Source organism: Ambystoma mexicanum, chromosome 6p, assembly GCF_040938575.1.
Source record: "Ambystoma mexicanum isolate Mex_15411 chromosome 6p, UKY_AmexF1_1, whole genome shotgun sequence".
NCBI lineage: Eukaryota > Metazoa > Chordata > Amphibia > Caudata > Ambystomatidae > Ambystoma > Ambystoma mexicanum.
Window position 1 is genome coordinate 909,746,828 of NC_090935.1, and position 144,179 is coordinate 909,891,006.

Consider the following 144,179-nt stretch of genomic DNA (forward strand, 5'->3'; position numbering starts at 1 on the left):
CGTACAGACCACTAGCTGAAGTTTCTATTTAAACGTACAATGCAGATTGCAGGGTGCAGCAAGAAGAGCAACCTAGTGAGGTTTCAAATCTAGGTGGACTCGATTGTTTGAAATAATGTTTTCACTTCCTGGCACACACTACTTAGCACAAATACAAGTATAAAGCTGCAACAGTCCTAGCTTGAAGACTTATCTGATACATTGCACTATGTAAACAACCTTGGTACCTTGTATTATGTAACCTAAGCTTAAAGTTTTCTTGTATTGCTTGCGCCCAGTTACCTTCGGGTTCGATGCGCCATACAAATAATAAACAAAAAGCTATACATTTACAGATGAGGGGGGGCCCACACCACCCCAACTGGCAGGCTGGTTATCTTATCCTCCCTGCTCCTTTGGCTGGAAACAGGCTCATACCAAGCAAAGCACTCCAAACACCCCCCCCCCCCGCTTCCCCCAACTCAGGCAGTACTCCTTGATATTCGCCACAGCCTCTCCTTCCCCCATCAGAGACACTGGCGATCCAACCAAGTGCCACTTACCAGGGCTCCACACCAGGCAGCCTGTCAGGTAGCCAAGGGAGACACAGGGGCTCAGCTTTCCTTTCCTTTCACACTGGGTGCATACACAAGCCCCTTCCCCCAGATGCTGCGCCGTGCTGCAGAGATGCTGATATCAGGTCTGTGAGCTCACCCGGCAGCGATCACAGCAAGAGGGTGGGGGGGCAGCACCCACAGGCACACTCCACCTCTATTTCAGGCCTGCCTGGCACTGGGTTGATGCCTGCAGGCAAACCCACTGGTTGGCAAGGTTGCAGAGTTTAGAGGCACCATATTGGAATCAGTGGCGTCAGGGGAACGGGATCAAAGTCTTTGGAGCGAGCCGTTCTGCTCACCTCCACTTTGCACCAGCGGCTCTCGCAAGCATTCCCTGTTACAGCCGGTGCGTTTTCATCATACGTGTCCCTTTTCGCTGCAACTCAGGGCATAGTTGCCTGGAGCAGGCCAGGAGCAGTTAAGGAACCAAGCTTCACGCTCCAATCCAAAGCCCAAAGCCCTTTCTTTGGGAATTCTAACTCTTGACAGTTCTGCCCTCTTAATTGAGGTAGAGTGATTGTGTCACTAGCTCCACTGGCAGTTTTGGTGTAATTTCTCCAAGTAGGTTGTAAGGATTTCAGCCTTCTATTGCAAGGTCCTCACTTCATCAACCAAACCAAGCATCTCATTCCTGGATCCAGCAAACTAGTTTGTAGGCTCAAATGCAGTTGGCCTTCTTCACCGGGCGCAGGTCTCCTTCATACTGAGAAGAGTTTGGGCCATCCCATCTGCTAAAGGAGCCTCATGTTTGGCCCAAGACACCGTCCGCTCGCCTCATCAAAGCTTTTATTTTATGCCTTTGAGAAGCAAATAATCCACCCCCTCCACAAAATCACAATCAAATGACCCCACACTCAATCCCCACTTAGGGAGTAATTTTCTCCTTGTAATATTTAGAGACGAAATGTCTTCACATAGAGCAGGGTACCGGACAGTGGGATCATACATGGTGATGCTGGGGCGTACCCAGTCACATAACTCTTAAGAAGGCTGAGAGCAGGGAGGGCGTCATAACACGAGTCAATATACAGGGAAGAAGTGTGCCCAATAAGCACAAATCAATACACGAAATCCCTGTGGGTTTGGAAAAAGTGGATAAATTCCTTCCCTCATGGATAAAGGAACTGCCATGCCTAAATTAGTCCCAGCTTTCATAATACTGTTGCAATGGCAATTGCATTCTTAATGTCTGAAGCCAATGGTGGACGTGACTTGTTCTTGAATGAGTCAGGCACCATGTTGGCAGACATATTCATAGGGGGACACTTTAGATGCCTCAATAACGTCCCCTTTTTTGATGTTAATGATTCTCACCCCCCTCCCCCCCACTCATCCACTAGAACTCTGGTGGCCAAGCACTGCTCTCTTCTATGGATGATCAAATACATCCTCATGTTTGTTAAATCCCATTTAATTAAATGCAAAGGTTAATATTTCACTCTTGACAGAAATGTACATAGCCATTGGGTAAAATTCATATTATTTTCTAAAATCAAGAATTCAAATATTCTAATTTCACATTTTAGTCTAAGGAGACTATTCTAATTTTGTATACGTGATTCAATACTGATATTCATGCAATCACTCCTGCCGGCAGCAAATACAGATACAGCAAAAGCAGTTATGCTTTCTTATCCATCCAACAGCAATATTATCAAATCAAAACCACTTGCTTGTGGAGTCCAGCATTTTCAACTGAAACACAAACACCATGTATCATCTCCATCACCTTGGAGCCTGTGCTTCCAAGGATTCCAAGCTCCAAAGGGACATACCACTGCAGAACATGCATGGGATTCATGTGCATTTACCATACATCCCCTGCCCAAACATCCTGCCTCCGAATTCTACCAGAAATGCAACCTCACAGAACGTGTTCTAACTAGGCTGCCAAAAGAATAACAGCAGGATGAAAATAGAACACAGAATCATGAGGACAGCAGGACGCACACATTGAGAGAATGCCATGGATCTAGAAAATAAAAAGAGGCAGCAGTAGCCAGTGTGTAAACTACAAGAGGAAACGAAGATGCAATGAACGTAAGACTTTCCACACAGAGGAGACGACAGACCAAAGAAGAAAACATAAGAACGAGGCCGGGGTGGGAAGCAAAGGTGAAAAACCTGCAAAGGGAGACCGGTCCCCTATGAAACTTACAGTAGATACCAGAATGTTATAGACTTTGAGTGATCTACATTTGCAAATACACATAATGCAAACATTTTTTTATAAGAACAATACAAAATCAGCAGTAGATTTACTGGTATGCACATTTCAGGAGAAGCAACATTTGGAAGACACAAAACAGTTACTCCAAAGGCAGACCCAATAGATCACCATCATCAGCATTCACAGTTTCACATGGTGGTCCCTTTCTCTGCCACACAAGTTGCAGCATGTTTGGAAATATTCAGCATGTGCTGAGATTGTTAGGTAAGATGGTAACCTTAGTCCTAAATCTACCTCGCTTGTGATAACCCCAGAACCTTTTGCTGGACTGGTAATTCTTTTTCCCTATACCTCAGTGAGAGGGAACCTTTTCCCACACTCACAGAACCTTTCACCCTTTTTATGGGTGTCATTTTTAAGACTCTCCACAGTGTCCTTTTAATTTTATCATCTTTGACAACTTTTGGTATATACCTTTTTATTGTTACAGGGTTGCCCTTTGTGGTCCCCTTTACTTTCTCTGGCTAACCTTGTGAGAACTACAGTTCCCACCGGTAGAAAGGATATTTCTATCCCTTCTACATTATTTTAGGAGAAACCAGCACACGCCAACTTAGTATATCCCCTTCCTCACGAGCAGTAACAATTGTGTTACAGGGACAAGCTTACCTTAAATGGCTAGTGGCAGTGAACCCTTTGACGAAATCAGTGCACCTTCACCGTGGCTGTTTGCACAGCTGCAGAAAAGGCACCCAAGGGTGCCCATTTTACCCAAATTGCCCCAGTTTTATTTGCCTTTTTCACACGTTTTGTCCCTTCTTGGTCTTTTCCCTGCCCTCATCTTCGGCGGGAGACCTCAGTCAAGCACGCCCAGGCTCCAGAGTGCCTGTGAAATCAGGAAGCTAGGTAGGAGTACAAAACTCTGCAGCCCTTTGTCTTCCAGCCGGACAGCGAGACACCAGTTCAAACTGGGAGGCTGGCTGTCCTGAAAGGACTGCCAACCTCCCCCCCCCCCCCCGCCCCCTTAAATTGTGAATTTTACACAACTGTCTGATTGGCTGTGTCCCTGCATAAAAGTCTGATCCTGGAAGCTGAAGAGGCAGTCGACCACTGGACCTGAATCCAAAGAGGAAGATGAAGAAAAATGCAGCAGAGACTATTTTCAGCGACCAGAGAGCCTCCTGTGTAATCGGAGCCTGCAGTTACCCTTCCTTCCAAGTGACCTGGGGACTCCAAAAACAACATCCTGGTGAGATCCACTGGACTCAAGAGCCACATTTTGAGCTATCCCCGCGTCGTCCTGCGACCTTGCAGGGCTGCAATACCCAAATACACTGGGACCTCGAGCCAGTGTGCAGTCTTCCAAATTCCGAATCAAACTGAAACTTTGGTGGTATATTGCATGACCTCCATAGAAACCAAAAAGTCCCCACATCGGAGTGCTGGACCTTGCCAGTGATAGTAATACAGCCGGCAATATTCAGTCTCCTGGCTCCTGAAGAGGGTGCCAAAACCACAGAGCTGCATTCAGCCATGAAGAAACTCTTGCCAGGAGCCTTACCAGTTGATCCTTGCTGCAAAATCCCTTCCAAAGTCCTGTCTTCATGATAAAGGAATCCATCAACCGGGTTTTTGGCTGCAGATCCTTAAGTCTTCCTGTTGCAACTCTTCTTCTGTGCTGAGGCACTGTGTTGGCTGGGGTATTTACTTACCTTAAACCTGTGAGATTTCTGCAACACTTTTGGGGTGTTTGTGATTGTGAGTCTCTCATCAGTTCACCCAGGCCCACTGCTGGAATCCTCCTAGGGTGTTTCTCAGAAGCTCAAGGACCCAAACTCTAAAGTTAACTACTTGTTTGAACAGTCTTCCACAGGAACTCTGACCTTTTCTGCAACTGAACCCCATTACATGCTGCCTACAGCTGGCACCTAGACCACTAGGGACCCTCTTCTGCCTCAGAGAACTCCTGCAATAGAATAGGGAAGGACTGGATAAGAAAAGGATTCTGCCTTGAGAAAAGTGTTTAAAAGTGTACTTACTTGTGAAAGAGTTAGTTGGCAACTTTAACTCAGAATGAGCAGTTACAAAGTTTCTTACTTTCCTTGAATGTGTGCTGTGCCATTCTGAAAAGTATATGCAAGGTTATTTTACTTACCTGTGAATTGGTTGTGCCTCCTCCCACAAGTATTGCTGTTGGCTTTGCAGAGCCATGTCTTTCAGAATATCAGTGTGTACGTTCTCCAACTGGGTCTTGCTTCCCCTGACCTGCATGATAGACTGTCTAAACTAAGTCTGCTTGGGGTTCTACCAACCTTCAATAACATTGAGTCATTCATAAAGTGTAACATTGGGATTTGCTTTCCCTGGACTGTTTTATAGAAATGATAAAACAGTTTTAGGTGTATACCTACCTTTAAGGTGCTGATAGCTCCTTAAAAAGTATATGGGTTTTACTTACCTTGGGCCATCCTAAAATAAGTTATAAAGTTATCAATGACCTTAGTTTGTGTTCCACTGAGCTGTAAAGCAACTGTAATGGTATATTACATCTGAATGACACCTGGCCTAGTAGGATCGTTGTCTGTCTTCCCCTTGTTCCCCCCTCCCTGCCTCGTCGCGCCTTGAAACACTTGTGTATAGGCGCGTTACAAATGCCATATCATATATTATACCAAAAGGGCTTACACACTTAGTACAACTGTGGGTTATCCTGAACATGGTTATAGGCTTCTACTGTCCCTTGAATGAGTGTTCCACTATTCAGAAAAGTATACTTGCAGGTTGGTTTACTAAGTGATTCCTTAACTGAGCACCGCTGCTAGGTTCTACTACACTTGTATTACTGAATGTAATCATTAAGTAACCAATGGTTCTCCCCATGAATAGGCGTGTCCTATACTAAATGTGTTTGATAGGTATGACTTGTCTAGAGATTGTTAGTTTTCTAAACAAGGTTTATGCTTTGGTCTGTGTACCGCCAAGCAATGTGTTGTGTTTTTATAATGTGTTTATGACTTTGACAAAATACTTACCGCAAGACTTAACTTGGCCTAACTGTATTTATAATAAACTTTTTTTTAATAATACTTCTGGTTTTAAGCGTGTCTGTTGAACCCTTGGTATACTGCAAGATCTTTGTACCTTCCTACAGCCCTCTCCCCCTCCCAAGATAAGCCTGGCTGCTCTGTCCACGCTACCATATACTCAGGTGGCACAGCCTTATACTAAGTGGAGCCTTGACTCGTCACAGTTGAATGGTTTTACTAAGCCCTTAGTTGGACTTCAGAAAAACTGTCCTAACTGAGACCTTACTATGGTATTGTTCATTCCACTGAAATATGACTGTATACAATAGCCCAGACATGCAAAATTCACTCGGCCTCTAGCATTGTGTAGTACCTTTTAGGAGGGCCAAGTACCATTTTCTGGGTCTTCAATCTTGTAGTCGAGAGTTCCTTTTCAATATTTGTATGCACTAATTGCACCCTGTACAGCTGCTCTCGAGGTGGCAGCAGCTAATAACAGCTCCTTGGCTGTCTGCTCCTCAAACCTGTTCACAGTCTAGAGGTGTGGGGTCTGGAGCAGCTCTGAGGTGGCCGTTCATCGAGCATCAAGGGGTATGCCTGCTTGGGAGTCACCTGTATGGAGGCTACATTTAAGAAGTGAGCACGAACAGAACTGTTAAGTGGCACAAAAAAGGTATCCATGTGGAATAGAACTTGTGTGTTAGAATAAAGATCTCATTACACTAGTCAATATGTCGATATACTCCAACTCCCACACTCCAACTTGCTGGGTGATGTTTTCAGCTATGTGATCCATGCCTGCACAAAATTAGGTTTTGTAAATGTGTTATAGCATTGATAATTAGTTCAAACAATGATTCTCTATTGGCGCATGTATATTTGGAGTTAAAAAGCTTGAACCCAAGAATGTGTCATGTTTGGCAACCCTAGCTCCAGTGCTCAGGCACAAATTGTGAGGGATTTGAAGAACAGCGTTGAAAGGTTTTGTGGGGGGGTAGGGGGTTGAAAAACAAAAACATTGTCCAAGGAGTTGGAATGGTCTGCTGACGGTGTGGGTGAAGCTCAGAATGGTGCTTGGGAAGTGGCGCCAGATGTACGTGGCCAAGATTTGCTGGACACAGCCATCAGCAGAAGTCTAGTTTTCACCCGTCTGAGTGAGGCAGACTGACAAATTCAGCTCCCTAGGTTCTGAGCTCAGTGGCTTCAGCAGAGCACTACCCCAACTGCTATCAGTTTATTGTGGGGCGTAAGGTCCCAAAGAAAAGTCTATCTGAGCATCCAATGGAAACACTGCACCATACTGAGAATATAAATTCTGTGCCGACAATGCATTGTCCCTACTACTTGCAAACTTCAGAGATATATGGTCTTAAGGTTGTACATTCCTGACAAGATAGATCAGAAGTGAAGGAAGGGGGCAAGGTGCAGCAGCAGCACCATTACAGCGCAGTGCCCTTGCCATCGTTGGCTCATGCAGCCACAATATCCTAAATCCTCCCCCCTATGGGAAAAGGGTAGGAGAGTTCCTCAATGTTGAGCCTCAAAAGATATGTACATTGTTGCCCTTCAAGTATAGTTGCCGCCAAGGTGGCCAACTTATATTTTAACTAATGGCTATGCTAATCCATTTTCATGAGATTACTGAACGGGGAATAGGATGAAGCCTGTTGCCAATTCTGTGTGCCTTCTGCCACCACTGCTGCGTACTGTGACTCAGGCCACTAATAAGTTACTGTATTTCTACACCAGTCTGCAGTCAACTATATTCTTTCTGGTTACATCCTGCACCATTTAGTCAACCTTGTATTTATTAAGTCCCAACACTAACGCCAGCCCTACCCAGGGCATCGACCTGTGGCCCACTGTGCGCAGGGTTGTTTATTCTAACCGGAATTCAAATAGTAACATCTCATGCTAACGCTAGCTCGATCCAACAAGCTATTGCAAACTCTAAGCCTGTCATTAAAAACAAATTGATATAATTTTGTGTAACAATGTAATCTTCTGATTACCCTGCTTATAAAAATGGCACCTCACATGTTAGGAAGAATTCTCAAAGATGTGCTCATTCCCTCTACCTTAGAGACCCCCAGCAACTTCGCTGGATTTTGAGGACTTGATTTTTTTAACCTGGAGAGTGCGAGACCCTTTTTCCCCACTCTCTCATGTATCTTACTGTGATTTTATACACTGTTTCTTTTTGGTTATGGAGTTTAACCAACTCCATAGGCATCATCTTTTACAATTGTGTCACACAGCACCTTCAGTGCAGTGCCACAGGGAAGTATTTCAGATTTCCCAAGGTGTAAATACCTTCTCTGGGATCAACTACTGTTTTCCAGCGCAGCTCCGGTAACATTAAAACGAGGCAGCCATGTTATTCAAAATGGCGCTGAGCCTCCTTTGTTAAAATGGTTCCCGGTCGTCTTTTTTCGCCATTTCTTTGTGCAAAGGTCCCTTGAGTTTTGCTCTGCGTGCCAAATCAGGTTTGGTCTCTGTTGATTTGCCTTTGGCGGGCTTCAGGAGTGAAACCCGCCTCTGGCTCCAGTGTGTCTGGGGTAGGCAGTAAGTGAGGTAGGTGCCCGAAACTCTGTGCTTAATCTCCTAGGAGACCCAAACACACTGTGACGATGGCTGGCTGACTGTCCGGCAAGGACAGCCACCCTGCTGGGTGAGTGGCAGCTAGGCTAGAATGAATGGGTGAGAACTGAATAAAAGGCGAGTCTCTTGGCTGGGAAGGCAAAGTCGACCAATGGACGAAGGACCCGAAGAACAACTTGAAGAGGACGGCTGCTGCAACTCCTAGACCGTTGGTTTGCCTGGTGAAGCCCTGCTGCAGGTCCGAATCGCCAAATTCGCATCGACAGAGAAGCCCTGCAAGGACAACTTCTCCCTTTGAGTTGGTGGGACAAATCAACTCCCAAGTAAGGCACCTGGACACCCATATTGGAGCTGGTTGCATTTCCTCAGAGTGCTGCAGGAATCCGAAGAGCCAGGGAGAGGGACACCTCATTGTGTGCGCTGCTTGTAAACTGGCGGAAAGGTTTTTGGAAGATCCTCCGGACTCCCACAAAGCAGGACTGACCAAGCCTGACCTGAAAGGGGCCCCTAGCGATATGGAAACAAGGCAATAACCATACACGAAAGGATGCGCCACACACGAGGTTCAAATTCCCAATGCTAGGGTTTATTGCAAGCAAAAATAGTCCCAATTGGCCAACTGTGGTCTCACGCCCCGCGACGTGAGTTTTCTAGACCTCGAGGGACGCAAGAGAGCGAATTACGTACATCATTTACATATATACAAAATGCATATCATACACTCAGCTATGTCATGTTTAACATCCCCCCCTTTATTAAGTTTCTTTGAACTCGGGATGACGATGGACATTTCCGACGGGTATGACAATTATGACACTTTCGATGTCTATTCTAGTAACAATGTGCAATTAGAAAGTGCGGAGGCATCTTCTAGTTGTTGAACAGAACACGGTGGTTCTGTTCTTGGAAGCAAGATGCACACGGGGGAAAGTCACATTCCAAGCTTTCCTATCTATGAGGTACTATTCGTGTCCTGGGAGCCGACACGCTCTAAAGGGTTTTGCGAAGGAGGGCCGTAAGAAGTGCATAATTCAAGCCTTTAGCTGCTTTATTCTAACATTCTACCACAGTACGAGACTGGCTGGCAGCTGTGAAATGATTAAATGCCCTGCAGCTCTCCCTCAAGGCTACAGAGAGGGAGTGTGGGCATTCCTTTCTGGGCTACTCATGAGGAGTTTAACAAACTCCTCAGTCCCGCGACCTTGCCCTTTCGTATTCAGACAACAATGTTAACAGTTGAGCAGAGTAAGCAGAATTCGCAAGAATTGCAAGCTGCAAAGCAGTTTAGACAGAAAGCAATGAGCAATGGTTAACAAGCAAAATGGCGATTCTTGCTACGTTTAAAATGGCCGCTTGTTGGTCAAGCATAGCAGTCTGTATTTCTATAATTCAGTGCATAAGACGGTTGGCCTTCGAGTTACATCTGTCATTCAAATGAAGAGCACACACTTTTCCAGATTGACAGACCTCAGAAGTGAGGAAAGTCCACCTTGACATCCAGGAACCACACTTATTGCTATTTGCTGTAAAGGAGCTGAAACACGAAACAGCCACTGAAAGTAACATTTGCCGGTTGCCAGTTTTGACAGTGCCAATACAGTACAGGAGTCCCCTGACGTCCTCCCTTTTGTCCCCACGACTGAGGCACAGTAACAGGGAGATCTGCAGAGCTCTACAGGAACAGAAGTCTTCTGCTGCATCTTTTTCTTCTTTACTAACGGTACTGTAAAACTAGCCTCAGAACTTACCTCTTACTGTGGAAGTGCTTGTAACTTCTGCAACTCACAAGTCTAATCAGCTTGTTGCCCTACATTTTGTTCTTTTTATCAAAGACTCCTAAGACCTTGTGCAAAGACTTTTCCATTTACTTACCTGAAGTGCTGCATCCTATACAAAATATATTTGCCCATTGACTTTGGCTTAGCCTATTGAATGGAATGACTCATCTCTCGTTATCTGAAAGTTTTTGCCCTGCTTAAGAATATTTGTAATTTGTGTTCTAATAACCTTTGCCTTTTACAAACTATTGAGAGTATTCTGAATGCCAACAGTAAGGTATTAATGTCCCCAGCAACCTTGATACTGAAGTCACCGGTGGGTGGTGTCTGTGGGACATCCCAACAGGGCCTTGTCTGATCCAGAAACTCAGTGTACAGTATTGAAGTATATTTGTGTGCTACTATTCTATTGCTCCCTTCTAAAGAAGGCTTTATAACTGACCGATGAATACATTATTAATTATGCAAAAAACCTTGAGTGTAAGAGTTTATTTGAATACCGGTAACTGTGAATCTTTGTGTAACTCCACTACAGCTCACATTTCCCCTCTTGAGATAAGCCTGGCTGCTCAACACGCTGCTCAAACTGTGTAGTACAAGCTTATACCAAAGGTTGGGTTGAATATACCTGTAGTCATAGTTGATTGTAGTGTTCCCAGAGGGTACTGTATTCAAACTTTGCCTAACATCACATGTGGTATCTTGTACTCTGCAGTCTTCAGGAAACGTGTTCCAATGTGACCTGGATAAGGAGACTATTGAAAAGGCACATTCACGCGGCTGCATTTATCTACTTGACCAAAGAGTAATGCACTCAACCCACAAACCAAGATGACTTGACCTGCAGGTCTGGCAGGATTTTAAATCATTTTCAAGGCCTTCTTAGCATAGGCCTAAAAAATGTGTACTTACATTTGAGATGGACACCTAACTCCTGGTGATTGGTATGCTGTGAACAAGTGGAGAACTGAGGGGAGAGTGCATGCATGCCCGTCCAATTGCTGCAAATCAATACCCTTGCAATAGCACACACTGGAGGGAACATTATACTAACTAGGCACGGCTATGTGGCATATCACCCTGAAAATCCTCTACTCGTTTAAAATAAGTCAGGCTATCCTGTTTCTACTCCAAAAAACTAAAAACAACTATGGCAGTGGCATGTGGTGCTGGGATCTCTAGGTGTGAAAAAAAGGTTCTCTCACCAGTGGACAACTATAAAAGGAATCCCAACCCCTGAGAACATTCCAACAAGGCGATGGGTCTACAGTTTGTAGGGTGTGCTGTGCAGCACTGTCGTTTACTACAGCATGGCTTACTGCTCTGGTTGCCATTTCATGTGGTCCCTGAACACTTGCTACTGCTCTGCCATTACTTTATATGCAAGGATTTGAATGTGGGGCAGGAATTACTGGTAACGACTGATTAAGGAAACTATTTCCACTCAAAGCAACGAAAATAACACCTGTTAAGTAGCATAATTACACATCTGAGAATAAAGGCAATACCATTTTAAAATAATGTCACAGTAAATGAGGCGTAAATCAACTGAACCACAAAGGTTACGTTCCTGGTTTAATTTGTACAAAACTTCAGCATTTGAACTCCATTCATATATTAAGTTTTACTTTCCCATATAATATTCACAGGGTCCACTTATTTGTCTCATTCAAAATTAGAATGTTTAAAAACATTTTCAAAAAGGATCAACACATTAGAACATAAAACTTGACAGAGCCAAAATAAAACATCCAAATAATATTCAAAATGTTGTCCGTTGCCGTTGAATACAGTCCATGTTATCGAGCTCTGGATAACAAATTTGTGATCTGCACACATTTTATCATTTCATATATATATAAAAAAAAAGGAAAGTGCAGACTCGAATACAAAAATAAACGGTAAAACAGAGCCAAAAATCATCCCACATTTGATTTCTTATCATAAAGAACACACGCAGTCCCCTTAACATTATTTGCTCCAAAAAAGAGAAAATTCAACAAAATGCGTCTAGATAAACAGCTTAAGGTTTGTGTAAATGCAAAGCTTAACAAAATATTAAAACAAAACCATGACAGTTCAGATGCCCCACGATGTGGTAATTGTCAAAAAGAATTTAGAAAGTGGATCCCTCCCCATACATAGAAGTTAAGTTTTTGGTTAGAGGAAGAAAAAGTGAGTTCCATTGCCATCTACCATTAGTAAAAGTAGAAAACATGAACTTTAATAAAGACCAGCAGATGAAGAACCTCTGGTATGCCTGGAATTCGAGATTCTACACAACTCGATCCTATAATTTAGTGTTGCATGGCATACGAAATGATTGCACCGTCAATGCTTATCAATCTGAGGTTCATTTAGGGCTCTCTTGAAGCCCAATTGTCCACTTGGAAGGTATTTGCTTTTAAAGTATTCAAAGAAACCCAACAAAAATATGCCTAGTACAACAGCCATGCTTTTTCTCCAGGGATGTAAAACTGGAGCCCAGTAGTCAAGAGTGTAATTGAGCACCAGACTAACAGTCACGGGGCATTACAAGACAAGATAGGACAAGAAAAAGCACAATAGGTTGTCACTGTGCTCAGTGATTAGTCTTAGCCATACTAAAAAAGCACGACAAGAAGTAGCGTGGAGGTGCCTTCCAAGTGTGGTACATTTTCTTAAAGCAAACCATTTAGAAGCAAAACATTTAGAAACAAGCCAGTTTAGCAGACCATAACAGTACAAGCCAGTGACAGCCAGGTTTTGTAGCATTTATAGCAGAACAAACTCTTAAACTTTGCCGAAGGTAATGGACTCTGGGTATTCCGGGGTGTGAATTCTACTCCTCGCCAACATAGCATACAGAACGTATCCATCCACCAGCTTTCAGATTTCAACTCTAGATGTACATTAATCCCGAGCATACAAAGCCTTTATACGTTCGCAATGATACGATAGAACAGATACAAATAACAGACCATGAACATATTTGTGTACACTGTGCTACCACCACTGTGGGCCTCGTAACAGTTTTAATGTAGTGCAGTATCATGGTCCATTTTACATGAACGATAGAGGCAAGTGTGGCTGTATTGATGAAAATACCACAGAACAGAAGCGTTCGGCAATGCTACACATACTCCATTCTGCCCCTATAATTACCAAACAATTACTGTACCGACATCAAGGAGGCCTGGTTCCTTCAGAATATTTGTGAGATAGCTTTGTTAATATTAAAAGGCTCGTCTAAGAAGTAGTCAAAGAATAAACTGCTACATATGACAGATAAGCGAAAACCAACCCTAACAAGACACCTATTGAAAAACATTATCTGCAAATCAGTTAAACATCTTAGACATTTTTAGGGATGCACCTGGTTGTAGCCCAAGGCATTTAGCATTACAACTAGAGTGGGGAGATTGGGGGGGGGGGGGGGGGGGGAAGGGGAAGCATGGCAAAATGAACAAACAATTCAGTGAACTGTCCTTGTGTAAAAAGCTGAAGTGAGCTAAATAGGCTCCGCACAAGGAAATCAAGCCATTTGATGAAAATGTATTACATGCAATGTGACTTGACAGTTTAAACAGTATTCCACAAATGCTATATTTAGAGCCACCTCAAATTTGTATACGTTTACATTAAACAGTCCTGCTTGGCACCCCAAACAATTCAAAGCACTGCCAAAACTATGAGAGAGAGCGCTCCATCAAATACCAATAAATATGCTCGTCAACAATTTCACATGGCATACAATTGTGTTTTGGAATTCTGGATACAAAAAATTCAAGCCAAATGTTAGGATTGTTTTTGTATCGTTGCTTATGAAAATAAACCAAGATTGATAAATAAAGTTTAACACCAACATCTTGGCAAATAATTCAACAATTGGGTCACATACTAACACACATCAAATGTGTTATTTTTCAAATGTTACAAATAAAATAGTCCCCTCTTACAACTTTTACGATGTTTTCCACAGTGGGAATGGGGTAAAAAGGTAAAGAGGTTACCAATAGTTTTTTTATTCTAGTAGGTATCGGAGGGCATCAGCTGGGCAGACTTAAAGTGGAGATAAAGCATCTCAAAATATTAGTTACGATCCGACACGTGTTGTGGTGGTTCTTTTATCAGAGAAGAAACTTTTGAGAAGAAACACTTGTCCGATGCTCACAACTAGGAGAATGACTGCTTCTCCTACTGACCAATACGCTACTCTTGTATTGAGGTCTTCTGCACGGCTGCGGCCTTGAGCTTCTCTCAAACGAAAATGTGTCTGATAATCGATGACAGACTTCAGGGCTTCATGAATGGAAACGCAAGCAGACTCCATCTGCATAAAAGAAACAGGTTATCGTAAATAGAACTTTTGCAATTCGCACATCTTTTTAGCCAAACATAAGCAATTGTGGCTTGTGACAGAAAATTGTCTTGGTAAGCGATGTACACACAAAAAAAAAAAAGTTTTTTTTAAAAAAAAAAGGCAAAGTCCATGAAAAGCTAACGAAACGAAAAAAATAGCAACAGTATATGCAGTAATTTGACAACACCACCACCTACCCCACTTTACTCGGCAGTTTTCAAACTAAATGACCCAGCCAATGCACTTCAATGACTCCATTAATTACACAGGTCAAAAAAACGAAAACAGATACGTGGAGCACAAGCGGATAGTGTGAAATCTATAGTGACTCAAATTCACGCAAACTTGATGAAATACGGTTCCCCTAATGTTAAGTGCATGCGTTTAAAAGAAAATATATATAATTTCCAAAAGTCTAACTTAACCTAGTTGCTGCACTTTGGACCATAACCTAGCATACCATAACAGTAGATTGCATGTTATGATGAAGGGAGAACTCCCGTGACCCTTGGTTCCAATCAACATGCATTTATACCTGCAGGAGTCAAAATCAAGATTGCAAAAGTAGGCGCTAAAAGCAGCTCCTGGGTACCCAGCATTTTCTAGTTACCAGCAGCTTGGGGAACTAGTTCCGCACATATAACTTACGCAGTTGCAAACATAATATTGTGACTATTATTTAATACCCCTTATGCTTTAAATGTTGCATAGATGCATAATGTGCATTTATAAATTGTCCCAAACACAGAGTAAACTTCACATACGTGTGTTTGTTCGTCCTCAGTTGGCCTGGTGAGCCAAAAGTAGCTCCTGTTAGCTGTTGGTATCAAGTTAACCAGGCTCCTGTGGCTACGAGGAGGAGCTAAATATCTCCCAGCTTTGCTCAGTTTTGAACCCTGCCTAGAATAGTTTCCAAAGCACAGTTAAATTTAAGCCTACTAGCCACACCCACCCTAAACATTGAATTTCAACAATGCGGTACTGACAAAACCAATTAGCACAATACTAAATGTAAAACTGCTGTAATTTCTTTTGTATCCTGGTGTGGAATGTGGGGATGTCATAGCTAGAATTGCTATCTGCAATGTTGGAGATTTAGACAAGCTCGAGATTCCACAGATGTCAGTAGAGACATTGCATTGGAGTTGTTGGTTGTATATCGGGCTTGCTTTCGTGTAACTTAATAAAGCCTCTTTCAGCTTCCCTGAACCGTGCTCAGCCTTTATATTACTGGGGACTAGTCAGCAGCCCCAAGCCCATGCTGCTGCTTCGCATCAACGTATTCGGCTACTCTTTCCGTGCCCTGGGTTGTGACCAGTGAGCGGGGACCAGGTGAGGGGCAAGATGCGTTCCACTATTGTGGGTAATCCGCTCAGTTGTATTGGGATACTTGTAGGTGTCACCGGACAGCAACTACATTTGTTATTGCTTGGATAAGCAGCGCAAGCGTCAGCACGCTTCAGAGAAAAGAACCCTAGCACATGCAGCCATCTCGCGCTTGGCCTTGTGCTGATTTGCCAATTGTTTGTGTTCTCGGCGGCCATACTTGTATTTGAGTCTGGCCCCATCAAGGAGTACGGTGTGTGCACAGCCATATTGGGTGTGGTCTGCGGTCTCCTAGAAAGGGAGCAAACAATGTCTATGCATGGAATGGAAAGAGTGCAGCGGCACAAGTGAAAAGGATCATGAGCGCAACAATTTCGAACAGTGTGAATACAAAGCTGCAGGCAGTTCACACTTAAAATGCTACAGAGTGCGAGATAGGAGAGTGGCAGAAGCTGGGAAAAGTTCCACAAGAGTATAAACACTGGAAAGCGACCACCTAAACGGAGTATAGCGAGTGAAGCAATTACCAGTCAACATGGCCATGCCTGGTGTTCCAGGTCCCATTATGTTCATGCCATCTCCTGGAACTCCTCAAAACAGCATGTGGACATTAAGACTCTAATGAGAGAAAAGTGACCCTTCTCATGTATTTTACAGGGTACGAGGGACAGAGATTGACAATACACTTCCTGATATGGGGGAGGATATTAGCAGAAGTGATGTGACCAGTTAACTGGATCTGGTTTTATACAAATTAGATGCTCACTTCAGCAACAAAACCAGTACCATTTTGGAACGTTACAGAGTTAAGGTTAATAAAGAGGGCGAGACGGTTGAAGGGTATGTTACAGCTCTGAGATATCTGGTTTCGTCCTGCAAGTTTGGATCTAGCTTTGACGAACAATTTAGCTCATGACTCAATTTTGCAACAATAGGGTCCGAGAAGAATTGTGGCTCAAAGATGAACCAAGCCTTGAAGAAGTTCTGGAGATTGCCCCTAAAGTGGAACACTCCCTGACGTATGTGGCCAAACTCATCAAGTCTGAAAAAAAGGGTGGAAGTGTTGAAGGTATTGGAGAATACAAAGAAGAAAGTCCAGAAGGATAAAGAGAAAGGTGGGGCGAAGACAAGCTTCACTTGAAGGAAAGGAAGAGTCACAAGAGACTGTTTTCGCTGTGCCAGTAGTTCGCATTTCACTGCGTCCCCAGTGTGTCCGGGGAGAAAGGCCGTTTGTGCCAATTTCAAGAGGAGGGGTCATTTTGCAAGAATTTTCAGAGGTAGGTGTTTTATGTAACTGAAGATCATAGGTCCTCCTCTGGTGATGAAGAATCCCATGGAGAGACATTTACTGTTAATTTTGTTGTAGAGGATGAGTGTGAGCATCTGTATACCGTTGCGTATGTGAATAGTGTTCCTGTGTCGATGGCAGATTCAGGAGCTAAGAATCCCTAATATCTGGAGATGTCTTAGAACGTGAGTTGAGTGGTAATGTGTGGGATATGGAAAGGGCAGATATTGCTCATGGGGGTTAAAATTTAGATACAATTGAACTTCTGGGTTATTTTGATGCCGAACTGAATTTTAAAAGGACGATGTACCAACGGAAGGAGTATGTCACGAAAAAGGGGGCCACATTTTTAGGGTGGCAAGCACAAACAAACTTGAGAATAAGGTTGGATCCCAATGCGAAGGAGCAGGTGCTGAATGTTGGTGAAACGGTGTGCCAAACGTTCAGGAAAGTGTTTATGGAGGGCATAGGAAAGGTGAAAGGAATCCAGCATGACATTTTCTTGAGGAAGGGGGGGGGGGGGGGGGGGGGAGCCTGTTGCGGCAAGTGCCTACTGTTTCATTAAACATGAGCGAACGGGTCAGGAAGGAGCTGCAGAAGTTGTTACAGACAGGTGTCTGAGAGCGTTTTCAATGCAGTGGATGTCTCCTTTAGTGGTGGTGAAAAAGGCTTTAGAAGAACTGCATTTGCGTTTTGACATGAGGGAGGTGAACAACCGTTGTGTTGGAGGTACACCATTTCCCTAATGTGGGTGGAATGTTAGCTTTGATAGGACATGGTAAAGTATTCTCTAAGCTAGATATGGCGCTGACGTTATCAGATTGAATTGGATGAGGAGAGCAGGAAATACACAGCATTTATTACACTTGAGGGTATATTCCAGTACAGAAGGATGCCGTTCAGGTTTGTGTCATGTCCTCCGTCTTTCCATAAACGATGGACACGTTTAGGAGGTATTAATGGCGTAATGCGCTTTCAGGATGATTTTTGGTTTCTGGGAGAGTTGAAAGAGCACAATGCCATCCTTGATAAAGTGCTTTGTATTTTGGAAGAGATGTGTCACATTGAGGAAGGAGAAGTGTGTGTTAGGCAAGGACATTGTGGAATATCTAGGGCCTGGGATATCTTTTGCAGGGATGAAACCCAAGGCTGATATGCTGAGTGCCATAAGGAAAGTGCGTAGTCCGAGGTCGAAAGGCGAGGTGTGAATTTTTTTGGGAATGGTCGAGTTTCACCAGAAGTTTGTGCGTGACTTCTGCGGATAAGTTTAATAAGATGAGGCAGTTGCTTAAAAAAGGTGTTTTTGGGTTGAACAAGTTATTGGGAGGGGGAGTTTTCGCAGATCAAGGAGGAGATTGATCTGGCTAAGGCTCTGAGGGGTTTTGATACAAGAAGAAGTGCCATTACGGTGGATGCAAGCGACAACGCGGTTGTTGCTGGTTTGTCGCAATGCGATGAGGAAGGGTGTGAACAAATTGTGGCTCATGCTTCTTGAGTGATGAGAGGGGCGGAGAACTACTCAGTGTTGTAGAAAGAAGCTCTAGCCAGTCATTGGGCGGTGGACAAATTTGCCAACTTTCTGTGGGGTGCAGAGTTTATGAATAGGACGGACCATAAGCTGTTGAAAAGCATCTTTGAGTCTAAAGGTTTGAGTAAGGTATCCCAGAGGGTGTCAGGCTGGGTCATGATATGCAAGTCATGAGTTCAAGATGGAGGTTATATTGGGCCAGGAGAATGTCCTGGCGGACCACCTGTCAAGATTGAGTGGACAAGGAGAAGAGAAGAGGTTATTACTGATCTGGTCTTCATAAATCGAAATGGAATGATCGGAAAGGAAGAATGGATAGAAGAGATGGGTGATGATGAAGTTCTGAGGTGTATGAGGGGTTTCATGGAGTCGGAGTGGCACGGGAGGATTTGTTTTATCTCCGGAAGAAAGGTCTTTCTGGGAGGTTCGTGAAGAGTTGAGCCTAGCAGGAGGCTTTTAAACTTGTTTTACAATCTGCCCCCCAACCACAGTTTGTTCCAACTAGCGCTGCAGCAAAAACTTTTCCTTTGAAAGTTTTGAAATTACATTCACTCTGCAACACGCAGTACTATACTGCAGTGATATTTGATATAATTTCCGCATGGCCTGGCGAACACATCAAGGAGCACTATTTAGTACAATTAAAGTTACTGAAAGGGAGAATAAATTAAAATGTCTTGAAATGAATAGACTGACTTATTTAAAGATCATGCAAGAATGCCTATGCAGATCGCTATAGCTACACAAGTCCAAGATGGCCACGATATTTTGCACAATTTAAATGGACATGAATCACAGGATTTAAAACTTAGGTACCTCCCAAAAAACAGTAAATAGTAAGCGGTTCGCACTAAACAAACGATACACTTCGCCTGAGGAAGTCCCTGCATAGGGGTGGAATGCGTGGCGCACATAGGAGTGATTGTTTCATTTTTTAACAACTTTGTAAGCACATGCTGGCTAAGATTTTGACTATGAATCGTTTTAAATTTAAATAAAGAGGATTACATGCTAAAGTTGGATCGAGTGCTTTGTTATTTTTGGTTTTCCATGTGAGCTGATAGAATATCAGTTACAGTTTACACAGGCAGAACACCAGTTGGCTATAATCAAGGTTAGCCCTTAACCTTTTACAAAGCACCACTCGAAGGGCACTTTAAGTGGATAGAAATTATATATTACACACACACACACACACACACAAAAAAAACGTTAACGGGCGTTATGGTTACAAGTAAAACCTAAAAACCTCAGAAAAGCTAAGCAACGATAACTAGCGCCACCACTGTGCACTGCTAAGACTAACACCAAGGACATCAAAGATGACATCCCAATAAGTGGAATGTGTTTTTTTTAAATCTACTTTTTGGTCGTTGAAAAAAGCAGAAGAAAAAAAATAAAGCACACTTCGGGAACAAGCCGCCGCTCCTGCCGCAAATTTGGTAAAAATCCATCCAAAGCTTTGGCCTGTAGGCGTGAGCAAAGTATTTTTTGTAGTGCATCTATGGGAAAAAAAAAAACACATTTTGGGACCCCCCCCTACAATTTCGAACCCCCTTTGACGGAACCTCACCAAACTTTGCAGGATCAATCGGACAGGGCCATAAACCCAGCGATCTGTGGTGAAACTTTCCATGGAAAACAAACTCCCAATACGAAACGAGTGCTTGTGGTCTTGTAGGTAAGCGTCTGCACTAGGAACGTGACAACCAGAATAAAATCCTGGTACCCAAATAGAAGTTGCGTCCACCCTCTGAAAAAAAAGTTATCGTCCACCCACGTGTCCTTTACTGGTGCAATGAAAAGCAGCCACAATCAGGGGAAAAATAACTGCCCCAGTGTCCAGGATTACAAAATCTCTTGCCACATCGTGGACATATACTCATGACTTACTCGCCCTCTCATCATTTCCCCTCCTCACACCCGCCGCCCCCCCGCCTTATGTCTGGCTTTCAACAATACTCTGCTTTATAAAGTTAACAGTTAACTTGAGTACACATACCATAGTATCACTCAAATACATCAATCCTTATAGAACTGTGTTAGGCAAAAAGTGTATTGTGGCATTATTCCATCCCAATGCCCCCGATCTTGCTTGTCAGACTACAAACAGCAGAATGCAATTCGGAAAAAAGGTAAACAAATTGTCTGAGTGCAAAATGTTCAAGGACTGACAGTAGCACGGTTTAAAAAAAATAATGTAGATGCCATATTTTATGAGATATTTAAAACTAAGAACACACAACATTCGGGTCAAGTCTCCAATCCATGCAGTAACCGGGACTGACCATACTTCGCTTCAAAGGGCAAAAGGATCCAGACCCCTTAGGGCAGGATTGTCCAACCTTTTTGAATGTGGGGCCGAAGTATTAACTTTTTGTCACCCAGTGGGCCGGTGAGCCAAAAGTCAACAACCTCAACCAAAGCAGTATATTAAAAAGCGATATTGTGTGACCTTTGACACAATAGCATCACAGGCAGTGATAGCCATGCAGTCCCAAAGATAGCTTTTGGTGTCATGGGCAGTGATCAAAGGTTAGTTGCTTGTGATTTCTTTCAGTGTTTATGTGTTAATATTTTTCAGAAATGGTGGGGGCGACCGAGCGTAGCGAGGTAGCTACAAGGATCTAGGGAGGGTTTGGGGGGGTTTCCCCCCCCCCCCCAGAATTTTATTTTCAAATATGGGGTTGAAATGGTGAATTTTACAGCAGAAAAGGTGACCAAAAAGCCATAAGTTTACAATCGGTTCTAAAGGGGAACATGAAAATTCCATGTCACCAACAGCAGAAAAGAACATTTTACAACACAACACATTTTAATGATCACTGTGTCCACAGTGTAAGACAGCACTGTCACTGATGTAACACATTGTCATGCTTGTTGTACCCAAAATATGCCTCTGTAGCAACTTGTCTATGCTGGCTGTTCCCAATTTAGGCCAGCATTGTCCTGTACAAAGCATGATTGATGCTGCCTGAGCATGTGCAGTGTGCTCAATACATATGGCAGCTTATCTCTGTAATACACATTACTTCTGTGGTAATGAAAGAAGCATAATTCAATTCAACAGATAAAATGTGGAAAAGCGATCACCCAAAGGTGAACCTAATTGAAGAAACGCAATGTGAGCACAATCTTAAAGTATGCAACCTAGCAGGCCTAGTGCACACTTTACCTTTTCTTTCACCAATAAATCGGGGGGAGACCGCGAACGCAGTCCCCCACTACCAGAAATAATGGTCGTGTATCCTGCATTTGGGAACATAGCAGGGGTCAGCAAATCCGATGTGCAATGGGTAAGCCGCACCCTGGGAGATCTGCCCTTGAGATCAGATTCTCCCCTGCCAGCTAAGTATGAGTTGCATGAAAGAGGGCAGGGGTTGGGTCAGTTCTGGGAAGCCCCGCTAAGCGAGGGTGAGAAGGCAGGCCCTGACCCAGCCCCAACCCCCCACCCCCAGAAGCTCTGAGCATCTGCAGAGCTGCCTGTCCCGCGTGTAGGGGGAAGCTCCAGCAGGCAGTGCCCAGCAGAAGAGCAGATTGTAGCGCAGTTCCTTTCTCCCATCAGGCCCTGCTCGGCCCGAAATTTGTATAAATAGCAGGATGGCTCGAGCAGGCCTGTTGCAGTCTGCCCACTGGCCTGTCGGCCCCACACGGGCCCATGGCCCTCCTGAGCGGAGCTGCTCAGCGCTGGCCCCATTGACACCATCATAATCATCCTGGACCTCGACGCTCCACCACCCCTGAATCTCAGAGTTCTGCTCAATGACAATGCTGAAGCTTTGACATCTTTGCCGTAACATATGCCGTGTTGTGTCAGCCGAGCCTGCACAGCGCCAAAGGCAAGCATTCCCTTGTCCGGGCCCAGAGGTCACTGAGTCTTCCAGTGCCATTCACTTGACACGGCCTACTGTTCCCAGCATTTTCTACCCGCAAATCAGCACCACTGCCAAACAGAACTGCATCATTGGGGCCCATCGCTGCTGCTCTCCGATTTGACCCCAGCCCAGCGCAAAGGCACCCATACTTCTGGTCTGATGCTGAAAAGCCTGGCTCTGCTGAGATCCGAAAGACAAGAACTAAGGTATTTTGGGAACACAGTACTATTGTTTTTTGTGTTGCAACTGTATCAGCTCACACCTCTCCTGAAGGGTATAGGCTGCCCTCAGACTGCGCTACCAAAAGAGTGAAAATAAGTTATACCTGTTGGGCTTGCCTGTTTCACTTTTATGATTGGGATCACTGCTGCTGGGTATTAAGCACGTTATAAATAACCTATCATATCATACATCACAGCAAGGTGTAGGACTGAATTGGCAAAGGGACTGGGGCTCCCATCTGCGATATGTCAAGCTCCCACCCCGCCCCCATGTAGATCTGAATAAAATATGTGTAACCTTCATAAGCAACTTACAGAAACATTGGCAGGTGGTCCACTGAGGCCCATTTGCAGGTTGCAGTGTGTTATTGGGGCACTACTAGGGTAACATATTGTGCGCTAGCCCTTGGTGTTCCTTTTCCCCGCCGCTTGTGGTTTGAGTCGGGGCAGCATTCTTCCTCTGCGTTTTGTTAAAAAAAATGTGTTGGTCACATTGTTATTCTTATTCAAATCTCTGTTATGAACTGTGCACCAACCTGCGCCCAATGTTTTCAGCTCTGTGTCGTCCTGCTTCCAATTGTGCCTGAGCTGATACAGAAAATGCGTTTGTTCCGCATGCGTGTGTTTATTTCTATAAATTTTTCCCCCATCTGCCATAATTAAGTGTAGTTTGCTGCTCAACCGTAGTATGTCCAAAAGGGTAGGGACTTTCAGACACCCTTTGTGCTGGCTCAGGCGCAAGAGAACTCTATGGGGTATGCCCGCCGTGCAACTGGTGTTCCAGTGAGGTTTCAGCTTGCTGTGTACACACAGTATTCCCCTTTCTTCTTTTCAGATGGCTATGCGCTTTAAAATGTGGTTGTCGTATAATTTACAACCTGCCGTGTCGAGGGGTCACACCTGCTTTCCCTCTGCTGTTCCAGCACACAATGCTCCTGGCGGCATCAATTGTTTGCAGTTTCTGCCTGCGGCCGCTTATCTCCCAATGTGTTGTGGCCCCGTGTGTTCCTGCTTCCAAATGAAGCCCACGTTGATTTTAGGAAGGCTCTGGAGCATTTCAGCAGTGGTACGCAGAGGTGTCGGAGGGGTTGGGTAAAGTCAGACATCTGTGCGGGCCCTCCAGGCTGCAGTAGTTTCCTCACCCCCCTCTGGCCTTATGAGATTCCATTTCCCTTTTCTGCAGGCACAAGTACGCTGGTGCTCCTTTTGCAGCCTCCCTGGTCGCAGCTGGCAGAAGCGCCCAGCGTTTTGATGTGCCAGCAGGGTTGATGAATTTATTTATTTCTGCAATGTTTGTCGGATATCCGACAAACATTGCATAAATAAACAAATGAACATGTCGTGGCTTAGTAGTTTCACGCACAGGCACACTTTTTAAAAAACTTTTTTTTTTTTGCTCAAGAGTTGTTCAACATACGGCCTCGCGGGCCACATAAAATGGCTTGGAGGGCCGCATTGTGGCCCGCGGGCCGTATGTTGGACAACCCTGCCTTAGGGCTCGTTACTCAAGTGGTCCTGTAAGGTGGGCTCATTTACGAGGCAACATGGCCTTAGGGGGCTGATCCCATCCTCGCTTTGAAGGTAAGCAGGGTTTGTCAAAGTTACTGCAGGGATGGGAAACTCCCTGTTGCTGTAAAAATATAATTTTTTTGTACTATTGACTGGGAGACTACAAACACCAGAATGCAATTCAGCAAAACGAGATTGTGGAGCCTTTCAGTACCTAGGGCCCGTTGCACAGCTGTCCTCTGAGGCACTTGGCACCATTGGAGCTGACCGCATCAGGATAGATTTCAAACCTAAGGAATCTGTGGGAGGAATAATTGCATCAGTGAAAGAGCATTCCCTGCAGATACTGGTTTTGTTCTGTAGAATGAAGTAACAAGGTAATAAATCTCTTTACTCTGGGTGTTGTGGATCCTTGTCATGTCGGGAGACGTGCTAATAAAACATGTATGTAGAACAATAAAGAATAAATATGTAAGTAGTAGTACTTTTTATGGCTGGGAAAGAAATGCTTAAAGGCCCTCACCTAGTGCCCCACTCAATCTCTGCCTGCTCCCCCAACTCCCCAGATGGACTCCTCACCTCAACTGCCCTCTCACTTTCCCCCACAACAAACACGGTCTGTGACGCCGTTTGCTTTGAGATGTCATTTATTTGCAGCTATAGATGAGGCTACAGAAAGCTTCGTATTGCAAACTCAGTCCCCCTTCCAACTCCCAAATTTCACGCTGTGCCTTCTAGCCAGCCCCCCCTCTCTAGCTGATGGCATTTGCATATATTTTTTTTTACAGCAAATAGTTTTTTTCTTGCGTTTCATTTTCCCATATCCTTGACTATAACCCCGAATATCTCTAGCATCGAGAAAAATAAGACTGCTTTTTTATTTCTGAAATCCATGACACTGCAATGCACCATGGGATATCCAACTAATCATTTTTGCAGAGGCCCCCGGGCCACTCTTCAAATATTTAAATAGCTACTGCACAGAATAACCACGCATGGATTGCGAGTCAACACTTCATGCCCTAGTTGTTTTATCCTGGTCAAAGAGTGGTTTGGGCTGTGCGCTTGGCAAAAATTTATCTAGTTTGTGGTAAAATGTGGGAAGTAGGCTGCAACTTCGGATTCTTAATAACTTTATTTTTTAATGTAACTTGCAGTCTGGGGTGTCGGGGCCCACAAGTCCCTAAACTTTCAAAATGTCAGTCAAATTAATTACTCGAATCAAACGTTATTAACAATATAGTTTTAAGGTGGTTCCTATGGGAGTCCAATTTACCGCCGCCCTATTATATACGTATATATATTTCAGTGAAACAAAGCTTTCAAAAAGGGGACGTTATGGTTAAGTTGCACTAATAAAAACCTATCAAATTCATTGACAAAAATGTAAAGGGTCATTATGGCTACTAATAAAATCAGAAAACCCAAGAAATTCACACCATCGTGCACTGCTAACACACCAACATCTAGGACATCAAAGATCACATCACATGCTGATGTGTGTCGTTACCAGCAGCTTACGCTGGGGATGCAAATCATGGTTGAATTGCCTGGGGCATGAGGTTCCGCCATGACCCCAGCCCCACCAAACCACTGCCGTTATCCACAGTAGCCACCCTGCATCCTAGTTGAGTGTCCACTATACCTCCATAGTTTTACCACGGGCCAGTGCTCATGGCTTGCAGTCATGGGCAGTCTCCAAAATCCATGGGGCATGCCCCAATAAGCAAATAGAGTAGACATTTGTCCTTGCTGAGGGCCAGTAAAACACAGGACAGATTTGCAAGACCATGTGTTCAGGTTCCTGCTTATGTCCATGTCTTTGTGCTTATAACGCGCCGAAAGCCCGCAGGCATCAGGGCGCGGGGAGCACAGAGAATTGCAGATCACGTTCAGGTATTATCTGAGAGGTTAGGGTCTCCTCCCTTCGCGTGGTGCATCAGGAGAATACTGACTTATTGGAATAGAAAGGTTTTTAATGCCTTCCTGAAACTGAGGTAGTTTCCCTCTTGTCTGAGGGATGTTGGTAGTCCATTCCAATATTTGGCTGCCCTAACAGGAAAGGATCTTCCCCTTCCTGTAACTCGTCTAACCTCAGGTATGGTCAGAAGACCCGTGTCTGCTGATCTTAGACATTTTAAGGGCACGGACGTGGTGAATTGTTTTTTAAAGTAGGCCGGTGCTTCTCAGAAGAGGCATCTATGGACTATTGTCATAGCCTTGAATTTTACTCTGTCCTCTATTCTAAGCCAGTGTAGTTATTTTCTTCCTTCTGATATATGGTCACTCTGATTTTTCTTTTTGATGATGCGAAATGCATCGTTTTGCATACTTGGCATTTGTTTAGCTTTTTCTTAGCGGCTCCCAATAGCAGTGCATTGCCATAGTCCAAACGAGACAGCGCAATTGCTCTAGCAATCGTAGCTGAATTGATTTTGTTTATAAAAAGGTCTAATGGCCCGCAGAAGGCGTAGGTAGTACCGATTGTTTTTTTTTGCAGGTAACCGACTTGAGTGCCGGATCCCAGTGAGGCTTCCACCATCATACCTAAGGTTTTTACTTTAAATACCACAGGTATGGTGGCCTCTTTAATTTTAAAGGCCATGTATTGGGTGTCTAGCTTGGATCTGGCCTGTGTTGATCCGAAAACCATTAGTTCGGTTTTAGGGTTATTTGAACACATCCAGTGCCTTTGCATCCAGGTGTCTATGATGCGATATATTTCGTCTAACTTAGCACTGTCCACTGCATAGTCTCCTGTTAATTCGAATATCAACTGAGTGTCATCGGCGTAATTGGTGAAAAATACGCTGATGCTTTCTAGCAGTGAACAGAGACTTCTAATGTAAAGAAGAAACAAGAGTGGGGACAGACTAGCTCCCGGAGGGACACCGAAGAGTATCAGTGTTTTTTTCTTAAATGTTTTCACCCTAGTGTATTCTTGCCTTCCTGTCTTTCAGGAAAGATGCTAACCAAGCCTGTGCTGTTGGTGAACACACCACCAATTTATCCAGCAGTGCTTGGAGAAGCTGATGATCTACCAGGTCAAATGCAGCGCTGAGATCCAGCAGCACGAGTAGCCCCGGTTTGGCTTTCTCAATCAGTTCCAGCATGTGTGTTTGTAGGTCTAACATGGCTGACTCTGTGCTGTGGGCCACCCTGAAACCTGATTGTTGTTCGTGTAACACATCTACGGTTGCAACATGTTTTTGTCGCTATTTTATCTAGGATATTTAAGATAAAGTTCGAGTTTGTAATGGGGCAGAGGTTACTTGGATCCTTAGTATCCTGCCCCGCTTTCTTCACTAGTGGAGTTATTGTGACATTTTTAATGTCATCTGGCACAACTCCCTCCCAGAAGGAGGCAGTAACTATCCTTGTCAGAATTGGTGCGAAGAGTTCTTTATGATCTATAATAATCTTAGTAGGAAGAATGTTTTCGGCACAAGAGGTTGGTTTCATTTTTGACATTACCAAACAGAAGTCTTCCTCTGAAACCGTTGAGAAGTTGAAACTCTCCCTGCCGTTAAGATTGAGATTTTCTACTGGGGGACGGGGGTTGGTCTCAGAATTGATGGTGTCTCTCGCTAGGATGATGTCTCTTGCTTTAGATATTTTTGCAGCAAAGCCTTTTTATATCTTTTGTCACAGTCTTCTTTTGATGGAATGTACGGAGGGCAGAGGAACTTAGGTTTTTCCATGTCCTTAAGTATCTCAGAGTTTGCTAGTTGAGTTGGGCGCGGCCTCTATTTCTTTATTATAGTACTCCGACTTGGCTTCTTTGAATGCCTTTTTATACGCCTGCTCCGCGCATTTCCAGTCTTCCTTGTTTTTCTGAATTGGATTCTTGCGCCATAATCGTTCTTTAGCGCGTTTTACTTGTTTGAGTTTATTTGTGTGCTCATTATACCATTTACTTTTCTTACTGTTTGTCCTTATCAGCTTGCTTTTTAGTGGTGTATACTTATCTATCATCGCCTGCATGATGTGGTTATATTTACTTAGTAGATGTTTGCAGTCATCATTGACTGCAAAAGACTCCAAAGTCTGGAGTAGACAAGGTTTTAGTTGCTCTTCTCCAATGTTTTTAAAGTTTCTGCTCATGACTCTTACATGTGGGTTCTCTAACTGCTTCAAGGAGGGATTTAGAAGTATCTCTAGAGTCACCAGACTATGGTCAGACCAGATACATGGTTCTGTCCTCATCTGTGTTGGCTGTAGATTATTGGTGCAAATCCAGTCCAGCTGGTTGCCCTGAGGGGTGGTGGGCTCATTGTTTACTACTTGGAAAGCCATGTTGTTTGTGACATTTTCCAGGGCAATGGCCTCTTTGTCAACTGGGTTTCCTTGCCACCTGTTCATATCCCCTACTAATAGAGTGGAGGAGTTATTGGAAACCAGTTTATCCATTTGCAAGGATATTTCATTTAAAAAATCTGAGATCAGAGAGGGAGGCCTGTATATCACTATAATATTCAGACCGTCATTAGGTCTGTGAGTTAGCTTAAGTTGAATGGTATCACACCCTGTACAGTCAAAGTTTGCTTTAAAGAGGTGCAGCGCTTCCTTGGCAATGATTGCTACTCCTCCATCCTGTCCCTGGTCTCTACTTTTATTGTATAATATGTACCCCTCTGGGACGGCATTTATGCTTACCGGACCAATAGGGTCTTTTAACCATGTCTCGGTGATGCACATAATGTCAAGGTCCCTTTCTATAATAAGGTCGTGGACACTGTGTGCATGTTTGTTGAGGGAGCACGTGTTCAGCAAACCAATTTAGCGCAATTTTGTCACGCTTATGGGTCGTTTCCTGTATTGGCTCCTCGTTATTCATAGTACTTTTCAAAATATGAGGAGTGCTGAGGGTCTAATTACTAACTGTGAGCGACTCCCGGACTTCTCTCTACACGTTTCCTATGTCGGAGGGAGAGAAAGTAGGGGAGAGAATCTCGTTTTAGAATTGCTTGGATATCTTTCAAGCTTTAGATTTGGGAATAGGATGAAGTTTGCGTCTTCAAGCAAAATTTTACAAGAGTATGAGTGAAAATTAGGGAATAGATTAAATAAATCGCTCACACCTCGGGAAGCTTCCTTCCGCTTCCTTTCACAGAATGCAGTAGACTGTGCCTGCCCGTAAGCACCAGCGCGTTCGCGCCGGGTTTCTAAGGAAATTCGAATCAGGAACTACAATCCTGCTGGGGATTGTAGTTTCTAGCCCGATTAGAACGTGTGGGGAGAGAACTTTCCTTTCTACTAAAATTACGTGAAACGGCGAAATAAGAAGTAGATGGCCTAAGCTGCTCAAAGCTTCTTAGGTTTCTAACAACTTTCTCTAGACAATATTGGGCAACAAAATCTATACAGCTTACAATTCTAAAAATGTTAAAACTAGGCCTATGCAGAAAATATAAAACATAAAATTTGTGCAAACTGCTTCCAACACGGTTTACTGGCACGCTGCTTTTATGATACTCCTCGTACAAGTTTGTTTCAATCCTGTCCAACTCTTCGGGCTGTAACCATTCTTTTTCCCCATTCAAACCTAGGGCTTCGGCCATGCCGCATACCCCAATTAGCAAATTAGAGTACACATTTGTCCTTGCTCAAGGCCAGGCCCGCTGCCAGACACCAATGTTATATTACTATTTTGTGTACTTACATTTGGTCACTTTGGAAAAAATAAAACACAGGACAGATTTGCAAAACCATGCTTTTAGGTCCTTGCTTATGCTCCTCGTGCAGGTTTGCTGCAATCCTGTTCAGCACTTTGGGCTGTAGCCACAAGCAGAATTTGTTTTCCCATTCAAACCAATCCCGATTTATAAACACTTGATCACATAGCCGGCCCATGGTGGCCATGCCCAATTTAACCGCATTGCTGGTCCCTCATGGTAATGGACAGTGACCAAATTCACTGGGCTATGGCCACAGGCTATACCTCAGTCACCAAAAGGTATATCACTATTTTCTGTACCTACATTATGACACTACAATAAAACACTGACACATTTGCAAAATACATGCTTTCGGCTCCTTGCCAATGCTCCTTGCACAAGTTTGCTGCAAATCCATCCATGTTTTATTTTTTCAAGTGTCAAAATGTATGTACAACATAAATAGTCATAACATTTCCCCCACTTGACAAAATCCATTCAAACTGTGCACAGACATTCAAGATCGGGTCCATAATCTTTCTGAAAGCCTTTGTCTACATTCGTCAAATGGCAACAAACTTACAAGCCATCTAAAAATGTTGAGACTCCCCTCTAATATAGCCCCCTCTTGACAAAACTCCCACCAAACTTTGCAAAAACATTTATATCTAAATCTTAAATCCTTTTGCATACACTTGTGCAAATTAGTCAAATGGCACCACATTTCCTTCAAAATATTTTGAGACCCCCCCCCCTCCAATTCTGCCCCCTCTGGGCTAAACCGCCCTAAACTATGCATAACCATTTGGGGTTGGAGCTAAAATCATATTGCAAAATGTCATGCCGTTTCATCGAGTGGCGACAAAGTTACAAGCCATCCAAAACTGCTTTTCACCGACAATATAATGCAGAAATACGCATGGATGAACCTCTGAGATGTTCACGTACTTCTGAGATGAAAAAATAAAATAAAAAAAATAGATTTTTGGCTTTTTATAGCCATATCCAATCCAATCCCATCCTCATCACCCCTCACCTCCCCAGACATTGTTTAATTAGTTTGACAAGTGTAATGTTCTGCTTTTTTTATTAGCATTTACCGCGATGTTCGTGGACTACGGGCACAGTTTGCGAATCCAAAATGATGCCCATATCAAATGTTTGGTCAAATTAAAAATAGGACGTTTGTCAAATCAGCAGGCATGCAATTTGGCTGCAAACGTCACGCGGGTCTCCAATTGGTCCAGAGGTGTGCGCAGACCGGATGCAGATATCACTAATTCTATGTCAAGACCGGAGGCTCACATTATGCTTCTCTTTCTTTTAATTAACCACATTAAGAAATCTCAGCAGCAAGGTATTTTGTGCACTTTCATATCAAACAAGCTCATTTCAAAGGTGCACTAAAAATACATAAAACAGAACATTTTAATGAACATCTATAGTCCATAACATTTCCAGAGACAATAAAACTTCATATCCCATGATGCTCCTAAAGGTCATCCAGTGTCCACATGCATGTGATACTAGTCCTCCAATGGGCATACAGGTTCTCCCATAAACAGTCCTGAACAAGAAATAACTTCCTCTTTCTTTGCTGCTCACAGCAAGAGATAAGTTAATTTCGAGTGGATTGTGTCCTCCAACGTATTCCTCATCTTAGATGTATTCCATCCAGCTTTGCTGCTCTTCGGAAACTTTTTCGGCAGAGGGCGCTGTGCGTCAATGTCAGAGTCGATGGTCCCTCGAAGGCCTCCGTCGAGGGTGACGTCATCGGGTATATAAGTAGCACCCGCTGCGCCCGTTGGCCTCAGTTCTGTTTTTCTGCAGTATACGTTGCTTTGGAGATTCGGCGCGCCTCGATTTCTGTGAAGATAATAAACATAACGAAATATGTCCTAGGTCATCGACGCAGACCACGACCCCGAAATCGGGTTTCAAAAATGTCGATCACGGACCCGTGAGAGTGTTTGTGGTGCCTCGGAGAAGGCCACGACATGGAGGCCTGTACGGAGTGTCAGGCGATGACAGGGAAGGCCTTGCGAGAAAGGAGAGGAAAACTACAGGTAGGTTGCAAAACCGTAAAGCCTCTAGCATGGAGTCGAGGTCCCGTGAGGAGAAATCTCTACGCGAAAGGCATCGATCCAGGTCCCGAAGCGATTCCCATCGCTCGTCATCTTCGACCAAAAAATAAATAAATGAAAATATATAGAAGAAACAACGCCACAGGTCTCCCTCCATCTCGTCCGACGAGTCTCCGAAAAGGATGAAATGCCCCACGAAACATTAGTCTCCCGAAGAGTGGGAAGCATTCAGGGTCAAAATGATGGAGGTGTTTGAGAAAGCGAAGCTTCGGTCCGCACCGTCTTCGGAAGCCGGCCGGGAGCGTCATCGCTCCGACACTCGCATGCCCTTGAGCCCGGGTGATCGAAAAAGGAAGGATAGAGAACTTTCCAGGACACCGAGCGAAAAACGCTTGAGTCGACCGTTTGAGGTCACCGACGCCGTCTGAGATCCATCACACCTCGAAGGGAAAATCTTCGAAGAGCGCCTCGACGCAAAACCTGTCGATGACCACTGTCGTCGACGCCCTTATTGACAAAGCCCTCGGCGCCAAAGGCTCCAGCCAAGCAAGGGCAGCCAGAAAAAGGGAAAGATAAGGTTACAAGACCTGTAATACACCTCTTCCTCCTCCTCTCCCAGAGAAGGTTTTCAAGCCTCTCCCCAAGAAGGAGTTTTTCAAGTCCCTGACCTCAATTTGAGAGGAACAGGAGAGATCTGATGAGGAGAATGTACCTTTTGGGCTAGAATATAGAACCCCAAATGTCCCAGAATGCTTGATTTCAGAAAAAAGAAGAATGGGGGACTTGGTGGAATCATTACACAATGCAAGTGGCATTGACACATCTGCTGAAAATGACTTTGGCAGACCAGGAGAGCATGCCAGTCCATCATACCGTCAATTAATGACGAAGGTAGTAGATTACTTAGGATGGGCTAGACCATCAGCCCAATTCATCCAGGAGGATTTAACAGATATATTGGACCATGGTCCCACCGAAGACCCAGTAATACCCTTTCATGTAGCCCTGCAAAATAGGGTGGCCAAGAATTGGGAAACTCCGGATTCTATTCTTCCGGTAAATAAATCCCTCACCTCAAAATAACGCCCGGCCAGTAGCGACCCCGGCTATCTGTCCAACCATCCAACTCCCCGAGAGTCTGGTCATACAGGCAGCCACAGCTTCTAACAAACTTGCGTACCCTTCTATCCCTCCAGACAGGGACGAGAAGCGTGCGGATGGCTGGGCACAGAAGGTATTTTCAGCTGGGAGTATGGCTTTAAAATCTGACAACTCCACATGTGCCTTGGCAAAATTTTAGTACACTCTGTGGGAGTGCATCGCAATGGTGGCGGAGCACATACCAGAAGGGGAAGAAAGGGAAGGGTTCCTAGCCATCGTTAGAGATGGAAAGGAAGCCAGCAGGAATGCCTTCAATCTGGATTGGACACTGCGGACAGTGTAAGCAGGTCCATGGGCACTAGCACGGTAATGCGCAGGTTTGCGTGGTTACGCAAGTCGGGTTTTGCACCGGACGTACAGAACAACCTTCTGAACATGCCTATTGACGGGTCTGACCTTTTTGGCAACAAGGCTGACGAGAGTCTTGAGAGGTTGCAGACCTCAAAAGCAGCTGCCAAATCTTTAGGAGCTGCTATTAGGCAACCTCAGCCTTTTCGTGCGCCAGGACAATCATGGAGGGGACGATCCTATCGTTACTACCCCTCATATGGAAAGGCGAGAGGAATGGCCAGTCAAAGGGGCCAGAGAAAGGCCACTCGCGGTGGACGAGCAAAACGTGAAAAGCCAGCTCCAGCTGCAGCCTCTTTGCCATCAGCGGCTGTAACAACCGCCACAAAACCACTTTGAGGACTTGCATCACAAAACACCTGTAGGAGGCAGGCTGTCACAGCATCTGCAAGAATGGCTAGCCGTTACTTCAGATGTTTGGGCTCTAGAAATAGCCCAAGGCTACTGCCTTCCTTTTCTAACGCAACCTCAAAGCAATCCACAAGGGAGACAACCTTTGAAGTTTTCGGACCCGCTGCTACAGCAGGAAGTTCTAACCTGCTGGAGAAAGGTGCTATAGAACCAGTACCTGCAGCAGAGAACAAGGGATGGTACTCCACATATTTTTTGATCCCCAAAAAGGACAGAGGACTGAGACCCATCTTGGACTTAAAAAACTTGAACAAGTTCCTCAGGAAGGACAAGTTCAAGATGGTTACCCTTTGTCAGAGCCTTCAGGCCCTTCAACTTCAGGACTGGTTGGTGTCATTGGACCTCCAGGATGCTTATTTTCATGTGCCGATTCATCTCAAGCACAGAGAATACCTGAGGTTCGTAGTTGGCGAGGCATACTATCAGTTTCGAGTCCTGCCATTCGGATGGACCTCTGCCCCGAGGGTCTTCACCAAGTTAATGGTAGTGGTGGCAGCGCACCTCAGGAGAGGGGGGGATTCATGTCTACCCCTACCTGGATAATTGGTTGATCAGGGCACATTCTGCCGAGCAAGCACTGGATCATCTGAAAGTCACCTGCCACTTCCTCCACAGACTGGGCTTCTCCCTAAATTTCAAGAAGTCGCAAATGACACCTTCCCAACATCTTCAGTACATAGGAGCTGTATTAGACACATCCTTGGGTAAGAGGTCGCCTCCCAAGTCGAGGGCTCAAGACATTCTTCAGATGGTTTCCAAATTCCAAAATGCCCGAAATCTCCAGGCTTACGACTTTTTAAGGTTGCTCGGCCTCATGGCATCCTGCATCTTCCTGGTGCCAGAGGCACGCTTGAGGACGAGATCCCTTCAATGGGCTCTAAAGACTCAGTGGTCCCAGTTCTCGGGTCAAATGACGGATCTTCTCCAGATTCCGAAAAGAGTTCGACAAGATCTTCTATGTTGGACTTGTACAGAGAACATCCTAAAAGGAGAACCTTTTTGGCAACCATGGCCGGCGATCACAGTAGTGACGGACGCCTCACTCATGGGCTGGGGAGCTCATGCCAACGATCTGACAATCAGCGGTCGTTGGTCTCCAGTAGAGTCCAAACTACACATCAACCTTTTAGAGCTGAGGGCAATCAGACTAGCTCTGAAGGCTTTCCTGCCATCTGTCAGGGGAAAGAATGTCCTGATAATGACGGACAACACAGTGGCCATGCATTATCTAAACAAAATAGGTGGTGTGGGGTCACTACCTCTGTGCAGAGAGGCAATGCAGCTCTGGTATTGGGCAATTCAGGAAGGAATCTCTAATGGCAATTCATCTAGCCGGGGAGGAGAATATGACGGCAGATGCTCTGAGCAGGCAGATCATGGTGTCCCACGAATGGGAAATGGCTCAGGAAGTCATTCAAGAGATCTTCGCCGTTTGGGGAACCCCTCAAGTAGACCCATTTGCAACCGGTATCAACCGAAAGTGCGAAAGGTATTGCTCAAGGGAATTTCCCCGAGAGGAGCCCTGGGGGGACGCGTTCGCGGTGGAGTGGAATTTCCCACTATTGTATGCGTTCCCTCCGATTCCCATCATTCCTCAGGTCATCAGGAGGCTGAGACGCTTCGGGAGCCGCATGATCCTAATTGCCCCAGGAGAACATGGTACCCGGACCTTCTAGACAGGTCCATCTGTCCTCCAGTACGTCTTCCTCAGAGAGAACCTTCTCTCTCAAATGGAGGGTCAGGTTCTCCATCCAGAGGTCAAAACGCTCAACCTTCATGCTTGGTATCTGCAAGGCTGAGATACAGGGATTGGAACCTTCCAGATGAGGTTATGGAGGTGTTGCTTTCGGCAAGAAGGCCAGCAACAAAGTCTCTATACCGTTGCCGTTTGAAAAAGTTTTGCAACTGGTGCAGAGAAAAGAATGTCGATCATTTTCTATGTTCTATTCCGGAAGTACTATCTTTTCTTCTGACCCTAGCACATAGAGGTCTGAATGTTGGAACAATACAAAGGTTAACCTTGCGGCGCTTTCCATTTTAAAGCGCTTGTCGGAAGAATGCTCCTACTTCAAAATTCCTTTGATAATACAATTCTTAAAAGGACTCACTAATGTGTTTCTTCCTCACCCATTTCAAGTACCGATTTGGGATCTCAATTTAGTCCTAAAATTCTTAATGTGTGCTCCTTTTGAGCCTATACACACGTGTCCATTAAGATTACTAACATGGAAAACTGCCTTCTTAGTTGCTTTAACATCTGCAAGAAGAGTGAGCGAATTGCAGACACTGTTTTATGGGCCACCCTATACTGTGTTCCATAAGGACAGAGTTGTGTTGCGGGTTAAACCATCATTTTTACCGAAAGTAGTATCTGATTTTCATCTAAGTCAGAAAATTGTTTTACCCGCATTCTATCCTCCACCCCATCCTACTAAGGAGGAGGAGGAGGAAAGATTACACAGGTTGGATCCAAAAAGAGCTTTAAGCATTTACATCTCTAGACTTTCCAGAGTTAGAGTGGACAACCAGCTGTTTATAGGTTACACAGGAAGGAAACTGGGTCAATCGGTGACAAAACAGACAATTTCACGCTGGATTGTGCTTTGCATTTCAGAATGCTACAGATTAGCACAAAAAAGACCCACCAGAAGGGTTAAGGGCTCATTCCACCAGAGGCATCGCCTCTTCGACAGCCCTTCAAAGAGGTGTTCCAATAAGGTCCATTTGTGAAGCAGCAACTTGGCTTCACTACACACCTTTTCAAAATTCTATAGTCTGGATGCTTCCCAGTCTTGGAAAAGCAGTGCTTTATTCCGCCATCTAAGGGCATTGAAAAATCAAACCCCTCCTCCAGAGAAATTATACATACTGCTTTGGGAGTCTATCTAAGATGAGGAATACGTTGGAGGACACAATCCATTCAAAGAACAAGTTACTTACCAACTGGTAACGTTCTTTCGATTGGATGTTCCTCCAACGTATTCCTCATCGCCCTCCCAGCCTACCCCTCTGTAGATTTTTCCGGGTTATTGCCAACTCAAATCTCGCAAGGCTGATGCCTGTCTGCCGGCACAATCGACACAGTACAAAATCAAAGATAAAAAGGGGAAAAACAGAACTGAGGCCAAAGGGTGCCGCACGTGCTACTTATATACCCGATGCCGTCACCCTCGACGGAGGCCTTTGAGGGACCATCGACTCAATATAGACGCACGGCGCCCTCTGACAAAAATATTTCCGAAGAGCAGCAAAGCTGGATGGAACACATCTAAGATGATGAATACGTTGGAGGAAGATCCAATCGAAAGAACGTTACCAGTTGGTAAGTAATTTGTTCTTTTTCAGAACTGTTTATTCAATTTGCGCCATTTAACTTGGTCATATTGATCTTATGTATATTTGAGGAACTTTTGACTGTTACGCTTTTACCATGCTTAGTTGAGGACCTTATTGTCAGGCATTTTATCTTTTTTTCCCCCCCCGACACCAGCTGCTTCCTGCTGACTGAGTTAGTGCGCGGATCGAGCATTTTTTCGTTCGCCTTTTCTTTTATTGCTTGCGGCCTCATTGTCACCGCCACGGCGTCCGCCGTACCTCCGCTTGCCTCCCCGGCCCGGAGTCACACGCTCGGGTCTCGGGGAGGACAACGCAGCTCTAAGCAAGGCGCGACACGCCCGCGAGCCACCAGGAGGAGCTCCTGCTCTCCCTGGTCCTTTTCTCAGCGCTCTGGCACTCACGCAAGCATTTCCGCCCACGAAATAGCATTTAATACGAGCGCGAGCGCCGGAGCAATTGTTTGAATACTTTGTCCAAAAAAAAAATAATAATAAAATATACAAAAAGAGAGAAGAGAGGTACTTGTAGATGTCTGCTCTCAGCAGCCTGACAAGGAACAGGATCAGGCAACAACTGGAGTGAACTGAATACTCCAAAAAAGAAATTATAAAAAAAACAAACAAAACAAAAAAAAAGGAGAAGTAAGGTGCTTATTATGGCAGCACAATATTCCCCTCAATCAAACCAGGAATGGACGGAAGGTGATGAGGATTCATGTTATATTGACAAAGTGGCGATGGAGAAAAGCCTGCAAAAGGTATTAGGATTCGCTGCTGAAAGCAGCGTCAAAATGGTTTTAACAGGCATGCGCCTGCCAATACAGGACATACAATGCAGGGGGCTTCTCCGATCAGGGGAAAAAAGACCCAGAAGAGAAAGCACCTTAATCAAGGGGGATGTAGTCCGGCTCGTAAGAGCAAGAGCTCTCTGACCCCACCCCGAGCCAATTGATTCCTGCCACTGCTGCCGTTTCTGACACCTTCTCCAAGCTGAAATAAGCCTTTATGAGTAGGAAGGTAACCCCTTCCTTTGAAAGACCCTCTATCCCCGAAGAGGAAAACAGGGATGTTAGACCCTCAAGCCCGGAGGGAGAAGGACAGGGCGTAGAAGATTAACAAAATACAAGATTGTATGATGGCAACTCATCTCACACTTCTTCAGAGGAAGATATTGAGATCTGGCATTCAAAACCCTCGACCTCAGGAATGCGGCAGCCCCCATCCCCAGGGGAAACAACCTCCAACTAAGGGGATGTTCGTCCCCGAAGATTTAATTCAACCCAGGTCCACCGACTGGGAACCATCGGCCAGAACAACCGACTATACGATTAACAGGCTGCGTAAACCCCTTGACAAAGATCAGGGAGAGACTACAGGCAGAATGTCCATGTCCTGAGATACCACACAAAGTAGCTATGACGCCAGAACTAGACTCAAAAATGATCACGTTCTTAACAAAGCACGTGAAGGATCCCAGGAAAGGAATCGACCAAGCCTGGAAGTCCTGCCAGGATAAGCTACTGGACGTTGCTTGTCCTCTTGCAAACATGTTGGACCTGGCGGAAGGAGCTGTCAGGATCCCATGGCACATTTACACATGTTCTAAGAGACATTATACTAGAAAATCCTCATTTAAGAGATTACACCATCACACACATATGTAGAAGCATGGTTGAATGAGGTATAGATGTTGATTCTGAATTTTACATTAGATTATTTAAATACATTTCCTTAATGTTAATCTAATCAGGAAGTGTCTAATTTCCCAAGCCAAGATGGTGAGTCTGTTCCACAACAGTGATTGGATGAGAAGTGCTGTGAGGTAACTTGGAACTTCACCAAGATTCTAAACTGCCTTTCATTCCAGTTTCCTTAGAGGAAGGTAATTTAGCTCTGAAGAAAAAGTAACTAAATTTGAATTTGAGAAACTATTTAAGAAGAAGTTACTCTTAAGAAGATAAAGTAGTTCAAGAAGAACTTATCCTGCATTGAAAGAACTATATTCCATACAGATGAAGCAAGCTAAGTCCATGAGTGGAATATCATTATATTTATTATTCAAAATGACATTTACAAGTTGAGTCAAGAAATATTTTTTGAACTATAATTCTACAATGCAATGAACTTAATGTGCTCTAGCTCGAGTTGTTTACCGTCTGATAAGTGAATGTTTGGTTTTTAGTACTTGCGGTTGCAGTTACTTTTCTCTAATTTACCGTTTAGTATTATAAATGTGCTGAACTTTGGTCAATATTGTATGATAGTGTTTATACTAAAATAGAGTTTTTAAAATACTAATTTATCACTAATCAAAAGAAAATATTTATTTTAATGTTCGCGTGACATTCGTTTTTGATATTTAGCGGAACGGACCAGTAGACGTGTATCTGACGTCCTTCTTTGTTTATATTTACTTCCTGGTTGCGACGCATAAAATATTTTGTGTAATCGGTTGCGCGGCAGGTGCGGCATCGGGGTGGATACTTGGATTTCCTTTGGTGCGCAGGTCTTTTCCTGATCGCGTGGTGTGCGCGGCTCCTTTTTTGTGCGCGGTCTTCTTCAGCAGCGTGTTTCCGTTCCGGCATGCGCAGCTCCTTAACAGTGCACGGTCATCTGCTACAGCGCGGAGCTTTTCAAGAGTGCGAGGTGTATGCAGCTCCTCTTCAAGTGCGCGGTTCATTTTATGAAGGCGCGGTTTGGATTAGAGGCGAGTTATTTTTCGTTTGCTTCGTTATTTTTATAGTGTACATCTTCATCTAAGATTCCTGAATCAATTTCAGTCAAGGTATGAGCACGCTATTTTCCGGACTTTAATAGAAGCCTATTCCTTGTCAACATTTGTTCCTCAGTTAAAGTGAAAGTTACCAAGAAAAAATTCCATAAACTATTCATTGTGATTTTGGAGAAGTTTACAAACATTCGTTCAAGGACATTTATTTTCCAAGTCAAATTTTTGAAGTATTTTTTTGGACACTTTAGCTTCATAATTAACTAAGACACTAAGGTTTTCAGTTTGAATTTAAAGAAGAGGTCAAAGAAAATATTTAAAAGATACTAAGCAATAATAAGCCTATCAGCAATTCAGCATAGGCCGCAGGTATATATACATAGATGTTATTAAAACTAAATACATACAAAAGTAATTGAAATTAATTAGAGTAATATTAATAGAATATTATATGTGTTTAGATCTTCACAGACTCAACACTGAAGAAGCATCTAGCCAGTATACCAGTTCCAGATGAATAACCAGTAGAGAAGAGGTCTACATAGAATACCAGTGAAGATCTGCTTTTTGTTTTGTTCTCCATTCCCCTTTTCCCTTGGGTTTGCCAGTTTAGTAATTATATCTTTTTGAGATTGTTGAATTGGCACATCTAGGGGGTCTGGTGGGCCAGCATCACTCCTGAAGGAAGATTCAAGATTGGACCATGACAGGAGCCTCCAGCTCTTCAGACCCAGTTGACCTAGTCATTCTTTCCGGTTGGGCTCAGAGAGCCATCTGCCTTCTGGGAGATGCGAGCTGCACTATCTCCACCGAGCGCAGGAAGAGCATTCTCTTCAAAATAGACTCGAAGTTAACAGAGTTAGCAAACAGTCTGGCGCCGCCACTCAAGGACTACTCTTTGCCGATCCTTTTATGAAGGAAATGTCCAAGTTCGTAGGCCCCTTTACTGCATTGGATAAAGCCCAGGCCTCCATCAAGAAGGTTTTCTCCAGGGCCGGTCAAGGTCGCTCTTCCGGCTGTTATGCCTTCGACAGAATACCTCAATATCAGCAACAAAATGCCTGGCAAGAGCGCACCAATAACTTCTTCATCCCCAGAGAACGAGGCAGGGGTCGCTACTGGAAGAGAGGACCTAAGAGCGGAGCCCAACAACCCTCAGGTCAGTCTACTAATAATAGTGCCTGCGCTGCTTGCACCCATTGGGGAGTGGGGGGGCTAGCGCTCTTTACAAGTGCTTGGGACATTTTGTCAGGAGACGCCTGGGTCAGGGAAACTGCGTGCGGTCTGCGACTAGAATTTTTCACGCAACCCTTTCAGACCAGTTCCCCTCCCCCCATAATAATGTCACAAATAGATCGGAGAGCACTAGACAGCGAAATTCACAGCCTATATCAGAAGCGGGCGATTCGCCCCTGCTCGACTCCGGGCGGCTTCTTCAGCCCAATTTATCTGGTGCGCAGGAAGGAGAAAATGAGGCCCGTGATAAATCTGAGAGCGCTCAATGAATTCATAATTTATCAGCATTTCAAGATGGAAGACATCCACATGCTCAGGGATCTTCTGAGACCAAACGATTGGCTCATGCGTCTGGATCTCAAGGATGCATATCTTGCAGTCCCTATCCATCAGGCACGCATGAGTTATCTAAGATTTTCTTGATAACACCAAGATTGGGAATTTACGAGTTTACCCTTCAGGCTCTCTTCAGCTCCCTGGGCGTTTAACAAGCTGTTTAGACCGGTGGTAGCTCATCTAAGAGAACAAGGCATCCAATTGATAATTTACCTGAACGACATTTTTCCCATGGCACAATCTTAGGAGCTATTACAGGAACAGGCCAAGCTAGCCATAGATTTGCTCCACAGTCTCGGCTTCCTCATTAACTGGGAGAAGTCAGTTCTTTGTCCTTCCAGGAATCTAGAACTTCTAGGGTTCGTAGTGGACACCCAAAATTCACAGCTCAGTCTTCCAGCTGCCAAGATACATTCAACTAAAAGGGAGATTCGCAGGCTCCTTCAGAGGGACTTCATCTCTCTACGGGAACTAGCAAGAGTAATAGGTCTTCTAGCCTCATCCATCCAAGCAATATTTCTGGGTGCCCTTCATTACCGGGAATTGCAAAGACTGAAGGGTCACCACCTGAGGCGCAGCCTCTCATTCTCAACACTTGACACTGTCCCCCCCAGGCGTGGACGGAGCTAAATCGGTGGCTCTCACACATGGAGGTCTGGAACGGCAGGGCCATCTTCGGCTCCACCCCAGATATCATCATCGAATCAGACGTCAGTCGCTCCGGTTGGGGAGCGAGATGTGGCACAGTAGCCACATTTGGGACTTGGACTCCGCAGGAGCTGGAGATGCACAAAACTGTCTGGAGCTTTTTGCGGGATCATTAGTAGTTCGCTCCTTTGCCAGGAACAAAGTGGGCTGCTGTATCTTACTAAAGATGGGCAACGCATCCGCCGTAAGATACATCAATCATCTGGGTGGTACAAAGTCTCGTCCACTAGCAGAACTAGCCAAAGACTTTGGGCATTTTTGCCTAAATCACTGAATTTCCGTCACAGCGGAATATCTTCTGGGTCTCAAGAATGTGATAGCGGACTGGCACTCCCGCCATTACGTCGATTCCAGTGACTGGAGACTCAGCAGGAATAGATTTCTCCGCCTGCAACAGATCTGGGGTCCAATGTCCAAAGACCTCTTTGCAACTCGTCTCAACACTCCGCTCCCTGTGTCCTACAGCTGGAGACCTGACCCAGCAGCCTCAGCGACAGATGCATTCCTACAGCCTTGGACAGGGGGCGTTCGCTATGCGTTTCCCCACTTTTGCATGATAGCGAGGACCCTGGCGAAGGTCCGTCAGGACAAAACAGAGCTGGTCCTCATAGCCCCAGTCTGGACATCAGACCTGGTATCCAGTTATTCTGGAACTTTCCACGGATTCTCCAATCCTTCTACCCCAGTCTCCAGATCTTCTATTGAATCCGTGGAGACAGGCTCACCCCCTGCTCGTCTCTGACTCTAGCGGCTTGGAGGATTTCAGGGCAAGATGGAGAAATGCGGGCATGTCCCGCAAGGCAATCCATCTCATTGAGGAGAGCTGGGCCCCCGCTACCCTCAAGCAGTATTACAACTCCTGGGAACTAGGGTTGTCATACGCATGAAGTAATATATTCTTTTTCTTTCCTTGACAGCCTCTACAGACAAGTCCGCCTGATCCGCGGTTCAACGACTTTTCTTCTGGTTGACCAAAGTTTAGATTCATAGCACCGAAGGACAGCAAAGTTCGCAGCCTCGAAAGAGGAAGTTATTTCTTGTTCAGGACTGTTTATGGGAGCACCTGTATGCCCATTGGAGGACTAGTATCACATGCATATGGACACTGGATGACCTTTAGGAGCATCATGGGATATGAAGTTTTATTGTCTCTGGAAATGTTCTGGACTATAGATGTTCATTAAAATATTCTGTTTTATGTATTTTTAGTGCCCCTTTGAAATTAGTTTGTTTGATATGTAAGTGCACAAAATACCTTGTTGCTGAGCTTTCTTAATGTGGTTAATTAAAATAAAGAAGCATAATGCTCGCGTCCGTGTCTTTAATAGAATCAAGAATTTCTAGTAAGTTATTATGAAAAATCTTTATTCTTGTTGACATTGTTTTTGGTCATAAAAAAATGAATGTTTTAAAAAAAAAAAAAACATCATTTACACGAAATATCAAAAGCATGCGACCGATCACACCAAATATCAAAAGCATGCATTCGGGACCAAGCCGCCGCTCCTCGGTGCACATCCGTCCAGCTGTTTGGGCTGTAGGCACGAGTACAATTATTTCCCCATTATGTCTCTGAGGATTTCCAAAGTTTTGGGACCCCCTCTTCAACTTCTCCCCAACTTGACAAAACTGCACCAAACTTTGCATAACCATCGTTCGTGGCCATATACTTTATTTGCTAAGCTTGGTGAGCATTAGTCAAACAGTGCCAAAGTTACAAGCCACCCAAAAAGTGCTCTTCCTGTAGGTTGAGCATCTTCACCATAACTACACAGCCTCTACTGCTATATTCACTGAAAAAAAACAAAACAAAAAAAAACTGTAAAAAAGGGACGTTATGGTTACAAGTAAAACAGAAAAATCTCCGAAATTTGCCAGTTATGGTAAGCTAAGCAACTATAACTCGCGCCACCAGCGTGGACTACTAAGACTAACACCACTGCCCATGGCCACAGGCTACATCTCAGTCACATCACTATTTTTGGTACGACACTTGTCAAAAAATAAAACGCTGACACATTTGCAAAACCAGGCTTTCGGGTCCTCAATGCTTACGCAAATTTGCTGGAAATCTGCCCAGGTTTTATTTTTTCTTACAGTGTCAAAATGTACGTACATAGTCATAACTGCGCCCCCACTTGACAATCCATTCAGACTTTGCATAAACTTTCAAGGTTGGGTCGCAATCTTTCTGAAAACCTTGGTTTACATTCGTTAAACGGCAACAAAGTTATAAGCCATATAAAAATGTTGAGACCCCCCCTCCCTCTAATTTAGCCCCCTCTTCACAAAATACCAAACTTTGCAAAAACATTTATATCTAGATCTAAAATCTTTCTGCAAACTTGTGTACATTCGTCAAATGGCATCACATTTATAATGCTTTACAATATTTTGGGACACCCTCCCTCTAATTTTGTTCCCTCTTGACAAAACTATTCAGAATTTGGTCTAGAAATTCCGAAGTCTCATTGAGTGGTGCCAAAGTTATAAGCCATGCAAAAACTGCTTTTCATCAACCCCGTAATGCACAAATAAGCATAAATGCCCCCCAACATCTAAGATGTTCATGGACATCACAGGACTGTTCCGGATATTTCGCAGACATCAGAGAAGAAATACGCCCGTTTTTTGGTTTTTTAAGGCCATATCTATTCCCATCCTCATCACCTCAGAGATCGTTTGATAAGTTTGACAAGTGCAATGTTTTTTTAAAATATGTTTTTACTGCAATTTCCAAAAATCTGATGCACCATGTTTATTGACCAAACCGCGCGTGCGCCTGTTGTCCGAGGACATTACGTCACCCTCTAGACCAATCGGAGACCCGTCCGCGAACCTAACAGTGAAGCGAGTCTGCCGATCGAACCCAGACACCAGTACTTTTTTTGGACCTACATTTTGGTAGTTTAAAAAAAAAAAAAACATACTACTGGAAGGATTTACACCAAATTTACAAAAGCCAGCTTTTAGGACCAAGCCGCCACTCCTGCAGATTTGGCGAAAATCTGTCCATCCAGAGTTTTGGGTGCATATGTGTGTGTGTGGGGGGGGGGGGGGGAAACTTTCCCGCCTCCCTATAATTTTGCCCCCCCCCCACCCCCCTTGACAAAACCTCACCAAACTCTGCAGAATCGATGTGGCAGGAAATATACTTTTTCTGCAAAGTTTTGTGAGGATTGGTCCGGGGGACGTGGGCAAAGTTATAAGCCACCTAACTTTTGACTTGTGCGATGCATCTGGGCAAAATTCTGAAGACAATGAGTGAAGCACGGGCCCCCCTCCACCACCCTCCGAGACTGTTAAAATGCAGTTAAATTGCACAGATTTAACGCAACAAATATTTGCAACTAACCACGGACTGCTTTCAGCAAAAGCGAGTACGTTCACCACAAAAGGGAATGGCAGTGACCGAGTAATACTTGTGGTCTAACAGTCTGGTTTTGTGCTGCCTCCTTCAACACGGTCTGTACTGATTTGCTTTTTCTGTAAACAAATACAGGTGATGGCACAGACTACCTATGTAGAACACATGTTCAGTCATTTACTGAGCTGCCATCTCATTAAGCATTCTTGCATACTTGTTTCGACTAGTATCCATTAATAGCAAAAACATGTTCCTCTATTGCTTAATCATTTACATAATTAAACTAGCACAGCATCATTACAAAAGTTGAAAATGGTATTTCTTTCCACCAACTTGGTATATGTAAAGAAACAGAATAGGTAGGATAATTCGACCCATCGAGTGCAAACAAAGGTTTAACGACACATCAGGCGGTAAAACTTTACCTGAGTTAGAGCAGTGACGCGGTTTTCACTCGGAAACAAAGGAGGATCTTCTCCAACCTGGAAGTCGAAGTAAACAGTTTTGTGGGTGAATGTTGAGAACTCATTGCTGAAACAGAATTTGTAAGTGCCATTTCTGGAAGCGGTGAAGGTAAAGCTGTCATACTGCTTCTTCATCTCCTTATAGAGCACAATACCATCAGGGTCTTCCAATCGGCAGTCTACATCATAGTGACCTCCAGTGATGACCTGCATGGGGTGGGGGGGTTGGGATGGAGGGGGGGGGGGGGGGGGGGGGGGGGGGGAGAGAGAAGAGAAAAAAAAAAAGTCAATTTAAAAGGAAGTCACAGAATGCAGATACGAAGGTTTGGACTGCTAACTGTGCGCCATTTTAAGACATGGCAGACAGATGCAAACGGGTCCCAAATGTCTTGCCTAAGGAAAGGGGAGCACCCTCTATCCCAAAAGATAGACTAATGATATAGAGGGAGGGAGTAAAGCAATTCACAACATTCATTGCATTTGTATTTAAAGGACCACACATCTAATAAAATAACGAAATACATCTGTCTTTGTCCAAAGTGGTTATGCTGGTTTACTGACATTTATACTAACCAGCAATATGAACGAAGAGAGCATCAGAGTGTCGAGGAGTGTGTTGCAGTGTGGAGACCCTGCAGTCTGTTGTCCTCCTCCATCTTGCCTGGAGCTGTGCGCGCCCAGGACAATTTAAACACCTTCCGCTTTGCCCCGGTAGAATCCCCGACAGACTTAATGACCAGGGTGAATTTAGATTGCCCGCCGGGAGAATGTTCACCTCAGGGTTATCTTAATTATCAATGCATTCACATGATACTTCGTAGCGGTAGATGGGTATCTAAGAGAATGTGTGCCGTAGGAAGACGATGGGTAACATTTCTTTCCGAATGGAATCGGATTATGGCAAATGGAGAAATAGAGTGGGGATGTACCACCTGCAGTGACCTGTAGAAGGCGGGGCGCCAGTTCAGCCATTGATTTTGTTCCCCCCCCCCCCTCTAAAAAGAGTTGTAACAACTTTCAGGTTAAAAATGGGGGAGGGTGGAGGAGTAGCGACCACAGCTGTTTGGAGGCAACTATGACAGAGGACCACTGTGGTAAAGGGTTGCCTAATTGCCAATTAGCTGCCGCCAACAATGGTAGGAACAGATTAGTAAAATATGTAAGGGACGGAATAAGGCTGAATAATGGGCTTCAAAAAATGTATCATTGAAAAGAGTGTGCACATCCTGACGAGTGGCTGTATAGTCCATGGAATTTTCAAGATTTCCTGTGGACAGTTGATCACCTCGCCAGGATGGAGTAGAAAGTATGCCCTGCCCACAGCCATGTGTTTGATGAGGTGACCTAGGTAAGGAAAAGGGAATTACGTAGAGCGTCTAGAGACCTGGGGGAGAGAACTTGAAATTGAGGAGTACATAACAAGAGTGGGTGCCCTTAGGAGGAATTATAGGAACTGGTCACAATGACGGAGCCCTCCATTTCCAAAACGGACGGTGACCTGATGTTGACCGTATTATAGCTTGCGTAATGTTTTGGGCACTACTTAATCAGATGTCGTCCCCCCCCCGATGTACCATGGGCCTTAGACTGCTCAGATCGCGTTAAAGCAGAATTAATCCTTAGGTCCTCTTCCTCCAGGGAGGCTGGCGTGAATGGTTTCACCCATCAGGTCCTTAAGGGAAATACTGATATGTGGTCAAGGCTGCTGGCTCTCCTCTTCCGTAAGATCCTAAAAGAAAGAACGTTCCCACTGTCCTGGAAAACCTCAATAGTGATTCCAAACTTTAAGGGGGCAATCGGACAGAAGCTGTGAACTATCGTCCAATCTCTCTCCAGGATGCGAAAAGCAAAATATTTGCAGGGCTACTATAGAAAGAACTCGACAGTCGGGCAGGCAAAATCACATTCTTTAAAGGTTTCCGGAAACACCTCAACAGGTTTGAATGGGACAGTGTTGTAAATTCTGAGTGAAACCGCGAGGACAAAGGATGGGCAGTTGCTCTATGGAGCCTGGATAGACCATTCCAGAGAATTCAACACGGTCAATAGGGACCGGCTGCAGGAAAAGTTGGAAAACTTTAACCTATACTTGGCGGACCTAGGGGTGGCACTGGATTTGTCAGCGTTGGGTAGCCCAAAGATCGGTCCTCGCCCCATTAAGTGGCTAGCCTATGCGGAAGACCACATCCTCTTGGATCGCACTGCTGTTGGACTGCAGCGCCTATTTAATTCACTGAGAATTATGCAAAGGCAAATGACCTGCTGATTAACCCAAAGATGTCAAAGAAAATGAATGGTTTTCAAGAGGCCTGGACGCCGGGCCGTTAACTTCAAGTGGTCACTGGGAGAACACATAATCCCGGTTGTGAGAGGTGGTATGTCTGGGCTTTGTTCTGTATGCCTCCCCTTCATTTACCCAGAATCAAACTGGACTTTAGTGGGAAGATTGCACAATTAACAACACAAATGCGTAAAGTCTCAATTACCTTCTGCCAGTTTTCCATATTGCCCCTCATCAAGTTCTATATTGGTAAAGTGATCCTGATGATTCTCCATGGGATGGAGGTTAAGGCTCTGTCATGGAAAATAAATTGGTCAAGACTAGAGGGACAAATGTGGAAAAGTGTGCTAAACCTTCCTCAAAGCTTGCCAATGGCAAGTTTAAGATATGAGTTAGGCCTGCAATCAGTAAAGTAATATGTCGAGTGAAGGCTGATACAGACCGATTTTGACTCCTAAAGCTAACTCACTTTAGGAGGACATTGGAACAGCGTCCATAATCATTCCTCTTACAACTGAAGTCTGTCGTAAGCGGTCTACTAACAGCTTGTGAAAGCGATATAGAGACTCTTCTAGCCTACCCACTGAAGGTGAAGGTAGAACTGAAGCGCACAGATTGGATTAGTACAATCGATAGCATGCATAGGTTGATCCTGACTATATCACTTGCACTCTGACAAAAAGGTTGACAAAAAGGTTGGCTATTTGCCTAGATATATAAGGCACTCAACCCAGTTTGAAGGAGAGGTAGGCCTTTTTAAGAGTACGACTGAACCTTCTTCAAAGAGGGCAAGTATTGTTCTATCGGGATAATGACCGAGAACTACAAGTGTTGTGTCTGCACTGTGAGATCCCTAGCCTCCATTCTCTGACATATTTTGATTGAATTTGGGGGATACCTGGGATTTGAGGGTGACATTTCTACGACAATTTGTGGAAAGGTAAGAATGGTTATCATCTGAAATGTTCTGGGATAGGTTAATAGTTGGCCATGAGGGCTTGCTAACAATCCATGTTGTCCAATTCTTACAGGCCTGCGGCCACCTAACGAGTTAAAGCTCACATGGTATGCCCCTTTTGAGCTCCTATCCCGCCTATTGATTGCATGGACTTGATGTTCACAGAAATTGCCAAAATCATGAACTGGATGCTTGATTTTAGAAATGTGTTAATTTAATTATTGTTTGTATTATGAATTGATGAGTGATTAGAAAATCATATTGTTTTGTTCCATTTTTCTTTTTGCTCGTAGTTATCAAATTTGTAAATTGTAGATGAATTTAATTTTGTATTGCTTTTTAAATGTGAAAAGTCGATGATCGGCTAAGGACACAAAACATTTTTTTTAAAACATTTAAAAAAAAAAAATCATTACAATGGATTGGAATGGTTTACTTGAAATCAAAAAATATAACCCTTAATTTGAAAACGGGATATCTCCATTGCTAAATTAAAGCTTGATTTAGGAAGGACAGGTTATGCAGGGATGGCCAGTTAGGATCTATGGGCTTTGTTCTCAAACGCATCTTTGACAAAAAGCACCGTTTCATATACAATTTCCCTCAAACTCCTTGTATTGAAAATCAGGGATGGTTTGTTTCCTAAAGAAATTAAATCCTCACAGGAAATCCTTGAGCTCCCGAAAGTCCAACCTCAAGAGCCAACATCCCCGTTTGTGTAACCTTCTTAGGGAGGGAAACAAATAGCCTCCAAGCCCAACCAGCCACAGGAGGAAGGATAAGAAAGTGGGTGTTGGGGGGAGGGAGATTACTGGGGTGCATCCCAGGGATAAACTCCAATCACAAAGACTCAATGGCCGCATAATGAAGTGCAAGGCCATCATGCCCTCGCCCCACAAAAACAACTGCTTGATCAACGAAGAGCATTACATGGCAGTGAAAAACCAAAATGAACAGCCTTCCTGCCTCAAGGCCTTCACCATGAATGTCCCTCTTATGTCCAGACAAAAAGCTCCGCACCTTGCCAACTATGGTGAACATATGGTTTCCCCCCCCTCATGAAGTATTTTCAGTCTCCAGGTATTGCAGGGAGGCTTGCATTTTCAAGGACAACAGTTCCTACCCAATAACCATCAAGGCTTTCCTATGCTGTTCACTGGGATACTTACCCAAAAAAATAAGGATACATACAAAACCCTCTGTCAAAAATATTTCACGTTTGCTCTGCGTTCACCAGGGCAGTGGCCCTGCAGCTATTTGCTGTCTGCCACCATCACCGCCACCACAATCGCACCTCTCAGACTACTCATCATTAGTTCTTATTGTTGGCCACTGAAGAGCATTCAGATGAGTAAACTGGGGGACCTAGAGTCAGATTGAAACTCCCTTTCTAAGAATGTCTGCACACAATTCTGCCTGTTCTGGCTCTGAAACTCAGCATCATCATGCAGCACATATCGCCTCAGCAGTGTAGTTTTTTATTTTATTCAATCTTTTTTTTGCATTTAGGTTACAACAGAAGCGAACAGTGCATCTAGAATGTGAGCAAGCCAGCTCTAAAGCGCACAGAAGACATTCTGCACAATTTCTAGATAGTATTTATATTGCACTATTCAGCAACAAAACAAACCAAACTAACTCCCCAAATTCCCCCCCCCCCGAGCCCTCCCCCACCCTTCTACCCTCTCTCCCCAACTATTTGTCACAAATATAAGCGAGTAGGAGGGGGCATGGCTTGGCGGCCATGCGATAGAGTTGAGCTTTTCGGAGCTCCCGCATGATCCGGGCGATCGATCCGACAAGCTGATACACAACACGTATGACAAGTCCAGAAATTTGGAGGAAGGGCCGAGGCACGGCTGGAGAGAATCCTCCAAGGGACGGTGAGAGAGAGGGAAGAGCCTGCGACGAGACCCGACTCGCGCCGCCTTGCAAAATGGCGGACGCATGGAGCTGATGAGCCCTGAATGGAGCGTCCCTGGGCGAGGGATGCATAAGCCGGGTGAAGAGCTGAATACCGGCTGGCACCTAGGGAGAGCAACCACAAGGAGTGACTGATCCCAAACATTGGCAGCAGGCGGAATTCGAGCACCAGAGGAGGCCGACAGAGCGCCAGCCGAGGACGAGAAGGCGGCCCAACGTTGCGGACGCCAAGCGAGTTACACCCTGGAGAGCCCACAATGCTAGAGCCGTGAGGCGAGGAAGAGAAGCGGAGTGCAGGACCTCCAAACCCGGATGTCGGAGGATATGAGGTTGGAGGATCTCTGGAGAGGTGCAGAGAGGGCACTGAGACGCCCAACGAATATTGCAGAGCGGACAAGAGGGGCGGCGTATGACAGCAGAGCAAGCTGCTTGTCTGCGAGTTGGCAGAGGGAAGAGACACAGCCTAGCCAAGGCAACCCGGGCAGCAGGGGTTGGGGACTAAAATAAATAAACAAACCCCGCAGGACCAGAGCCAGACCCTACAAGGGAGAAAGCCCACAGCGGGCTGTATGAACACCAACTCCGGGGGTGGCAGGGGAGGTGAAGGACCTCCAGCACAAAAGACAGGCAAATGCCCCATCAGAGCAAACGGGGGCACTGGGTGCCCTCTCCAGACGGCGGATTGAGGCAGGAGGACCACCGTCCCCGCACTCAACCCCAGGAGCAAGGTGGGCGACACATATGCCCCTTGGAGCACCATAATAAGGCGAGTCAAACTGCTGCCTGTATGTGAGACGGTGACTGGGACATACCAGGGTGCACCTGTGGTAGGGGAGAGACCACAGTCTAGCCGCACACAGCCTCATACAAGCCGGTCATAGTGAGCGGGCCTGGACTCCCAGGGGCCCGGAAATAAGCCCATAAACAGCCCACATTAAGGCAGTGTGAGCAGAGGCCCGACACCTAAGCTGGGCGAATCAGACATTGGCAAGGCCAGCATGTAGACGTGGGAGGGCACATTCCAGCTATTAGGATGCCGCAGCCCTTGCCACGAGGAAAGCCTGCTAAGGCCGAGACGACCCCTGGAAAGCTGTGCAGAGACCAGAGAAGGGCAAGCATCCCAGAGTCCATACAGCAGTGGGCAGACTGCGGGCTGGCAGCAAGCGGGTGGAGCCAAGAAAAGGGGGCCCTCGCCACAGGGAGGCCGACTGGGAGTGGTGGTGAGCCCCGGGAGGGAAGGAAGAGCACAGACCACAAGAAGGTGAAAACCCTGAACCACCACGACGCAGCAGTCCATTCAACAACGTGGAGGAAGAAGGTAGTGCTGGAAGCCCAGGGGTAACCGGATTGTTCAGTGGCAAGGAGCCCCACAACAGAACTGAGCATGAAGGCGCCAACACAGGCCCATAACAGGGAAGACGAGCACAAGGCTGGTAACTGGACAGCGGTAGCAGGGCTACGACAAGAGCGAGAGGACCCAAAGCTGCGAACACACAGCATCGACACGCAGTCTGGTGTCCACACTTGCAGACAAGGACGATTGGCTGTGCAAGGCAAAATAGATGTTACGTGTGAGGCCACAGTCCACTGGCCCACAGCCACACATCGGCTGGCAAGAAAGGGCGAACTTGGCATCAAGACATGAGCAAGACCACGCCCTGATAAAGGCCTACAGAAATAGAGCCTACACACAGCAGAACAGAGTATCACAGTGAAAGGCAAAAGGGGCGCCTAAGAGGCAAGACTGGCCCCCCCCCCCCCGATGCAAGAGACAAGGCACCCCAATACAGACATGCCAGAAAAGCAGAAGGGGGCATCCAACGGCAAGATGTAAGGAACTTGTCAGAAAGGGTCGGCACAGCATAAAAGCAGGAGCAGACTAACACAGCGAACATAGCCGCCACCCAGAGCCAAATGACCAGCGCACTAGAACGAATACGGACCCTGGAACAGAGGAGGACGCAGAAGGAAGGGCCAGATGCAACAATGTGCGCATAGTGGGGGTGCTGGAGGGCCAAGAAGGCAGTAACCCCGCAGAATATATAAAGAACCTGATGCTCCAAGAGGTTGGAGCAGGGCATCTGTCCCAGGGTTTCGTGGTGGAGCGCGCGCACACAGGGCTCTAACCAGGAAACCCCGCCCAGGGGCACCCCCCCCCATGCCCCGCCCCCTATAACCTATAATAACTATATATCCAGACTATACAGCTGAAGTGCAAAAGCGCAGAGCACAATTTTGGCCAACAAAGGAATGCCTCAGGGCCACCAAGGTACGATTTATACTGCTATACCCAGCCAAGTTGTTACAAAACGGCAGGACATACTTCTCCGAGACCACGGCAGAGGCCCAAGAATAGATGGACCAGCAAGGGATCTCGCAACTAAGAGATAGGGATGAGCGGGACAACAGGAATCCCCCCCCCCCCCCCACCCCGGATGACCCAAATATATACCGAGGCTACATGCAGAGGGAGACAAGCCCAGCAGGCTCCTGGCCTGGCTAACCAAACAGGAGTGCAAGCAGGAGCCGATAAACTCAATTAAAGACGAACAGGGAGAGGTGATTAGGACCCAGTAAGGCATTAATACAGTCTTCTCGTGATTCTATGAGAAACTATATTCCCGGGTCCAGGAGGCAGAGGCGGGAGATATAGCTGATGTGCGGGCGGAAATCGCACTTCCCCAACTAATGGAGGAGCGAACTCAGATGTTAGATACGCCCCTCACAGTGGAAGAGCCGTCAGCGGTCACAGCCCAGCTACCAACCAGTAAATCCCCATGGTCGACGGGTTACCCGGTGAATTCTACAAGAAATACAAGGATACCCTGGCCCTGAGACTTCTGGAGACACTGGAGGAGGCATACGAGGGGGTGGGGGGCTTCAGAGTAGCATGTTGGAATCGGTAATAGTACCAATACTAAGACCAGGGAAAATCGCCTCTGGAGTGCGGGTCCTATAGACTAATCTCCTTGATAAACCAAGATCCCAAGATCCTTACAGCGGCTCTGGCCAACCGGCTGGTGCACCCAGATCAAACAGGGTATGTACCAGCAAGGAATACAACGTGGAATCTCTGCAGACTCACTACGTCATAGACAACATGAACCAGGAAGAGGGGGAAAGCGCAGTGGCATCGTTAGATGCCGTAAAGGCATTAGACTGTGAACTGGCTTATGGGAGTGCTCGCCCACTTGGGATAGGTGAAGGGTTTCTACGTTGGATTAAGCTTTTAAACAAAGATCCAAAAGGCGAGGGTGAAGAGGGACAGGCATGTTTCGGAGGGTACGAAGCAGGGATGCCCGCTGTCCTAAATGTTGTATATCCTGGCCCTGGAACCATTTGCAGCCTTTCTAAGGGCTGAGTACAAGGACACAGGAATAGTGATAGACTGGGAAGTAGACTGGGAAGTACACCATCTATGCAGACGATATGCTGCTTTATGTCCAGAACCCACGGACTCACTTGCCGGACCTGCTCAAAGCCCTGCGAGCATTCAGCAGGCTGTCAGGAATCACTATCAACAAGGAAAAATCCTTGTTGTTCCTCTTGGAGGGCCCAAGAGGTGAGACACCAGACTGGTTACTGGATTTAGGCCTTACATGGACCCCACGTACTTTCAGATACCTAAGAGCGGACATACATCACGACACTAAAGAGACACAAAAGGGTAATAAGGTGGCCCTGGACAAATAGGCAAGGCCATGCAGTTTGAGGACACTACCTTTGGGGATGATAGGGAGGGCGGCACTGATTAAGATGACAGTGCTACCCCGCCGCCTGTATTATTTCACTAACATTCCTTACAACATCCCTGGGTCGTTCTTTAAACAGTTACATGCCATGGCTAGGGAGTTTCTGTGGGGCGGAGGGAGAGACTGGGTCGGACTGGCTACACTACAAAGGGATTATGAATGGTGTGGGGGGGGGAAATCAGGCTCACGGACTTTGAGCGTTATTATTTGGCAGCTCAACTCCAATTCGTGGTGCAATGGCTGGGCGAGGACATATCCATAGATTCAATACTATTTCGAACGTTGCTGCAGCAATACTACCCGAGAGCGCTCCTGTAGATATATACAGCCTCAGCCAAAACACTCCCGAGTATGGTCAAGCTGGGCCGAGCCCTATGGAAAAAGAGCATGGAAAATCCAAGACATAAGAGACCCCTGTTCCAGGCAAATCCCTCTTGCGGGACTGGTTGATGTCCGCATTGCAAACCTGACAACGTTAGAACACAGTGGGAGGACAAGGGAGTAGCTCAATAGGAGACCTGTGGCAAAATGGGCAGTGGGTGGACTTCCAGACCCTGGTAGAAGAACAGGGCGTAGACAAGGGCCAATTCATACAGTATAATAATATGGTTCGAACGATAAGAGATGGGAGAGCCTACCAGAGGACGACGACACATGGGAGCACTAGACTTATGGTACGACATTTCTGAAGGGGGACACAGTGTCCAGGCTCTACGAACAACTAGGAACCAACAACAGGCGAGAATTACAAGCACAAGTAAAATGGGAAGAAGAACTTAAGAAACCCTTCACAGATGAGGAATGATATAGGGCCCTCCGGTATGCAAAGAAAGTGTCCATGAACGCAAGGTTCAAACAGATGGAGCTCTCATATACACAGAGCATTTCTAACGCCAAAACGAACGTGGAGCAGACAGATCCGGAGCTGCCCGCGCTGCGTGGCAGAGCTGGCAGATATGGTGCATATGTTCTGGCCATGCCTGAGAATAACAAACTGTTGGGACACTATCAAGGAAAGAGCTTTGAAGGGAGATATCCGGATGCAGGCGTGGTTGCCAGCCTCTTATCTGCTGGGCATGTTCCCGAGAGAAGACAAGCAGAGAACACCTGGCAAAAATGAAAGACCGTATGACAATACTGGCAAAACGCTGCATAGCAATGGCATGGAACACAAACATGGGACTCTTGATAGAGGGATGGTGCACAAACGGGCAATAGCCAAAACATCTGTGACACAGAAGGGAGAAGGCAATAGTGGGTCTAAGATATTAGCATGGAACACACTTGTGCAGGATCTTTTTGGAAGCAATGAAAGATAGCATGAGCGAGTCAGGTGGCCGGGCCGAGAACTAATCAGACGACTGAGAAAGCTTGTAGATCACAAACTGAAATGTGTCGAGAGAGAGAAGGCCGGCCGGCCCCTTCACACACAGGTGGAATACACAATGAGACATAGGAGCATCATGGACGGAGGAAAGGGGCCCGGCCGTGAATCGATTAGATAAGAAATGATAAGGACTCCAACATGAAAGTGCCAGTAGAAATGTGTTTAGATGATTTGTAATGTTTTGTGTTGAAAATGCAGATAAAAAGTTTAAATAAAAGCACAAGGCATAAATTAGTTTTCAAAAATTGATCAGGAGAGTTTGCTAATTAAAATGTTCTTGATTAGCAAACAAACCCATTTGATTAGCAATGTTGTACTAATATATAATATCAGAGGTTATTTGTACCCAAGACATAAAACGAGCAACATTACAGCACATGTGTACTGCTAAAGTAAGACCTTATTTAGTGAGAGGAATCAGGGCTTGCACTTTCTTTACAATTCTGCTAGACCTGCAAGTCGAGTAACTTAATTGACCTACTTCACCCAAGAGAAATACACCCGTCCCATGGCAACTGATGTCAACAAATGTAAATTTGCTTTCTGTAACCCGCTTTGTTTGGCACACTGCTGCCACCCAGAGATCAGCCGTGCACATTTAAACCTTTATTTGATATTTACTGCAAAAACGTAAAAGTTAAATAAAAGCTTCAAACTTTCACTGCAAATGGTACTTGTTATTCATAAAATCTACTTGAATATGCAAGTTGGTGAAGACTGTTAGCCCTGGGTGAGTGTCTATAACATGTACATGTAAAAGGTTAGCTGAAACGGTTTTGGCAGCTCTCTCCTGCAGGTACTAATATATAATTCAATCATGGAGCAAAGTGAGATCTGGAGGCACTACAGTGTATGGTATTGCAGTAAATCTGTAGATGTACAGACTGGATGGAACTATTGATCACCACTTTGCGTAAACATCTTATTAGCTTTGTGTATTAATTATGTAAGAGAAAAGGAAGTAAGACTAAGCAGAGTGGCTGGTGTAGCAGGCAGAGAACTGGACAAACTAGGGGGAATATCGTAGTTTGTGGGCCATCACACTTTCTAGGTAGATGGCATAAAGCAACAGGTTAATAAGATAGAATGTCATGGAGTATGGGATCAGCTCATGTGTTAAGCACCAGTTCCACAGATGTATGCATCCAGCAAGTTGCAGAACTCAATTTGCCATCGAAAGCATTTGGCCATTCGACGATGTACATTTTCAAAAGTGTTCACTCGTCAACATGATGCATAATAAAAGTATCATCCCTTTTTCTTCTGGTTTACAATTATTTGAAAAACAATAATACATTATTGCCTAGCACTCAAACAGGGCACTTAGTGGAGATGATTACTGCTTTTTTTTTTTTTTCTCCCTCTCCCTCTCCAGTGAACAGAGAAGAGAGGGCGAAGAGAGGCTCAAGGGCAGGAGAATGCAGGGCAAGTTGTGCTTTCATTCAACAGGGTAACTTAAATAGCTAGCCTTGCTACACAAGTGTCAATTTGAGCAGCAATCTTGCAGAATTGCATAGCAAATTGCTATGCGACACTGCTTATTTTAAGCCTTGAAGCGAGAAGAGTGGACCTTCAAAAGTATAGTCCTTGCAGCGTTCAGGGACGTACAATTTAAAATAAACATGTCGGCTAGTGCCCAAAAATTATCAGCCCGCATGGGACATGCAGTTCTGTGGAAACACGCACTCAGCAGCGCAAACTTTGGAGAGGAGTGTCTGCCATTTCTGTTGAGATGGCAGGTGTCTGCTCTTCCAGTCCAAGGGAATTGAGTTTTTGGGCCATGAAGAGAGCAATGTGGATCAATCTGCGGGCCAGTGCATCAGGGTACCAGGCTTCAATCCCATCGCAAAAAGCATGGATGTCGAGGTTACTTCCACCGCAATACCATGCAAGACCCAGAGGTTTTGAGATACACATGCCCAGAATGGTGTCAGTTTTGGGCAAAGCCAGAGCAGATGGCCCATGGTCCCCACCTTACCACAGCCATGCCAATATTCTGCAGTCGAGGAAATCCCCATGCTATACAACCTGGATGGGGTATATTAAGCCCTGTGATCAATTTTGAACTATCTCCCTGTGCTCCAAGTCACAAGAGACATGTGGGATATTGGCAAAGAAATCATGAACATTGCCTACAATAAGCGTCACCCCCAAGCCTCCCCCCACATATCTGCCACAGTTAAGTTCCTTCTGTAATTATTGTGACGACCAAGGGTATAAAACGTTTTACTCCTAGGATATTCCATGGGGTCGGTCCCTTGCGAATTCCACCTTGCACGCAAGGGCTCCTTCAATCTAGACCCCCTGGTAGTGTATGTATTGATGATCGAGTGTATAGCCTTGTATCTCCACCAGTCAGAATTAGCTAGTCTCAGTCGGTCTCTGGCGTCAGAAGGGGACGGGCTGATCGCCCTCAAAAAGGTCCATTATTCTGACAGGTCATTGGTTCTAAGGTCATGTGTGGGACAAATCTAAAGCGCCATGTGTCATAAGGGCATGCAGCAAGATTCATGATGGGGTATTTTGTGTGTGTGTGTATCTGTCCCCGACATCTTATGCATCTTGCACCACCTTGTGAGCACAGGGCCAAGTATAGGTTAATGTGATATTTATTTGGGGAGATACCTCAGAGAGGGTTGGGGGGGGGGGGGTCGAATACCCAAGACCTCTCGGGGGTGGGTAGTACTTGTAGCTCCACTGGACGCCAGCTGGTAGTGTCCCCTGTGTGTAGCCAGCGCTTGGCCCGTCCAATCTGGGCCAACATATAGTATGTCCTCCAAGAGGGCAAAGCAGGCGCGCCCCCCTCCCCAATCGGCCTTGGCGGCTTGCAGGATCGTCTTATTCAGTCTAACCCTCTTACTCCGCCATAAAAACTTCATTACGTGTTTGTCAAAGTCCATGTACAAATCAGGATCATAAAAGCTAGGTAAATTAGTTTGGGCAGCAAGTTCATCTTTAGGGCCTTAATACTCCCTCTGTGCGAGAGTGGCAATGTGTCCCAGGAGATCATGTCCTGCATGATCTTAGCTAGCGTAGGTGTGTAGTCTTTGTCAGCTAGGGTTTGGCAGTTCAGAGCTGGTCAAAACCCCGAGTTATTTAATATGTTGTGGCTGAAGTTTGAACGGGGCTACTCCGCCCAGGTCCCAGGGAATGTCTAGCCGTAAAGGCAGGACCTCAGACCGGCTATGCAACCATACTTGCGTAGATAGTAGTCATGCAGGGTAGGGATCTAGTGAAATTACCAATATCAGGTCATCAGCATACAGCAAAACGTTATGCTCTCATGTTCCCTTGTTGATGCCGGACTAGCCGGTATCCCCCCCTTCAGTTTGGCGGCTAAAGGCTCAATTGCAAGCACATATAAAATGGGCGACAGGGGGGGCACCTCTGGCGGGTTCCACTGTGTGTGGGAAGGGGATCGGCTGTGATATTGTGGATGAGCTCTGAGGCGCAAGATAGAGAAGCTGCATAGGACCACATCGTCTGGGCAAGAGTCACCCTGCAGGATGTGCAGGAAGAGGCGTAGGTTGTCAGAGGAGTGATGATGCATAATAAAACCGGTATAATCCTAGTGGATAAGCCCGGGGAGCAGCCGATCCAGCCTACCCGGTAGACATTTTGGTATTACTTTAGCATCCTTATGAGGGGGAAATAAAAAAATTTAAAAAAATCGGACAATGGTAGTAGCCACAGAGCATAGGGTCATGATACTTCTTGTGGAAAACCACGATATTGGCATTCAGCAGCAAAGCTGGGAGGTGGTGGGTTTCTAGGGCCTCCCGAAACATTTGTCCCAAACGCAGGGTCAGCGTATCCCGCATTAACATCTATTGGGAGGCCGTCTGGTCCGGCCGCCTTCAGGTCAGTCCCGGTATGCCCCAGAGAACCTCTTCATCATCCAGAGTAGCCAGGTGTTCCTGATCAAGTGTGGGGAGAGAAATCTGAGGAAGGCTATGGTCTGGTTCATGTCCCTCTCTGGCAGAGCGGTGCACAAATCTCGATAATAAGCTGTAAAACGCCAGTGTATCCTCTGTTAGGATTTCACCCCCAGCGCCCTTGATTGACGTGATCAGTTGTCCCCTTGCAAGAGCCATCATGCAGAGGAGCCAGTCCCCTGCGACGTGGAGGTCAAGCGCCCATTTGTAAAAGGTTTTTTGGGCCCTCAGTGTGGCGATATGTGCAATGTTGGCTCATAATTTGAGCATGCAGGAGTATACTTGGGGGAATGGGGGGGACCTCTATTGATCTAATGGGTGTGTTCCCCCTTCTGCAGTTCTGAGGTAAGTAGAGGCTTCTCCTCTGCCTATTCCCTTGTCTTATAAAGCCCATTGTGAGATTAATTGCCCTCTGAAGAATCCCTTGAAGGGATCCGAGCATTTTAGTGTGTTGTATCCCTCCACCAAGTAGTCTTGCCAAAACATGTCAGAATCTGGAGCCAAAAGCCTAGTCACGTCAGGGAACTGGAGCACCATAAGATTCAATCTCCCTGTGGAAGCAGTGCGTGGTGTGTTCGGAAGGGCAATTCGCATGAGCAGCAGGGCATGATCTGAGTGTCATGGGGAGAATCTAACATGCCTCCACCATGTGCATCATGGTGCTCAGAAGTAGCCAGTAATAGTGGGGAGGAGCAGAATGTGTTGTCCCTCTTATGTGCCTCCATACATCAACCAATCTGAGGTCTGACATTAGGGAGCAGAGAGTGTGGACTTTCCTAGGAAGGGGTCCGCCCTGCACGTGTGCGGGTTAATACCCATCTACTTTTGGTAGTTATGCTACATAGAGGTCACCCCCCCCCCCATTAGGGTAAGGCGACCCTTGTGTCACATAAAACCGGGGGGTGTCGAGCGTTGGGCCGTAAATATTGAAACGGGTGATACGCTGCTGGAAAAGAAGACCCTGCAGGAGCACAAACTGCCCCTCTTGGTCAGTCATTGGCCAGGACTGTAAGGAGGACCCTTTGGTGCACTATTGTAGATAAACCCCCCCACCCCCTCGCAACCCATGTGAGTGGGAGTGAACAGCAGTCCCCACCCAGCCTCTGCACAATTTGTCCGACTCACCTGCCTCTAGGTGAGTTTCCTGCAGGAAAAGGATACCCCTCTCCCCCTGCATATCGCTCAGAAGATTCGGCAGCCGGTGCTGTTTGATGGGGTGGCCAAGCCCCGGAATATTAAGTGAAATCCAGTTGAGCAAGGTCCTTTCTCAATCGGAATAACACTAGCGCAAGGACTCCCATCTGGCAGCAAGTAACAACACCCTCCTGGGTCCTTAAGAGATAATCTGGTCAGGTCCAGCAACATGTGGTCAGGTCCAGCAACATGTATTTGGAGGACAAATGTTCCCTTAATTAAACCATAACTTTCACAAGAACACAAACACTGGAGCTCAAAACTATAACTACAATACATACTCTAAGAGTAGAGACAGCCCATGCGAGGGTGCAACTGGACAAGGCCACCGAGCTCCAAGCCCTGACCCCCGCGGATCAGTATCTCCTGGAGGAAAACATCGAAAGTTCTTGAGCATTGCATTGTAGCTGCATATTCAAGGGGCTGATGGTGCGTTTCCGGATGACTAGCACTGTATTGCGATCTATCCCTCCGAGCATAGAAGAAGCCATGCATCCGATCAAAGAACTATGAAAACAAGTAAGTTGTGCTGAGCTTAGCGAACGAGAGGCGCAATGCCAGCATCGTCCCCCTGACTCGTCCAACCATCTCAGTAGTTGCCACTGTCAAAGACAGTGTGCTTTAAGTCATATTAAGCAGCGCACAGAGTTTATGTATAGGCAAGGAGTTTCACGGTCTTCAAGTTTTGGTCCCATTCAGTCTCAGCTTCCATGCCATGAAGCCCTCCCCCCCCCACCTTCTGCCATCCATTTTGAGCCCTAGGCTGATGCTGCGGTGACAAGCCCAGTCTGTCTGAACAGGCATACTTATCCGAAACCAGGGCATAATCAGTGGCGACAACTTTGTGGTTAAGGAATCTCCACACTTCGTCTGGGTCTTCAAAGGAGTGCCACTGCCAATTGAAGTGTGTTAGGGAGATTTATAATTTATATGCTTCATTCCCGCCCTTAGTGAGACCCCTGGCACATGTTGCTGGACTTGGGATCTTTTTCTGAAATCCTGAATGAATGGTGCCTTTTTCCACATATTCATTCTTATGGGCTCTGTCTTTTGGAACTCCATTCTTTTTACCTGTACAATGGAGTCCATTTTCTCCACAACTCTTAAAGGCATCTGTATTCTACTATTGCAGCACACAGCTCCTTATGGGCAGTGTTGCTGGGGAACCTTAAGGTCCTCCTTTAAGATTATTTTCTTCATCTTCGAGTAACTCCAGTTCTTACAGCTAGAGACATACCATCTCTCCTAAAAATTAATAGTTTGAGAACCCACCTTATGTTGAGTGCCAAAGAGATACCTAGTATCCCCCTTCTCTCAGCTCCTGTGACTTTTTAGTCACAGTGTCCTAGTTATGGCTAGTGGCAATGGATCTGTTCTACCGCAGACTATGTCGATAGTCCCAACTTGGGCCTCCCTTCTTTTTTCGCCATTATTAGCGTGGTTGTTATTTGTCAGTCCTTCTACCAGTCTGGGAGAGGGGGTGTGTGTGCCAAAGGCCTCTTTCTGTACAGCCAAACGTGCCTTTCTGTAAACTGCTGAGGAAGATCGCAGAGGAGAGTGTGCTCGAACTGTATAAAAGATGAGGCTCTTGGAGTGAAAAGCAAGTCGACCACTGGAAGATGAGGTAACCGAAGAAGACAAGAAACGCCTACAGACCCTTTGCAACACCCAGTGTCGGTGCAAAAGAGGAACTCCAAAGAGGACGACTCCTTCCCTTTGACTAGTGGGACAGCAAGTCCAAAGACAAAGTTTGATCTGTGCCATCTCCCGAGATCCTGAGAGTTTCCAGAGCTTAAGAACCCCAATACAAGGAGACCTGCTGCCCATTTCGAGTGCATCGTCGTGGACAGGCTGAATCCACTCAAGTGTTTGCTGAGTCTTCTAGGACACTCCAGAGACCAAATCCAACTCATCCAGACCCCTCATCTGAGTGTGGGACTACAGGAAGGAAGATTGACTGGGCAAATCACATCCTTTGTTGGTGCTGCAGAAAAGGCGCCAAAACCCAGAGAAGTTGATGAAAGCCGTGCCAGGGGTCCTCCCTCAAGACAGCTGCTGCGGATTCCATCCATTTTGCTGCCTTTTGTCATCAGACCAAGGAATCTGGAGGTCAGTTCCAGAGCTGCAACATCAAAGCATCCACCACAAACGTTTCCTTCAAACCTAAAAAGGTACGGTGGGGGGGGGGGGGGGGGGAAGAGGTATTGCTTATCCTTTTCCAAGTTGCTCCACAGCGTGGAAGTGCACGGAGGTGTCCATGGCAACCCTCTCTTACCTCCGACCTAAGCTGCTGCTTGCGTCACTTCAGCGAGTCCTTTCACAGGGTCTCCAATGTTGGTTAAGACTTCTTGTATCCTCCTTCCTAGACACTAGAAAACATCCACAGGAACGTTTGACTTCTGCTGCTTTTCAGGACTTTAAGCCTCCCCAAACTGCCTTTTCGCTACGGTTGTAACACTTGCTGTGCAAGGAAACCAACTCTCATAGGATAACACTAACCAACTGTTTTCGTTCTCAGAAAATCACTCTTTTGTGTGCGCTGACTAAATACCATATTACTTTGTGGGTGCACGCTATTACTGATAGTACGGTAGACCAGTCAAACGCCTGTAACAATTGTGCACGTTCAGCAACTACCAACTAAGAAGTGGCCTTTTGAAAATGTGTAAAGTATACCTATGTCTGTTGGTTTATTATTGTGCCAAGTATTCAACGGTGACTTGTAAATATATATCTATATTTCAGTATAAATGTATGTGCACGTGTTTCCTTGATGTGCATTACTAACTAGGTTCAGCGTACTTACCTACAGCTCTCATCTTCCTTTTAAAATAAGCCTGGCTGCTCTGCCATTATACCAAGGTCTCAGAGTAGTAAGAGCTGAGGGAGGGATGTGGGGGGGGAGAAATCTATAAACAATTGGGATAGCTTACTAAAGTCTAACTACCAAGTGGGACGTTAGGAAAACACCCCTCCCCCAACACAGTGTATGCACCACACTGCTGCCAGGAATGCAAGATAATACCTGTATTCCGTGCGCTTCAAATAAAAGGCAACAGTATGGGTACCAGCCACCCGGAACGCCTTCAATAATGCCAGTTTGTGCTGGAAGTTCAATAAATGCACTGTAATGGTGCGTTGGCGGTACCCGGGTGCAGGATTGGTCATGGATGCCCTGTGCACCCTTTCTTTCAATGGTATAGGTGCAGGGTTGTTCAGGTGTAGCTTTCCCTGTAGGAGTTCATAGATGAACCCCTCTAAACCCGCCCCCCTCAGCGTTCTCTGGGAGGCCAGCAAGACAGAGATTGTTGCCCCTGGACCTATTCTCTTGTTCCTCCAGCTTGGTGAACAGGTGTTGCACCACCGCAATGACCCCATCAAGTTCAGTGGCTGACATTTCATAATTGACCTCCAGGTTACCAATCCTCTGCTTGTGGTCAGTGATCTTGTGCTGCAGGCTGGATGTACGTTGCACTTGGAGCTCGGTACGGGGAAGGGTGCGGGGGCAGTCGTGTACCCAACTCCAGCTTGTCAAACCCCCCCCCCCCATATCTCCTCACCTGCCCACCAGACAGCGAAGTCAGGCTACGGTATTTCCGAGGCATGCAATGTGGTCAGCACAGAAGACCTCTGTCGTCATCGGGCCGCATCAAGATGTCGACCGGGTCACTCGTTTCGCGTTGTGGATCTATCTGGCAGAAATGTGTAGCCCACATCCATCCATCCATCAACACCCACACGGCCAAAGGCAGCTGCAATGCATCGGCTGCCCGTTGCGACCCATGCGGGGCCGGGGCGGGCAGCAGGTCTCGGTTCTCTGGCATCCAAGGTCAGACAGAGCTCCAATTCAGCTGTCAGCGTCTCTGGGCACTCCACTGGAAATAAGCACAAACAGCGATACGATCGGAGGACGCGAACCAGGATATTTCACACCAAGGCTCGTCGCAAGCGGAGCTCATTCACCCAGCGGCCATCTTGCTTGGTCTATTCCTCCCTCCCATCCCCAGCAGTGTAGTTTTGAGAAGAAAAAAAAAGTAATTGATCCTTGAGAACACTGGCGGGAGGCTTCCACCCCTGCACCGTCACCTCCACTTCAGCAATGCTCTTTCAGTAACAAGGTGTAGCAAAATGACAGTTGCAACCACTCCCACCCCCTAGTAATGATGATAGTTTGGAAAGATGCAATGTACAGTGTCCTCTCCCAAGTAAGACCTGGGGAGACACTATATAACCTGCTGCTGGTGGTCGCCACCAGCAGCAGGTTATATTTCCCAACAGCCTGATGAACGCACATCTGTAAGGGGTGTTAGGGACAACATGTTTCATACAGACATCTTGTGAAAACTTCCTGGGGCGTTTTGCTTTTCTAGGTCTTCATTGTTAGATCACTGCCCAGTGCCAAGTCTTTTGGGAAAGTTAGAGTGAGAGATGCCCAACTCTTCTACTTGCCTATGTAGCAAGAAGTCTAGATTAGTATAACACCATCTACTAAGGGTACAGGTAAACACAAAAGTTTCAACTTCTGCTCCCAGTACCAACCAGGTGAAAAATGATACAAGCTGAGAAAGCCTTACCCTATTCCAGAAAGGTAAAAGTGAGAAAAAAATAAATAAACCCATATGACTTCCACTTAAACGTAAAGCATGTGTAAACTGCCATAAAGAAATGGATAGCTTAAATGACATTAGTGTAGGACCTAAAACCAAATTCCAAGAAACCATTTTGTATATGGTCCAATACAGCACAATCTGTATTTCGCAGCTGTACAGCACTGCTGAGAATACTTTGGCCTCCCTGACCTTAATGCACTTATCCAAACGATGGCTCCCAAACTTAGAATAAAATCTAACCAGGCCACCCAATCCCACACGCAGCCTTTTCCCCACCATGGCAATCAGTGGGGGCCCAGGGTTTTTTTTTTTTTTTTTTAACAGAGGCACGCTCCAACCCCACTGGTTCTCTGAACTTTATGAAAAAAAGGTGGCTCCACGTTGAGGAAAACAATTAGGATCACTCCATCCAATGAAGAGACACTTTACAGTTCAAAATTCTCAAAGATCTCTCATCAGACTACCCCTTCTACTCCAATATTAACCATGCAAGCTCTTTGCGATGATTTCCACAAGTGCTTCGAAGACCAGGTTTCCAAAATCAGGAACAGTATTTCCCGTCTAATCCCACTCAACCCTTCCCCCTCCTATTTTCTCAAAGCCCTCAAACCATCCTCGCTGCTCAACTGCCACCCCTCCTTTATTACCCTGTATGCTGCAATGCTCCTCCCAGATATTTCAACCTTGATCAACTCCTCATTTTCCTCAGGATTCTTTCCATCAACTCTTGAAAAGATAGCCATCACGCCTATTTCATGGTCTCAATGCCACGATTCCCACAAATTAGATACCAAATGCCAAAACTTCACAATCTTGCTGAACTAATCTCAAATCCCACCATACGTTTCACATTAAGAGTCTGGATTCCATGGTCGCATTTTTCAGGACCTCAGAATAAGACTCTGGAAACTTTGTGGCCCTCACCCTTCTAGATCTTTCTGCTGCATTCAACACCATCAATAACCAACCCTTTCAGACTGCCTGGACTTGGTCATGAAACTCAGCAAGGAAGCAGTCTTCTGGTACAACTTCCAGTCAGGTCACTCTCACACCCAAATTTGGCTCCTTCACCTCTGCCTACTCGACATGTGTAGTGAGTCAAGATTCTTCACAATCCCCCACTTCTTTTCAACATATATGTAAAACCTCTTGTTGACGCAATCCAAATCTACTTCCAGCTTCACCAAGCCTCTGATGGGTATCAGACTGCCTTAATGCAATAATTTCATGGATGATTATAACGGTTGCTCTCAAAACTCTGTCACTACAATCCCTTGCCATAAGAACTGGTGAAACAGTTTCATTTTTTACCGAAAAGATAGATTTAGAAAGAAGTCTCTGACCGCACAGAGCGGTCTTTCTAAATCAAACTGTCAGCCTCTGCGACACATATGATTGGGCGCAGGGGCTGACAGGTGAGCCAGAGTGTCTGTGTGTGAGAGAAAAGGAATGTCTGAGAAGGGGAGGTGCAGGAGGGAAATGAAACTGGTTGTGTTTATGTGGTGGGGGAGCAAGAGGAAAGGGAGAGAAAAAAAAAAAAAAGAAATCGGGGGTGAACCCCCCCCCCGCTGAATTTAAAAAAAAAATAACACAGCCATGTGTGCTTTTTTGACTTTGAGGCCCGCAAAACCCCCCCCCCCCCCAAAATAAGAAAAATCGACCAAATAAAATGTCTATGTGCAACTTCAAAAAGCTGGAAAATTACGTAGAACCTTAAGAACTCACACTGATCGCTCACATCTCCAAATACTCTACAGTATCTTAAAGCTAAAAACCATCAGGAAAAATCAAAAAATAAAATAAATATACTTTTGCTCAAAAGGTTACCATCCTTATAGATGCCATCCTCTCTAGCTTCATTGGTTTGCCATAGGAAGATTCACAATTCAAACTCGCCCGCCACGTCCATACTCTTCCCAGATTAACTCAAATCCCCACAGCTTGCATAGCAACCTTCCAGCAACCTACACTCATCCCTAAACCTTATCTCTTGTCCTGACTGTACTTCTCCCAGCCTTGGATCCCATCACCTCTGCAATTGGGATCATTAACATTTTTCCGGCAAACCTCAGCTCCACTGTCAACCATCTGAAAAGTACTCAACACTCTCCAATGCCTTCCATTAAGTTGCCTCACCTCTTCTCAGGCACTCTACAGATGCTTACCTGGCACTAAATAAGAAAAAAATAAATGCTAAGAGAAGCCGTTAAACATCTATGAACCAATTGCTGATGATGTATAGGACCTATGCTATGGGTTACAGATGAAAATCTCTACATCAAAAAAATGAAAAGGGAAATAATGCCTTAAGTCAACAAAAGTGCAGCAGAAATAGTGGTACAAAGCAGATTTGTAGACTTTTTAGGATTATTTATAGATTCTTTATTGTAAATTACATAAACTGACAACTAGGGAATACCACTGGGTCCCATCACCCTGGCTAATCTGTCAAGATTGTAACTCTAGAGATGGGCTCATAGCCAAACATTCCACAGGCTCACACAGAGTTCCATGCTAACTCATACTAAGCGAGCGTTTTAGTAGTCGAAAAGCACCGCTCACCTATTCTAGGAAGGACTTCAGTTACTATTTCAAATCCTATCCCGGTAAATTCAGGGGTGGGTCCTGGATTGTCTTTTTTGCCAGAATGTGGTTTTGTGCTATTCTTCACGGGCTACATTATCACTGTGACATTATTGAGGGGACATTTTCTTTTGTCAACATTGTAACTGGATAGAATAGTTATTAGCTGCTACAGTTTGGGATAAAATATGCACTCACATGCTATACATATAACAATATTATATTGAGCGCAAACACAAACATCCAGTTTTGCCTAGGTTTCATCCTCTTCTGAATAAGGTTTAAGCGCGTTGGAAAATGACATCAGACATCAGCTGGGTACATGCATTAATATCGGATTGCAAGAAAATGGGTGCATACCAACAAAGAGTAAAGAGATGATCAAATTTTCGGAAAGTGGAGTTGTAAAGGGCACCTTTCAGTTTCGTTACTTTTAAGAAAATCACGGAAAATTATGCAGGGTGGACTGGATTTTTTTGTGGGTCTGTGGTTTGGCAAAAGAGGGGTGACAGGCCGCTATTACCTCGCCCTTGTAAGCAACGTAACCTGCTTAAGTTATTAAACGTAAGGCAGAAGAATGACATTTTGGGATACAGAGTAAGCACCTTTCATGCTTAAAATGATAAAAGGTTGTGCTTACAGATAGAGGGTTGCGTGTCATTTCTGGACCAATAAGAGGTTCGGCTTTGACATTACCTGAAATTCCAGGGTGCACTTAGTGCCTTGCATTATGTCCTCATAGAAACACTGCTTGGCGTTGTCGGGCAGTTCAAATGTAATCTCCGAAGCGACAGCATAACCCAAGAGAAGAACGAAGGAGCAGAGGAACCGCCACACAGGCCTGGCCGCCAGCAACATCTTATGATGAACCCGTATGATGCCTCGCTGGGTGAGGGAGAAGACACGTCAGTGGCAACTTATCTTTGTTAAACACGCTTGGATGTCTTTTAATAAAATACACGTTCTACGGATCATCATGCCAAATGGTTAATTCATAACATACATTCTAAAAAAAAAAAAAAATATATATATATATATATATATATATATATATATATATACATACACATTCCCATTATTACATTCACGAATGAGATTGTGCTTCTACCACATTAGCGAAAAAGCTACAACAGTCAGAGGCTGTAGCGGAGCATTACAAGAACGACTAGGCATGATCACCCGGGGAGATCAAGCAATTCGCAATTTGACTGATGTGGACACGCAATTGCACCATTCGGATCTGAGTTATAACATTCCTTGCAGCCGTCCCGTATTTTGGTGGACCACAAATACAAAGGCTCAACGGAAGTACATCTCTAGTCTGCCAGGCGGTGCGATCTCGCACACAATGGTAACGGACGGGGATAGATATCGAATGGTCTACCGGGCTAAAGTGAACCGGGGTTGGGGCTGTCGGAGATAGACTCACCCAAGGCGGTATCCTGGGTGCAGAAGGCAGTAGCAGAAACGGGTCAGGGACCCAGGGTGACGGAAACCGGAAGGCGGCCCGGAAGCTTTCGGCAGGTTCCTGTATACGTGGTTCTCCAAGCAGACAAGAGGAGGCTTGGTCACTAACACAGAAAAGGGACTAAAGAGGCAACTACACAGAGTAAAACAGCCAGTTTATTGTTAAAGTATTGGCAGGGACAAATAGTGTGGGCGGGACCGAGCTAACCATTTCAGAGTCAGGCACGTATATTTATAAGCTTATGACAGGAAGTAGAAGCTTGTAGGTACACTATGAACAACATGCCTGGCCGTAACATAGCAACTGTCTGTGGAGTGGGGGCTGAGGGGGGGTATGGATATTAAAACATAACAAACAGTAAAATAAAGGCATAGGTGAAGTTTCGGCATGTAAAAAATAACTTTGAGCACTATAAACATATTTGCAGGGGATCATCTTTATTATTTTACTTATTTATTGTTCATTTGTAAGGCGAATATACATCAAGTAAATTCTGTTCCAAAGCGCCCAAAGGGCAGCAGTAAGGGAACATGGGAAAGAAAAGCGACTAACGTGCTTCATACCCAGAGGTTTCAAAGCACAGACCTCGGATCGAGCCTGTGGTGCTCCATCTAACCTTATTTCAAGGCAAGCACGGATCATAAGCATAGCTCTCAACCATTTGTCTCGCAAAGGCGGGTGAAATCACCCGATTTTGTTTTTGGCGGGTGAGACGCCCATTGGAATTAATGGGCGTGCAGGAGGCTTGGCGGGTGAGTCAGCCCTTTGCAAGGCGGGTGACACCCGCCAAAAGCGGGTGAGTTGAGAGCTATGTCATAAGCCATTGGTTCAATTATTAGGAAGTGTGGAGTGGGCCAAACGTTCCCCTAGAATATCCAGATGGATGGTAGATTTACTAGCTTATGATTTTAGGGTTGTGTATATACCTGGGAAAGACAACATAGTGGCAGACTGTTTGTCAAGGTTGCCTGTGCAAGACAACGACTGTAAGGATGTGAGTGTTGAACATGGTCTGAGCATTTATGAAGTAGAATATGAAGCCATAGGGAGAGATGAGTGGAAAGATGCTGATGATATGGACGAAATAATAAGACAAGTGAAAAGGTGGACCAAAATAGGTTGGCCCAGGAAAGATCTCATTGAGAAGAAATATGAGAGTTACTATGGAATAAAAGAAGAGTTAAACTTATCAGAGGATGGTTTTCAGCTCAGGAAGGGAGTAAGGGTAGTTCCCCCTTGTAATGTTAGGTCCAAGTTAGTTAACATTGCGCATCAAGGTCATTTAGGCATGGGGGGTACGAAAAGACATATCAGGCAATCCTTCTGGTGGCCAGGAATCGATAGTGAAGTTGAAAAATGCGTGAGAGGTTGCAGAGAATGTGAGAAGAGTGATAAGAGTAAAGTTATCAGGGAGGCTCCCATAAGACCCGTGAGTGTTCCAAGTGAGCCATGGAAAAAAGTTGCGGTAGATTTGATGGGTCCCTTGCAAGATTTGGGAAATGACTTTAAATACTTGATTGTTCTTGTGGACTACCACTCAAAATGGGTGGAGTGGAAGGCGATAAGAGAGGCTACCACTGCTCAAATGATTACATTTTTTGAAGAGGTATTTTATAGAGTGGGATTCCCAACAGAGCTGGTATCAGACAATGGTGTTCAGTTCTGCTCTGACAGAATAGTGGAGTTCTTTAAGAAGTTTGGTATCAAACATTACAGAACGGCTCTCTACCAGCCTAGGGCAAATGGTTTGGTAGAGAGGGCAAACCGATTTATAAAAGGAGGGCTACAGTTAGCCATGGTGTCAGGTCTAAATTGGCAAACTGTTTTAAGGGAAATGGTGTGGAATTACTGCACGACCCCACATTCGGTTACCAGAGTTTCCCCATTTATGTCACTCAAAGGTAGGCAACCAGGGACCAAATTGTGTCCGGGATGGTTGGATTTGGCGAAGAGTACTTATGTGGACAGGGCCAGAGTTATGTCACTCATAAGAGAGGCTCAGGATGAGTATATGGAGAGGGCGAATGCTGAAAGGAAGTCCAAAGCCATAGCTTGGAGAATAGGAGATATGGTTTATATCAAAAACCCGAGAATGTCTCCTAAGTGCATTGAAAGCAAATTCATTGGGCCTAAAAGAATTTCTGCAGTGAGAGGAAACGTAGCCATCATGGAGGGAGGTGAATGCTGGTCCATGTCAAGGTTAGTGAAATGTAACAACAATGGGCCAGTTGAGGATTGTGAAGGTACTGAAGGTGACAACGATGATAATATGTTATCGAGTTCAAATGCAAACAAGAGTGTAGACAATAATGTATTAAAAGATAGCGATGTAAATGTGGATTTGGAGAGAAGGAGGAGTAAACCTCTCTGGTTAAGAGATTATTATCTTAAATGAGTTCAACATTGTAAGGGAGGAGATGTGTTGGGATATTACTTTTATCAATTAATTTAAGGTCCAGATTAAGAATGTCACATGTGTTCAGACAATCAGTAGTTGGTACTTTGTTTCATTTCATGTATATGTCATTGTGAAGTAATACATTCGTTTCAGAGTGTTGTGCTTTGAGAGTGTTCTGTATCGAGAGAGTTGGTGCAGGCGTCTGGAGACAGTGCCTGCTGTCATGTTAGATACTTAATAAAGTATCAAAGTATTCATCCTTGGTTTGGACCTCAATTCTTAACATAAATTCTGTTCCAAAGCGCCCAAAGGGCAGCAGTAAGCGAACATGGGAAAGAAAAGCGACTAACGTGCTTCATACCCAGAGGTTTCAAAGCACAGACCGCGGATCGAGCCTGTGGTGCTCCATCTAACCTTATTTCAAGGCAAGCACGTTGCCCCTGAGCTATCCTCCCAAGATATATACCAATGAAAGATAGAGGCAGACCTACTAGGCTTTGTGAGCATTCAGAACATGCAAGTGCAGAGAGAGAATCGATTAGGTAGTGGGGGTAAGCGCTAGGTGTACCAAAAAGGGAAGTGATAGGGAGTAAGCAGCCATAGCTCTCAACCATTAGTCTCTCAAAGGCGGGTGAAATCACCCGATTTTGTTTTTGGCGGGTGAGACGCCCATTGGAATGAATGGGCGTGCAGGAGGCTTGGCGGGTGAGTCAGCCCTTTGCAAGGCGGATGACACCCGCCAAAAGCGGGTGAGTTGAGAGCTATGTAAGCAGCTGTTAAGTGACTTTGGTGAGAGTGGTCAGCTGCCAATAAATAAGTGCAGCATACTTGCAAACCCTATGGATTTAGGCGATAGGCTACTGCTTTTCAGACAGGCCTACCGCCTACGGATTTCATTATCGTATCCTACCACATTTTTAAATTGGTGTAGGCTGAGACACATACCATCATGACATTTTTAAACTGGTGTAGGCTGTGACACATCACATCATGGCATTATTCTCTAGTTTCTGATAACTCCTAGTAGTGACTGATGTGGCCGCACGTCTGACAGACTCGGACTACAACAACAGAGGAATTGTCATGTATGCACAAAAGCACTGCAACCCCTCTTGCTCTCACATGCTGGCTGGATTGTCTCATATCCATAGTAATGAAAACAACATATCCATGTTTTCTGAGCAAGGTGAGTTAAAGTCTCAGGAGGATAGCTCAGGAGCAACACACTCACCTTGGAATCCAAATGATGCGGAGCAACACAGGTTCAATCCCTTGGGGTAGTGCTTAGAAAACTCTGAGAATTAAGCATAAATAACCAATTACAAAATGACACACAATTTTTTGAACAAGCCAACCAAGATTTAGTTATTGGAATGTAATTACCCCATCTAGTATCCAGGGTCGGACTGGGGCATAACATTGTTTCGGACACCAATGAAAAAGTGGCCCACAGTTCCGAATGGCAATTTGTTCCTTTTGTAACAGACTGAATTGTACCCAAGGAGAAGTTTATAGATAAAAGTTGATGCAAATGGTGCATTTGAACGAATATGTATTCTGCAACAGTGGCCAAAACTACTAGCCGCATAGTAAAGTAACCTATCAAACTGGCCCACATGGGCCAAAAAAAGTGGCCCACTTTGACCCCAAAAACTGACCCACAATAGCATTTTCAGTTTGTGGTTAGGGCAGTGCCATATTCACCACATGCCCAGTCCGAGCCTGCTAGCATCCTGCAAGAAACAAATGTATTTTATTCCCGGATTATTTTACAGTGACCGAATGGCAGAAACTAAATTGCATGCAACATACTTCTTTTTTTTTTTTTACAATGACTGGGTTATTGTGGTGCTCTTGATTTTTCGGCTAAAAGGTAAGCGCATCAGTATTTAGGAAGGAGGATATTTGGCATATATATTTTATTTTGTCTATATTTGTTAAATTCTAGATGAGCATGTTTAAAAGAGGAGCGTTTTATACCATGGTGGGTGTGTTTGTTTGCTTATGTGTTAGTGTGTGGATGGAGTACACATTTTATGAATAAGTATTAATTAATGAGGTTACGGCTGACCACAGTAAACTGAATGCCCTGACACTATCCTCTGTGATAACATCTGTGGCTGATTAATAGCTACCCACTACGTGTTACTATATATAATGATGTTTATTCAGTGTGTTGGTTAATTCTTTTGCTTGAACTTCTGATAGTCTCATTTTCTTTTCTTATGTACTTATCTTTGGGCCTTTATTGTCTCTGGTTGTAAGGTTTGTAAACTGTATTGTTTAAGGCTGTTTGAATGGTTCTATAATGAAACATCATGTGGTTACATCCATTCTTGTTCCTGTGTTTATATTTCGATTCTCTACTAAATGTTTCAAGAAAAGCAATGTAAAAGCAAAATGTTGTGGCCTTTCTGTAGGCAGACGACAGGCACTTTTCAAGGGCTACCATGATGGTACTACCACCCATTATACATCAACAGTTGGAAATTGGCAATATTGTGGCTCATTATGGCTGTGCCTGGCAAATACCACTAATGCCTACACAAAACTCAAAACTGTTAGATGTGCTTATGAGCAAATATGTGTCCTAGAATATCTGTACATTGCACTACATTCCTGTTGAAAACGAGCAATGGCAAAGCGAGGCATTTTGGCTGTTATGTATGCATGCCATAGGCTCTTTTCAGGCATTTCCATAATGGTCCTGCTGCCTGCCATAACATGTTAACAAACTGAACATTATTTTAATAACTGGGCACATTATGGCTGTGCCTGGTAAATGCTTATATAATGTCTATAAAAGATCCAAAACTGTTGGCTTAGCCAATGCTTGTTTTTAACAGGAATATAGTGCAAGGAACAGATGCAAAGACACACATTTCCTTATAAATCTGAAGGCATACTTGCTCAAGACATTTTTCTCACACTAGGAGCTGGTTTACAGCTGAAATTAATCCATTGCCTTTCAATAGACTACTTATTCATAATTTTGAAGTCACCTTACAAGCACAAAGCTTGCTCATACAAATCCAATTGATGTGTATTGTGCACAGGGAGGGGCACGCAATGGGTGTTCATGGACATCTGGAATAGCATGGTGACTGGGTTGGTATGAAGACAAACCTCCCCCCAGACTCCCCAACAGGTTGTGTTTCTTCATAGCACTTGGGTCTCTCCTATCTATCTTCACTGTCCCTGCCAATGGTTGACTTATAGCCAGCGCTCACATGATCCTTAATAGCCAAAACTAAGAAGGTTTACCACAGTGCTCACAGTCACTCCTTCGTTATGTGATTTCTCAAAAAATCCGATGATCCCAGTTAGACATGTCTTGTAATCTGATCAGGGGCACATTTTGTGTGATGTCATGTCCTGTGATGATACCATTTTGGTAATGACTATTTTTGCAACTTGAAAAATCCTACCTCTTTTTGATCACAGAATGTTGGCAAGTATGAGTGCAAGCATGTGGTGGCATAGGTCAGTGGGTGCCAAGACAAGAGCTTAGTCGAAAATATTGGGGTCTGTGGTTCTGAGAGTTTTTCTCAACTAGCTATCCTGTACCCAACTAAAAAGGAGACCATGCTGAGGTGGTAACCGTAACCAGCACTTTAGTATGCACTTTTAATAGAAACATTCTCTATATTAGTGTGACTGTTGTGTCTTTGCATGCTTTTTTGTAAGGCCTTATATTTGCAAGATGTATCTCAGTCTCAATCCCATTAATGTATGTCCCTACATATATAGCTCTCAACCGTTTGTGTTACCAAGGTGGATGAAAACACCCAATATGTTGGGGGTGTGTGGGCATATGCTCATGGGGCTCTCGCAGACTGATTAGAGACATTTTCAGCCACCTTTCCACCACTTCAAGGAAGTAACAATTTTGGCAAATAAGGAAAATAAAACACAGGGATGTAAAGTGATTTGGCCAGGATTGCATACTTTGATTAAGCAGAAAAGCTGGGTTTTTAGGCCAGCTTTCCTGGTTCTTTAGTTCAGGGAGTAGACTTTGGGGTCTTTAGACGTATCGTGGTGCACTAAAAATGGTTGTAACAGAATTACTGCAACGTTTATCATACTGCCATTCTATGAGTTTGGAGGTAGAGAAAATATCTCCAGCAGTTGGATGGGGGTAGTTTCTCCACCTTGCCTCCATAAACGTTTAAATTATCTTATGTACTATAACCATCTGCAGTTATTCCTGCCAAGCCCCCAATGGAGTTCTGTAGAACTCGGTGAATGGAGATCAGAGTGCGAGGTAACACACCGAGCTTGCTTAATGAAGCACCCGTGGTGACGACACTGGCAAATCCATGTAATGATAATAAAGGAAATGATGTCACGGAAGGTTCGGCGTGTTAAGAACAAATACAATTGCTGCACCTGTGTCATCTTTGCCGCAGGTCCCATGCTAATGGGACCTCACCTCTGCAACAATTTACTTGGGAGCGGCACGTGTATTAGTGGCCCGGTACTTCCCATCACCTATTCAGATACAATATCAGTGTTCTATGTATATACACGTGACAGCTACATTTTGTCTACGCTCCCTGATGCAGGGCAAGCCATGCCCATGATACGCCTGAGGGGTCCAAGAAGATTACTCTTTGAGCTGGAAAGTGCTGTGAGAGGTCAAAAATTAGAGGCGGACACAACGTTGTAGTATTCTCATTGCCAGACATTTTATTTAAAATAAATGGGTTGGAAAAACGTCTCTCTAGCCTTATCCTAAAAAAAGGAGGTACCCTACATAAGCAACTAAAACTAAGAATCCGTCTGTGTAAAGTAGTTCGTAACTCAGAAACCATCCTTATGTCCAAAACCTTCTAAACTGACCCTCACACTATATTCAAACAGCTAAGGGTGCCAGGAATGTCTCTGACATATGTTTAGTGGAAAGTGTTTATAATCAAAACATAAAAATACATCCAAAAATATTTTCCTACGTGAAATCCTTGAAACCAGAGGATAATTCCCTTCTCCTGATTTCTTTTAGGCAGGATGGCAAAAGTATCTCTTTCAAACAACAGTTTCTTTATATATTGCAAGAGTGTCTCTTTATCCAACAATTCCTTGAGAGTTTACACTGGATTCAAAAAGTTCTTGTTCACACAATGTCTCCGAAAACATCCATCAATGCCTTTGTTGCAAAAGTGATTCTATTGAACATACATGTTTTTATATTGAATTTACAAAGTTCTCGTTCTGTAAACTTAAAGGTTTGGCTGGAATACTTTCCAGATTCCCTGGTATATTTCCTTGCCAGGTATTTCACAATTTCACTGGATTGCCTAGTATACTCTGCTGCCAGGAATCCTTTCTCTGGAGGTATTACAGATTCCATGGTATTCTCCCCTGTCAGGTACCTTTCCACCCAAATGTCAGCTGCCTGGTGTTTTCTCTTTACCAGGACTTCTGTTACTTTCAATATACCACATCAGCATCTACTTTGTTCTGTCCAATGTATTTGCTTATGTAAGGTGTTTCTCCCTATGATTCTGAAAGAAGGCGTGAGTAGCAACCTGTAGGAGTCCTGAACATGGGATACTTTTTACACCTTACCGCATACATGTGCGATTGAGAACACCCAGGGGGATGATGGACGGACCCTCACAGAGGGTTTATGGCCGCCCTCAATAATGAGCGGGCTGCCCAGGGGTGAGGTTTGGCCTCCTCCTATGAGCAGGTCAGCCCTGGCACTAACAGTAATTAGAGTGCACATAGTGAAAGAATAGTCATAGCCTTATTTCATTTGATGAGCTTGATAGCCTTCTTTATGAAACAGAATATGTAAAATCATACACTCAGTATACACAAGTAATATAACACCTGTACGCCCTACCTGAGGCGCTCTCGATAAGTATAAACAATAAGTGAATACATACAGGTCGTCCTTACTTTAACTCCTGTGTCAAATAAGTTCACATTTGTTAATTAAATAATGCCATAGCTTCACTTGGGGCACCCTGGGAAAAAGTCCATTCACATTTGGTAAATAAATAATTAAATATCATCAAGTGGGGGCACCTGGGACCACGTTCATTCACATTTGGTAAACAAATAATCAAATAGCATCAAGTGGGGCACCTGGGGACAAGTCCATTCACATTTGGTAAATAAATAATTAAATTCCCTTAATACTGCCACTCTGACAGAGGGGTGTTTGGATGTGGCTTTTCATAAATAGATAAATAACTGGGCTAGGTCACCTGAGTTCCTTGACCTCTTGGAACATAGCCACTCCTTTACCTTTGATGACTGGAGGATATTGCTCTGGGATTTCAGCCCCTCATTGGCAGAAAGTCATCCGGAAAAGGCTGCAATATCGTTACACTCTGCGCGAGACTTTACTCCATGCCTCCCCAGCGTCCCTTCCTTACTCAAACAAACACAGCGTGGCCTGATCGGGACGGTGTCCATGGGATCAGCCACCCAAAGGGGCGCCTCAGGCACGAACCTCTGACCATCCGTCCAACTCTCCTGAGGTCTACCCTCCAGTTAAATGAGGCACTCATCCGAAGTGGTCCGGAAGTGTGGCTGTGGGCTGGGAGTTCCATTTCTCTTGTTGGGTTGGAGACTTGATTCTACTGTTTACTTGGTTACCCACTCGACTACGTCGGCAAGAGGAAGTTCATCCTGCTTTAAAGCGTGTAACGCACGGATACTTGACTATCTTTTGGACTCGCTTTGGACTCACTATCTAGCCCCGCCCATTGTCCCACCTCCTGCCCTCCCTCCACTCTCAGTCACTTCCTCAAAAGCACCGGTGCACGCACATCTTGCGCGCATCCAAAGTGCTCCAGAAGTGTGGCTGTTGGGCTGGGAGTTCTGTTTCTCTTGTTGGGTTGGAGACTTGATTCTACTGTTTACTTGGTCACCCACTCGACTGCGTCAGCAAGAGGAAGTTCGTCCTGCTTTAAAGCGCGTAACGCGTGGATACTTGACTATCTTTTGGACTCACTATCTAGGTGACCTTCATTTACTTAATTTACTCTTCAAGACCTCCCGCGGGTCTTGCTGTCTGCACGCGAGTGACATTTACAACGTGAAACTCACTCCTTGTTTCATTTTTTCAGCCCCGCCCATTGTCCCGCCTCCTGTCCGCTCTCCACTCTCAGCCACTTCCTCAAAAGCACCGGTGCACGCACATCTCGTGCGCACATCCGAAGTGCTCCGGAAGTGTGGCTGTTGGGCTGTTCGGCGGTGCGGCGGGAGCAAGGGGCCCCTGACCATAACCATTGCAAGTAAAATTCTGTTGTTGCATTGTGTTGTGTGGCTAAAAATCAAAAATATGATATGTATTAGAATTGTGTCTTAGGCTGAATAATCAATCTCAAATTGTGGTATCAGTGGCCATAGGAATTCTGTCTCAAGTAATTGATTTGTGATCTATCTTGTCACTCGCTCCCCTTTCCCTTTGGAAGTAGGCAACGTGATATTATATTCGCGATTGCCCCAGAATGGTGAACGGGTTACGAAGTGGATGGAAACTTGATGATCCACAAAACACAATGGCCCTCATTACGACCCTGGCGGAAATCGAAAAACGATGGCGGAAATGGAATACCGCCATCGAATAGCGCTCGGTGCGATTATGACCCGTCACCGTAAAGTACGATGCCATTAGCGACACCGTAGTGAACGCCAACGCTAACTGCACCAAGTACGCGCACGCGCACCATGCAAAACCGTAATTACCACCATGGCGCAACGGTACGCGAATTCTGACCCTAGCGGACATTTACCTAACGCCATCAAGCATGGCGGAAAGTACCATTCCGCCATGGTGAGAATTACGGCATCGCGAACCAACCGTAAATGGCCCTACTGAGTGCCTGTACAACACTCCCTGCCCACATTGCACAACTCCTCGTAGGTGCAATGAAGTCACACAATGCAACCAGTGAAATGTACAAGTCACCCATGCATGCCAACGAACAAATGAATGTAGGGGCTCCAAGTGCCTTGTGAGTGGCCATCCATATTTGGCATGTCACCATTGCCGTACTGATGCAGCACAGGCATGTGAAGGTACAAGTACAGCAATATGAACTGAAATATGAGACAAAACAACAACAGGCCCCCATCGCTTGACACCAGTGTAAGGCAACATTCAAAGCAGTATCCTGAGGGAGACTGCACCAGCCCTGTACTCTTGCCAGTAAACAAACCAACCATCAGCATAAGCATGTACCACACAAGTTGGCAGAGTGACTGAGCAGCCAGGCTCATCTCAAGAGGGGCCAATGGGAGCTGCAGGGCACAGATGGCACGAAGACGGAAGCTATTCCAATGGACATGACCTCAGTCTCCCTCCAAGAAACGCACGCAAACACAGGCACCTGTGACCAGCCATATTCTGATAATCACATCATTCCACCAATCCACCTGGCTGACCGGCATCTGTTACACAAAAGCTAATCCCACGCCCCTGAGCATGACAACATCAAAACAGTCATAATGGCAGCCCCCATCCCTGACCTCAATGGGCTTCGTAGGCAAACGCGGCCAGTACAGTACCACGCAACTATACTCAGAAGCCGGAACCCAATGCAGATCTTCTCACAATACATCGCTCCACAAATAGGAATATGCTACATTACCTGCAAAGAATAACGCTACACGGTCAATATCAGAATAAAAATGTAATGCACAACAAAATCACCAAGCCCATACAGCTATTAGGTCATGAACTCCAAAATATATTTCATTATTGTGTGCTGCATCCGCAATAAATGACCAGCTTCTTCTTGTGTGATGCCCTGTTCCTTCATGGTACACAGGGGCTACATTCACGTTCAAAAAGGCAACATGGAAGCGCCTAGAACCGCAGGGCGGTCCCATTAGGTAGGCACTAGTCCAGCTGAAAGGTCGATATGTTGCTCCTAGCCACTAGTACTGCGTAAGGGCATGTGGCCCATTGGCGATCGTCCCATAAGATCGTAATGGTGCTCCACTGATTAACTCGAAGCAGCAGGTGTCGGGAGTAAAAGCCATCTGCAGGAGTGGCATACAGATGGCAGCGGCAAAAGGGGAGGAGATACCTGTCACCCAAATGAAATGAAAAAGAATAGTATGGGCATCAGAACCTCATTTGAATTACTCACTTCAATGATCACACTAAATCTACAGCCATATGCATGCTAGGCCACTCAAAAGGATTATTCCCACCCAAAAATCACTTGCGAATCATAACTATATTAATCGAGGTGAAAACACTATTACAAACGAGTCTTCGTGTGCATGCGTCTGTTGAAACAGAATCCATTAGATGGGATTAGTAACGTGCATAGACATAAGTGTTTGAAGGCGCGTCGAGACAGGGAGGGTTCAACAAGGGCAGATAGACGATGGTCCCACTATGGCAGCTCTGCATCACATAGCGCAGGGGAAGTGGATAGATTCCAAAAAGCCATGTACATGGCAAACTCTCAATTAAATCATTTGTCCATGCATCCATACATCATTCCCTCATCCCGGTATGAAAACGCCTGATTATTTACTCACATAACATGTGAAATTTCCATTGAGTCTGTGCGTAATGCAGTCTGCAAAATCCACTGTGCTCCAGCCCGGAATTCCAGTGTTGTGAAGTAACATGTATTTGGGAACGTCCTGCCTTATCGTCCACTACGCTATTGCGCATCCCATACTATTCATATCAATCATTGCATTCTCGCCATGGCCCCTGTCCGAAGGACATTAAACAATAGAACGTTATATTTGCAGTCAGACCTGTGGGCGTCTCCTCGCCGCTAGCTGAAAACCGAAAGCGCTGTCCTTCGAATTCCTCATTTGCAACATCACGTCGAAAAGGCATCTGTGACCGCTTGAAATCACAAATTCATCCATGTAGTGCGGCAGTGTGTGAAAATGGCAACTGGCTTCACTCACAAATGGGACGCCCCGCCCGTCGGTGAACCTCGGTACAGTGCTGCATGAGGGTCCACCGTTAATCGAGTACTACATTCCACTGACCCTTCACAAGTTTGTTCGCGACTGCAAAGATAGTATGTGAAACAATGGGACCATAGCAGAATGAACATATAAACCAATATTTCACTGCCATCGGGATTAAATACATGATTGTAATAGCAAGATGCCATGCGTCAAATTGCAGCGTTGTGTGCGGGACGTGCTCGCCCAAAGGGGATTGCAGCTTGCACAGGTGGAATGAATCACCACAGGTGGAGGCTATACAGCCTGAAAACACATAAATTGCACACCCAACCCCCTCCCACAACCACACCCACTCCAAAATGCTACCGGCAGGACTAGCGATGTTGGCCCTGGGGGACCTGATAGCACTGCAAGTACTCCAACTTCAAGAAGAAGACGAACACCAACTATACAACAACCGGCCGCACAGAGGAGACGCAGGAGGAGGAGGAGGGCAAGGCAGGGCCAGCAAGGCCCACCAGCACAGCCACTACCACCACGCAGGCAGCCCGCAATCCCACGCCTCCGAGCTCATCCGTTCAACCTCACTGATGAGCAGATCCACACCCTCTACCGTTTGGACCGGGACACCATAACCGCCATTGTGGATATGACACACGCTGACCTTGTCAGCATGATAGATACCCCAACCGCCATCCCACCCCTACTGAAGGTGGTGTCTGTACTCCTTTTCCTGGCCACAGGCACCTACCAGCACACAGTCGGACAGTTGCATGGCATTTCACAGCCACTGTTGTCACGGACACTATTGCAAGTGCTCGATGCCCTCCTGAAGCACGCAGACGACTACATCTCTTTACCACGCTCGGAGCATGAGATTACAAACACAAAAGTGGGATTCCATGCACTTGCCGGCATACCGGGTTGCATTGGTGCCATCGACTGCACCCATGTGGAATTGGTTGTCCCACATGCCATGGAGGTCCAGTACCGCAACCGAAAACAATATCATTCTCTTAATGTACAAATGGTGTGTGACTCCAACAGGATCATTACACATTGTTGTGCCCGATTTCCTGGATCAACCCATGATTCTATGGTCTTGAGGAACTCTACAATACCACGCTACATGGAGCGACACGCAGGGAACAGATCCTGGCTACTCGGTGAGTCTCATTTCATGAATGATAATGTGGGGTATGTGATGCGGCAATGACCTGGCAGGAAGGGGGGGGGATGCGTACGTAGCAATGTCATTCCACAAACATCCTTTATTGTCCACATACAGGTGATGCCGGGTATCCACTGAAGAGATAGCTCCTTACACCACTCCGGAACCCACAGAACCAGCATGAGGAGGACTACAACCATGCCCACTCACGTACCCGTGTAGTCATAGAACAGGCATTCGGCCTACTGAAGGCTCGTTTCCGCTGCCTCAGCAGGTCTGGCGGGGCACTCCTGTACCGCCATGAGAAGGTTGCAAAGATGGTCATGGCATGTGTCATGCTACACAACATGTGCGTACGTAGAAATGTGCCCATGCCCCCTGACGCAGAACTGCAAGCACCTGAAGATGGTCATGATGAGGGTGGGGATGTGGCAGCACCTCAAGGAGTCCGCGAGGCACAGGAGGCCCATGAAATTCGTCAGAATATCATAGATTCATGCTTCTAGCACTCACGCCTGGTGGCTGATACATGGACACGGGACTTGTGGCACTGTGTGTGTCTGGAACATGCACAATATGGACTGTACGCCTATAAAGGCCTCGTACACAAAGATCAATGTCCACACATCTCATTGGATGATTGTGAAATGTTTATAGCATATGTGAAATTATGTTACACACCCCATCGACCCGCCACCAAAGAAAGCCCAACACACCCCCTCCACCCTCCTACCTCCCCCCCGAACACCAGTGTCCAAAGATGCTCATTGTCAGTGGGCAGACGCTATTGCAAGCCCCCTCTCCGGGTATCAGGGGCACCCCTGTCTGTGGAGCGCAGGTTCCTCCCAGATCTACGTTGGGGGCTGCCCTGGACGGAACTTGCAACGGATGATGTCTCTGCCTGCTCACGTCCATGCATGTCCCTAAGGGTTTGTGAGAGCTCAGTGAGCACACGGCGCACAGCGGCAAGTTCAGCACATACGTCTTTGGACGTCGCATGCAGTTCCCCCCTCAGGCTCTCGGTGCTTCTCTCCATTTGTACCCTCAGGCTCTCGGTGCTTCTCTCCATTTGTGCCCTTAGTGTCTCTGTACTTCTCTCCATTTCTGCCCTAAGTGTCTCAGTAGATGTTTCTATGGCTGCCTTAGTACCCCCACATTCATCAGCATGCTCCTTGAGGAGCGTGGCCAGTTGCTGCTGTTGCACGATCACCTGGTCGAGGGACTGTTGCCTCTGCTGGGCCATGCCCATTTGCGGTGGTGTCACAGAGGGGCTGATCACCTCATGTTGCCTTGCCACAGGGCTTGTGGGGGATGACCAGTCGTCGTCTTGTGGGTGCCCCTGCGTGGTATCCTCATGGTGTACGGGATGAAACAAACAGGGGGATTGAGACAGGTCATGGATGGATCCTACATCGACAGCACCGTTTTCTGTGTCGGAGCATGCTGCCATTAATGCAGTGTCACCTATGGTGCTGCTGCCACCAGAAGCAGTGCCTTCTGTGGCATCCATTGGGGGGACCTGTGGTGCTGCTGTTGTGGGCATGCTGGCTGCTGGGGTGCCTGTTGAAGTCCCCTCCTGTGTGCTGCCACTTGATTTGTGCTGCTGCCGTGTCTTGATCCGTGCAGCTGAGGTGGAGGGTCTTTGCCCGTTGGTCTTGGCCCTCTTTGCAGGTGTGCTGGTAGGGGTGTTCTGAAGCTCTTCGTTTGAATCGGACCCTGTGGTGAAGTAAAGGAGGGCGAGCGTTATTTATGGGTCTGTGGAAATTGGAATGGCAATGTATCACATGCATTGGGGTGGTACCTGAGAGTGATTTGGGTCAGGGCCTTGGAGGTGGTTTCATTTTTGTGTGGATTGAGGATGCAGTTGTTTTGCAGCCTGCAGTTAGGGTGTGCATGCTGCACGTGTAGAGGGTGTTTTTAGGATTTTTAATTATTTATGTATTTAATGTGACTTTTAAAGTGCGCTATCAGGCCAATGTATGTGGATGTTCTCCTGGACATGTGTTTCTGTTGCACTATGTGGACACATGGTACTTCACATGATTGGACATTGTGGATTTAGCATTGTTTAATTTGGCCCACCTACCTGATTCTTCGGATGTCTGCACTCCTTTCTCCATCCCTCCGACTCCCTCTATACTCTCCATTCCAATGGTGGAGGCACAGATTTCTTCCCAGGGGGTCAACTTGATGGGTGATTCCGATCCTCCCCCGGTAGCTGTGGCAATGTTACGGTTGGCTGATAGTATGCTCCGTACGCGTATCCGCAAGTCGTCCCATCGCTTTCTGCATTGCTGTGGGTTGCGGGGTGCGGTCCCCACCGCACTTACCCGCTGTGCCACCAGGGCCCATGTGGCCTTCTTGTTCGCAAGTGCCGTCCTGGTCATTTGCGTCGAGAAGACGACGGCAGCATTCTCCTGGAGGGTCTCTGTGAGCACGGTGAGTTCCTCATGGGAGAAGTGGACCTGCCGCTTGCGGTCGCACGCTTTTTTTCGCAACTTTTCCCATTTTGATTGTTTGCACTAGGGTGGCTAACGGGTTGGGATGTGTCTCAGGGTAGGATTTTTAATGGTTGTGTTGGGATTCTGCTTTTATAGGTGTACGGCGTGCTGTTTCCCGTTCCGGCCCCATGTTTTTGCTTCCGTTTCCGTATATTTACGGTCACCGTATTTTGCGATTACCGCTCATTACAGTGACCGCTATGATGGGTGGCGGAATTGCACCTAGGGCGCCGTACGACGGCGGTGAGGGGCGTTTTGGGGACATTTCCGCCATCGCGGACTTTGCACTTCCGCCATGGCGTAGTGCTCGTGCCCGATGGGTCAGAATTAGCCGCACTTTACTCCATCGTGCAATGGCGGAAACGCTATTTATGCTATGACGGTCAGGTCAGTTACTTTCCGCCAGGGTCGTAATGAGGGCCAATGCATACTAATACTGATTATGAGGTCCCACCCATGTTACCAGTTGTTTCATCAGCCGGGATTGTAGTTACGCCACTAGCGGCTACAAGATTCGATGAGGATGAGGTAATGGGTGCACCTATAACTAGTCCATCCTTAGATGCCAGACCTAGGATTATGGAAGAAATGGGTATTTCATCTAAATTTAATGTGCCCGTTATGATTCATTGCACCAATTATGACATTGATGCTGCTATAACAAACACGAAGTTCAAGTTAAAGGACTTGAATAATAGTAACCAAATGGGCCCCTCACAAATCAGCTCATTGCAAACTTGTGATAACGGTATGTATAGTCTCACCAATTTATCTTATAAAGATGACAAGGTTGATTGCTCATTGATGGGCTCTACAATTGAAGCCGAATTGAGCAAACGTGTCCGTCTTTCCCTTGGCCCTTCAACGCCTGTCAGTCAACGATTGGCCGGGCGAGAGGACATATTTATGTTGAGTAACCATGCCAAAAAAAAATAATACCACATCCAAATCCATTTCTGGTGCTTTGGGTGGCAAAAAGTCCAAAGTGGTATGGGAAACTGACCTTGTTACTGATGACTCACCCAGAAAACCTATGGTGAGCTCCCCAAATGCAAAAAGCGCTCAAACTGCATTAAATGACAGAATGATTACAGATATTCAGGAGTTCCAGTCAAGTCTGAACGATAGAGATAAGGAAGTTTCCAATAATGAAGTACGCTCAGAGAGTATTATTCTCAATGTACCATCACTAAGTCCTGATTTTCCTGTATTGGCAAGAATTCTGGACTTGCTTGATAAAGGGCATGAGCGCTCCCATTATGAGATTGGAATTATGAGAGCAGCAATTGGGGAACTTAAAAATTAAACAAATAGAATTGAAGGTCTTTTGTTTGCATGTGACGCTGTGGCCGCCCTTTCTGAAAGACATACCTCTAAGAAGGTTATGGTCGATAGTGCCAACCAATTTGATGGGATTTTTGGTATCCCTTCAATAAAAACACAATCTTTTGCGAGCATATTGACCCCAATTGTCCAAAAAATGACTTATACACAGACTGATGAAAATATTGACGAAATATTTAAAGTGCTAACCTCTGTCCAAAAAATTGAACGTCATTTGGAGCAATTGAAAGCTGACTCCTGCCCTGCACAACCAATGAGCCAGATCCTTAATCCTGTAGAGGAGGTGGGTGATAACTCCGAAGGACTGAATAGTCCCTCCCCACTGACCGATCTGATTGATCTTTCTGAAGAGTGCTTGGACAAGTGTCAATCCACTCAACCTGACCAAAAAGAATATGACCCACTACCGCAACATAAGGTAGTCCTAACCCGTAAAGAAAAAAGGCTTACTGGGAGGGCTATGAAAAGGAGGGCTAAAGCACTTGCTTTAACAAAGAAAAAAGCAAAGGCAGTGCCAATTGCCCAATTAAAACTAACGACTGCCATTTTTGAGAACGAGGCGGTCATTGATCTCTCCCAGCTGAATGATGAATCCAGGGTCCTGTTGGATCTAAATCCTCCCCACATAAATCAAGATCTAAAAAAGATAATTAATAAGGCAGGTTCCAAAAAGAATGGCAGCGCAAACCTTACCGAAAAGAGGGGGAAAAAGGAATGTAAAATTCTACCACCTACTAGTCCTATTCCTCCTGGTATCTCGACTGAGGGGTTACAGTTTTCTCTCTCACAATTCTATCCCATCTCCCACAAGCAAACGTCTTGTAAAAAAAGAAAAACTAATGAAAAGGAAACAAAAGAATTTAAGTTGAAGGTATTAGGTGAAGCTCTAGTTGATGAATTGACTTCTGTTGAGCCATGGATGATGGGTGTGTTGGGTAAAGATCCATCATGATCAAATGGGATACTGCACAACATGAATGTGTTGCCTGTCATCAATGGTGTAAGTGTACCATCTATGAATGTTGTGATACAAAAAGAAAAAGTTACTGGGTCACCCATGAAAATGGCCGCCCCTCCTATAGTCGGTGTGACATGCAGTTTAAATACTAAGCAAAATGATGTCACCCAAGATCATGACTTCAATGAAGATCAGCCCTTTATACTGGGATGGGAAAGCGATCCTAAAATCAATGCTTAACCTAATTTGAATCGATCTTCACTATTAAAAGCCTTTCATACTATTCCTTGCCTAAGAACAATAGGCTCGGAAGACATTGATTGGGTAAGATTGGCTACCATTCACAATAATAGGATGACCTGTGGTTTCTATTCCAGGCTGATCAAGAAACTGGTTTGGGAGCAAAAAGAGAGCATTGTATATGTTGGACTAACCCCATTTCTTTTACATTCGGAATTAGAGGCTAAACGTTTCTTGGAAAAACCCATTGCTCCCTCTGTTATAGTAAGTCAAAATATGGAGAATGTACAACTACCCCATATTAACGAAGAGTTTGTTAAACAGATCTTAGCCATGACTGCCACTTTGTCTGGGTACAATCATTTGTGTACAGTGACGCCTGCATCCACTTTGGCTGCACCACCCTAGCCTTTCGCAGCATGATCAACCCTTTGAATGCGTCTCTTGGAATAGTTGTGGGTTGGCTAATTTCAGTAGATGGTGGGGCACCGTGGCTGCTAATGCCTACCCCGCTGTTATACTATTCCAAGAAACTATGCATGTTACCCACTTCAATGTGGAAGGGTTCGATTATCATACTCAGCCTGCGTCAAGAGGGGAAAAGGGTAGACCATCTGGGGGGCTAGCAATTCTTATTTACAATGCTTGCAAACTCACCACGAAATGTGTTTACAAGCATGCCTCTGTAATTGCCATTGAATTATCCCCAGGTATATCATGTGCAAACTCCTTATTAATTATGTGTATCTATTGGAATAGGAGTATGGGACACTTGACGCAATCCTTGAAGGTGCATTTTCCCGACACGAACATCTGGGTGTCGTGGTTGGGGGTGATTTTAATTATTCTTGTCTGTATAATGACATGTGTATGGGGCGAAAGTTATCAAATGCTAGTAATACTATGAAGAATGGTAAAACAGGGTAGACTTTTTCCTTAACTGGGATATCCAAGTAGTCCCTACCAGCAATAAGGGCCCTGTCCACACATGGTCAAGAGGAGGATTGTACTCATATATTGATCACTTCTTTAAATCCTCGTCACTACATAATTCATCTGATCTAATTCACATTAAAAAATTGGGTTTTGGTGACCACCATGCAATCTCCCTAAAAGTGAAAGTAGATTGCTGGTTTTTCGAATCCAACCCGCTTTTGACATTGGTGGAAAATGATCGGGTGGGTCTTTCGGTTAGATGGAACCCCTCATTTCGTCACCAGTTGACAAGACGAATCAAAGCTGATCTGGAAATGAATATAATTGTTACAGACTTAAATCTTGATTCGAGTAGAATTGACACACTTATATCTGAGAGATTGATTACCACCTCATTGAGATGGTAAAGAAAAGAAAATTAACCTCGTATAAAAAACAACATATACATACCTTTAATATAGGAATATTCTGAATAAAGAAATGTAAGAACTATAAGATTCGCCAACTTTCTAAAATAGCTCTTGAACCGTTTGATTATTACTTTTTAAAAAAGAACATCCTGAATAACTATAAAACTGCGGTGAATAATTTAAGAACAATACTCTACCTAAATGACAACCAAAATATGATGCATAACTTACTCAAAAGTGATACACGGAAAATCTGGTCAATACTGAGGAGGTTAAATGCTCCTAAGGATGGTCTAAAAGAAAATGGCATATCTGCTGATGTATGGACTAAATTCATCAAGTCCAAATATGATCTACCGGGCCAATTTTCGAACTATCCAAGAATTGACTTTTGTAAAGCTATACCTACGCATTCTTCTTGGTGTCATGAAGATATATCCAGGGCAATTATGAAGTTAAATCTGTCTAGGGCTACTGGCCCTGATGGCATTCCCGCATGTTTATATAGATCTGATATTCAGTTGTGGGAAATGATTCTAAAATGCAGATTTGATGCTATATTCCTCTTTCAAGATGTACCCAAATCATGGTGCTCTGCTGTTATTATTCCGATTCATAAAAAAGGTCCAATAGACGATCCCTTGAATTTTAGACCAATTGCCCTAACAGACGCTTCTTCAAAGGTTTTTTTGTCAGCTAAGTCTGGAAGAACATCAGGAATTTATAAAAAAGAACTCAATACTGTCGAGGTTTCAGATTGGTTTTAGAAGCCGTATGGGTTGTTCTCTCAATGTTACCTTGTTATCTCATATTCAATTTAACACCAAACATCATCATATAGGTGCTGTCTACATGGCAACGTTGGACTTAAGCTCAGCGTTTGATACGGTGTTGAGAGAATTATTATGGGCTAAGATGCTAGTAATGGGATTTCTGGGTCATTTGGTAGCGCTCTTTGCCTCATTACACTCCCATACTAACTATAGAGTGAGACTCAACAGGGAGGGCGCGCTTACTGACCCGATTCCCTCGAAAATCGTGCTAAAACAAGGCTGCACGATGGCAGCAGTGTTATTCAATTTGTACATCTGTGATATGGAGGAATGTTGGGCAAAGGAAATTATCTACCCTATTAAATTAGGTTGCCTTAAATTGAATTATATTGGTTTTGCTGACGATATTCTTATTTTCGACAAAACCCTGTTTGGGTTGCAGAACAAGATCAATGCATTCAGTAGCTTTGCTGCATCCCACAACTTAAGAGTAAACCACTCTAAGTCTTTGATTATTATACTATCCGATGGGAAAAAAAAAACATATCTCTATAACTGGTTGATTGATGGTATGCGAATCGAAATAGCCTCAGAAATTAAAAATCTGGGTTACCCCCTATCTGATGCCTTTTCAATGTCCTGCTGGAGGGAAAAAATCCAAGTAAGAATTAAACCCTTAGTTTCACAAATACGAATAATTATTGCAAAATACTGTGAATTTTCACTTCTGCCCATCCTTCAGTTTTATCTTCTAAAAGTCGAGCCAACTATTATATATATATAACTGATATGTGTTTATATGAGGTGGATGACATATTGGATACTGTACCAGGTGGAGTATGGAAAAAAGTTCTTGGTTTAGCCCCTGCTGTTCCGAATGAAATTGTCCGACATGAATTGGGTCTTTTGCCACTCTCTGCCAAACGGAACTGGCGGTTATTGAATAATTATGCAAAATTTCTTGACCCTCCCTGTAATTCCATTTATGAAGATTTGAAAGACCTGCTTAAATTAGGGTGTGTGAGATCACTAACAGGTCATGCGGGTAAAATGAATGATCTAATGACATTACTGGGGATTTTGAAGGAGGACTTAATATTGCGTTTACCTAGTTGCAAATTGAAACTGCAATTATATTATTGGAGCTGTCAGGCAGACAGAATTGGACTATATAGTTCTTATCATTAGTATGCCCAGTATAGAAGAAAGTGGGGGTCAGATCTAAATATATCATGCAATTTCCATCTTCTGCCGCCCGAATAATGTATCTTCGATTTAAACTTAATCTGTTTCATACCAATGAAAAGTTGCTCCAATGGGGCAAATGTGATGTAAAGTTTGCTTCTGGATCATGCCGTTTTTGTAATGATGCCACGGTTTTGGAGACTCTCAAACATGTGGTCATATATTGTGCATTTTTTGAAGATCTGCGTCAATCAAGGTTTGGTCACTTTATGTATTCAGATTCAATCTTGTCTCGTGAGGCTTTATGGCAAAGATGTATGTTATGTTATGTTATGTCATTTTGCACTTATATAGCGCCTTATATAGCAGTGGTATGGTCTGAAGGCACTGGTAGGTTGAACGCCCTTGGGAACTGAAGTCCTGGTCAGTAGAGGGAGTAGAGAGAGTCCAAAAGTGCGTGTGCGCACCAGGTATGTGTGCAGCTGGTGCGGAATTCCTGTGGCAGCTGCTTCCTAGCGGTAGGTGTGGTGGCTGATAGATCAGGAGTATGTGTTCGATCATGCCGGAATTATCCAGACCGAGAGTGGCAGCGTTAGGCCTGAGGAGAACGCTTGGCTAGGGGTGTGAGACCAGCAATGTTTACTTAGAGTGATGGGGAGTGAGCGGCAGATGTTGATATGAGAACAGTTATACCGAATGGTGTCATAGTATCTCTGTGTTCTAGTTGAATGGTGGTGTAAGGAGAGAATAAGCGTGGGGTGTGATAAGAGGTGTGCATCCACACTCAGCCTCTCTCCACACTCAGCCTCTCTCCACACTCAGCGCCTCTCCACACTCAGCGCCTCTCCACACTCAGCGCCTCTCCACACTCAGAGCCTCTCCACACTCAGCCTCTCCACACTCAGCCTCTCCACACTCAGCCTCTCTCCACACTCAGCCGCTCTGCTCGTTCTTCCCCTCTGTACTCTCTTCCGCTCTGCAGGCTCCTCCGTTCTCCACTCTCATACTCTCTTCCGTTCTCTTCACTCGTCATTTCCCCACGCCCCTCTGCTCTCCATACTCAGCTGCTCTCCACATTCAACCATTCTCTATACTCGTCCGCCCTCCCCACTCATTCGCTCTCCGTACTCGTCGGTTCTCTACACTCATCCGCCCTTCATACTCATCGGCTCTCCATATTCATCCGCCAACCGCATTAATCCTCTACACTCGTCCACACTCATCAGCTCTCAACACTCATCCGTTTTCCAGACTCATCTGTTCTTCGCACTCATCTGTTCTTCGTACTCATCCGTTCTCCACACTCATCCGTTCTCTACACTCATCTGCCCTCTACACTCATCCGTTCTCCACACTCATCTGTATGTATGGAGATAGTGTTAATCTTATTATCAGATTAACTCAGATTCTGGCAAATATCGATTCTACGCTGAACGAACAGAATTGTTGAGGATTGTGGCATTTATTAAGAAATTTGTATTAACTTTAACATATACTTATTTTATTATGTTATCTGTTTTGTAACTGATTTTTAGGAAAACTAATTTTGTGTATGTAATGTATTTTATATGTATTATTATTATGTGACAAATTTTGTATCTAATTTGTAAAGGTTTTTTACCATATACAATAAAAAAGAAAATGAGGCACGTAATGTGCCAACTTCTACAAACCCTGAAGCGCTCAGGGCCTCGGAGGCCCACTGGAGCTGACACACAGTTGGAGCACCCCTGCTAGGTGGCTCAGGGTTTATTTTATTTTCCTATTCTCTCTCTTTCTCTTGGTTTTCTCTAGTCTCCCCCCTCCAAAACCATAATGAGGCAGAGTCTTAAATCCTGCCCCTTAGAGGCTATGTTTGCAATTGCCAAATAACACAAACCAACACCCCAAATGGTACACTCGCCAGCGGTATCGCCTGGAGAGACAGAGTGGGGGAGAGGATGTTAACTCTTTACATTATTTTTAACATATGATTAAGGCAAAGAGTGTTGGGCCACCTCTCCTTTTGTTTTGAAAAGGGAGTATCACCCTCCTACCTTCCTTTCCGTCGGCCACGGAAAGAAAAACTCACTCACACCGATCGCGGGTGCTAGGCGAGGCTATGATCATCGGTGTGGGCACGACAGGAGCCGGTCTGGGCCCAAACACGGCCTGCCGCACAGCGCCCCACACCTTCCACCTTAGGCTGCTCGACTGGGTGGGTGACCTCGTACACACAGCCCGGAGAGGCCTGTGATAATAGGAACCGAGTGCCTAACGGAAATGCAAGGCAGCCTACCTTGATCCCTGTCTCTGCCGCGACTCTCTCCTCTCCGCACCGAGGTTTCATTTATCTGATTCCCCGGATGCTCCCACATCAGTCTCCACGGGGGTGTGCTGACAGAGAATGCAACCAAATCTCCTCAGGCACACCCTGCTTCCTCTTGTGGGTTGGGAGAAAACATTAGCCTAAAGTATGGGCTCGATCTCCACATCAAAACTACGGATGCCTACCGGTGTCTGAAATATCAATAAACAGGTGGAAAACAAAACGCATATTTGGTGCGCACAGTCACCGCAACATACGAAAAGCATAAAATACATAAACTCCACACGCACCAGAATACCTCACTGGAAATGGGACCCCATGTATTGGTTTTTGGTTTATTTGAGCTGTTTTTATTATTTAGACGTACTTGCCCAACACCACCTACATACTCCTTTATTGATTGCGAACGGGTCTGAATAAAACACCCAAATTAAATACGGGTTACACTCACCCCTGTGTCCTCCAAAACCCTTGTCCCTAAGGGTTTAGTTCATTCAATGGGCATAGATAACACAACATAAAAATCATCATTCCACATCAACGGTACATTCCACCAGGGTGGAGCATAACAGATTGACTTATTAGCCTGTGAATCTGTACATGTCGTAGCGTGACCAGGGATTCCCCTTCTGATAGCCTCAGTTTGGGATCCAGGAGCATCGTAGCTCAGCATTCTGACCGATTTGATCTCTCGCTGAGATCGCCGGAGCTCCCCATATGCCTCTGAATGATCTCCAGATGCTGCCTTGTGATGGTCTACTGCTGCAGGAGACCTATCCATAGTTACAGAGTCTGGCTTTGGTCTGGCGTCCTCTTGAGTTGGGAAGAAAATGTCAGTATACTCAAAAGTCGATGCCTCTCTCATGTTTTCAGTCTGTCCTGAGGGACCTGGAGTTGTATCCTCACTTGCATTCCAGTAGGCTATGTCTAGGCTCGCTGTAGTGTCATCGCTTTCCTCTTCTTCTTGACTGACCTGAATGTCTGAGGGCCTTTGGGCTACTTATGGAGTTGGAGGCTCCCTATCCTCTGCATTATTCTTCTCCCTGGAGTTGGAGGCTACAAGCGGTACAGTACTGGGGCCTGCAGTGTGTAGGACTTCCCTGTGGAGGGTTTCCTGTTGATGAGTTCTGGTGAGCTTCTTACTGGGGGAAAGAGGAACTTTGGCAACTGTTGGGTCCATTTCCACACCATCCCCTATAGGTAGGAGGTGATTACGGTGGAGGGTCTTCACATCCCGTGAGGGACCTTCCCTTCTCACTATGAACACAGGCAGCCCTGTCAACTGTCACTCAGTAAGGTATGGCTGGGATTCCCAGCGATCTACCAACTTGTTTCATCCTCTCTTTCCCAAACTCCTGATGAGAACCCTATCACGGGGTTGTAGATTGTGGAACCTGACCTTATCATCATACCTCTTATTTTGTTGTGCATTCAGTTCGGCAGCGGCTTGCTCTAGTGGAAAGGCTTGGGACAATTGGTCTTGAAGGTCTCTCACATACATCCAGTAATTCTCTATACCAGTTCCATCCGATGAGACCCCAAAGCTCAGGTCTATGGGTAGCCTGGCATCTCTCCCAAACATCAGCTGATATGGGGTGAACCCAGTGCTGCCATTCCTTGTGCAGTTGTAGGCGTGTACTAGAGCGAACACATGTTGGCTCCACTTCAGTTTCTCTTTGGCACTCAGTGTTCCCAGCATACCCAACAGTGTGCGATTGAAACGTTCACCTTGCTCATCCCCTTGTGGATAGTAGTGGGATGTCCTGGTTTTCTTTACCCCAATCAACTGCATGAGTTCTTTGATGAGTTCGGATTCAAAGTCTCGCCCTTCATCGGAATGTAGGCGAGCAGGCCAGCCATAATGCACAAAGAATTTGTCCCAGAGTACTTTCACTATAGTAGCCGCTTTCTGATCTCTGGTGGGATATTCTTGGGCATATTGGGAAAATGATCTGTCACTACCAAGATGTTCTGAATCCCACTGTTGTCTATTTCGAGGCTCAGGAAGTCCACACAAATTAAGTCCATGGGTCCAGAGCTCTGAAGATGTTGAAGGGCTGCTGCTGGATGGCTGAGTGTTGTTCTGGTGATGCATCGGGCACAGGTGTGGCCATACTCTTCTACTTCTGGGCCTAGGCACGGGCAGTAAAATCGACCTTGTACTAACTCTAATATCTGTTCACTCCCCAGGTGTCCATGTTGGTCATGAAGGGCGCGCAAGGCCAGTGGACGTAATGATCGTGGTAGCACGAGTCGGTGTATAAGTCACCCTTGGATTTGGCTCTCCTTGTACAGCACTCCTCCCTTCATCAATAGCGATTTACATTCTTTGCGATAGATCTGGCGATTGGGCAGGTTTCTGCTGTCTGGTGGCCTTGTTGCGCTGTTCTCTTTGCATCACAGATCTTTGCGTAGTTCCAAGTCTTGCAATTGTTTTTGTCTCAAGTCCGTCTCAAGTCCGTCTGTTTCAGGTGCGGCATTAGACTGGTTGCATCACAATAGCTCACGGGGACCCCTTCTTGTGTCCCCCCTAGCCAGTCGATAAAACGAGCTGGTTCAGCTGGCTGACCGATTCCTTTCCTGCAAATGGCTTTTATCACGGCCACAGAGGCCATCTCGATAGGGATGGACTCGGAGCTGTCATCAGTGGGGGTCTTCGGGGTAGTGCATCTGCATCTATGTTATTAACTCCAGGGCGGCATTCCAATTGGAAGTTGTACACGGACAAAGTTGCTAACCATCTGTGGCCGGTAGCATCCAATTTGGCGGACTTGAGGATGTATGCCAGTAGATTGTTGTCTGTCCTTATGGTAAATGTAGCTTTGTACAGATAGTCATGCAGTTTTTCAGACACTGCCCACTTCAGTGCCAAGAACTCCAGCTTGTGGGTGGGGTAGTTCCTTTCCAAGGGGCTCATCCGACAGCCGGCAAAAGCCACAGGTATGATGGTTCCCTGCTGTTCTTGGTAGAGTACCGCGCCCAACCCATCCAAGCTGGCATCCACATATAAAATATAAGGTAGTTGTGGATCAGTGTACGCCAGGAGAGGCGCTTCTGTAAGAGGTTTTTTTAGATGAGCAAAGGCCGGCTCACACTTCTCACTCCATCGTAGACCAAAGTCCTCGTTGGGATGGTACTGTGTCTTGGACTGAGTCCCGCAGCGATCTGCCGTCTTCTTCAGTGCTGGATCAAATCAGTGAGTGGTCAGGCTATGTTGGCAAACCGTGGCACAACCTTTGGTAATAATTGCAGAACCCCAGGAAACTTCTTATCTCTCACAGGTTCTGTGGACGGGGCCAAGTCGCGAGGGCATCCATCTTTGCTGGATCCACACTCACTCCTTTGGCTGATACCACATGGCTAATATACTTCACACTGGTGCATCAAAACTGGCATTTTCCAAAGACACCTTCTGTGCCTGCTGTTGGAGACGATCCAAGACTTTCAGCAAGCTTTGATGGTGTTCCTCCAGGGTCCTCCGAAACATGATCACATCGTCTAAGTAAACCTGTACTTCAAGCAAATTAATGTCCCTCACAGTTCTTTCCATTAAATGTTAAAATGTGGCTGGTGCTCCCGATATCCCCTGTGGCATTAGAGAAAACTGGTAAAATCCTAACGGGACAGATGAATACAGTCATCTGCCTGTCTTCAGGTAACATGGGGATCTGATAGTATCCACTCCGTATGTCTAAGACGGAGAACCACTTGTTTCCAACAGTTGAGAGCATCATCCACTCGGGGGTGGTCTATTGGTCTGGCACTGTTCTGCTGTTTAGCCACTGGTAGTCAATGCATAGCCGCACATCATGGGTCTTCTTTCTTGCCACCACGATAGGGCAAGCATAAGGGCTTCTCGACTCATGGATGATACCTGCATGCAACAATTCTTCAAGGTGATGCCGGACGTCCTCCACATCAGCTAGTGCTAGCCTTCGCGACCGTTCTCAGAAGGGGGTGTCATCGTTCAGACGGATGTGATGCTTCACTCCCTTGGCTTCACCCAAGTCCCAGTCACTGGTTGAAAATACATTGGCCCGCATGGAAAGCTGGTCTTCTAGATGATTCTTTTCCCGTTCCGACAACGGGGACTCACCAAAGTTTATCTTTCCCACATCCAAGAGGGGATATATGCTTCTGGTACCAGCTGCCTGTGCCACTGAGTCAGCAATGTGAAACTGTGCGATTGTTAGGCCTCTGGATAGATGCACCGTTTTGTCTATGACATTAGTGATAGGGACTCTGATGTGTGACACTCTTTGGCCATTATCATTGATCAGCGTGTGTTGAACCATCAGGCATCCAGGTAGTTCTTCACCTTCCGACGCCTCCATCACTAACCTCCTGTAACTGTTTTGTCCTTGGATTTGTACATGGCCAGGCACTATTGCTGCCTGACCTGGCAGTATGTCAAGTTTACTGTAGTTGGCGGTGGTCACATCTCCCACTGGCCCATCAGGCTGTTCCGCCTTCTCCAGGCTTCTCTTTGGGTAGGCCTGTTGGCAATCTGGGTGCATCTTCAATGATTGTGCAAACTGCAGGCCTCAATATTCAAAAGGGCCCCTGGTTGATGCCTTGCTCTGCCCAGGTGGGTAGCATCATATATAGAACAGAAATGCGCAAGGTCATGTGAATCTCACTGCTGAAAGAAGAACAACAAACTCCTGAATTCGTCGCACCTTGACGTGGTGGACACAGAATCATACATACACATTTTTGACAGGAAAATTCTGTACACTGCAGTTCAGATTTAATTTGTTTGCAGTGAGTGTTTCAGATACACTTGATTTACTAAAACATAAGATACCTCAACATTTATACATTTTCATGGTATAGTACCTAAATTGCATGGAACAAATGTTGAATATTTGTGAAACACAATTCTATTGCTTCTACATCCTCTATGGAATCCTTGGGAAGGAAACTAGAGAACTTAGTGAAGTAGTGGCATGATAAACAGCGCAATTGAGTGAAAAACAATGTAGGGTTGAACAAAAACAACACACACAAAAACACAAGCTGCAGGCCTGCCATCTCCATGCACATCATGACTAGGGTACCAAAAAGGGCGGAGTTGGTACCCACGACCAGAGGTACTTCCGGATTCGGGTTCTTGGTGGTGCACACTAATGCCAGGGTGGTCAAAGTGGTGTTTACTCCAGCCACCTCTTGATTTAGATGTATATTCATGCAGAAGTACCCCAGATAGCGGCAAGCTGCATCTCCGAGTCCCATCAGATTTAGCCCCTCCACCGGTCCTAAGGGCAGATGTGACATATGTTGGCGATATTAGGGTTCATACACAATGGTGACCTCGGAGCCACTGTCCATTAATGCTGTAGTTCTTCGCCCCACAAGATCAACTGGGATGGTAATAGTGGGTCCAATGAGGCCAGCAGGAATGCCTCGAGGAAAACAGGCTTGCGTTTGTAGTTTGTGGCAGGTTGCTGGTGACACTTTCTTGGAGTTGCAGAGCTCGTGGACTAAACAGAGATGATCAGCTGTGGGACCCTTCTGAGCCTTAACATGATACTTGGTAGTTGATAAGCTGGAATTAGGTGCCCATGTGGAGATGCAGGAGTTGTTTGCATTGGAGCTTACTCATGTAGTCGAGGTTCTAGCTGCTCCTACGCTACACCCTCCTGTGCGTTTCCAGACAAGCTCGGGTGGGAGTTGGTTTCAGTGCATTAAATCGGGCAGCTACTCAGGCATTGTCTTGGTCCTGGTCACACAGATGGGTTGAGTGGCGTTCATCCCCACATAGATGGCAAAATCTGCATGGGGGTAAGGGTGCAGATGATTGGGTAAAATATTCTCGGGGTTCTTGAGCCCGTCGAAATACTTGGTGTTCTCTGTCACATGATCCATGAAAAACATCTCTTCCTCGCTGTTGATTAGCATTCAGACTTTCCATAATTAGCAGCTGGGTCTGTAGTTTCCATACCAGCTGTTGTAGCTCTGCAATCTGCTTCTGCTGAGACGGGGCATTGTTGGGTGCTGGGATCCTGACTTGGACAGGGTGGCTCTGGACACTGACATCACCTGTTTCTTCTCCCAGTGACTTTATTGACCTTAATAGGTCTTCATAGGGAGCAGGTGTGTAGGATGGGTATGGCGGCTCTATGGCCCCTCTAAGTATCTGTTTCAGACGACACCTGTTCAATTGGGAAGTCTCTGCTCCTCCTCTTTGATGTGCCAGGCGTAGAATTTGCTCGATCCACACCAGGTATTCAGACAATTTCTCCCCCAGTTTCGGAGAAGTGTCATGAAACCTTGTCATTAAGTCCTCCCCTGTTTCGGTAGTGCCAAACACTCCTTCAAGTGCGCCCATCACTTGCAAGGAAGTCGCATCAGGACTCAGGGCGCGAAGGGACTGTACCGTCTGTAGTGCAGGTCCTCGCAATGCCTCTATCACTCGTCTCCTTTCCTCTTGGTCTGACACTTTCCAGACATGCAGCATGAGCTGTGCAAGATCTGTCCACAGTTCAGAGCCCTCTTCTCCTTTAGGCACAGGTTTCTCACCTGAAAAAGGACGTAAGTAGATGTAGGCCCCATGTTTACTAAGCAAGGGGGACGAGGATTGTCGCACCATTGTTACTCTAACTGCTTCAGCCACTGCAGCAGCAATGACTATGGCATCTTTGGTGGGGGTAGTAACTACAGGGCGCAGCGGTATTCCGGGCCAAGTGTCCAAGTTCCAGACAGGGCAGGTAATCAAAGGTTCCCCGCCTAGGATCTCAGTGGGCAAGTATTACCTGTAGAAGAAACTCCACCATAACATAGCATATAACATTTGACATCCTGAACGGTATGCGTCCCACACTTTTCACTTTACCAGTGATGGGCTCCAAGCAACCAGTCATGGCTAATACTTCATCGGTTGTAATGTGTAGGGGGACCTTGCCTATTATGAAACAGGCCTCTGGACTAAGCCTGTCAGCTTGTATCCAGTGTAACACATATTCATGCTCCATTTTACTGCAGGTAATTATCCACTCATGTATTAAACAGTGCTCTGATTCTTGTGAATACCCCCCTGGGATCTCAGCAGTGCCTCCAAGAGTGTAAGGTGTTTCTCCCTATGATTCTGCAAGAAGGGGTGAGTAGCAACCTGCAGGAGTCCTGAACATGGCATATTTACACCTTACTGCACACATGTGCAAATGAGAAAACCCAGGGGGGTGATGGTGAAAGGGGCCCCTAGGGGTCCCTCGCGGTATGGAAACAAGGCAAGTCACCACACACGATAGATACGCCAGACACGAGGTTGTATTCCCAAAGCTAGGGTTTATTGCAAAGCAAATAGTCTCAGTTGGCCAACTCGGTCTCACGCCCCGCGACATGTATCTCTAGACCTCGAGGGATGCAAGAGAGCGAATTACGTACATCAGTTACATATATTCAAAATGCATATCATACAATCAGCTGTGACATGTTTAACACCGCCCTTTATTGGGTTTCTTTGAACTCGGTTTGATGATGGACAATTTCGACGAATATGACACCTTCAAATATCTATTCTAGTAACAATATGCAACCTTGCAAGTGTAGAGACATCTTTTCTTTGTTGAACAGAACACAGTGCTCCTGTTCTTGCTAGCGAGCTACATACGGGGGAAGAGTCACATTCCAGACCTTGCTATCTATGAGGTGCTATTCGTGTCCTGGGAGCCGACACGCTCTACAGGGCTCAGGAAAGGGGGGCTGTAAGAAGAGCATAATTCAAGCCTTTAGCTGCATTATTCTAACATATTCTACCTTATAACTAGACTGTCTGGCAGCTGTGAAATTATTAAATGCCCTGCGGCTCTCCTTCAAGGCTATATTCGGGAGGGAGCCAGGCATTCCTCTCCAGAGCTGCCTACGTTGTGTTTCAACGAACTCCTTATTAGCCTCGCGGCCTTGTCCTTTCACATTCAGACAACAATGTTAACAGTCGAGCAGAGTAGGCAAAAATGTGCTGCGAAGCAGTTTGAACAGAAAGCAATGAGCAATCGTTAGAGAACAAAATGGCGATCCTTGTTACATCAAAATGGCCGCTCATTGGTCAAACTCGGAAACCTGTATTTCTATCGTTATGTACATGAGACGGTTGGTCTTCGGCCACCAAAATATGTTTGCCGTCAATCGTGAGAGGTGTCCATTTTTCTAGACCGACAAACCCTCCTTTTGGCCGTATGCCAAGCGTCTCATTCATTCATTGTATCCTCCTCTGATGACGATAAGTCTGAAGTACCTATGTCTGAATTTTGCATGTTATTATAAGCATCATCATCGTCATTAATATCAATAGCCATTAATTCTTTCACTGTTTTCATTTCATTCGTGTCTCTGTCATCCCGGCCATAAGATTGTTTTCTTTTTGTTATCATATGCATACTTCCCTCAGTTATCTCAGTGCAAACTATCGGTAGGCAGTGTATGCAACAACAGCACGTTATGAATATGCCAAACACTACTACTAATATCGCAATCAACTTCCATCCCCAAGAATGCAGTATTCCCCAAAACCAGGACCCTATTCCTCAGCCCCCTTCTCCAGTAGGGAGTTCGGAGCTTAGGACAGGCATTTCTTTATTGCTTCAAAAATCGTAGGGGAGTAGTCATCTACGAATACGCAGCACACTGATCCCACAATCTTGCAAATTCCCCCACGATCAACCAGGATTACATCGAGAGCCATTCTATTTTGCAGCGTCATTAACCTAATTCCCTTTTCTTCCAACGTCATGTTAAGTAGTATATCTGTCGTCGTGATTATCGTATCCTTTAGTATTCTGGACAGCTGCCTTATGTTATAGGAGTTCACTATCTGGGACAAGAATGGTATGAATGATTTTGCTACGTCCTTCGCTATCAAAACACCTTTGCTACTCCTTCGGTTTCTAGATCTGGATAGCCTGGCTATATCTGCTGTTTCTAAGAAGAACACTGCCAGGAACAGTAGACCTAGGTAACATGTACCTCCCCAATTTCTGGGCAACCAAGGATATGCTTTTTATCCAAATATAAAATAGACAGGATCTCCCACATATACTGGTTCTATTTGCCATTTTAGTACTGCTGTATTCATGCATCCAGTAAATGTTCCTACTGAATAGGAGCCTTTCTTTTTTAGACAAAAAGGGACAGTTCTCGGGTTGTAATTCACTGTGGAAGAAGGGGGGATTGCATCTTTGTTCCCGTCTGTCCTTACACGAAACGTCATCACAGATGTTTTAACTGGCGGGGACAATCTATCTTGTCTATTTTGTCATGTTATTTTTCGCGTACTTTTAGGCGTAGGTTCTGGGATCATCACACGCGCTTTATGGAATATGGAACAACCCACAGGCCTCATAATTATTTCCTCAAACTCATTCATGTTTGTTCTATCTAATTGACCCGTACTACTCTTATTCCACTTCCCATAAAACATTGCACTTAAAGATGCACTGCATGCAGAACGTAATGGTAATGGTTGTACATACCAGCCTATTCCTTTCCCCGCATGCTGCGGTAAATGGGCACACACCCAACAATTATTTTTCTTTAGAATTGCATGCGTCATGTTCATGAGGAGTAATAGCGTATTGTTCCCATACCCTTCTCTGTGTCTCTCTTCCATTGGGGACAAGGTATAAGTAATCACCTGAACCGGGCTCTCAGTAGTGGGCATATTAACTATTGGTAAGAACATTCCCAATGGGTGTATAGACTCCACATACCATAACACAAAGGCTGTCCTTATTGGTGCTACCACACTCATGGAGCACATGGTTATTGTCAAAGCCAGCATACAATTTTTTTTACCATGCGTTTTCCCTAAGTTTACAGTCTTTATAACTAACTCATTCTCAGCAGTGGTGCAGGAGGAGGCTGAAACCGGTCCCGACATTTTTCTCACCGTCCTTCTTCTTCCTGACAAAATTTGTCGTGGATATCTCTCTTCGTCGCACTTGTCCGGATGTCAATAAGTTCAAAGGAATTGTCAACAGTTTAGTCTGCCAGCCCTTTTCAGCCTGGATTGCTTATTCGTTCTAGGCAAGATCACTTGTCCTCTTTCACACTCCTCAGAGGACTTCTGAACAGTTCTCTATTGCCTTTGTACCATGTGCGCCCATCTTGTCCGCACTGGTTCAGGACACATGTACTTTTTATGATCACACTGAGGAGCGAGTCTTGAATTGTCCGACTTGCACAACTCTCACGCTTCTCTCCTCTACACCTCTAGTTCCTTCTCTGTCCATGAGCGTAACCAGAGGTTAGCATAAACACCAAAGAACTGTGGATCTCTCAGGCCGCAAATCATATCGCCTCACTCCTGGTATTGTGTGATTCGTGAACAGTGCCGGTGCACTTCCAGATCCAGGCTCAGAGTCAGCCTGTGGCGCAATGGCAGATGCTGGTGTGCGCCGCGACAGTGATGCAGATTCGGTCTTTGGCTCTGGCGCAATGGCAAGTGCTGGTGGGTGCCAAAGGGGTACACGTTTAGTGTTTGCCGTTATTTGCAATGCATATTTCGTGTCGGCCAACAGTGATGTAGGTACTGCTGGGCAACGTTGGGACACTCTTTGCCCTTCCCCTTTTTTGGCAATCTTTTCAGGCTTTGTGTCGAGTTTCACTTCTCGCCGGACAGATTTAGCGGCAGTGGACTGGCAGCAGTTTCATTCATTTCTGGGACCGCTGTCTCTTTCCGGTCGTCCGGATTGAGCAAATCTTTCAGTGAAGATGGGATCTTTTTGGCATGGGTGGCATGGATCCACGCCTTCCTTCCATCCACCCGTATCGCCATCTGCGTTGCCAGAAGCACTTGATAGGGGCCGCGCCACCTGGGTGCTAACAATGATTTTCTCTCAAAGTTCTTAAGCAGCACCCAGTCTCCTGGCTCCAGCGCGTGCCCCGGACCAGTATATCTTACGGGTAGAGGCTCCTGCACCTGCTGATGAATCAAACGCAATTTCTTAAAAGGCCACAATAAGTGCTAAGTACAGGATGCTCCACTTCACTGGGTCGCTTTGGCTGAGGTACGCACCAAACATTCGCCGGCCTCCCCATCACAATCTCATACGGGGAGAGCCCAGTTCTGACCTGTACAAACGTACGCATGCACAATAGCGCTATCGGTAATGCATCCACCCAACTCAATTTGCTCCCTGCACATATCTTGCTAATTCTTGACTTTAGGATTCCGTTGTGCCTCTCAACAAGACCAGCCGAACTCGGATGCCTCGAACTATGAAATCTCTTATCAATCTGAAGACCTGCACATATCTGTGATACCACTGCGCCCACAAAATGTGGACCGTTATCTGACCATATGACACGGGGCAAGCCAAAACAGGAAAAGTATTCTTTAAGCATTACTTTTGCCGTACTCATTGCTGTGCATTCTTTTAAGGGATATGCCTCCACCCACTTGCTGAATGCACAGATCACCACTAAGACATATTTCAAGTTTTGGCACCTCTCCATCTCTATGAAATCAAAATGGATTACCTCAAAAGGCATAGAGGGGGGCCAAAACTGCCTATTGGAGTTACTGTTCCCTTTCCTACATTGTGTTGTAAACACGTAATGCAGTTCTGCACCAACCTCTCTGCATTCTTCTTTATGTTTACATTCTTCCATACCGCAGATAGGTGCTGTATTATTTTCTTGGCACAGATGTGGGTAGGGCTGTGAGCCATTGTGACCATTGCAGTTACATAGGAATTTGGCAACATCCAGTTTTTAGTTCCCTTGTCCACCCAACAACCCTCTAAATATAACTCAGCAGAGCCCTCTGCCCACCCTTGTATCTCATCGGCCGTGGCTTCGGCCTGCATTTCTTTGACAGTGGCAATTCCATCTTCTTTTTTAAACTTTTATTTTTATCGGCAGAGGTTCACAAGGTACAAACATCGAAGCAGCAAGCATATGAATCATGTAAAGCGTGGAGCAACTTACAGACTACCGTATCATCATTTCAACAGTGATTGCAGTGTTTTACAGATAGAGGAGGACACCAAAGGAGATCACAATGCATGAGTGGAGGCTGGGGACAAACAAGACCCAGACATGCTTTCACATTGATTGTTGAGATATGTGTTAAATTCATTCCAAATGTTCTTGGGGCAAGATTGGGCCGGCAGCATAGTCAAGTAGTCCTCCTCGCAGTTCCGTGACCATGTGAGCAGGCCCAACCACCTCTGAGGGATCGGGGGAGAAGAACACCTCCAGCTCTGGAGTACACACTTCTTGGCAATCATACAACTTATATTCAAAAACTTTTTCAGGCGCTTAGTTTCCTCAGTCCTCCAGACCCCAAATAGAACTGCCAGAGGATCAGGATCAATAGTGGTTTCAGTTACTGCACTAAGTGTATTTAGGACCCCATCCCAAAAATCGGACAATTTGTGACAGGTCCAGAACATATGTAAGTGATCAGCGTCTGCTGCCTTGCATCGCGGACAGAGGCGCACCTCAGAACGAGCAAACCCCGAAGTCCTGCGCGGTGAATAATATAGCCTAATAAGGAGTTTATATTGCATGGCCCGAAACCGGAAGTTGAGGGAGACTTTCTGGGTGTGAAGACACATGCTCTCCCACAATTCATCAGGTATCTCTAGGCCCAGTTCGTCTGCCCATTTGTTGCGCGCTCCGAGAACCGGAGTAGAGGAGACGTCCTGCAGGATTTGATACAATGAGGAGACGACGCCCTGTGCACCGCCCGAGTTAGCAATGTACTCTATTGCCGGGTCATCTGGGGGCTCATCCGGGAAGGAGGGCCATATGGTGCAGAACGCGGCGCGAAGCCTGTAGTATTGAAGAGTCTCTAAGGGGGATCTAGTGTGACCCGGCCTCCAAGTCTGGGGATCTATAAATTTGCCCTCTGGATAGAAGTCCGACAACACCCTATACCCCAGAGCCTCCCATTGGCGGGCCAAAGCAGTGTCCAGCGTGGGCTCCAACCCAGGAAAGGCCCATGCGGGAAGCCATTTGTAGTACGGGGAGGTCCCATCTGATGGGCTTAATATGCGTGTCCAGGCGAACATGGTCGCAGCAATGGGGTCAAAGGGGGAGTCCGGAGCATAGTGTTGATGCAGCACTAAGGTCATTAAATTAATACAAGCGGATGCCAGCCATTCCAGCTTAACATGCGGGCGCACTGGGGCGCCAGGGTACCAATGAGTGGCATGCTGGGCCTGGGCTGCAATCCAATATATAGCAAAGTCAGGAGCAGCAATACCCCCTCGTTTGTATGAGAGTGCCATGTCAGTCCACTTCTTGCGCACCGCACCAGAGTGCCAGAGGAATTGTGCACAGAGCGTGTGCAATTTAGTGACGTATGCCCTCCCAGGCCATATGGGTATATTACTGAAGGTGTATAAGAGCTTGGGGAGCAAAATCATTTTAATCAGAGATAGTCGGCCCGCGACGGATAACGGAAGAGTGCGCCATCGTGAGATTTTAGCCTCAACTGTTTGCGCTACCGCAGAGTAATTATCGGTAAGTAGGGTGGGTTTAGTGAGGGATACATGCACACCCAGGTATTTAATGCCCTCCGGGGCCCAGCGCAGGGGATATTCGGAGATGGGCTGTACGGTAGATTTAGTTAGCGGGAAGATCTCCGTTTTGGAGTAGTTAATCGTAAAACCGGAATGGGTGCCAATGCGGGTGATATCTCTCAATATGGGATTGAGGTGAGTTGTGGGATCTCTGATATAAAGTAGGACGTTGTCTGCATATAGGGATATGATTTCAGGCTCCTCTACCAGTCTTATTCCCTTACGAGAGTGTCTTGAACGGAAAAAGTCCGCCATTGGTTCTATCACCAATGCAAAGAGAATTGGGGAGAAGGGGCAACCCTGGCGGGTGCCTCTAAATAGCGTGAAGATCGCAGATGTTAGTGAGTTAACTCGAACTCGTGCAACAGGGGAGGTGCATAATAGTCTAATAAACCCTATCATGTTTTTTTCAATACCCATTGTCTCGAGGACCAGCCACATGTATTTCCAAGAAACCATGTCAAAGGCTTTCTGAGCGTCCAACGTAACCGCTACAGCCTGGGCGTCCTGATCTATGCGGGACATGACATTAAACAATCTCCTGATATTATGGGAGGTGGACCTGCCCGGAACGAAGCCCGCTTGGTCCTCATGCAACAAGTGCGTCATGATTGGCAAAAAGCGATTAGCAATGATCTTAGCAAAGATCTTTGTGTCAAGATTCATGAGGGAAAGAGGTCTGTATGACCCGCACTCATCATCAGGCTTACCCGGTTTGAGCAACACCGTGATGACCGCTTCACGCATGGAAGGGGGAAGGATGGAGGCCCGGAGTGCCTCATTCCAGACCTCAAACAACCGAGGGGCCAGAACAGCTATGTGCTCCTGGTAAAAGTCGGCGGTGAGCCCGTCAGGACCAGGCGCCTTGCCTTTGGGCAAGTCAGAGATAGCCGTCACTATCTCGTCTAGCGTGATCGGGGAGTCTAGCTGGTCCCGGGTCTGTTGGGAAATTTCTGTAGTGGGGATCTTCTCAAGGAGCTCTCGCATACGTTGCTCAGTGTGCTCTACGGGCTGGGAGTAAAGGGAGCTATAAAACTCAGTGAATATCTCTAGTATTTTTTGGTCCGCACACTGAGCATCGCCATTTCGATCTTTGATAGAAGAGATCTGCGTTCGGCCCAACTGTTAGGGAGAATTCTCTGTTTAGGCTGAATTTCCCTACCTAGTGAGTCCCCCAGCAGCTTTGCTGGATTTCTGGGGTTTAATTTTTTTCTCCTGCCAAGAGTGAGACTCTTTTACCCTCACTCTTGGACATGTTGAAGTGTGTTTTCTTGGTTAAACCTTGTGTTGAATGGGCTATGGGGTCTCTTACTCCATAGGGCCTCATGTATTTTTGTGATGTGGGTCACACAGCACCCTCTGTGCCGTGACCCAGGGGTGTCCTAGGGACTCCCCAACATAGACTCCATACCCTGGGACTGACTACTGTCTCCCAGGGCATGTAAAGTCACCAAAGACTTTGCTAGTCTTGAATCCTGAACAGAACCAGTACAAACCATCATATTGTGGACGTACTGGCTGGGGCAATTCGATTGCCCCAGGGTCTGTTAGTCGAGGGGGCACGTCTCCGTCCCCCCTGATCGAGTTTTGGCTGGTGGCAGTGGAAACTACTTTTTATATTCGACCGCGAATATTTCCCTATGGGATTTCCCATTGTTTTAGGCTAACACATTTAATTATTTATTTACGGTAGCCTTAAACATACCGCCGGTTTATATATTTATTTTTATAACTCCGGTTGGGATTTTTTGCCAAAACTTGATTCTAAAATGGCGTTGGTGTTCGCCTCTGTAACTCTGACCCAAAGTGGAGCCCTTTGTTCCACTTTTGGCGGGCTTCTCCACAGAAGCCCTCCAAAGTGGTGCCACTCTGTCTGGGGTACTTAGGAGGGGTGGAGGGGGATTTAGGCACCCTGGACTGAGTTACCTTGGTAACTCAAGTCGCACTCCGTCCTGATTGGCCCAAGTGGTGAGCCGCCCGGCTCACCACTTAGCATGTTTGAGTGACAGCTAGGCTGGGTGAATGGGGGTTTGCTGCATAAAAGCAGGGCTTTGGGGACTGGGACTTCAGAAGTCGCCACAGGACCAAGAATCCGACGAGGGAAGAGCTGAGCCGACCTGCTTCGACGACACCACCCGGTGGAGCCCTGCTGAACCGTCTCACCACTTTTTTTTCCCGACGACCGAGGAGAACTCTTAACGGAGTGGCTCCTTCCCTTGACTGGTGGGGACAACCAGTTTTCGCCTTCTTTCCGTTCTTTGAGGTATCTCGTGGCCGCCTTGCCTGTGCCAAGCACCCCGGCAACCGGAATACCACACTTTATCCCCATACCGCGAAAGTCGGTACCAACCCTTTAACCGGAGGACTCCGCGGCTGGTTTCTTCCCGGGCAGTGCAACGACCCTCTTCTTCTGCTCTTCAGCGAGAACTTCTTCTCCCCTGACCGACGTCGAGCCCTGCTGCCACTGCCTGGAACAACTGCCACCGCTGGAGGATCCTTTCCGCTTAAGGTACTGTGTTCTGCCTGGCTTCCCTTGCTACCGACTGTACGGGGTAGATTTAGTCCCCGGCTTTCGAACCTGGGAGTGCCTGGGACACTTTGGCTAAACTTTCTGAGCCACTCTAACCTCTTTTTGACTCTTTGCAAGACTTTGAATCTCTAACTAACAGTGTGATCTTGGGCACATTTTCGCTCCGGCTACTCTAAGAGTGGGCCCTGCCTAGTGACTTTTGCTCACCTGTGACTTTATTCTTCTTTAAGCCTATTGCAAGTGCTCTGGACCTTAGAGTGGTGTGTCTAACCCATTTCTGCTTTTTCTCTCCCTTTCTTGGAAACTACTAGAGTGTCATCTAACGTTAAGCACTCACCTCTGTTTTAATTAAGTGGTGTTTACTTAGAGTTGTCTAGATAGGAGAAAGGATTGAATCTACTTTCATTATAACTGTGTTGAAGTGCTTTTACTATATTTTTGCTAGAGTGTTTTTAACTTATGTGTATTTTAAATAAATAACTATATACTTTTGAAACCAAGCTCTGGTCAGTGTTTGCTTGTGCTATTGTGTTTTGGTACATATTGTGTATACTTTACATACTGCCTAACTCTTCTTGAGAGAAGTCTGACTGCTCAGCCACAGCTACCAGGTAAATCTGGGTGGTACAGACTGCTACCAAAGGGGTTTACTGCTCTACCTGTAGTCTTAAATCTTTTGCAGTGTTCCCCAAGGGAACTGCACAGGTTTCTGCCTAACACTGGTGTACAGCGGTGGGATTTGTATTGAGTATACATTTTATTGTGCTTTAGATACCTTAGTGCAACTAACCACAAAGCTTAGCACTGAAAAAGTAAAACCTCTAACATGTCAGTTATAGAAAGCTATAGTCAAGAGTCCCTTGCAGCCAAAACTGCTGATTGTTTAAGAGTGCTCTGTAAACATAAGGATCTCCTGACTAAGGGCAAGAAAATGGAGCTGATTGAAAGATTGTTAGCTAACCAAAGTCTGGGTGATGGTTCAGAGGAACCTACCACTCCAGCAACTGTAGATGACAGTGTTGAAGTTAACATGGAACAAAATGTTGATGTTTCTGAGGAAGAGTCAGAAGAGGAGGGTGAGGCTGTTGTAACTGTCCCCCCTAGGCCTCTGCCTGCTCTACCTGCTGTGCCTACTGGACCTTTACCAGGTCCCACATTTAGTCCTCAGTACTTTGAACTAGAGAAAATGAAGCTAGAATTGGAGTATAAGAAACTGAATGCTCAAACTGACAAAGAACTAAGGCTAAGGGAAATGGAGCTCAAGTATGACTTAGAAATGAAGAAATTATCTGTTGAGAATGTTTCTCTCTCTGGCTCCTCTAGAAGTTCCAGTCCTAAAAGACCCCGGATGCCTAAAGAATTGGTTGGTATGTATGAGCCTAAGTTGGATGTGTTGGATTGGTTGTCTCTGTTTGAATATAATCATGGGCTCCAGAACATCACAGGAAATGACTTACTCACCTGGTTGTTCTCTAGGCTTCCCCCTGTTGCAACTGATGTGGTAATGGAGATGGGGGAGGAGGATAGGAAGGACTATGAATGTGTGAAACTAGCTTTGATAGCTAGGTTTGGGAAGACCCCTTCCCAGTATCTTAAGAGGTTTAGGAGCCTCAAAAAGCATGATGGTACCCCTTGGGCTACCTGGGTGAATGAATGTTTGAAAAACTTAGAGGGATGGATTAAGGGTTACAAGGTGAACACTTATGAAGGTATGAAGAATTTGTTTATGTTGGAGACTATTTATGATGCCTGCTCTCCTGAGCTCAGACAACACTTGGCTGATTCCAGGGAATTAGATTCCCGGAAGCTAGCTAAGGCTGCTGACTTGTGGGTTGCCAACAGGGCCACTCACAAGGATTCTGGGGTAACTCAGAAGAAGGATGGGGAAAAACAGTCTAAGAAGGACTCCAAAGAGAATTCTAATACTACAAATTCCAAAGAGGGCCCCAAACAAAACTATAAGGGTAAGCCACAAGGGAAACCTAGTCAGGCTACTGTACCTTCTGGCCACAAGCCAGAAGGAGGTCAGAACAAGCCACCCTTCCAGAGAGCATTTGGACAATGCTATGTCTGTCAGGGTACTGACCATATCAAAGGAGATCCCAAGTGCAAGGGTAAACCTGCAGGGATCAGCACAGTCTCCTTAGCCTTCACTCCTGAGGATGAAGTACAGATGGCTAGTGCCCACTTTGAACTCTTTGCTGAAGAACCCTTGGGTCTTCAAGCAACTGTAAACTTAGAGCCTATGGGTCTGGTTAGTCCCCAGAATAGGGTTGTGTATAACTCCCTACCTGTTAACTCTAAGGTGTATTATGTGGACAGTGTTCTTGTCAATGGCCAGGATACTCCTGCCAGGAGAGACACTGGGGCCAGCAGAACAGTAGTGGATGAAAGCTTCTTTCAACCTGAGGATGTGGCCAAAGCACCCAAAGGTCCCACTAAGATGTCTGGAGGCCCTGTCCAAATGGTTCCTATCCTACCAGCCCTCATTCAGTGTAACAACATGACAGTGAGGATCCCTGTCAGTGTTCAGACTGAGGTACCTGGGAAGGTCCTGTTAGGGAATGACCTAAGAACTCTAGGAGTAGTGTCACATACCCCCAGGCCTCCCAGTATGGAGAAGCAGAACTTAACCAAATTGGCTAGACAGGCTACCTTGAAGGACCCTTCTAAGCCTGTGGGACCCTCTACTGAGAACCCCACTACAAGCCCTGGTGTTAGTAAGTTGACCTCTAACCCAGGCACATTTCAGGATAGTATGCTAGGAACATGGGCGCCCCAACCAAGCTCCATCATTGTTCCCCTAGTCTCAGAGTCTCTGACTCCCCCTGCTTCTGAGGAAGAGGTGGATAGACCAACTAGGCCCCTATCTGGACCTGAGAGAACTGGTAATTCTCAGTGCTGGTGGAAAACCAGAAAAGAAAAGTCTAAGGCCAAAAACCTTCAGACTGTTGGACCTTCTACTGAAGACCCCAACTCAAATCCTAATATTAGGGGGGAAACTCCTAAAATAGGTAAGGGTAGATCTAAGAGGAAGGGGAAGCAGGTACATTGCCTAACCCCAACCCCTCCAACCAAGAGGCCTAAGACCCAACCTGCTCCCACAAGAGAGGTGGTGAGGAACCTTGGAGGCCCCTCTAGATCTAAGGGAATCCTTTATAAGGACCCCTTGAAAAAGCCTAACATAGGTTCAGAAGTTGTACCAACTTCTGAGGGACTGGTCAACCAGATCCCCTATAACAAAAAGACTGATGTTCCTCAAAGGGTCTGTAGGTCCGTTAGCTTGCAAAAGAAAACCTTTGAGTTCTCCATTGAACATAGGTCAAGGTGTCACCATCAAAATGCTGATGGACTCTCTAGGATGTATATCATCGACTAGAGGTATGAGGTTCATCCAGGAGTGGATTAAATCCTCCTGTCCCTTAGTCTGGGGGGGGCGAGTGTTAGGGAGAATTCTCTGTTTAGGCTGAATTTCCCTACCTAGTGAGTCCCCCAGCAGCTTTGCTGGATTTCTGGGGTTTAATTTTTTTCTCCTGCCAAGAGTGAGACTCTTTTACCCTCACTCTTGGACATGTTGAAGTGTGTTTTCTTGGTTAAACCTTGTGTTGAATGGGCTATGGGGTCTCTTACTCCATAGGGCCTCATGTATTTTTGTGATGTGGGTCACACAGCACCCTCTGTGCCGTGACCCAGGGGTGTCCTAGGGACTCCCCAACATAGACTCCATACCCTGGGACTGACTACTGTCTCCCAGGGCATGTAAAGTCACCAAAGACTTTGCTAGTCTTGAATCCTGAACAGAACCAGTACAAACCATCATATTGTGGACGTACTGGCTGGGGCAATTCGATTGCCCCAGGGTCTGTTAGTCGAGGGGGCACGTCTCCGTCCCCCCTGATCGAGTTTTGGCTGGTGGCAGTGGAAACTACTTTTTATATTCGACCGCGAATATTTCCCTATGGGATTTCCCATTGTTTTAGGCTAACACATTTAATTATTTATTTACGGTAGCCTTAAACATACCGCCGGTTTATATATTTATTTTTATAACTCCGGTTGGGATTTTTTGCCAAAACTTGATTCTAAAATGGCGTTGGTGTTCGCCTCTGTAACTCTGACCCAAAGTGGAGCCCTTTGTTCCACTTTTGGCGGGCTTCTCCACAGAAGCCCTCCAAAGTGGTGCCACTCTGTCTGGGGTACTTAGGAGGGGTGGAGGGGGATTTAGGCACCCTGGACTGAGTTACCTTGGTAACTCAAGTCGCACTCCGTCCTGATTGGCCCAAGTGGTGAGCCGCCCGGCTCACCACTTAGCATGTTTGAGTGACAGCTAGGCTGGGTGAATGGGGGTTTGCTGCATAAAAGCAGGGCTTTGGGGACTGGGACTTCAGAAGTCGCCACAGGACCAAGAATCCGACGAGGGAAGAGCTGAGCCGACCTGCTTCGACGACACCACCCGGTGGAGCCCTGCTGAACCGTCTCACCACTTTTTTTTCCCGACGACCGAGGAGAACTCTTAACGGAGTGGCTCCTTCCCTTGACTGGTGGGGACAACCAGTTTTCGCCTTCTTTCCGTTCTTTGAGGTATCTCGTGGCCGCCTTGCCTGTGCCAAGCACCCCGGCAACCGGAATACCACACTTTATCCCCATACCGCGAAAGTCGGTACCAACCCTTTAACCGGAGGACTCCGCGGCTGGTTTCTTCCCGGGCAGTGCAACGACCCTCTTCTTCTGCTCTTCAGCGAGAACTTCTTCTCCCCTGACCGACGTCGAGCCCTGCTGCCACTGCCTGGAACAACTGCCACCGCTGGAGGATCCTTTCCGCTTAAGGTACTGTGTTCTGCCTGGCTTCCCTTGCTACCGACTGTACGGGGTAGATTTAGTCCCCGGCTTTCGAACCTGGGAGTGCCTGGGACACTTTGGCTAAACTTTCTGAGCCACTCTAACCTCTTTTTGACTCTTTGCAAGACTTTGAATCTCTAACTAACAGTGTGATCTTGGGCACATTTTCGCTCCGGCTACTCTAAGAGTGGGCCCTGCCTAGTGACTTTTGCTCACCTGTGACTTTATTCTTCTTTAAGCCTATTGCAAGTGCTCTGGACCTTAGAGTGGTGTGTCTAACCCATTTCTGCTTTTTCTCTCCCTTTCTTGGAAACTACTAGAGTGTCATCTAACGTTAAGCACTCACCTCTGTTTTAATTAAGTGGTGTTTACTTAGAGTTGTCTAGATAGGAGAAAGGATTGAATCTACTTTCATTATAACTGTGTTGAAGTGCTTTTACTATATTTTTGCTAGAGTGTTTTTAACTTATGTGTATTTTAAATAAATAACTATATACTTTTGAAACCAAGCTCTGGTCAGTGTTTGCTTGTGCTATTGTGTTTTGGTACATATTGTGTATACTTTACATACTGCCTAACTCTTCTTGAGAGAAGTCTGACTGCTCAGCCACAGCTACCAGGTAAATCTGGGTGGTACAGACTGCTACCAAAGGGGTTTACTGCTCTACCTGTAGTCTTAAATCTTTTGCAGTGTTCCCCAAGGGAACTGCACAGGTTTCTGCCTAACACCAACTCCCCCCTCACAAGTGTCGCAAGCGTTTTCCCAGGTCTGTCACCCTCCCCATACCTCCTGGCGGCCTGGGGGCGGCTGAAATATCGGACTTCGGAGGAGGCCAGTGTGTTATATACATGGAGTTCATCCGAGATTTGGGCAAGAATGGTGGGGTCAGAGCCGGTGGTGGTACATTGCTCAAGTTGTTTCAGTTTGATCTCAGATTGCCCCAGGGCAGCCCTAATGGCCTTCAACATCCCGGCCTCCCGGGAGATGGACATACCCCTTATGTATACCTTGAAGGTCTCCCATCTAACCGCGGCAGTCGTGTCCTGAAGAGAGTTAAGCTAAAAAAACGACCCGATATCAGCTAGTATTTCGGACTTAAACACAATGGGCCTCATTACGACCCTGGCGGAAATCGCAGTGCAAAATGCACCATGGAGCACGGCGGAAAGCTGCCGATAGCGCCATGGGGGTTGGCGGATTTTCCGCCCCATTCCGACCTTGGCGGGGCGGTAAATCCCCATCCCCCATTTTACCCTTCCCCATTCCCATTTTTGCCCCATAGGGTATAATGGGAGTGGGGAAGGCGTTAATTACGCCACCGTAAAATACGGTGGCGTAATTAACAACAAGGTCCCGTAGCGCCATGGATTTCTCCGCCCGGAAAAACCAGGCGGAAAACGCTCCATGGCGCTACGGGAACTCGTAGTAGGGCGGACGGGTCCGCCGCGAATAACGCTGGCGTAAACCCACTCCGCCAGGGTCGTAATGAGGCCCAATGTCTTTTAGGGCTTCGGACTTAAAGCGCCAAGTGCTGAATGTTGGAATGGGAATACCCAGCCTTAGAGACAGTGTGATTGGAGCGTGATCCGAAAGTGTGCGGGACAGAATACCCGCACCCTCCACCATCGCCCATTACCTCGCCAGAGACCAAGAACAAATCTATCCTGGACGAGCTGTCGTGCACAGATGAATAATAGGTGTATTCCCGCTTCTGGGGATGGAGTCTCCAGGCATCACAGATGTTGAGCGACTGCATGTGGCCCCGCAGCTTGTGCGCAGCGCGAGACAATGCTCTGGCAGCCGTGGCAGTTCTGTCTAGAACAGTGTCCAAAATAAGGTTCAGATCCCCTCCCCATATAATATGCACCCCCACGAAACCCAGAAGTATGGTGGCTATTGTTTCAAAGAATTCCAGAGAGTCCACGTTGGGACAGTAGGTGTTAACAAGCAAATACTCCTTATTGACTAGTGTGCAGTGTAGTATAACATAACGACCTTCAGGGTCGATGTAGCTTTTATGCAGCCCAAACTTAATCGATTTGTGAATAATCGTGAGAACACCCCTAGATTGTGGGGAACTGGGCCAGTCTCAGAGAAGTAGAAGTCCTGCAGTTGTGCAATTGGAAGAGAAAAATAGCAGTAGGGCAGCAAAACATTGCAACATTGGCTCCGTGTAGTGCATCATCAAAGCCCCAAGGAGGATGAGCGCCTGAACACTGTGGACCGGACAATCAGCAGATACGCAAACCGTCCCAGGCGGAGCTAGCCCCCGAGTAGATATCCGGCTCCCAAGCAAACGCAACGCCAATGGCAGGCGGCCGGATAGAATGTCCAAACGTAGCCAGCCTTATGGGCATACCACGAACCAGCGTGTACTGAGCGAGGCCCAGCACTTTAGTATGCTAAATGTTCGGGCGATATCAGGACCAGCCACCGCCCCCCAGGACATCCGACCACCAAGGGAGACTGGAGTAAGCGTCAGTTCCTGGTAACGTGAGAAGTAAGTGGCCAGTGCCAACAGTTCGTGGCCAACCCCCGCCCCAGGCACGTGCTGCCGGGAGCCAGAGCGTCTCAGTAAGCCGAACAGTATTAACAGTAACAAATTGTAATTACAGAATTAACAAATGCAGCCAATATCCACATCCCATGCCACCCAATCAATTTTCATCAGCAATGGCGTCTCTAGGGCCCTGAAGCGGTATCTGCATCTCAATGAATTTTACCGCCTCTTCAGGGATGGTGAAGAAATAGAGTTTGCCCCTATGGGTGATTTTGAGTCGAGCAGGAAATAGAATGGCATATGGGACTTTGCGTTCCCTGAGCATCTTCTTGACGCCAAGGAATTGACGCCTCTCCTGCTGCACAGCCATTGAGAAATCTGGGAAGATTCGGATAGTATGAGCCTCCAGCCGCAACTCCCCCCTTTCTCGTGCCAGGCGGAGGATGAGGTCCCTGTCACGGTAATTGAGAATCTTGGCTATAATGGGCCTGGGGCTATCGCCTGGTCTGGGTCGCGGAGACAGGGCCCGGTGAGCCCGCTCAACAGTGAAGTAGGGGGAAAGGTTTGGGTCACCCAGCAAGTCCCTGAGTAGTTGTTCGACTGCCTCCTCCATGCGACCCTTCAGGGCAGTTTCAGGGACCCCAATAATGCGCAGGTTATTTCTGCGGGAGCGGGATTCCAAGTCGTCGCATTTTGCCTTTACATTCTTCATATCACACGATAAGGTAGCCACAGTGTCTTGGAGTGTGTGTATCTCATCTTCATTGGTGGAGATCCGGTTTTCGGCCTCAGTGATTCTGGAGCCAGCCTGGTCAACGCGTGTTTTGAGTGAGGCCACGTTAACATTGATGTCATCAAGCTTTTCATGAAAGGAGGCAAAGTTTTTGGCCATCGATTCCATCATGGCAGTAAGGTCAGGTGCCGCAGCCCCGGGACTAGGCTCGGCGTTGGGTTCCTCCGGTGTAGATGACGCGTGGCCCACTTCGGACCGAGGGACTGCCTTTGTAAATTTGTCCATGGCCCCCCCCTGGCGCCACCCTTGGAGCGATTTGACATGATCAGGAACAGAGAATCAGAGGGGAAGATGACGAGATGAGGGTAGCCAGTTCCGGCAGCATAGGGGGCTGCTACAGCCACGAAGGAAGCAGCCAAACAGGTCAAGGCCGGCCCAGCCCCGAACCAGAAAGTAAGGAGACCCTGCGTGCGGAAGGTCCAAATATTTACTCAGTGTGGGGTTCACCGCCGGCACCCCCAAAAGGACCAGCACACTTCCTAGTGCAGTCCCCGCGAAGGTCCCCACCAAAGGGAGCAGCGTACAGTCCAGCAGAGAGTGGCCGGGGGAGAGGTAAGGAGGTGGAGTATGCAGGTACTAGTATAAACGGGATCACCCGTATGCGTAGATGGGGTGCTGCTGAGCTGATGAGTACGACCTGGTGCAGTGAAGTTTTGCAGCTTGTGACGAGACCGCCCAGTGTAACGAACAGTAAGTGGGGCAAGAGCGCAGGAGGTCCACAAAGGTAGGTCAGCTAAGTGTGGGGCAGGTCACCAACCCAACAGGATGGGTTATAATGTTTTCTCAGGGCGACTCCACCTGGAAAAAATCAATCCGGAAGCGGGATGAAGCCTTAGTATGGTAGGGCGGTGGAGGGAGACCTCTCAAGGAAGGCCGTGCAACCAGGAGACAGGAAAGGCCCACCAGTAGAATGGGCAATGCGCAGAGCGTCAAGGCCTCAGCAGGCCATCTCCCGAGAAGGGGAGAAGGCAGAAGCGAAGAGAGCGTGGGAGGCAGAAATAGTGGCAGCCCCCGCTACTCACCTTCAATCCGCCGCGTCTTCCAGCCAGGCGCCGCCACTCCGACCTCAGGCGAGGCCGCAACGCACCAGGAGGCCCCGCCAGCGGCCGCCAGCGGCCCCCCAGATCCCAGAGAGGGGGGCCGCCGACCCGCAGGACAGCCTCCAGTAGCCGCGGTGGCGGCGGACGAAGGGTTCGGCCGCGGCAGCGCTCCCCGTGGGCCCGCTCCTCGCCCAGCCCCCGCCACTCCCGGCCGCAGCCGAACAGCCGGCACGGCCGCGGTGTAGATCCTCAGCGGGAAGGGTGGGCAGGCGGAGATGTTGGGAGCACCAGCCCAGCGATGAGCAGGGATTGCGCCCGGGGCACAAACGTGGGTCAGCGGCAATGAGGACGGCGGCGGGCACCCAAGGCCGCCCCGCCACCAACGTAATATGAGGGCAGATCCTGGGCACCCGATGCACGATTTTCTCCGGGATTTGGCTTGCGGGTAGCGCACATCAGCAGTAATGTATGATTCGAAGCAGGGTTGCAGGATTGGGTACAGAACCGCAGATGTAGGCGGATAGAAGGTGGCTAGGCACGGAGCTCACACACTAGGCAGCCATCTTGCAGGCTGCTCAACAGCGCCCCCCGGCAATTCCATCTTCTATCATACAGGGTACTTCCTCAGTCTGGACTGTCATCATTTTATTATTCAAATCAGTGGCAGTTTGTTTCGCAATTCTGTCTGCAAATGCGTTTCCCTCTCCCACTTTGCATGTTACCTTTTTATGTGCCTCGCATTTCACTATTGCTAGGCGCTTTGGAAACGTGAGTGCAGACACCAATCGTACAATCAAAAGGCCATGTTGAATTCTGGCTCCATGCGATGTCAAGAAACCCCTCTCAGCCCAGAGTCGACCAAAGTTATGAACCACCCCAAAAGCATACTGACTATCAATATATATATTCACGTTCAAATTTTCAGAAATCTCACAGGCTCTGGTCAATGCTATTATTTCTGCGGCTTGTGCCGAGTTGTAGGGATTTCTTTTGCTTTCTACAACGCTCTCTAGTGTAGTGATAGCGTAAGCAGCAGTTGACGTGCCATCAGGTAGTTTAAAACAAGAGCCGTCACAAAATAACTCTCCATCTGGCTCCTTTTGTGGGGTGTCACTTAAATCAACTCTCCCCTTCGTTTCTTCCTCAGTGACCATTAAGCAATCATGGGGTGGTGATTTGTTGTCACCAATTTCTTTTGTGGGTAGTGGCATTAATTCTGCAGGATTCAAAGCGCTACACCTCATAATTTGGATATGGGGCGCGAATAAGATAATTTCATATCTTGTCAGTCTAGCAGAGGTGAGGTGCTGTATCTGTGTCCTATTTAATATATAACTTTCTGATGTCATTATTCGGTTCTGAATTGGAAGTTTCAACCCCCTCACATATTTATCAACAAATTGTCATGCACAACAAATCAGGTACACAACCACGCACCATATTGATTGACACCCCGACACACACTGCTAGAATCCCCGGGTCACAGTCCGCCTCCCAAGTCATCACCTCACCTATGGTGCGAGGGAGTCGTCATCACCGGCGGTTTCGGGCCGTACGCAGAGGCCGGCCCAGTTTGTTGCCTCGTTTTCATTGGCAACTCCCGTGGAGGCTGCGTTCGGGCTTGAGCACCCGATCACGGTTACTTCCTGGTTTCGCGACGGTTTCCCGATCACGTGGTCAAGTTTCCGCTCACGTGACTGGGAGCCGACGCACGTAAAAGCCGGGAAGTTGGAGTTGCTCACCGCTTCACAGCTGTTTCACAACTCTGTTTGGCGCTTTCAAGATTTACGTTGTTTGCTTCATCGGATTTTGGACTCAGGCTTACGAACCACGGATTTGCTTTCTTGCTCCACGGATACGGTCACTCGGAACTTTGTACGGATTTTTGGTACTCTTTTGCTACGCCCAACGGATTGATTTTGGATTATCCCTTTCTGGCTTTTGATCTTCCGACCATAGACTTCGTGATCAGTTTCAAGTTCCCTTCGGCTACGGAAGAGCTACAGGCACCAGCCGGTACCTACCAATTAGGGCACGGCTGTCCGGATCTTTGACGCTCCCTCGCATCTGACCCTGGGCACCCTAGCTCCATCCCGCTAGATTTAGGTAAGAAAGTTTTTGCACACTCTTTCATATCAAAGTACTGTGTTTGCCTGTGCTAACCCTAACTTCCTTTTAACAACCTCTGGGATCCTCGGCATCATCAGATCCAGTGAATCATAAAACCACCTGTGGCCTCAAAACTCGCACAGGGAGTTCCTTTACTCTCTTCCTGTGGGTGATTTGTGCACAGAGGCCCCTTTATTCTTCACTACGCGGCAAGTCACGACAGACTGTGAAGCTGTTGCGTTGTGATGAGTATGGAGCCTGCAGCTGAGGATCCCGTGGCTGCCTTGGTACAGGCACTCACATTGCTAAGGGCGGATATGGGTGCAGCCACTGCTGCGATACACCAGAGGCTAGATTTGATCCAAAGTACACAACACCCTCTGCCTGCAGATGCTGAGTTCGGAGAGGCCACTGCCGCGGCTCAAATCCCACCTATTCAGCCTATTGTTCCTCAGCCCCCTATTGTCCCTACCACACCTCAGTTGCCAGTACTCATGCCCACGTCATTTCCCTTGGCCGCCCCAGAAAGGTTCCATGGTGATCCTAGAAAGTTTCGTACATTTATAAACCAGTGCAAACTACACTTCCTTTGCAGACCTCAGGCTTTCCCTGATGCCACCACAAAAGCGGCGTTCACTTTATCTCATTTGGCCGGCACTGCGGCAGCATGGGCTAACCCTTTGTTGGAAAATGATAATCCTGTTCTATACGACTTTGAGCTGCTGATCACAGAAATGTCTCGTGTGTTTGATACACGCCACAAAGCACAGTCGCGAGACCTCGAGCTGTCAGATCTGACTCAAGGAAAGGGATCCCTCATAGAATACATTGCTCGTTTCAATCAGCTAACTGCTGAAACGTCATGGCCTGAACAAAAAAAGGCAGTTGTCTTCTATAGAGGGCTCAACAACACCATGAAAGACGCTATGGCTGTCGTCCCTTCCTTGCCCACGACCCATACTGATTTAGTGGACCTCGCGTTACAAATCGACGCAAGGCGTTACGAACGTCGTTTTGAAACAGGAATTCTCAACACCAATTTGCCTTCCTCCTCCTCTGACAAAGGCGTCGAGCCCATGCAGATAGGTAGTATTCGCAGCCCTATCACACAAGTAGAGAGAGACCGCAGAAGAACTGACCATGCTTGTTTCTATTGCGGCCTGAATGGCCATTTTGTAAAGTCATGTCCTAGACGCCCTAGGCTCAAGAATCCGGTTTTTCAGAATGCTCGACCCTAGATCCGGGGGCTGGCTCGAGCAATACTTCCCTTTCCCCGGACAGGTACCCCAACTTTGGCAGGATTAGGCCAGTGTTAGTGCAAGCCATGATAAAACCAACACCTGATATTGTTCACGCTGTCTCAATTTACTTAGACTCAGGCGCCACAGGCAACTATATTGACATTAAACTGGCTGGGTCCTTAAATTTACCTCTGATTACCAAAGAGCGTCCAGAGCCGGTACAGGCGGTGGATGGCACAGCACTGATTTCAGGCCCAATCAAGCAACAGACTGCCCCGGTCACCCTAACTATCCAGAACACGCATCAGGAAGTTATCTCATTCGACCTGATTACTATGCCACAGTTTGGGATCATATTGGGTCTCCCCTGGTTGCATCTACACAACCCTTTGATTGATTGGAAGTCTGGGCAAGTTCATTTCGAATCTGAAACATGTCAGAACTTTTGTCTCACCGCACCTGACGACACTGTATCACCCCCACGAGCCCTAGGGGCCGTAGCGCAACTCACACTACACGAAGACGCTACTATGGCCATAGAGCCTCATGTGGTGGGGGCTGTTGCCACTGGTTTTCCTACAGAATACGGGGATTTCCATGAAGTCTTTGATAAGGGTTCCTCGGAGGTACTCCCGCCACATCGTTCCTACGACTGCCCCATCGACTTGCTTCCTGATTCTGTGATTCCCTCAGGTCGTATCTATTCCTTGTCTCCCTCGGAAGAACAAGCTTTAAAGGAGTACATACAGGTAGCCTTGAAAGTCGGTCATATACGTCCTTCCACCTCACCGGCGGCTAGCCCTATTTTTTTTGTCCCCAAAAAAGAGGGCGATCTGCATCCTTGTGTGGACAACCGTCGACTAAATTCTATTACCAACAAGAATCGATATCCGATTCCTTTGATTACCTCATTTATGGACAGGTTAAGCCATGCCACCATCTTCACCAAACTTGACCTCCGCGGGGCCTATAATCTGGTCAGAATTCGTTCCGGAGACGAGTGGAAAACGGCCTTCTGCACTCGCTACAGATTGTTTGAATATGTGGTCATGCCCTTCGGGCTTTGTAACGCCCCTGCTACCTTCCAACGTTTCATGAATGAGATCTTTCACGACTTGTTGGATGTGTGTGTAGCAGTATACCTGGATGACATCTTGATATATTCACAGAACATGAAGGACCACATATCACATGTCTGCGAGGTACTGTCCCGTCTCCGCCAACACTCACTCTATGCCAAACCTGAGAAATGTCAGTTCCACACTGAAAGTGTGGAATTTCTGGGTTTCCATATCACCCCTAGGGGTCTGGCAATGAACCAGTCCAAGGTCCGTGCGGTCTTGGATTGGCCTAAGCCCTGTAACATTAAGGCCCTGCAATCATTCCTTGGGTTCTCAAATTTCTACAGGCGCTTCATCCAGGATTTCTCATCCATTGTAGCCCCTCTCACTGCCCTGACCAGTCCCAAGTCCCCTTTTGTCTGGTTACATGAACACCAAGCTGCTTTTGACGCCCTGAAATTAGCGTTTACCACGGCCCCCGTCCTGAAGCACCCGGACCCAGAACTCCCGTTCATCGTGGAGGCTGATGCTTCCTCCTTCGCCCTTGGTGCGGTCTTGTCCCAACGCTGTCCTTCTTTGGGTCAGTTACACCCGGTTGCGTTTCATTCTAGGAAGTTCTCTGCTACGGAGTTGCACTACACCGTCACGGAGAAGGAGCTGTTGGCCATCAAGGATGCCTTCCAGGTTTGGCGGCATCATCTGTTGGGGGCAAGGCACGCTGTCACTGTGTTCACCGACCACTATAACCTCCAGGATTTGGCCTCACTAAAATGTATCAACAGTCGGCAAGTGCGGTGGCACTTGTTCTTTGCGGCCTTTGACTTTCAGATCAAACATAGGTCCGGGTTGTCCCATGGGAAGGCGGACGCGTTGTCTCGCTCTCCGGGTGGTGTATCCTTGCCTGTTTTCCCGGAAAATCTGTTAGACCAGCATGTCATTTGTATTTGCACCCCTCCTCTGCCTTTGTTGGATTCCATTCGCAAATGGGTTTCACTACATCCTGATCAGGTTACCGAGTGGGATCCGGTGTTTCATGACGGGCTACCGTATATCCAAAACAGATTGTGGTTACCAACGACCAACGCTCCTAATCTTGCTTTGGAATGGTCCCACAATAGCGCCATCAATGGTCATCCCGGACAAAGACGCACGTTGGACCTCCTCAGACGTTGGTGTTGGTGGCCCTCCATGAAACACGACGTAGAAGGATACGTTAACACCTGTGCAATATGCGCCCAGTGTAAGCATCGCAGAGGGCGCCCGCTGGGGCTTTTGCTTCCTTTACCCATACCCCCCAGGCCCTGGCACACGGTATCCATGGATTTCGTAACAGACCTACCCCGAACCAAGGGATTCGATACCATTTGGGTAGTAGTCGACTCCTTTTCCAAAATGGCTCGTTTCATTCCCTGTTCCGGCATCCCTTCAGCCCCGGCCTTGGCCGATCTTTTCTTCAAATCGGTCTTTTGTCTCTTTGGGTTACCCACAGTTATCATCTCAGATAGGGGTCCCCAGTTCACTTCTCATTTCTGGCGAGCACTCACGGTCCTTTTAGGCATCGATTCCCGTTTCTCTTCCGCATATCATCCAGAGACGGACGGCCAGACTGAGAGGGTGAACCAAGCCATGGAGCAGTATTTGCGTTGTCTAGTGTTGCAATAACAGCAGTCCTGGCTGAGTTTATGTCATGAGCACTGCTCCCGAGAAGCCAAGTCAAGCCCAGCATCCCCGGAAGCAGGCTCACGACCCTCGTCCCCGGCTCTAGCAAACCCCTATTGGGGCCCTTTGGACCATGTCCTGGCGCCTCTGGCGCCAGGCTCATAAGGAACCTCAGACCCGGCGCCAGGGGCGCCAGGCTCATAATTCTTGCAAAGGTGCTTGGGTGGACCTACCTGTAGCAGACCATGCTGCATACTCACCTTTGCAAATGCTGGCAGGATGAAGTCCCCAGCCTTCTGCTGGGAGGAACTATTCCCTAAACTGGGACTACTTTCTTACCTGGGTGGGGCTGGTGCCACTCCTTAGCTCTGGAACACAGGAACTCTTTTACCTGGGCGAGGCTGAGGAAGAAGACACCCAATCACTCCAACACTATTTAAACCACACCCGATTGGGAAAACGTGCTTCGCGTTATTCTGCATCTGCAGCAGGACGCTCACCGAGTCAGCTCCAGCATTCCAGTGACATCTCCAGCTTCAGCTCAGCAACCTGTGGAAGAAAGACACGAGAACTATACTTACCATCCAGGAATCCAGACACTGGCAGAACCTGCAAGCAAAAGAAACATAAGGTTAGCAAGTTGCAACACGTTCGCAGCCGCGCTCGCTTACCTGATCCATCTGTGCTTTCACGGATTCTTCGCGGCCTTCTCTTCAGCAGCCTAATGGCACCTGTAAAGACAAAGAACATTGTTAAGTAGGAATCGGGTGAAGGCGGCCGCATTTACTTTTCTTACCTGCTTTTGTGCGCGTATTACGATCTCTTCAACCGCAGCAGCCCGGCACCTGAAAACAAAAAAAGACATTATTTAAGTGCCATTAAAGACTGCAAGAAAGCCTAACACTTACGTGTTTCCCCACGTGCATCCGCGACTGGGAAAATGCCCGCAACATCTCAAGACCTGAAAACAGAAAACCAGGGACATTATTGAGGTGTTATTGAAATTCCCATACCTACGTACAACCGCACGTGTCGCGCTCTCAGTGACCACGCCCTCAGCATCCAGGCACCTGAAAAAGACAATGCAAAGACTTCATTAAAGGTGCCCATCTCTTCAAGACTATAAACTCTTTATACCTACTGGCATCCGCTCGTGCAGTAACGGCGGCATCACCTTTTGGCATCTCAGCACCTGTGCCACTTCTAAGGCCACAAAAGACTTTGAGGATCTCCAGTGACGTAACTGGAACCCACGCACCCCTGCATAAGTCGCAGGATGGAGAGCCCAGCATTTATACGCCTAAGGTGAGAGCTCACCAGGACATTGGACTTTCGGAGAGTTGGCGATTAGTGAGGAGGAAGTCCAGCCAAACGGTCATTAACCCTTTTTTCTTCCGCCTGCAGAAACCTTACCCTGCAAGCCAGACGGTCAATAAGAGGAAGCCCAGTCCAGAGAGTCATCCGAGCTCTACGCTTCTCAATTGAAGAGACTATAACAGTTCAGCCGGGACCAGCGCCTCTGTGGGAATCAGGTGAGCGTTACAGAACGCAAAGCCCTCCAATAACCTCCTAGCCAGGCGCTATGGAAACTTCCGACACTGATCAACTGACCCAGTTACTAGGGGAATTAAGAGCTGAAGTACATGCTGCCCGCCAGGAAACGAATGCCCTGAGGAGGGAATTGATTATGTCCAAAGAACGAACTGATGACCTCGCCAGACAGTTATTACAAACACAAGCGGGGCAAACCCCTCTACCTAATTCAGGAGGGACCTATACCCCGGCGGCTTCAGCCAATCCTGTTCAAATCAATCTGCCCGGAAATGTGCCTTTGGCTCCGCCCGAACGCTTCTCTGGTGACCCTAAGAGGTTTGCGGTGTTCATAAATCAGTGCCAATTGCACTTTCTTTGTAGACCAGCTGCTTTTCCGACTGATCAGACTAAAGTAGCCTTTGTGCTTTCGTATCTTAGCGGCAGCGCCGCTGATTGGCCGATCCCTCTGGTTACACAGGATGACCCGATTCTTCGCAATTTCCAGGCCTTCCAGGCCAACATGGAAAGACTTTTCGCAAGACATTCCCAGGGGCAGGCCCTGGACAACAAACTCCTTTCCCTACGGCAGGGCAATCAGGATCTTCTGGCTTATATTGCGTCATTTAACAGACTAATCGTAGAAACCAGATGGCCCGAGGACAAGAGGATCACGCTTTTCCACAGGGGTTTGCGTGGCGAACTCAAAGACGTCCTAGCCCAGGTCGTCAATCCCCCTCAAGATTGTTCAGAGTACATTGATTTAGTGGTCCAATTGGATCACCGACTACAAAACAGAAAGGCAGACCGCTCCAGGTTCGAAACTCGAGTATTCTCTAAGCCACTAACTCACACCAAAGGAGTTGAAGCCGTAGAACCTATGCAAATAGCGGTCGTAAAGGGTCCCCTAACCCAGAAAGAACGCGACAGGAGACGACAATTGCAGCTATGTCTCTATTGTGGAAATTCAGGACATTTCCTCTGAGATTGCCCGGTGAAACCTCCGTAGAAGACAGTGGGAGCTTCTGATAAGAATTCCGAAAAGCCCGAGCCGGGAAACGACCTCGCCCGACAAGTGTAGAGGTCTGCTTGCCGAGCGTAAAAACCAGTTCTTTGACCTCGCACTTCATAATGTCAATGGTCCTCATAAATCCAGAACGACCGGATCGTTTGCATGCCATTAAAGCATACATTGATAGCGGAGCGATTGGAAATTATGTAGACCGCGAGATGACTTCCAGGATGAACTTACCCCTTTGTCCTAAGGTAACTAAAGACGTCATTACCACAGTGGATGGTACGGAAATAGCCTCCGGACCGGTAACCCATACCACCACAGAAGTGACGTTATTAGGCCAAGATGGACATCGGGAGGTAATCGTGTTCGATGTGATCAAGGCCCCTCAGTTCCAAATAATTCTGGGGATCCCTTGGTTGGAGAAACACAATCCTCAAATTGATTGGCGAGCAAAGACGATACAGTTCCCAGAGTGTGCACCTACTTGTTATCCTCGACACAGTATTGGCCTAGCGGTAGCAACATCCGAAGGACCGCAATTGCCTCCTGAGTATCAAGAATTCCAAGATGTCTTTCAGAAGGAACAGGCTAATACCCTGCCTCCCCACAGATCTTACGACTGTCAAATAGACCTGATACCCGGAGCCACTCCCCCTTGTAGTAGAATTTACGCCCTTACCGAGCCTGAAAATCTTCATTTGCGACAGTATCTGGACCAGTACCTGGCCAATGGATTTATCCGCCCATCAAAGTCTCCTGCATCCTCGGCTCTGTTCTTCGTACCTAAAAAAGAAGGTGACCTTAGAACCTGTATTGATTATCGTGCCCTGAACCAGATAACGGTAAAGAACAGATAAACCCTACCTCTGATTCCGGAACTCCTTGACCAAGTTAAGAACGCCTGCATTTATACAAAGCTAGATCTCCGGGGAGCCTACCACTTGGTACGGATTAAAGAAGGCGACGAATGGAAGACGGCATTTCGCACCAAGTATGGACTATTTGAATACCAAGTGATGCCCTTCGGACTATGCAATGCACCAGCCGCGTTTCAGTATTTTATGAATGATGTCCTCAGAGAACTCATAGATGTTTGCGTAGTCGTCTACATAGATGACATCCTTGTGTACTCATCTTCAGAAGCAGATCATCGGAAACATGTTAGAGCCGTCCTTGAAAAACTCCGCCAACATAAGCTTTTTGCTAAGCTCGAAAAATGTGTTTTTCACATCACGGAGGTCGAATTTCTAGGCTTTATTCTGACACCCAAAGGAGTCCACATGGACTCGAGAAAGGTGGACGCTATCATCAAGTGGCCATCACCTACTTCCGTGAAAGGTGTCCAAAGCATGTTAGGTTTCGCCAACTTTTACTGCAGGTTTATTCCAGAGTTTTCACGAGTGGTGCAGCCCATCACCGCCCTCTTAAGAAAAAACAAACGTTTCGAGTGGTCAACAGAAGCAGAACAGGCCTTTCAAGAGCTAAAAGCCAAGTTCACCTCAGCACCCATACTGAAACACCCACGGCCAGACCTCCCTTACATCGTTGAGACCGACGCCTCCAGCTTAGCAATGGGGGCAGTTCTATCACAGAGAGATCCGGAAACTAACCAATTGCACCCCGTGGCATTCTGGTCTCGCAAGTTCTTGGTGCCTTATATTAACTACACCATCACAGATAAAGAGCTTTTAGCAATTAAGTCCGCTTTCAAGGCCTGGCGGCACTATCTCCTTGGAGCCAAACACGCTGTCACGGTAATCACCGATCATCGAAACCTACAATACCTGAAAACCGCCAAAGCTCAGTCCTCCAGACAGCTTCGCTGGGCACTTTTCTTTGCCGAATTTGACTTTGTAATTACTTATCGCCCCGGCAACAAAAATGGCAAAGCGGATGCCCTTTCCCGGATTGGAATGGGAGATAATATTGTCAATCCTGAACCTGTGCCAATAATTCCAGAACAGAGAATCCTGGGCCTGATTTCTTCACAATCCATCGAAGAAATCGAAGCAAAAGTTAAACAACTTGTGACCCCTTCGGACTTACAAAACTGGCAACTGAAGGGAAAGGACTTCATCATAAAAAAATACCTGCCTTATTTTCAGGGACGACTATTCCTACCACATGCCGATTTACAAAAACAGGTAATCTCTTGCTACCATGATTCCTTGATGGAGGGCCACCCAGGCATTGCCAAAACCTCGGAAAAAGTCAAGAGACACTTCTGGTGGCCGTCATGGAGAAAAGACATAAAGGAGTTTGTGATGTCCTGTGGTGTGTGTGCCCAAAACAAAGGTCAGAAGGAAAGACCAGCGGGTCTCCTGCATCCGTTAGACATCCCGCCACATCCCTGGCATACCCTCTCCATGGACTTCATCACCGATTTACCCTCCTGTTCCGGATACAACACTATTCTAGTAATTGTAGATTTGTTTTCTAAAATGGCCCACTTCGTTCCACTAAAGGGCTTACCTTCAGCTTCAGTTCTAGCACGGGAATTCCTTGAAAATATTGTAAGATTGCACAGCTTCCCTTCGGTTTTGATCTCAGATAGGGGGAGCCAGTTTATCTCTCACTTTTGGCGAAGTTGCTGTCGTTTAGCTCAAATCGATGTGAGACTTTCAACCAGCCATCATCCCCAGACCGACGGACAAACTGAGAGGACAAACCAAACTCTGGAACAATATTTACGTTGTATGCTACAGCAGTCAGAAAGTAATTGGAAAGATATCCTTTGGATAGCCGAATATGCTTACAACAACTCGATCCATTTAGGAACCGGAAAAAGTCCCTTTTACATTTTATATGGGATTCATCCTCGAACCTCCAATCTCGAACCACCCCATGATCTTGGAACGCCTGCCGTGGATCAACTTCATAATGCTATCACTCAAACTTTCAAAGAAGCGACAATCCACCTACAACAGGCTAAAGAACGGTACAAAAGGGGAGCAGACCAACACCAATGAAACGCCCCTCAATACCAGGTTGGAGATCAAGTTTGGTTATCCACCAAACATTTATCACTTAAAGGACCTCACACCTTCAACCCAAAATATCTGGGACCATATCCAATTACAGCCATAATAAACCCAGTGGCTGTCAAATTGGGTTTGCCATCCCACATGAAAATACATCCGGTGTTTACGTATCTCTACTAAAACCTATGCAACCTGGAACCAGACTGAATAAACCTCCAGAGCCTATTCAAGTAAATGGAGATCCTGAATTTGAGGTTAAAAACATCCTGGACTCCAAGATCATCAAGTCAAAATTATACTATCTGATCGACTGGAAGGGTTACGGACCTCAAGAACGATCATGGGAACCCTCTGACCACGTCCATGCTCCTCGTCTAGTCAGAAAATTCCACCAAACTTTTCCCAATAGGCCAAAACCTCCGGGGAAGACAAGTTTGGGAGGGGCCTTGAGGGGGGGTGCTGTCATGAGCACTGCTCCCGAGAAGCCAAGTCAAGCCCAGCATCCCCGGAAGCAGGCTCACGACCCTCGTCCCCGGCTCGAGCAAACCCCTATTGGGGCCCTTTGGACCATGTCCTGGCGCCTCTGGCGCCAGGCTCATAAGGAACCTCAGACCCGGCGCCAGGGGCGCCAGGCTCATAATTCTTGCAAAGGTGCTTGGGTGGACCTACCTGTAGCAGACCATGCTGCATACTCACCTTTGCAAATGCTGGCAGGATGAAGTCCCCAGCCTTCTGCTGGCAGGAACTATTCCCTAAACTGGGACTACTTTCTTACCTGGGTGGGGCTGGTGCCACTCCTTAGCTCTGGAACACAGGAACTCTTTTACCTGGGCGAGGCTGAGGAAGAAGACACCCAATCACTCCAACACTATTTAAACCACACCCGATTGGGAAAACGTACTTCGCGTTATTCTGCATCTGCAGCAGGACGCTCACCGAGTCAGCTCCAGCATTCCAGTGACATCTCCAGCTTCAGCTCAGCAACCTGTTGAAGAAAGACACGAGAACTATACTTACCATCCAGGAATCCAGACACCGGCAGAACCTGCAAGCAAAAGAAACATAAGGTTAGCAAGTTGCAACACGTTTGCAGCCGCGCTCGCTTACCTGATCCATCTGTGCTTTCACGGATTCTTTGCGGCCTTCTCTTCAGCAGCCTAACGGCACCTGTAAAGACAAAGAACATTGTTAAGTAGGAATCGGGTGAAGGCGGCCGCATTTACTTTTCTTACCTGCTTTTGTGCGCATATTACGATCTCTTCAACCGCAGCAGCCCGGCACCTGAAAACAAGAAAAGACATTATTTAAGTGCCATTAAAGACTGCAAGAAAGCCTAACACTTACGTGTTTCCCCACGTGCATCCGCGACTGGGAAAACGCCCGCAACATCTCAAGACCTGAAAACAGAAAACCAGGGACATTATTGAGGTGTCATTGAAATTCCCATACCTATGTACAACCGCACATGTCGCGCTCTCAGTGACCACGCCCTCAGCATCCAGGCACCTGAAAAAGACAATGCAAAGACTTCATTAAAGGTGCCCATCTCTTCAAGACTATAAACTCTTTATACCTACTGGCATCCGCTCGTGCAGTAACGGCGGCATCACCTTTTGGCATCTCAGCACCTGTGCCACTTCTAAGGCCACAAAAGACTTTGAGGATCTCCAGTGACGTAACTGGAACCCACGCACCCCTGCATAAGTCGCAGGATGGAGAGCCCAGCATTTATACGCCTAAGGTGAGAGCTCACCAGGACATTGGACTTTCGGAGAGTTGGCGATTAGTGAGGAGGAAGTCCAGCCAAACGGTCATTAACCCTTTTTTCTTCTGCCTGCAGAAACCTTACCCTGCAAGCCAGACGGTCAATAAGAGGAAGCCCAGTCCAGAGAGTCATCCGAGCTCTACGCTTCTCAATTGAAGAGACTATAACAGTTCAGCCGGGACCAGCGCCTCCGTGGGAATCAGGTGAGCGTTACAGTTTACTACACCTCGCTGAGTTCTCCTACAACAACGCAACGCATTCCTCCACTGGTTCTTCTCCCTTTTATGTTTTGTATGGTCAACACCCTCGCACTTTGCCTATCCCAGACCTTGCACTTTCTGATAATCCTGCTGCTGCTGCCTGTGCCCGCGACTTATCGGCCGTTCAGGCTCAAACCCTTACTCACCTTTGGGAGGCCCAGGAGTCTACGAAGGCTGCAGCGGATCGGAGGAGGACGGTGGCACCTTCCTATGTTGTGGGAGACAGGGTTTGGCTTTCTTCTCGCCATCTCAGGCTTCCTGATTGTCGCAAATTGCTCCCTCGCTTTGTGGGCCCATGTAGGATTTCCGCTGTAATAAACCCTGTGGCTTATCGCCTCTCGTTCCCTGCCTCCTGGCGCATACACCCTGTTTTTCACACCTCTTTGCTGAAACCTTGCCCAGCCCCTACCCGTCTCCGGTCTACGCCTGGTCCTGTTTCAGTGGGTGCTCAATGGAATATGAGGTTTCGGGTATATTGGGTTCCCGTATGGTTCGGGGTGGTCTCCAGTACCTTGTGGATTGGGCAGGTTTTGGCCCCGAGGAGCGTTGTTGGGTCAGCGCGTGTGATGTCCATGCCCCAAGGCTTGTTTCACGTTTTCACCGGGATCATCCTTCCTGCCCACGTGGTCGTGGGCCATTGAGGGGGGGCTCTGTCATGCACAACAAATCAGATACACAACCACGCACCATATTGATTGACACCCCAAAACACACTGCTAGAATCCCCGGGTCACAGTCCGCCTCCCAAGTCATCACCTCACCTATGGTGCGAGGGAGTCGTCATCACCGGCGGTTTCGGGCCGTACCCAGAGGCCGGCCCAGTTTGTTGCCTCGTTTTCATTGGCAACTCCCGTGGAGGCTGCGTTCGGGCTTGAGCACCCGATCACGGTTACTTCCTGGTTCCGCGACGGTTTCCCGATCACGTGGTCAAGTTTCCGCTCACGTGACTGGGAGCCAACGCACGTAAAAGCCGGGAAGTTGGAGTTGCTCACCGCTTCACAGCTGTTTCACAACTCTGTTTGGCGCTTTCAGGATTTACGTTGTTTGCTTCATCAGATTTTGGACTCAGGCTTCCGAACCACGGATTTGCTTTCTTGCTCCACGGATACGGTCACTCGGAACTTTGTACGGATTTTTGGTACTCTTTTGCTACGCCCAACGGATTGATTTTGGATTATCCCTTTCTGGCTTTTGATCTTCCGACCATAGACTTCGTGATCAGTTTCAAGTTCCCTTCGGCTACGGAAGAGCTACAGGCACCAGCCGGTACCTACCAATTAGGGCACGGCTGTCCGGATCTTTGACGCTCCCTCGCATCTGACCCTGGGCACCCTAGCTCCATCCCGCTAGATTTAGGTAAGAAAGTTTTTGCACAATCTTTCATATCAAAGTACTGTGTTTGCCTGTGCTAACTCTAACTTCCTTTTAACAGCCTCTGGGATCCTCGGCGTCATCAGATCCAGTGAATCATCAAACCACCTGTGGCCTCAAAACTCGCACAGGGAGTTCCTTTACTCTCTTCCTGTGGGTGATTTGTGGACAGAGGCCCCTTTATTCTTCACTACGCGGCAAGTCACGACACAAATAGCCTCTTCCCCGCTTCCGAGCTCATATCCTGCCCACTGAAGTCTGCGAATACTTCCTCGAACCTATTGAAATAATTTGTTGCTAACTCATCCTTGCCTTGCACACATGCAGTCAACTTGTCCCATTGAATTCTTTTCTCTGGGACAATTTCTTTTAATTTCTGTATTATGCGTGCTGGTAATGCTACCATGTTCGCTCCCGGTGTCCCTCCAACCGCTTTATTCCTGTCTTCTATTACCAAGTCCGCCCATGTGGCGCCATAGGCCGTTACGTCATCCACCTTTCTTATTTGCTTCCATATGTCTGTTGGCAGGATCACTGGGAATATTAGGTCTATGTCACCTAAGGTAAGCACGGATGATTGCAGACAGGACCCTACTTCCTTGTAAAATCCTGCAGGATTCTTTCTTATATCGGGAATCGTCTGCTTTATGTTGTTCACCTCCTGTCTGGAAAAGGGGACATGCACATATTGGGCGGTATAATGGGCTGGCGTTACCTGCGCCGCTACGTTGCCCACTGCGGGAACCTCTGTTTTTGGCACAAAGGTAGGTGGGACCTCCCTCATAGGGAATGTCCCACTTACTGTCCCTCCCCCTTCTCTCATGTGTAACAATGTTTCTCCTGTCCCTCTCTCTAGTGCTCTCTTATATACTGCCATTATTTCGGGTGGGCTGGCCTTGTCGTTTTTTTATATCTTTGTCTATTAAATGTTCAGCCATCGACTGCAGTGCTTTCCTTTTCATGGGCATGGAATATTCATCAAATATCTCATGTATCTCCATTGTGGGGATACTGGGATCCGACATCCATCTTAACGCCTCTCGTATACATACTTTCAATTTGTTGCCCCTCTGTACTGACGACATTGAATGGCGTCGCTGTATATATAGCTCTACCGCTTCCTTCCTATCTCTCCTGATATCCTTACCCCTGTTCCCAGGTGCAGTAAACATTTCAGCATAATCATTATCCAATTCATTTTTAAGCTCAAAAAGTCCATATACATGTTCCCTTACTTCTTCATCTCTTTCTCTACAGCATGCTAATGCATTCAAATCTAACAATCGCTGCGGTGGTAATTTCCCAATTAACTGTTTCCATCTCTCCACCAAATATTTACCCATGCATTCCAACACTACCTGTCTTTTGTTGCTTCTCTGGAAGCCATACATCGAAGCCAATGCTGCCGTCCCATCATTCCCATCTATATATATCTCTGCCTGTTGCTGCAATTCCACCTTCCTTTCTTTGCTGGTTGCACTGCGAGTTACCCTTGTGCATCCACTTTGTTCAGTCCCGTCTCTTGCCCCCGTGGTTTCAACTTCAACCCCCGGAGGGACGGACGGTACTGAGTCTGTATCTAAGGCGGGAGGTGCAGATTGGACAATAGGAACGGGGAGTGTCTGCTGTGGGCCTGGTTGGCTAATAGGAAGTGCTATGTGCACGGTCTGTGGCAGTGGGAGGGCTTGAGCTACGGGAGGGAGAGTTTGAGCTATGGGAGGGGCTTGAGCAATAGTTACGGGCGTGTTTGGCCTCGCTTCTGATCTTGGGCCTTGTTTTGTATGGATCAATATGTTTTCCATCACTTCATCTGCTATGTGCAATTCCCGTTGTGGGTATATTTTCTCTATGTTCAACTGGTCATGTCTACCTGACCTCCTTAGACTCTCCGTCCACTCCTCCTCCTCCTTTTCTTCCGCTACTTCATCTTTCGATTTATGCCTGCGCGCATGTTTCGCTCTACTTCTAAATCGGAGCATTGCTTCCCTTCTCCAGTCCTTAACGATATCAAGTGCTGTGGGACACGCTTTCTTTCTTATCAACACCCTTTCCAGGTTATCTATTCTCGCTATCTCAAAACTACCATTTATCGGCCACTGATGGTCTTGTTGCTTTCTGGTTTGCCTATGCCAAGTGTCACAGAATATTATCGCTCCCACACCATACTTCACATACATCTCATACGCCAGCGTTCCCCCAGGTGGTGCAATTTGGCCATCTTCCAAAGATTGTCTACCGTAGCGGAAAAACCCTGCTAGGGTGGACAATACCCCATGCATGTTTCAACCTCCCCTTGGTTAATCAACCTTACCCAGGGCGTTTGATTTTGCAAAGTCAACTCTCAACCAATATCAGGGTTATTTTGAATCAGGGTATGACTCACCTGATAAATCAAATTGTCCTCCAGGACACAATGTGTCTGTATACAGACGCAACCAATGACGTTGTGTCTGCGTTTCTTGGCTTCTGCCTCGTTTAGGGACCCTCGCCTCCTTGTTCTCTGGCCAGATACGTCGATCAGGGATCAGATGTGTGCAGATCTGCAAAGGAATCTCTCATCACTTCTACAGGGCGCCCCGAACACCTCTTGATCCCGGCTCGATCGTCCCGTCCTCGTCGTTCTCCGCCTTTACTCTATTACAACGTACACGGTGGAACAAGTGGGGGAGGGTCCCTGTTCGGGCGCCATCTTGAAATGGGCCCCTAGGGGTCCCTCGCGTTATGGAAACAAGGCAAGTCACCACACACGATAGATACGCCAGACACAAGGTTGTATTCCCAAAGCTAAGGTTTATTGCAAAGCAAATAGTCTCAGTTGGCCAACTCGGTCTCACGCCCGGCGACGTGTATCTCTAGACCTCGAGGGACGCAAGAGAGCGAATTACATACATCAGTTACATATATACAAAAGGCATATCATACAATCAGCTGTGACATGTTTAACACCGCCCTTTATTGGGTTTCTTTGAACTCGGTTTGATGATGGACAATTTCAACGAATATGACACCTTCAAATATCTATTCTAGTAACAATATGCAACCCTGCAAGTGTAGAGACATCTTTTCTTTGTTGAACAGAGCACAGTGCTCCTGTTCTTGTAAGCGAGCTACATACAGGGGAAGAGTCACATTCCAGACCTTGCTATCTATGAGGTGTTATTCGTGTCCTGGGAGCCGACACGCTCTACAGGGCTCAGGAAAGGGGGGACGTAAGAAGAGCATAATTCAAGCCTTTAATGTGTAGGGGGACCTTGCCTATTATGAAACAGGCCTCTGGACTAAGCCTGTCAGCTTGTATCCAGTGTAACACATATTCATGCGCCATTTTACTGCAGGTAATTATCCACTCATGTATTAAACAGTGCTCTGATTCTTGTGAATACCCCCCTGGGATCTCAGCGGTGCCTCCAAGAGTGTAAGGTGTTTCTCCCTATGATTCTGCAAGAAGGGGTGAGTAGCAACCTGCAGGAGTCCTGAACATGGGATACTTACACCTCACTGCACACATGTGCGAATGAGAAAACCCAGGGGGTGATGGATTGACCATCACAGAGGGCTTATTGCCTACCTCAATAAAGGATGGGCTGCCCGTGGTGAGTTTTGGCCTCCTCCTATGAGCAGGTCAGCGCTGGGGGCTAACAGTTATTAGAGTGCACATAGTGTAAGAACAGTCACAGCCTTATACCATTTGATCAGCTTGACAGCCTTCTTTATGAAACAGAATATGTAAAACCAGACACTCAGTATACACAAGTGATACAACACCTGTATGCCCCTACCTGAGGTGCTCTCGATAAGTATATCCAATAAGTGAATAAGTACAGGTTGTCCTTACTTTACCTCCTGTGTTAAATAAGTTCACATTTATTAATTAAATAATACCATAGCTTCACTTGGGGCACCCTGGGAACAAGTCCATTCACATTTGGTAAATAAATAATTAAATAGCATCAAGTGGGGGCACCTGGTAACAGGTCCATTTACATTTGCTAAATAACTAATTAAATAGCACCAAGTGGGGCACCTGGGAACAAGTCCATTCACATTAGGTAAATAAATAATTAAATAGCATCAAGTGGGGCACCTGGGAACAAGTCCATTCACATTCGGTAAATAAATAATTAAACAGCATCAAGTGGGGCACCTGGGAAATGTCCATTCATATTTGGTAAACAAATGATTAAATATAATCAAGTGGGAGCACCTGGGAACACGTCCATTCACATATGGTAAACAAATAATTAAATAGCATCAAGTGGGGGCACATGGGAACAAGTCCATTCACATTTGGTAAATACATAATTAAATAGCATCAAGATGGGCACTAGGAACAAGCCCATTCACATTTGGTAAACAAATCATTAAATAGCATCAAGTGGGGCACCTGGGAACAAGCCCATTCACATTTGGTAAATAAATAATTAAAAAGCAGCATAGGTGTTTGGATGTGGCATTTCATAAATAGATAAATAATTGGGCTAGGCCACCTGAATTCCTTGACATCTGGGAACGTAGCCACTCCTTTACTTTTGATGATTGGAGGACCCAGCTCTGGGATTTCAGAACTAGCACCACTGCGTGCTTAAGTGATTTCCCTTAGGTCGTTTTACTTGGGAGAATGGTTTGATTCTCTCTAGCACTACCCTATTCTAACGGTAGATGCAGTCTACCACAGACAGTGCTCACTTAACACGGGACAAATATTACTCTCTCTCTCTCTCTCTCCCTCTCTCTCTCTCTCACACACACACACACACTCACACACGCCCCAAACCTCTCGCCGTCCGTCCAACTCTCCGGAGGTCTACCCTCCAGTTAAATGAGGTACGTAATCTGCCCACTTCCACAAACCCTGAAGCCCTCCTGGCCTCGGAGACCCACTGGAGCTGACACACAGGTGGAGCACCCCTGCGAGGCGGCTCAGGGTTTCTTTTATTTTCCTATTTTCTCTCTTTTTCTTGTTTTTCTCTAGTCTCCTCCCTCCAACACCAGCATGAGGCAGAGTCTTACATCCTTCCTCTTAGAAGCTATGTTCGCAATTGCCAAATAACACAAACCAACACCCCAAATGGTACACTCGCCGGCGGTACCGCCCGGAGAGACAGTGGGGAGAAGATGTTACCTCTTTACATTGCTTTCATATATGATTAAGGCAAAGAGCGTTGGGCCAACTCTGCTTTTGTTTTGAAAAGGGAGTATCACCCTCCTACCTTCCTTTCCGTCGACCACAGAAAGAAAACCTCACCCCCACTGAACGCGGGTGCTAGGCGAGGCTACGATCATCAGTGCAGGCACGACAGGAGCCGGTCTGGGCCTAAACATGGCCTGCCGCACAGCGCACCACACCTTCCACCTCAGGCTACTCGACTGGGCGGGATACCTCGTACACACAGCCCACAGAGGCCTGTGATACTATGAACCGAGGGCCTAACGGACAGGCAAGGCAGCCTACCCTGATCCCTGTCTCTCCCGTGCCTCTCTCCTCTCCGAGCTTCCATTTATCCGTTTCCCCAGACGCTTCCACGTCAGACTCCACAGGGGTGTGCTGACAGAGAAAGTTACCCAATCTTATCAGGTACGTCGCGCTTCCCCCTGCGGGTTGGGAGAAACCACTAGCATAAAGTCCGGGCTCGATCTCCACATCAAAACTACAGATGCGTACCGGTGTCTGAAATAACAATAAACAGGTGGAAAACAAAACGCCTATTTGGTGTGCACAGTCACCGCAACATACAAAAGGCATAAAATACATAAACTCCCCATGCACCACACTACTTCACCAGAAATGTGATCCCATGGCTTGGTTTTAGTTTATTTTCACTGTTTTTATTATTTAGACGTACTTGGCCAACACCACCTACATACTCCTTTATTGTTTGCGAACGGGTCTGAATAAAACATCCAAATTAAATATGGGTTTACACCTAGGATAACACTTGTTTCAGCTCTCCACTACTTTGACATTTCATGCACATGTAATTATTCAGATTTCTTTGCTGCACTTTTTCTTGTCGGTATTCAAATCTCTCTTTTAAACCTTGATGTAACACTAGGTTTTGCAGTTATCTAAAACACCTTTTAGTATTGTCCAAAATATCAATTTCACATACTTCATTCACTTGCTTTCTTGTTTGTCTGTATGCCCCGGCCTCACCGATTGACTCTTAGCCGTCCCACCAATTGTTTGTGGAATCCCCAACATATGCCGTGTCTCTGCCGTGAAGCTTCCTCCGTGGATTGGCTTTCTATGTAATGCAGGCATCTCTTCAGCGCCCCCTGCGTCTCTGTGTTTACTCGCCGGCTTCCTCATTTGGCCAGGAACGCAGAATGCTGCTTCCTGACTCGGCCATACCTCCCAGAGCTCTGCTGTGTTTCTCAGTGCTCCCGCAGTCCTTCAGTTATGCTTGCCACACTTCTCCTTCTCTCCTGCCACGCTGGTTTCTGTAACTCACGTTCCCGAGCAGCCGCATGCAAGTGCTCATCTTTTCCTCTGCGGTTCTCTCTGGTACTGCCTTTCTGAATGCGGTGGTTGCCATTTTTAAATGTCCCGGGCAATTTGGTTTGAATGGAACAACTAGTCTGCATGTTGGTCTTTGGACTTTGCTTAATCTACATGAACTCGTTCCTACTCTTCTTCGATACAGTATTTTAGGCTTTATGGGAGTTGTAGTCCATAACTGCAATTGGAGTCTCCAAAATGATTTTGTTAAAAAATGTCACATACAGAAATGTCAGCAACAGAAGATGTCTTTTTTGTGTTGTGAATATTGGAGGTATAAATGGAATTTTGTTAGAGTGACAGTACGCCATTAGCAGTTTGGGTATATTGGAGTTCTCTTTAGAGAAAAGGGGGGAATACCTTGTCTCCTTCAAAGGAATCACCCCTTATCCCCAGTGGCTGTCTCCTCCCATGTGATTCTCCCTCATATAACCACCCCCAGAGTCAGGATCAGGTAACGGCTGCTGTCACCTGGCCACATGGGAGGAGGGCACCGCCTGGGAATTGGTGATGACTCCACTGGATTCATCACAGTGCCCAGCTCGAGCGCAGTTACCTTTTTCACGTGCCTTCTTTGTTGTGAGGTCCACATGCCTAGAGTCTTGGGCTTCCGTTGCCTTCGCACTGACAAGGCTCAGATTGCATTACCCAGTATGAAGATGGCCAACTGCGCCCATCCCATAAGGACATCTGAGTCTATTGCTTCACTACTTTCGCTGCGTGCACCTTTTCCATGATATATGCGAAAGGGACTGCAATGTTCAGGACTTTATCTTGGCAGTTCCGCTAGGATCTATCAATGCCTTCCTTGGGATTTTTTCCAAATCTTCCCAAAGAGGTGACACTTTTGGAGTCTAGGGGTAGCGTGGTTGCGATTATATTTCCTAGGAACGGCTGACGGCACTCTGCTCTTAGCTTCATCCTAGTTTTTTTATCTATGCAATTACATATCTGTGATGAATCCGACGGAGTCATCACTGTTTTTCAAGCTGTGACCTCCTCCAGTGGGGCTAGGGCATGGCAGCAACTACCTGATCCTGACCCTGTGAGCATCTATATGAGGGAGGATCACATAGGGGAGACACCCTACGGGGAGATGTCATGGTTTCATTGGATGAGACATGGTATTCCCCATTTTGCCTTGAGGATAACCCTCCCTTAGCTAATACCTTCACGGGCTATTGTCATACGTCACCTCATCCTCCTATAAAGGGCAGTGAAAACCTTTTCACAAGAGCCATAAGCCAGCCTTCCAACTTTGATCTGCCTAGTGAAACTCGTGAAACAGCTTTCTCTAGTTCCACCTACCAATCATCCAGGACTGACATTCCCATGAAAACCATTAAGAATATTTTCCCAAGTTTACTGTGCAAATTGTCAAGAGTGGACTTCCTTTCACAGATTTCCAAAAATACTTGGACGAGGAGGAGCAACCGAGCAATGCAGAGCGAAGTTGGTCACAAGCCCAAGGAGTGCTCTAGTTGTTACACACACATACCCCTGTGACCGGGAAATTTAAAGAGCTAGGACTAGAAAAAGAATTGTGTTAATCAGGAATAATGAGGTCCTGAGAAGAAATATCAGGACTAGGAAAAGGATTGTGTTAACCAGGAGAGAAGGAGCAAAACCCTAGCAGGAGAGTATACTGAAAGAGACAAAAGTACAAAACCAGACAGTCTAATGTGTCAGTGTTGTTGCTGGTTAAGAAAGGCACAAGGAATTTTCACTTGTGAAAATATCAGGAAGTAAAGAAGAATCCAGAGAAAGGGAACAACCCCCTGGAGCAAGGATCTTTATCCTCGAAGTCCTCAAACATTTGTGTTGGAGCTATTTAGTCTTACTTTGTGAACGCTTTTCTAAACCACCCAAGACTAAAGACATTACCATCTTCACCTTAGAATTTAGTTTATAGTGTGAGGGTCAGAATAGAACTTTGGACATGGGACAGTTTTGTTCTGGACATTCCGACACAGACCGATCCTTAGTTTCTGGTTTAGATAGGAACATTCCTCTTAGAGCAGGGTCAGAGAGGCATTTTCAATAAAAGTCTTTAACCAAAATCATGGCTCACTTGTGTCCAGGTTTCAATCCATCCTGACTCTGTACATAGCCTAAATAAATACTTTGCCACTGTGGGCGTGGGTTCCCAGCTGGTAGAACTGGGGTCAGTGGGATTGTCGGGTCGAAATCCTCTTTCTTGTCCTTCTCTGCCTCTGACTGAGTTTCTTCGGGACTGGTGTCCCTAATATCGTAGTCCAAGTCTGAAGAGAGGTCCTCCTCCTCCTGCTCTTCTAGCCGGGAATAAATATGTTCAGACTGGCCTTTCTTCGCCTAGAACACTTTTGAAAAAGCTTGCACAGGCTGTTATTTGCCTTTCTCTTTTTTCCTTTTGTTGTCTCTCGTGAGGCTCGTTTGTCAGAGCTTTATTTACGTAAGGTGTTTCTGCCCTTAGTTTGTAATGGATGACAGCGATATATCTCCCCATAAGAAGATGGATAGTGAGCAAGTTGTAGGTAAACTGGAGACAGGCACACACCTTACCGTGCACATGCATGTGTCACAGCACCCGGACAGCCTAGGGAGAATAATATCAAACTGTTCCTACTTGTTATGAAGTTAGTGCCAACACTGGGAGTGAATAATGGGGCTGACTCCCAGGATCCCCCCCTGTGAAAACGAAATTCCAACAATATTCATTCCTGTTAACTGAATAAGTTACAAGGCATACATTAGTTGATTAGCAGAGTTTGTTTACTCAAATCTTCTTGATTAGCAAAGACACGTATTTGATTCGCAATTTTGTACTGATTTTTAATGCCACCAGATGTTATTTGTACCCAAGACATAACATGAGCAACAATACAGCATTTTTGTGTACCTCTGAAGTAAGACATTAGTGAGGTGAATGTCTGTAAAATGTAAAGGTTAGCTGCATGAATGGACACAAATACATAGGTATGATAAAACGGCTCTGAAAACCGTTTTCCAGTGCAGTCGGTGTTGAAGAACAGGGCATTGTCCCATATATTGTATGTTTGACCCATCATTTGCAGTGTAGTAAGTTCAGAGGTTTCGTAAATCCAAAAGTTGACAAAGTTAAAGGGAAGTCATCGCCCGAGACTTAGCACACAGTAAGG

At 46.3% G+C, this 144,179-nt stretch overlaps 1 protein-coding gene and 1 non-coding gene across 2 annotated transcripts; both read right to left on the minus strand.

Annotated features, from left to right (window-relative positions):
* Nucleotides 1–11,733: 11,733 nt before the first annotated feature.
* On the minus strand, nucleotides 11,734–70,301 carry TMED7 (transmembrane p24 trafficking protein 7). The gene is made up of 4 exons (XM_069625531.1): nucleotides 70,148–70,301; nucleotides 69,415–69,603; nucleotides 46,057–46,302; nucleotides 11,734–14,483 (listed from the first exon to the last, which is right to left on the minus strand). The coding sequence occupies exons 2-4, from the start codon at nucleotides 69,574–69,576 to the stop codon at nucleotides 14,247–14,249; spliced, it is 645 nt and encodes a 214-aa protein (XP_069481632.1). The 5' UTR covers nucleotides 69,577–69,603; nucleotides 70,148–70,301; the 3' UTR covers nucleotides 11,734–14,246.
* LOC138512771 (U1 spliceosomal RNA) lies at nucleotides 21,852–22,011 on the minus strand. Its single transcript, XR_011281522.1, has one exon. It is a non-coding gene; the product is annotated as a U1 spliceosomal RNA (small nuclear RNA).
* Nucleotides 70,302–144,179: the final 73,878 nt, after the last annotated feature.

Coding starts and splice junctions, on each gene's coding strand:
- TMED7 (XM_069625531.1), bottom strand. CDS start 69,576: ATGTTGCTGGCGGCCAGGCCTGTGTGGCGGTTCCTCTGCTCCTTCGTT. Junction 46,303..69,414: donor AGTGCACCCTGGAATTTCAG/GTAATGTCAAAG, acceptor CACCCCATGCAG/GTCATCACTGGAGGTCACTA. Junction 14,484..46,056: donor GCGTCACTGCTCTAACTCAG/GTAAAGTTTTAC, acceptor TCTTTTATGCAG/ATGGAGTCTGCTTGCGTTTC.